The sequence below is a fragment of the Xenopus laevis genome, chromosome 5L, assembly GCF_017654675.1.
Source record: "Xenopus laevis strain J_2021 chromosome 5L, Xenopus_laevis_v10.1, whole genome shotgun sequence".
NCBI classification, from domain to species: Eukaryota; Metazoa; Chordata; class Amphibia; order Anura; family Pipidae; genus Xenopus; species Xenopus laevis.
In genome coordinates this window covers 72,651,944-72,796,122 of record NC_054379.1, presented here as the reverse complement: position 1 = coordinate 72,796,122, position 144,179 = coordinate 72,651,944, and the positions used below count along the sequence as shown (strand labels likewise).

Below are 144,179 nucleotides of genomic sequence, written 5' to 3'. Positions count from 1 at the left end.
TCACAAAATGTTGGAACATTACTGACGGTATTTACTGTCACTTATACAAAAGAGGTTGGAAATTGATGTTGGGTGATGAAGCATGCTTCGCATTTAGTTTTCAAGCATTTAGTTATCAAACAAGTGTTCAGTTTGGTACAGGCCAGTCAAGTTTTTCCACCACCCACTCCCATCTCTGCAAGCCAATTCAGTATGTGCCTTACATTGCACATTATGTTACTATCCTGATGAGACTGGAACAGGCTTTTCCTAAACTTTTCCTGCAAGGTAGGTAGCAAGGAATTGTCAAGAATGTCCTTGTATGATGTAATTGCACCGGTGTCAGCAATGATTGGTGTGATTTAAATAGCCAATAATAATTAGAAGGGAAGACTTTAAGCCACATAGTGTAATGCTAATGTGGTTGCTGCACTTAATTTAACATCTGTACTAGAAAATCAGTCCCATCATCTTCAATACCCAGACAAGCACTTGAATTGTAGCTATGTGAAGCCATGTGAAGTATTGTGTTCCAGCACATTAGACGCCAGTTAATAGAATCCTCACATTGTAATTTACATCACACTCAAGTATAAACTTCTTGTTCACTAACTTTTTTGGGGGGGGGCTTTAAAAATAATGTCTTGTGCTTGTGTGAGAGTCCAGCTGTTTGGGACCAACCATTCTCTCTGACATTATCTCTGAACTTGTGCACAGACAAAAAACATGTGCTGAATCATGATATAACTTTGGCCTAGTTTATTACCATTTGTGAAAACTACGGGTAAAGGTTACATAAACTCTACACAGTATCATTTTTTAGGGAATATGTCCAGATCAGACTAAATAAATTACTGTATCTTTGAACCATTGTTCACTTTTCGTGTGTTTTTTGTATGGCTTATAGGAATAAATAGCATTGCACACCATATATATTGCCCATTCATGGCTTCACTGTACCACTCTTAAGATCTAGTGGCCAGTGGTAACAATATGGTGTTGGCACATACTGAGTAAGAGACGCATAAAAATGTAAAAGATAAAGGACACAGATAAGCAGTGCACTCAGATGGGGACATAAAAATATAAACCAGTTCAATCCGGGCCTTATTACAACTGCACACATAACCACACCCATAAACCCTCACAAGCACAAAAACAATGGGAGTTCACTACCTCGTGATAAAAATACACATGACGTGCTGTAGCTCGAGTATTTAAACACTGGGGCATGGATCATATCAGAGACCAAGTGCCCAACTAGCAGTCATAGCCCAAAGGTCATTATATTAGTAACCTCATATTTTAATTGAAATAAACCGTGTCTGAGGAGTGCACCCATAGCCAAAATGGTTATACAGCCCAGCAGCATCCCATCTTTATCACTATATTTCAAACACATTTGTATACTGTAAAACCTGAAAATTAGCACTGATCTCAAAGCATGGCTGACTCAATAGACATTGCTGCAGATGAACTGCCCTCATAGTGTATGCATCGTAACTGCATATTGTCACCAAAACATAATGTATCCACTCATCTGCTACTTCACTATTATGCATAGGTTGCCGAAACCAACATTTCACGTGTTGCTCTGTTATGCAGAGCTTTTTCAAAGAACAGTGTTTTGGCATGTCAAAAGCACAAACCAGGGTGTCCAGGGATTAGGTATTTACATAAGAATACTGATATGAATGAACTAGGCTTTTGACTGTAAAATATTTTTCTGCAAGTAAATTAATTTGTTTGAACAAATTATAATTATCACTTAAAAAAAAGCATGGACTTTGTTAGGGTCTAGGACAGCGCTATCCTCCTGGCAGCCCATGAACCCCCATGTGTGGCTGTAGCTGCTTTGATTGCTTACTTTTGTTGTATCAATACTGAGATTAACTGCAACTGCACACCTCAGATTCAGGCTGTAAAAAAAGCCCTGCATTGTTCACACTTTTAATCCCCCTGTATTGTTCACACATGTAAGGACCTGCATTGTTCACACCCCATACTGTCAGTGCCCACTTTGTTCACCAGTTCACACCTCATACAGACTATATGAGCAGCACTGGCATTGTGCATAGTACATAGTACAATAGAGTGTAGTGTTCCTGATAGGTCTCCTACCCTGCTCTGCCTTTCCTGCTCTGTCTTCCCTACTCTGCCTGTGTGTGCCATACTCTGCGTTGTCGTATGCTTCCTGTGTGTGTGGCCATACTCTGTCTGCCCTATGCTCCCTGTGTGTGCCATATTCTGCCTGTCTTATGCTCCCTGTGTGTGCCATATTCTGCATGCCCAATTCTGCCTGTATGTGCCATACTCTGCCTGTCATATGCTCCCTATGTGTGCCATATTCTGCCTGCCCAACTCTGCCTATGTGAGCCATACTCTGCATTGCCCTATGCTCCCTGTGTGTGTGCATACTCTGCCTGCCCTATGCTCCCTGTGTGCGCCATATTTTGCCTGCCCAACTCTGCCCGTGTGTGCCATACTCTGCAATTTGTAGCACTATATCCACAATATTGTATAGAACTTTATACCCTTTTAGTGTTGCCTGGAGTAGAATTTTCACTACATAAAATTACCATTTTCCCTTGCATGTGTGAATGATCCTTCTGCTCATGTCCAGGAAAATCACAACAGATCTATTTTGAAAAGTTTACCTGTTTAGATTTAAAGCGGACCTGTCACCCAGACATAAAAATGTGTAGTAAAAGTCCTTTCCCAATTAGACATTAAAACCAAATTCTTTTTTTACATTAAAACATCCATAAAGATTTCAGCTGTCAATCATATATTGCCTGCTCCTCCTCTATGCCTTAGGCATAGAGGTTGGGCAGGCAATTACTTTCACTTTCCATTCTGCATTTCCTACATGTTACTGCACTCCCCACACGCCCCTCCCTGTTCACAGTCTATAATTGTGTAACCAATGCAAAGTCATGGGCATCAGGTCCCCCATTCTGGTGCATAAACACCATTTTGAGATGTTTCAATGCTTGTCTTAATAACAGTGTCCACGAAATGGCTGCTGCCTGCTTGCTGTGGTGGTGAATTTCAAGGCTGACTGCAACCAAGATTTAAATAATTTATATAGTTAAGTAAAGTTTATTTTGCTTAACAAGCACAATAGATACAAATTTGGAATTATTTCTTAGGGTGACAGGTCCCTTTTAAGTGATGTAGTTGCTGAAGGCAAGAATTCTATATCATTAGCAGATCACAGGCGTTTGACATGATGCTAGCTTTTGACTTCAGTCAAAAATGAATTATTTAAACAACACACAAGTAAATGCATTGGATTGCATGTTTTCAGTTCTTCTTTGATAAGGGTGTCTGAATTATTCAACTCCTTGCTGTATTTCTCCTTCTAAAGGGAGCATAAATTGGTGAAATAATAGAAAACAGCTATTAGTGAAGTCTCCTAAAACTTCCATTTGAAATGCTAGGAAAGCACAAAAATCAAGAAGTTAACAAATCTCTGCTTGTCCGCTTCCTAACTGCCCAAGCTGGGTTAATGAAACCTGTCCACCCCACTACAGTGTGGTGAAAAAAGTTATGTTTGCCTTTCTATTAGTATGTTTTCAGCAGTTTTTTTCTTATTACACTACCTTCCTATTTTGCATAATTCCAGCCTGCAACTAAACTGCTGTCTGGTTATCAGTGTCACTAAGCTCAGCAACCAAAACCACAAACTGACTGCAAGGAGTTACATTTTATGCTTATTCTTATTTTGAATTGCTTATCTTTCTTTTCTGACCCTCTCCTACTGATCTGCCATTCTGATTTCCAAATTGTTACCTGAATGCTTGGGTAATTAAACCTAATAAAAGCACCATGCTGAAAGTTAACCTTTCAGCAGAACTACCCTTTTAAATGCCTGTCAATCAAACAGACTTTATATTTTAGTTTAATTATTATATTAATTGAATTATCTTTGTTTCCTTCTTCTAGAAAAATGTGTAACTCAATGCATGGAAGAAATAAGTATACAATCACATTTGTCTCCACTATACTGGCACAGTAGGGTTTTCATTGAGTAGTAACTATGTCCAACAAACTGCCAAACTTTGCTTTACCCAGCATGTAAAACTATGAGTAAAGGTCCAGCTCAGAAATAAACACAGAACATTACAAAGTCAAATATGTATCTCTAATAAATACTATGATGATCAGCAAATATTGAATATATCTTTCATATGCCTAAGCTGGCCATAGATGTTGAGATTTTTAAAAAAATCGATCCTCATCGCGAGACCACGATTTTCTCGGAATGATCATACGAATTGACCATCAACTAAAAAGACCAATTTGCGAGGAAAACAAAGGGGAGCTGCCTGCTTGGCCCTGCAAACATAGATAGATTGCACTGGGACCGACAAAGATTTTTTGACCTGGCCGATTAATTTCCTGACAGATGTCGGGCAAAAAATCGTAAGATGTACGATCATTCGAATCCCACTAACCGCACAATAATTTCGAAGGATTGGTCGGACTTCCCTAAAATCGGTCGTTCGGCAAGAAGAATCGGCGCGTCTATTGGGAGCTTTAAAGCAAACTAGAGAAAGTATATTGCATTAGAGCTTCACCATTTTGGTTTAATTTAGGATATTATTTAGTATTTTTTGGTGTTTTAGTTTTGTCCATACATACAAATTAAACAAGTAAGTTAGTTCTTTAATTTATCTTCTGTTGAACTGACAAGTTGGCAGGTCACACATTATGTATAAATACACACATGCAGAGATGGAATACATAAGGGTATATTCACATATGGTGGCTAAGGTGTGAGATAAATTAATGAATGATCAACTGTTATGTTTCCTTTGGGTATTGCATGATTAATGATGCTCTTTTGTCCTTTAAAATTATGTGTTAATCTGTGCATTTTTACTCCATATAAATAAGAAAATGTGAGTTATGACCAGAAAGCAGTATAATTTCATTGTACTCCTCTTTTAGTTGCAGTATACAAACATAATTAACATATTAATAGGGATTAGCAGCCTGCTGTCAGTGTACAAGCCTCAGCAGCTCACCAACAATTTAACATTTGCATTATCTACAATATTTTTCTACATTTAAGTTGATAAATAAGGTGATAATGTTTTATCTGAAAATCTCACAAATTTTTATCTGATTACAGGTTACACCTCATATAAAGAACTCATGCAGGACTACATTGATCAGCTGGGAAATGAGATATTACTTTCTGTTTTAGGTGATAATGCATGTTTTCATATCGACATTTAGTAATCAGACCCCATGATATGTGTGTGTGTATACATACAATTTAAATATAAATGGAAACTGCCCTGGAATATGGTAAATTTCCTTAAATATGCCTGGCAATGTGCTGTTTTTCAGTTAATAGCAGTTTCAAAGGTTGGCAAAAATGTTTTGAGTTGTAAGATTTCCTGCACAGATTGCTTTTGTTCTTGGTAAAAGTCCAGCCCGGTAAGTAACTCAACATCTCTGACACGTGCTGCATGTGCATGGAGCCTTTCTAATACCCACTCTGACTCTGGCTTATTTTCCTGAAAAAAAAATAATAATAATGAAAACAAACAGTTACCCCCAACAAAGAGCAAATAAATGTATCCATCAGAAACATCTTCCTTTTATATACAGATAGACAGATATGGCACGCACATTAGATAGCTTCAAAAATATTTGGACAGCTTTTTTAAAAAGCTACTGAAATTAGCTTTAGCACAAAGTTGATTCAGGGACAGGTCCAATTGCCATTGGAGTAGGGAAGGGTTTTTTTCCCTCTGAAGCAACTTGGACACCATTAGTGGGGGTGTCACCTTCCTCTGCATCAATAGGATACGCGTTTGACTTGGACAAAAAGGCAGTGTCATTTTTAGTTATTTTCTACTAAATGACTAGGTTACTATATGTTACTTGATATGGAGCCCACCTATTTTGTTTTTTTTCTTAATGTAAAGATACTGCCAAAGATCTGAGCTGGACTTTACCCCTATTTGTATAGCAATAAATTCACAATGTTACCAAACAGTCTGTGCTGTTTTAGCATCAAAAATTGAAAACCTAGATTGTGTGGGTACACTAACCAACAGTGTAAAAAGTATGACTTGCAATCCATCTATTACTAGATACTATTCTACTTGCTGTTTCTATGAACTGCACATCACATTCAATCACTGGCAAATTTTGACAAATACAGCTATAGGATCTATTCAGAGTCAGACTGGGCCATCGGTACCCTGGGAAAAAACCCGTTGTGCCCCAGCCCTCATGGGCCCTGCTGACCCAGACCCACTCCACAGAGTCTGGCCTCCTCCCGACGCATGTGCGGGGGCCCTTATGTGGCAGCCCCAGTGGGCCCTGACCCCCCAGCTGACCCTGGATCTATTTATCCAGAATGCTTGGGACATAAGGTTTTCCAAATAAGGGATCTTTCTGTAATTAGGATCTCCTTAACTTAAACCTGCTACAAACAGATTGTTTTGCCTGCAATATGGATTCATGCAGCTTAGTTTGGATCAAGTACAAGGTACTCTTTTATTATTACAGAGAAAAGGGAAGTAATAAAAACATTTAAATTATTTGATTAAAATTGAATCTATGGGAGATGGCCTTCCCATAAATCGGGGCTTTCTGCATAATGGGTTTCTGGATAAGGGATCCAATATATCTGAAATACTGAAATTATACATCAAAAAGGACAGCCCCTTGCCTCCACACTCCTGGGCACACATCAGCTATAGGGTATGCTGCCATTATTGTTATGTTAAAGAACACTTACATGCAATATTTCATGTGTTATGATCTCATGCTGCCTGTTAAATGGTTAAAGTTGATAGCTACATAACAAAACACTATTATATAATAACCATAAGCTCAGGTTAGGCCTTACATGATATAAGTAGTTCTTTCTCTGCAGAAATAAGCTTGTATATATATATATATATATATATATATATATATATATATATATATATATATACAGGGCAGCCATTAGGGGGGACAGGGGGGGGAGTTGCAGGGGCGCCGAGAGTAAGGGGGGCCTGGCCACGCCGCACTTTCTTGATTAGCCAGGCCCCCTGTTTTCTGAGAGCTGCTGACCTCGGGAAGGCAGGGTGGGAGCATAAGGGGAGGTATCTTCTGTCCATTACTTCCCCTTATTGGTCACTGAGTTTAAGTTCCAGTTGAGCTGCTCAGGGATTGGATAGCTGATGTTTGAATTTCCCCTCCAGCTTATCCAATCACCATGCAGCTTTACCAGGACTTGAAATTCTGTGACCAATAAGGGAAGAAAATACTGTCATTGGAAGAAGATGCAGCCACCTGTGCTCCCCTCCTCCCTTCTGTAGTTGGCAGCTCACTGACAGCAGGTGGGCCACACTAATGAAGTAAGTGTAACATGGTAGGGCCCTTCTAAAGGTAACCCTTTGTGGTCCCTGTCGTTTGTTGAGGCCCTGGGCACCAAATGTTTTTAAACTTCTATGGGGGGCAAGTTTTTTTTACGTGGACGTTTAAAGGGGGCCCTGGCCACCTATTTTCTTATAACATGGGGGGGCCTAGCCACCAATATCTTTTTATTAACATGTGGGAACCATAGCCACCAATGTTTGTTTTTTTTTAGTGTGGGGTGGGGAGGGCGGACCTGTAGGTGGGGCTTGTGGTGGGCGCAGCCCAGGGGCCCAGGAAATATTTTCGTATGGGGCCTTGCGATTTCTGATGGCAGCCCTGTATATATATATATATATATATATATATATATATATATATATATATATATATATATATATATATATATATATAATAAAACTATATAAGGCCAACATAGTGGTATACAAATGAACAAAAGATACGTATGCTCTGGATAGTCTTTGTTGAACACTCTATGTTTAATAATGTTTAATACAGTACCAATGATTAGAATGAGAATGATTACTTACGGCACAGCTCTCACTATTATCTATTCTGTGTGGGATGATAAAGGACAAGACATCCAGTGAAGTGGAGCAGTTCAAAGGAGTACTGGCAACATCTTGACAGCTTGTCAGCACCAGAAAGTAGTGTGTTGGTATAGGGATTTGAGTGTCTTGAACATATCTGCAGGAACAGTATTTTATAAATAAATCTACATCTTTATGACAAACACTTCAAGCTGCTTATTTTGGTTTTCTCAGTCTGCATAGTAAGTGTCAATTTGCCTTTAAACATTTCCTATTAAATCTCTTTTCAGATAAAAGTAAAAACACAAATGCAAGAAAGCTGAAGCCATATAGTAAGATCAGCAATTCTTCATTGTTAAAGGTTTTTCTCAGCCCTGTTATGGGGTAGTCTTGACTAAACCTTGACATTATTACAGAGTGCTAACCTTCATCCGGCAATGGAGCATTTCTACACTGATTGAATAAACAGGAACATTCCAAGATGACAACACCTCAACCCACGGAATATGCGAGGTCACCAAACAGTTCCATGTGCATAAAAAATGATGTAAAACAAAACTCAGGGCCAACTGAATCATTAGGTCTTATTGGTACTGATCACTTCCTGGGGAATTATTGTGAAAAAACAAAGCAATATATATAAAGTGCATAACTGTAGGCATAATAATCAATCACATGTTACACACTTACTGTTTTATTTGACTCAGAGCATCAACATTGCCATCATAGTTATAATCAAATATAGGTCCACTGATCACGTTGACTCCATTCCTTTCCAAAGCATATTTAGGAAGTAATATGTCATGCAGATAAAACCATATCCCTAGCATGGTGAGGACAACAATATTTTAGGACAATAAACAGTAGTAGGATTTTCATATTGTGATTATAACCAAAACCTTTTCATTCAAAACTACATATCACATTTGTAGATTTATTCCCCTGGCACCCTAAGTAGTTTTGCACCTGTGCTTTTCGATAATTGCTGATATTGATGAAAATTGTACATCTGTCATAGCTTGTAGAGATCTGGTTACGCCTTATCTGCATAATCTGAATACAATGATAGAAAATGTTGTGGGGTTTATTAATCAGTTCTCTATTTACTATGCGTTGGATATCACCTGATCATCTGATGACCAGAAATATAGACTGATAAGGATTGAATTAAACCCCCTCCCTCCTTCTACATGGTCTGATTGCTCAGTCTGCGTGGGGAGTAATTAATGGGACTGCAGCAAGTGCTGCCAAATCCAACCCAATACAGTCATCTGGTATTTCGGCCAACCAGTTTGATCTATAGCCCAAATGTTGGTATCCAGCTTTATTTTTCTAGTATATTTCCCCTCAGTCATTATATTACAAGTCTATAATGTGTGTCTATTATAGTTATAAATGAAAATGATAAGTTAATAAGAAATGGGGTAAAAACAAACTCTGCATAGCCATAGCCATAGGTAAGGTCTGTAATTAATAAAACTTAATCACAAATTACTTTGTACACACATTTAAAAACAAATCAATACTATATAACAATTGAGAGAGCAGGATATTGCTAGGAAAAACACAAGGTTAATTTTGTTATTGCAGTTGTTATGGCTTAAAATCTTTGTCATCTCAAATGAACAGTAATAGGTGCTTCATGTAATGATGTGCATGATTTCAGTAAATATATACAGAAAAATAAAATGGGAAAAACATAGTGAGGTAAAGGCATTGCAAAGATTTTACCAAGATAGGTTAAGAAGGTTCAGAAGAAAGTGTTGCAGATTAATTTATATATAAAAGTATATGTGTGTGTGTGTGATACACAAAGTCACTTACTTTGGAACTCATGGTACATTGGAACAATGTTACTTGTGAGCAATGAATCATACTGTTCCAATTCACTCCTGTTTAAATCTGCAATAAAACCGATTAGAAAAATGGCAACTGTTAGTGTAATATGACATACATAAAAAACAATGTCTTTATATTATCTATTAAACAGTAAAAGGCAATCTTAGGTACACAAGTACAGGGCAAAGTATCAGAGCTTATAATAGCATTTATCACATTACACAATATCACCAGATTGTATGATGAAATTACTAATGGATACACATTGTACAAAATTGTTCTGCAATAGTTCTAGAAACTGAATTAATGGATATCAGCTGTTACAAATGCAATGTACCCCTCTATCATACTCAACTGAATACAGCATCGATGCTACCAGAATGGATAATAAAACTAGAGCCAAATACTGTTTGGTATTGTCAGTGATGCTGCATTACAAATATCAGCAACAAACAATTATTTATCGTCAATAGGCCAAATATCAGTTGGGCAGGTTTGATTTTTTATGTTGGACCATTGTGCTTCTATTGCCGGACTGAAGGTTAAACAATCAGATAAGCTCCAGATCATCCAGTTCAAGTAGGGCATATCAGGGAAAGATCCACTCATGTGGCCAAACACCAATATAAGCAGATTTTTATGTATATGACCAGCTTAATTGCCAGAAGGCTCAAAATATGATGTTTGCTAATATAAAGTCAGCTAATTTAGTTATTGGCTCTGATATGCCTCTTTTATATTCTCCAACTCTGCCAGTGGACTACAGATGATATTTGGAATAGATGTTGTCTACATGATATATATTCACCCTTATGAAACCACTAAGGGTGATTTAATGTTTTAAATGGTGCTGGTACCTTTCTATCATGGGAAGATAAACAGAAAAACAAAGTCCACATCATCACATTTGGCACAATTGTTGTTTTGTAACAGATTTAAGTCATATTGGTCAGCCACATCCTGATGGCTGAAAGTTATTCAGAGGACTATTAAAAGAAATCCACTAACTGGGAGGATGGAGGAAGCCGTGGGTAATGCTCAGGTCTTGCTTGTAGTCTGAGCATTTCTGGCTCTTTGCCTCCTGGATTCTTACATCGGCTCTCAGACAGTCTGTTAGTGTAGGAGGCAACGGAGATCCATCTCCCTGGTAAAGGAAAAGAAGCAGAAAGCACACATTATCAGAACACACAACACCTTCTGTAATGCTGCTTTCTCTCACATCTCTCCCACATGTCATATTATGTTTAACAACATTAGTCATGGAAAAAGGTTTTGCTGTATGGTTGCCATCATAATGACTCCATGGGAATATAACCAGTTTCAAATAGCAGAAAACAGGATTGAAGAGAAAGCCAGAATGAGTCAGGTACAGACATACTATGTATAAAAGTGTAAAAGCGATTACATTACTACCATGGCAACTGAACCCTGTGAACAATTTGTATTAAAAACAGCCTACAATGTAGCTATTTGGTTAGATTTTTATTTTATATTTAGTGTATTCAATTATTCACATTAAGGGGGTTATTTATCAAAGGTCAAGTTGTGTTTTTCCGGAAAAATTCGAGTTTTTGAGGGTAGTTCCAGTAAAAACTTAAATTTTTCAGGAAAAAAACAACTTTATTATGCCCCAAAGCTGCAAAAAGCTCAAATCCGAAAATACTCCAGCTAAAACCTGTCGAGGTCATGTAGAAGACAATGGAAGAGGTCCCTTGTACTATTTGAAGATGTTTTCAGCTTTCATAGCTTTCGGTGGTTTGCACTCAAAAACTCTGATCGAGCTATTCAACTTTTTTTTTTGCTGATATCCTTATCAATTTGAGGTATTAGAGTTTTTGCCCGGATTGCATTCCTTCGAGTTTTTTACATTCAAGTGTTTTCATAAATAAGCAAATATTCGAGTTTTTAAGTTTATTCAAAGGTAGAAAAAACCTCACAAACGCGACCTTTGATAAATAACCCCCTGTGTCTCTGGGGTCCCTTTCTAAACTATAGAGTAGTTTGTAATAATATGCTTTAGACCTTTGCTGACAGCTTTTTTTAATGGATAAAATAAAGGAGGAAATGTTTTAACACTATTTTTGAGAAGTGCGGTTGATCCGGAGCTCAGAAAAAGCCATATTGTTTGAAAACTGCTTGCCGAGTGGGAGTTGCCAGGAACCCATGGGTGGATTTGGGAGTTTGTCGATGAGCTCTTCTATTGTTTACTAAAACCTTCCTAAACTATAACTCACATCTCTAGCATCCATAATGTTAAATACACTTCTATTTGCTGAATGTATACAAGCACAAGCTTAGATGATGGAGAAGGGATGTGAAATTCAGTGCTTAGTAAATTCTGCATACATTTTTACACAGGTTTTTTTATTTTTAATATTTCTATTTGATTACATAGAAAAACTTCGAGCAGGTTCAGCAACCATCCACTGTTTTAGCCATCTACTGTTTAGTTCCTGACAGTGTTGCCATAAAAAGGCCATGACCAATCTACAATTTTTGGTTCCTCTTGACAGTATTCCACACTGTATGTTTGTGTAAATCAGCATTTCCCTTTTTTCAGCTGAGGCCTCACATGCTTATCGTATTCAGCACCCAGGCCTCACCCATTTACAACATCGCCACTAAAATAAGATTTATACTTACAAAACTAATGTACTTTTATTTGGACTGTCTACATAACTTCCACAGACCAACATGTAAACGGAACAACTGTAATTGTAATGCTGAGTTTTATCTTAAAGATAAAACAGAAAGTCTTATGAATCCCCACCTTTACAGTCTTGAGCCAGAAGCCATTTCAAAGCAGTACAACAGAAGCCTGTTGCTTTAGATAAGTTATCTGAGGAAGTGCAAAGGCAAGGAGCTCATTCAGGCCTCACAGTTATAGAAGCACTGGTCTAAATGATACAACCAGAGTGACGTTAGTCTGGTCTAAGTTCCCAACCCAAAGGAAAGTATTTTATTAGCTTTTGTTCATGAGAAAAAACAGTTTGCCATTCTACTATTATATGACATTAGGGTTGTCCAGTTAGGACAGTTGCCCTAAATATGGCAATGCATCAAATATCTATGTTTCTAATTATCACATTTTAAGACCTGTTTTTTTCTCCCTTCAGTCTATGCAAATGGTTATTAGGTGGGTTGCGCAAAAAGATAATAATTTATTTTATTTCAATACCAATATCTTTTTAACCAAACGTTTTTATTAGTGCTACCAATGCTTGCAACAACCATAAAATACTGTAATAATTTTTACTGCTTAAAAAATGGTCCCATTACTTTGCCTCTGCAAGCAATTACATATAAACATATAAACACATACAAATTATGGATCAAAGAAGATCCATCATTTTCCTAATTTCTTGCCATTATAAAACAATGCTATACTGCATATTTACTGTTTTCACTAACCCCCCCCCCCCCCGCCCCTATGAACAGGGTAATTTGTTCAAAGAGAAAAAATTTGAATCTGAACTACAAATTGTAAACTAAAGTTTTAGCTAACCTGTGAGATAAAGAGTAGGTGAGGCAACTTCGGAAAACAAAGCGATCCAAGTGCCATCCCGCCGGCGATTTACATTCTAGCCGGCGGGAAGGCAGTTTGGGGGGGGGGATTAGTCACCCCAAAGAAGAGTAGATTTATTGCCGGACAACTAATCTCCCCGAATTTGACCTTGTGTCTCAGTCCTTAATTGTGAACTAATTGTGGATAAATTGGTTTCATTATCTTGTTAAGTTAAAAAATAATTAAAACTGTGTTTGACACAAGCCCTATAAATTCAGCTCATATTTAAAAAGGTATATACTACCCTTTATTGAATCAGGTTTTAGTGCTCAGTACTGCTGCTAAGCAATCCTACTGTAAATAATAACCATTTCTGCTCAGGATGTAAAGACAAACAGTTATGTCTCATGTGGACCCCCTTCAAATTGCTGATGGACTAACAGGTTAGGGAGATGCAAAGGAGGAGGTAGTGTCTATCTTACACATCAGTACACTCCAGCCTTTATAGATTACATTTTTGGCTGACATATTGAAAACATTTTGTATTTTGCACAGCCTTTCTTTTTACCCATTTATATTTTAACACTGAACTGTTCCTTTAAATAGGGTTGACTTTGCCATACAGTTTTACCCACTTCAGCCAACATAACTTTGAATATACCCAAAACAATACCTTTTCTACTGTATAAGCACTCCAGAGTGGCATTAAGATGTCGTGGCTGTACCCACTAACATAGCCATGCTGGTGAAGAAGGCAGTAGCTGCTGTTTTCTTGAACATTCTTTGGTCGACTGAATGGCATGTTAAGCACTTCTGTTTGTGTAACTAAGGAGTAAAAGAATGGCAAATATAGGAATTAATACATCACTCTAACATATGCATTAGTGGCCACCTCGTTTTGCTATAACTTACTGCTGTTCTGGTCAAGATTTAATCTGTCATTCATGGTGCTTTCATTTACCTGAAAGTAATCACAATATTTCTTACAATCTTTTATACAGGTACATGTTATGTTATGTTAATCTGTTTAATAAATATATTTATAGCTACTTACAGCAGAATTACAGGCACAGCCTAAATCTGGAGCTTGAGAAGAGACGGGGCAGTTTAATGGATTGGATTTCTCAGGAGGAAAAGTGGGTGTGTAAAACGGTTTAGATAATAAATGGTTGAGGCTTCCATGGGTTCCATTGTTAGGAGCTGGGTGAATTTGCAGTAAATCTATTAAAAGGAAATATGTTGTTTATAATACACAAAAGCTAGGAATATCTTGTAAATGATATCCTTATAAACGGTGAGTTCTGATGTCACCAGTTATAAACGGTGAGTTCTGATGTCATTTCTGTCACATGACTCACTGAAATTTGTGTATTATAATAAATAAAGTACCCCCAGTTGCAAAATATGAGGATATTAGAAGTTACCTCGGAGTTCCATGACCTGTTTAAAAACACTCGGCCTTCGGCCTTGTGTTTTTATATGGTCATGAAACTCCTCGGTAACTCATAATATCCTTGTATTTTACAAGAGGGGCTACTTTATTCATTATATATACCATATATAGCTGCCAAATGTATTTTTCAACTCAAGGGTAAAGTAGTATTGTTTGCTCATAAACTGCAAATTACATTACATTGTACAAATGTGTGACCCATTGAAATACAGATGTAGTTACAGTTGTATGGAGAAATGGATTGTATTTTTTCAATGTGCATCTCACCTTTACAGGGGCAAGGAATGGGATTTACTAAATTCTAAAAAAATATTATGGCTAGTATTGTTGTATTTTATGTACTGAATTTGTCGTACTATTCCAGAGATTTGGCAACCCTGTAAGAATAATGATCCATGCCTAGTTGTCCGTGACATGGATGATGGATCACAGCTCCATGTCTTTAAGCTTCCATTTTTTGTCTCTCAGTGTCAGTGCACATGCTCGATATTCTTTGGGCTGCTTTTGGGAAGGCCGTTACTTACAAGGCAACATTTTGGAATACTTTGGAAGATTCCTTTCTCATGCCATGGGCACAATATCATCAATTCAGCCTATGTAGGAGTAAATGTGTAAATAGGAAGTTACTCACAGGAACTACATCATCATCCAAGCAGGGGCATAACTACAGTAAGCAGACCCTGCAGTTATGGGGGGGCGGGAAGAATAGGAGGTCCCCATGAGGCCCAAATAAAGAGCAATGTCAACATTTGGTAAAACAGGACAACCTCTGAATATGTTGGGTGCCCTAAAATGAATTTGCTGTGGGGCCCTGTAACATCTAGTTATGCCACTAGCACACAAGGTTACTACATAGAATAAGGAAAGATACCAGAAGGCTCAATGGTACTGATGCTCAAAGTGCCTTTTTTGTTAAATAAAGGATGGATTTTTGTCTTAAAGACTGACAACCTTTGGGTATAAATTTTGATTTTGATTTGTCCTGTTATTATGAATAATCTTTGTATTTAAAGATGTCTACTCTCCTCTTGTTAAAGATGCCTACCCTTCTTTGTAATATATCCAGAATTATGTAAAAAAGGACTGCTGCTTTTTTGCTACAAATGAAATAAAAACACCACCATGATACAGCATTCTATATAGAAAATATAAAAGGTGACAATAACCTTTTCATATGTAAGGCAAAGCTTTTTTCCCCCCCAAAACAACACTAATTTACAAAATATAACACTAGGTTTTCATGATGACAAAATCTCTTTATAAAAGAAAAGAAATATTCTATATTACGAAAAACTGAACTTACCACACATTAAATTATAGACTTCAATGTTTTCGAAAGCTTCTACTTCCACTCCCCTTTTAAACCCAGGGCCATGTCCTACAAATATAGCCTGAAAAGCAATTATGAAAACACATAAAATACCTGTTTGAAAGTATCCCAAAGGGTACAAAGCAAAATTTATCATGGCACTCTTTTAAAACTTCTGACTCTGCGTGCACTACAGGCAGTAAATCACACAAAAATTATGGAACCTGCTATGTTGTGGGTGCATGTTATTACCATGGAGTGTAAGGAACATACTGCTATACATACTATTGTAGGTAAAAACACAGCAAGTTGTGTAGGTTTCTGCACTTAAACTTATAAATGAACCCTATTGTCAAGGTTTTCTGTGTTCAGTGCCTACTGTGAAGGGTGGGTTTATTGCAGGTAAAAGTAATTTATTTATTTTCTGCATTTTTTCACCAGTGGAAACATTTTATTTAGACACATTTTTCATACTAATTACTAAAATAGGTTTTAAATGTCAACAATCTTTTATCATCAAATTATTTCAACAGGATTAAGATGTAAAAAACATTATAATCTATGGGCAAAGTTATTGTGTATTTGAAAAACAAGCAAAGCAAAAATTAAACATTTTAACTACTTTTGATAAATCTGCCCCAGAATTGACCTCTCATTGCTCTAAAAATTATTCAGTACTTTGGAGACAAATAATGTGACATACAGGATTACCTTAGTTAATCTGTTTGTTTTTGCACATTACAATTAATTATCATTAATTATAAAAATATGATGTACTAAAAAAGGGCACATACCAGGAAATGTGTCATTTCCACCCTTTATTCTTTATGTCAAGTGCTGCTCCATTAAGAAATACCAAGTAAGAGTTATTGTAATGAACACTATATCAACTGTAACTTTAAGAATGTTATCTATTTTTTGCATGTATGAAATGTGGAAAACAGTGGGTCAGACCTCTAGAGCATTAAACAAGTTTATATGTGAACACATATCAGACATTAAACTGAATAAGAGGACAAATGTTTCTGTTCTTATGGAAAAGCCATCATCTTTTCTGTAACAGGCTCTTCTCTTTGCAATTATTTAAAATATTTTCTTGGATAATCAATGAACATCACTGCCTGGTGGTATTAGGGTATATATTTTTTACATTGAATGTTGTTTGTTCAGTCCATGATTAAGTGCATAGAGCTGCTTCAGGCTTCAGGTAAGAACTGTGTCCATCCATTGTCATGCACTTTAAGTTTGGAAGTAAATTTACTGGAATAATCCATGCCTAATTCTCAAAGTCTGCACTTGACTTCCACATTACAGCTACGTTTGCAATGGACCACTGTAGAGGCATCAGGAAACAATGACACTCTGGCACCTGCAAAGACTAGGTCTCCCTTTGATCAATAGCATCGTTCAGCAATTTAAAGAGGAAGGATCAAGGAGGTGCACCCAGTGAATTGGGCCTGGTGGGTACCCGATGAGCCTGCGGCACCACACACTTGGCAGAAAAGATGTCAGGGCTAAGTAGTGTTAAGTCAGTTCTCAGCAAACTGTTCTGGCATGGTTCCCTCGCAGTGCTCAAGGAGTCCAAAAAACTATTCTCCAAGTCTCCTATGAAATCTGCAGTCATTTGCAACTGCCACTAAAGATGTCTAAGGCCTTCCACCTGCTCCTACAGTTTTCTGGTTCCGTGGTGAATATTCTGCAAATCATATTTGATAAGCAACAGGTCCAGATTCAGTTCCTCCTGCTTGGATGTAAATGTAGCCGAGAACATGGACTGACAGTGTAAAATTGCAGATAGGAAGTCTGTAGGTAAGGGAGCTGAGGTAATGGGCCTGACTGTTGAACATCCACTGGTGATGCTGGTGGAGGAGGGGTGGCACTGGGGGATAAATGCAAGGAGTCAGTGCTAGTGCACACAAAATGTTTTGGAGTTTGGATGTTGCCTCAGACTGCAGTCTGTTGAAATTCTGCCCCATGATCGACTTCACTTTTTAAGTACAAGTTATTCCCAGGGGTAAGCAGGAGAAGGTAACAACAAAATCACTGGAATGTGGAGTTTATAAGTAGTGCATGTAATTATTTTGCCATTAGGCTTGTAAATTGAATTTTTAGTGAATGAGACAAGGTCAAGAGTCTGCATCTGCATAGTACAAGCGTGCAGAATTACTGCGGAGAGTTTGCTGCAATAATAATAATATCCTAAAAAGGCATACCTCAGTCTCTAATCAAGTCAATAGGAAGCTGCAGTTAATGTATAGGAGGTGTAGCGCAGACCGTGAGAAAGGGGGTGCCCCTGAGGTCAACTATGTTCCTGGTCCTTGTCTTTAGTAGGCCCACCACATGCGGTTTCATCTGGTCTGAGAAAAAGCGATCCCCAGGCTTCACTTGCAGTGGTAGGTCTCAGGTGGTGTTGAGAAAGGCCTGTTAAAGCTGATTCTGCAAGATTTTGCAGTGATCAGCATCTGGTGGTAGGTACAGGGGTAACACAATGATGGCCAACATATATATGTATTATGTGTTTTTAGCAAATGGCCTTAGCAACTGTTTTTAGTTGTTTCTTTGACATATTTTATCTGTGTATCTAGCCCCTAAAGAACTTTGAGGCAGTTTCTACAAAACATTTTTTCATTTTTTTTTCACAGACTGCCTTGATTTATTTAGACTAAATGGACATTGTTTGGACAATTTATTCATGGAATCTTTCAGATTTTGGACTCCTCTTTATGGACTGTTCACTATAACAAATGATTATCCTGGGTTCGCCATTTTTATATCCTTAAAGGAAAACTATACCCCCAACATGAATATTTAAGCAACAGATGTGATGGTCTCTGTGCTGTTTCAGAAATCACCTGAGCAGAAATACTACAACTCTAACTGTAACAGGAAGAAGTGTGGAAGCAAAAGACAGAATTCTGTCTGTTAACTGGCTCATGTGACCTAACAAGTATGTTTGTGTGCACAGTGAAACGTACGATCCCAGGGGATGGCCCTTATTTTTTAAAATGGCAATTTTCTATTTATGATTACCCAATGGCACATACAACTAAAAAAAGTATATTATTATGAAAATGGTTTATTTACATGAAGAACGGTTTTACATATGAGCTGTTTTATGCAATATCTTTTTATAGAGACCTACATTGTTCGGGCGTATAGTTTTCCTTAAAACCCTTCACCCTCTTTTAATTGTGTTACACTTGACTTAGAGCATTTTGCTGGCAAAAAAACACTAGCAGTTAATTCTGTATTGTTCCTGTCTCTGCTTTAGCTTTGTTTTTGCAAGTTAAATGAAAGTTATGGCGCTCAAAGCATTACTGGCACTTAGACATTATATTGATCTAAGAGGTGTGGCATCTGTGTAGGATGTCTTTCATTTAATGTGTGTGTGATTTGTATGGCATGCATATTACCTCCATGCTCTTGAATTCATTGTCATATCCATGATTTCCTCCTCCACAAAAAGTGTATGTCTTGTCCCTAAATTAAAAAAAAAAGTGTAAATATTTTCTTTCTCAAGATTTTATGCCAAGATGTTTGTTAAAAACTATGTAAAAGAAGAGATATCCTGTGGCCTGGCTATATTGTTATAGGGAGCTGCCAACGTTGAGATCTTCATATAGCATTTTACATAAATATTTACACTTTACATCAGATGTCTGCACTCGTTTTAGCTTCCAAAGATGGAATGACTGGTTCCTTGCAAAAAAACTGCAGATAAAACTAATACTGATACGTTCCTATGTTCCTATAGATTTTTCAGTAAACAGTATGCAATGAAGCGGAACTTTTCTATTTTATATTTGTTCCAATAGATCCAATAAAGAATACATGGAGACAGTGTAAATTTGCCAAAATTCATGTTCATACCACAAGCATAGCCTGAATAACTTTAAGAGATATAACAGGACTCTTAGAGGGTTATTATCAAAGTTCGAGTTTGTGAGGTTTTTCTACCTCAAATAAACTCACAATGTGAATATTTGCTTACTTGAATGCAAAAAACTCGATTGAATGCAATCGGGGAAACTACTCTCGAAATACTCAAATTTTTTATAAAACACAACTCGACTTTAAATAACCCCCTAAACTGCAGTAATTTTTCTGCAGAAAATTAGACAGCAAGCATTATCAAGTGACAATGGTTGACAGTGTCACATTTCTGATCTGATTGTTTATTTCAAATTTAAGGGGGTTATTTACTAAACCTTGTTTTTTTTCTGGTCAAGAATTTTTGGGCAAAAACTCAATTTTTTTCAGATTTATTATACCCCAAAGCTGCTAAAAATATGAAACCGAAAATCTGCCATCTCAAACCTGCCGAGGTCATGTAGAACTGAATGGCAGATGTCCATTTTACAATCTGAAAATACCGTTATCTGCGCTGGATTTTTTTGGGCAATAACAATAAAAATTGAGCACTTTGGGCATCAAATCTGAAAAATTTGGACGATTCAAGTTTTCACTTGGTGTTATCGAGTCTTTTCCTAATCTGACTTTTTCGAGTTATTTTATTGCTAAATAAAATAAAATCATGGATGGGAGTTTGGTTGAGCTTGAGATAAATTTGATTTTCAGTAAATAATACCCTAAATGTGCATTGATAGGATGAATCCCTGCATTCTCAGCAAAAGGCAGTTCCCAACTGCATCATGTATGCTTGTCTCTGTGGTCTTACTCATAGAAAATTTTGCTTTGCGTACAAGTTCACAAAGTTGAAGAAATGTTAGCAAAACTGCAAAGTTTTGCCAAAATGCATTGGAGTCAAAGGGAATGCAACACTGAATTGCAATAAAGATGTTTTTAACTCTGCAATAGCATAATTAGTGAAGCTTCTTTCCCTTATGCTACAAATGTTCTTTTTAAAAAAACGGTTCCAATCAAGGCTTCATTTACATATTTTTTCTTTCAGTAGCTCAGGTCAGAATTCCACCCCCATATATATATAGAGGGGTCCTTTGTTTTGTTATTCTCACTAAATAACTTTGCAATTTAATCCAGGATAGTGGTCCTCTTCAATCAGAGTACGCTAGATTGGATGCCTCTAGGCCTCTAGATACCTTTATGTGGCATGGATTTAAAGGAGAACTAAACCCTAAAAATGAATGTGACTAAAAATGCCATGTTTTATATACTGAACTTATTGCACCAGCCTAAAGTTTCAGCTTCTCAATAGCAGCAATGATCCAGGACTTCAAACTTGTCACAGGGGGTCACCATCTTGGAAAGTGTCTGTGACACTCACATGGGCTCTGAGCAGCTGTTGAGAAGCTAGCTTAGGGGTTTTCACTAATTATCCAGCAGAAAATGAGGTTTGTCTGTAATATAAGCTGATGCTACAGGGCCGATTATTAAATTCTGATGATAATTGTACTGGTTCCTGTGCTGCCATGTAGTAATTATCTGTATTAATTACTAATCAGCCTTATATTGTGACATTTATATTCTGTACTGTATATTGTGAGTCGGTCCCTAAGTTTATTAAGTGACAGCAGCACAGAGTATGTGCAGTGAATCAGCAAAAAAGAAGATCGGGAGGTACTGGGGCATCTTTGGAGTCACAGATCTTTACTTCTAAAGGGCTGTGGTTGCCTTGGGCTGGTACAGAAGCACTAAACATAATGTACAGCATTTCTACCTACTTCTTTAGTTTAACTTTCCTTCTCCATTAAAGATCCATTAAACGGTGTGTTTATAATACCACTTGCAACTGGTCAACTGCTATTAGAATTAGCTAAATTTGCTGGGTGCGTTAAAAAGGGCAATTGGTGTTTATTTGATCAATTGCCCACAAAATTTACCACACTTCTTCAACTGGTTATTTTTGGAATGTTTGCTTAAAATAATAGTAGCCTTCTGTGGTAGAACACAAATGTGTCAAAGCCTCTTTAAGGCACAGAATTTTGAAAACAATATTTCTAAAAAAAACTCACCTTACAGCCAGCCACTGCCTATCCACATAGAGATGAACCTTGTCAATCCGAATGTTATTAGCATAGTGGAATCGCTTGGGAAGGTCAGGAGTCAAGTAAGGCTTGAAGTGCTGAACAGGTTTTTTACACTAAAAAATAAAAACTCAAGGATTACTATTAAAAAGATAACTATTAGCATACCAAGATTTTTAAAGCAGCAATAACATCCCCAGAGGACACAAAAAAAATTGGTTTTGCCACCAATAAGGATTAATTATATGTTAGTGAGGATCAAGTACAAGGTACTGTCTTATTTTTACAGAGAAAAAGGAAATACATTTTAAAATTTTGATTAAAATGGAGTCTGGCCTTCCTGTAATTTGGAGCTTTCTGAATAACAGGTTTCCAGATAATGAATCCCATAACTTCCTAGTAGTATTTTAAATGATTAAGCTTCTAATGAGACAAAAAAGAAAATCTCTCTGCACTAAAAGAATCTGAGTGGGTTACATATAACCTATTTTTAACTAACTCTTGGTTACTTTGACAAGGCCTTCCTTTGATTTTTTCATACAAGGTGCAGACACAGTGCTCTGCCACAGTGTGTAGTGTAGTGATGCACATCTGCACCATTAACTGGCACCCTATTATAATGCAGTAAAAATGAACAAATTCCATGGCATAAATGAGGAGGACCACAGGTATAACCCTACTAGACATGGCAAGTAGCACTATAAACTTCTACTAAATTTACACAAAACAAAGTTACAGATGAAGCCACTTGGATTTGTGAGTTAAATGCGTCATGACTCAGAGTTAATTGAAGAAACTGTGTTATCTAAAGTTATCTTAACTCATTTAATGCATTTAACCTTTTCATTGGCATACCAAAGCACCATTGTTCACAATGGTGAATGCTTTAATTAGATGGGATGTTGTGTCACAGTTTTCTGTGTTAAATGAGATAAATGGGATATCTGTGTTTAGTTATTCTGTGTCAAACAGACAAACCAAAGTGGCTGCATCTGTAGGTGTTATGTTTTGGTAGCCGAGGATGTGTAGAGTATAACAGTGCTTTATTAGAAGATTCATGCAGGCCTTACACAACAGTAACTTTCACTTTCACTTTTAAACTGACTGGAAGTATGCACAATAACTCATGTAGACAGTTTGGACAACTATAATAAACATCAACAATGCATCTTAAAGCAATAATATACATTCACATCACATAGTCCTTGGTCCATGCAGGTAGTTTTCTGATTCTCTCAGTACGCCTTATAGGTTCACTTTTCTGTCCAGTTGACATTGGGAGTAGGAAAATGTTCTTCATAAAATGGAGCTTCTCCAAAGTCATATCTAACAGGAGCAAGACGACTTGCATTCCATATGCGTCCATCAGACAGTTCATATGTGTATGGTCCTCGCTGGCGTCTCACTTCAAGTGGTGTAGTAAATTTAGATTGTCGTTGTTTCAGTATTCCTGGTTTCTTAATTCTGACTAAAGATCCAGGCTGAAAGTGTACTTCTCTTGCACCATGTTTTCTGTCAGTATAAGCCTTGCATTTGGCTTGTTGACGTTTCACAATGTCAGCAGTAGATGATTTTGTAGGCACAGTATTTTGTGGAAGTTTGATGTCTGCAACATGTAACTTAGTGTGCATCTGTCTGCCATGTAATAATTCATCAGGAGATGATTGGGTTGTTGCATGACGCGTTGCTCTGTAGTTATGTACGAACTCTGTTGTAAATACTTTCCAAGATTTCCCAGTAAGATTTGCTGTCTGTAGTGCTTCTTTCAGACTTCTGTTGAATGGCTCGATTTCTCCATTTGCTTGTGGGTAATACGCTGAAGATTTCCTATGCACAATATTCCTTTCTCTCAGAGGATTTAAACTCATATGAGACAAACTGTGATCCGTTGTCTGATATTAACTCCTTTGGATTACCTTTTCTGCTGAAGACTGTAGACAGAAATGTTATTACTGTATCATAGGTGATAAATGCAGTGAGGTCTCTGCTTTCCTCATGCAGTAATACTTGATGATAAGCACTCTGAAGATCCAGAGAAGAAAAGAATTTTGCTCCTCTGAGTTCTGAAAATATTTCCTCTATGTGTGGCAAGGGATGATTATCCAAAACAACTGCTTTATTAGGTTCACGGAGATCAACACACAATCGAATACCTCCAGTTTTCTTCATTGTTACAACTATTGGTGAAACCCATTCAGAGGATTCTGATTTTTCAATCAAATCTTGCTCTACCAGTTTCTTTAGTTCCTGTGAGACAGTCTCCCTTATAGAGTAGGGCAATCGCCTCAATTTCTGGCGTACTGGTTTTACATCTGGTCTCAACTTAACTTTGTGCACAAAGTTCTTTGCACCACCCAGTGAAGTGTTGCTTTGTGGTGAAATTTTAGACACTGGCTGTGTGGCAGGCACTGGTGTAATGAGACCATTAATGCAGCAAAGAGATCCCTTCCAAGTATAGCAGTACCCTTATTCACAAAGTAAAAGTCACATTTTGCAGTATTTGATTCAAATTGTACAGTCACTGGCAAGCAACCAAGCACAGGGATTGTATCCTTTAAATAACTGACCAGTTTCAGGGCAGGTGCAACAAGCGGAACTTTTGCAAAGTATTTCAAGAAAATATCCTTTGGTAGTATAGAAACAGCTGAACCTGTATCAAGCATCAGGTTAATGGAGTGTCCCTTGTCAGCAGAAGCAGTAATGACATTGACAGTGCATATAAACTTGTTTGGAATAAATGTACCAGCTTTATCCACACTTAGTACTGTGACATTTGTAGTAGTGAATATCTTTAGCAAAACTACGGCGGATCTTAGCAAAATGTCCTACCTTTGTGCATCTGCGGCACCGTATAGCCTTTGCAGGACATGTAACATGATTTGCAGTGTGTTGTGTTGAACCACAGTGAAAGCAGTATTTTCTATTTGTATTTGCTGCACGGTTTTGCAGTGAAGGTGAATCCCTTTCCTTAGCACTATATTTTGCCTGTGACTGTGCATTATTAGGCCACAATGTTGAATTCACAATCTGTACATTCCCAGCAGTTCCCTGACTGAGAGTTTTAGCCTCTGCTACTGCTGTTTCGATTTGGCTAGCAACTGTAGCAGTCTCTCTCTAATGCGAGGTGAGTTTGTTTTTTCCACTATTTGGTCTCTTAGCATTTCATCTGTTAGAGTCCCAAACTCACAGGTAACAACCAGCTCTCTCAAAGCTGCTACAAATTGTTCTGTGGATTCGCCATTACGTTGTCCACGTTGGCTGAATTTATAACTTTCAGCAACCACATTTACTCTTGGCACGAAAAAGTTCTTTATAGCAGTAAGAGCAGTTTCATAAGTATCATCAGGTAATGATAATGTATAGAAAATACGCTGTCCCTCTGCTCCCAGGCAGTGAATAAGTAAAGCATGCTTTCTAGCAGCAGAAATCTCCCCTTGGTCAGCAGCAATAATGTAATTTTCAAACATACAGATCCAAGCAGTAAAAGGTATAGTAGGCTCACCAGGGTTTGGAAGAAAAGCTGCAGGCTGCTGCAGAGGTAGAAGAGCCATCCTTGTCGCCATTTGTTATGTTTTGGGTAGCCGAGGATGAGTAGAGTATAACAGTGCTTTATTAGCAGATTCATGCAGGCCTTACACAACAGTAACTTTCACTTTTAAAGGAGAAGGAAAGCTACGGAGGCAATTTATTGCCAATAGATTAGGTGCAATAGTGCAAGCTAGAACGCTATATTTATTCTGTAGAATGTTTTACCATACCTGAGTAAAAAGCTCTAGAAACTCTCTGTTTGTTTAGGATATGAGCTGCAGTATTAACATGGTGTGACATCACTTCCTGCCTGAGTCTCTCCCTGCTCTGGGCTCAGATTACTGTAGAGAAGGGAGGGGGGTGGGGAAGAGGAGCAAACTGAGCATGCTCTTGCCCAGGGCAATGAGGTTTAAGCTGAAAACAGGAAGTCTGATACAGAAGCCCATGAGTACACAATAGAAGGAAAGAAATGTGCTGTTTCTTTTGACAGGGGACTCAGAGCAGCATTACTTTGGGGGTTTACTGGTATATTTAGGTGGACTTTTGTGATAAGGCTTACTTAGTTTTAACCTTTCCTTCTCCTTTAAGCTGACAGGAAGTATGCACAGTAACTCATGTAGACAGTGACACCTGCAGACCATTTGTATAAACACCACACTAGGCTATACACGTTCTTTAGAAATGTGGTTCATTACTTCTGGTCTGTATCTAAGATAAGGTGCATTGAATATTACATGCAGTAGAAGGGTAATGGCACATAGGAAGCATTAGTAAGTTCTTGCCCTGTTGCAGAGTTTTAATTTATTAGTAGAACTATACCATCTAGTGGCCACAAGCAGATGTGTTTTACTCATGTCTATAAAACTATTTTATTAGAATCAAATTGGGAGCAGGATCAGTAAACATTACTGGTATGCATGCCGGAGACCTCTAGTGACCAAACAGAGGTAAAACCATAAACTCAATAATTTCTCCAAGGCATGCTAGTAAGTAAAAAAAAAATATACTTTATTTACATCAATAGTTAAAAAACATGAAAAATATCCCCTCTAACGCCTGACGCGTTTCATGCTTACCCAGCACTTAGTCATAGGCAGAATCCAACTAGTCTCTTTTACTCATCACAAACATATGTTACAATTGCCATATATCATCCAATGGACTACTGGCTTTGTTCAGATACAATGATCTATGTGTTAGATAATCCATGTTACAGGGCATATACAGAAATATAATTAAAAAATAGTCATATGTATATAATTAAATATAACAAGTCACATCAAATATGTAATTGAGGCCTAGTGGCAACCTGGTTTGTAGGTGAAAAATCCAATATACCTCTCTTTTCTTTAATTTCATCAGAAGGTCACCCCCTCTAATGCCTGTCTTAATTTGTTCTATTCCTTGTATGGAAAAATACTGTAAATTACTGTTATTACATTCTTGAAAGTGCCTAGTGATATTGGTTTTGCTGCTTAATTTAATATTACTCACTTGATTGATATGTTCCCTGATACGTTCTTTCAATGATCTAATAGTGCAACCCACATATTGTTTGCCACACTAAATACAAGTGATAAGGTAAACAATCCCCTTGCTGCAACAATTGATATATTGTTTGATTTTGTCTGTAGTTGTAGTCACAGTTGAATTGAATTCTCCAGAAACTTTCAAGTATTTACATGTAACACAACGATTGTGCCCACACTTAAAGCAACCGCTGTATCTCAAGAAATCCTGTTTGCTATTGTTCTTCTCTTTGAATAGGCTCGGAGACAATGAGTCACCAAGGGTATAAGCACGTCTTGCTACACACCCTATTCCCGGAACTAATGCCCTACAAAAATCACTATCGGCATATAGTATGGGCAAAAACTTTTTCACTGTTTTAACAATTTTTTTGTATTGTCTGCTATATCGTGTAATAAAAGAGATTTTTTGTCCGAATTCTTTCTTGTATGTTTTATTCTGTGGGGCCAAAAGGATATCCCTATCAGTGTTTTCGGCTCTAGTATAGGCCCTCTGGATTAACCTATTATTGTACCCCCTTTCTTTAAACCTGTCCCTCATTTCGTCTGCCTTGATTTTATATTCACCTAAAGTAGAACAGTTTCTGCGCAATCGCAGGAACTGTCCTATTGGGATTCCAGCTATTTGACTCCTTGGATGGCATGACTGTGCATGGAGCAGAGTATTGCCACTGCATGGTTTCCGATAAATTGTAGTATGTATAATATTAGCTTTAGTCATCAGTTTAACATCCAAAAATTCTATTTCATCCTTAGAGAATGTGTCTGTAAATCTTAGGTTCAAATCATTGGTGTTAATACCCTCCACAAATTCTCTAAACTTCTGTTCTCCTCCTGTCCAAATACAGAGCAAATCGTCAATATAACGAATATAGAATTTTAGATATTGATTACTGGTTGCTATCATGTGGGTTTCCTCCCACCACCCCATATAGAGGTTGGCGAAGGAGGGAGCAAATTTGGCTCCCATAGCCGTCCCACACTGTTGCAGATAGTATTAACCATTGAACAGGAAATAGTTATGTTTCAATAGAAATCCTATAGCTTGTAGGAGAAAACCTTTCAACTCTTCTGTGTATTTACTGTATCTATCCAAGTGAAATTTAATAGCCTCCAGTCCCTTATCGTGTGGAATAGAAGAGTAGAGCGAGGCCACATCAAGTGTGGCCCAACTATACTCTCCATGCCACGCGATCTTACCAAGTTTATCAAGTACATCTGTAGTATCCCTGACATAGCTCGTCAATCGTAACACCAATGGCTGGTGTTCGGACAGATGCTCATTCAATGAGCCTATTCCAGATACAATAGGCCTACCAATTGGTGGCCTTTGACTTTTGTGTACTTTAGGCAAATGGTAGAAAGTAATTATTGAGTTTATAAAACTATTTTGCTACATACTATTGCTACATACTTCTCTAGTAAACCTAAAGTAACTAGAATGGAAAACCATATTTATTTATACGTTGTATGTTACCCTTACGAATTCCAAAGTGGAACTATCACAATTGTTAAAATCCACTAAACGCAAGTGAAGGTTAATAAATCTTTTTAACCATTATTACTAGCTGCTTGTAATTGCTTTTGTTTGTTTATTAAAAACAGTCATTCTAAATGAGCCTGTTGACTGCATTACTTTTTTGTTATTAACTAATATATATGTACACTAGATGCTTTTGTGATAACATCATAAAATATGATACAGCATGTTTTTCTACAGAGAACAGACTGTATAATATATATTCAAAAATACTCACTGTAAGATTTTTTACAATTCCTGCAGAATCAACTGTAAAAAAAAAAAAGAAGGGAATAGTTATCTTGGCTTTAGCCTATCATGGCACAGAAGCAAAATACAGGATTAGTTGAAGTACAATACAGAATTAGTGGTTGTGGTTTAAGATAACTTTTAGTATGTTATAGAATGGCCAATTTGAAGCAACTTTTCAATTAGTTAGGATGCATAATTAGAAAGATAAATAGTAACAAAATCGTAGCCTCACAGAACAATCAGTTTTTGGATGCTGTGATGATGGGTTTTTTTGGATCCCCATCTGAAAGCTTGAAAGAGGTACTAACACTAATAAAAGCATAAATATTGCAGCTATCTCATAGAGAAAAATGGGGGATTGGACAGGTAATGTAAATGCATCACACATTGGCGCAAATAGTTTTACGTTGAAATTATAAACCACATGCAAAAACAACTAATCCTTTAATGCATTTAGCATTTCTGGAAGGAATTTAAATTCTATTAAAATTATATAACATGTATTTCAGCAGCACTTTTTCAGGGAGGACATTCTGCTGCTGTCTATAAAGGTAAAAAAAACTTTTTCAGCTCATGAGGAACCCTCTGGTTATAAAGTATACCATAGTGCACTCTGTAAAGATTTATTAGTGAATTTGTTTCTTATTAGTATTTTTTTACAGGACTTTTATACATACATACATTTATTTATTTACATTTATTTATTTAGTTAAACCAATGAGTGGTGATAAGGGACAACAAGCGTACTGCATACTGTATTAGAGGGAAATAGTGGAAGCACTCAAGGCTAAATCAAAATATATTTAAATATAATGGAAGTGCTACTTACAATGCACTTCCCTGGGCCCCTGTCTCATAAGTAATTCAGTATAAATGCAAGTGCATGTTTACAAAACAGGGGTTTTTAGTTACCAAAGTTATGATCATAAAATTGAAAAGCCACCATACCACTGCATACTGTAGGCAACAATGTCAACTTTCTTCCCAAGCTCTTTGGAGACACCTCTAGATGTTTAGTCTTTGGCGCATTTCTTTTGAATAATTACAACAATAAATAGTAACTAAGGGACCTCAACCTAAAACCTGTTGAGATGCCTGCAGTGATCTATCCATTTGCATATTTCATAAAAAGGGAAAAAGTTAGTAGCAACTAGTAGCACTTTCTTCGGTGGCTGCTAATGTGGCATAAAATGTGCCCCTTAATATGCCAAACCGGCTTAGATACCACAAATATTCAGAATCTGTGCCCCCAAAAAGCTTACTTAAAACCACCCATCAATCCAGTCATGCTATCACACCCTTATCCATTAGCTTACCCTCCTTTCCTGGTCATCTTTTCTGGATTGCCAGATAGCCCTGGTGGATCAGTAAGTGGATGCGTATTTCAGAAACTGAAGTAAGTGGATATGTAGTTCCACTTAACTACTAACTGATCTGCCAGGGCTACCGTGGTTATTTCTAAAAATATGTTAAAAAAAGTTAAAAATATCAATGGCTATTTGCAGAACACTGCAAAAGACTCATTTTGATTGCACCATTTATAAAGGAGTCAATCCTTCCATTCTAATTTCCTTATTTTGTGCAAAACTAAATAGGCACCTCACAAATGTCTCACTCTTTTTTAGAGCCAGCAAAACTGGTAATTTCTATCTGATCACCTTGTAACAGTTTAGTCTCTGCTACAGCTTGTAAAATATGTGCCATGTAGTAAATAAAACATATTTTATTTTGCATGCTTCAGTTGCAATTACACACCTTACATGTCTTAAGGCCCAAAAAGAGCTGATATTAAAAAAAATCTGAGTCTATTGGGATAAATAATTTAACTTATTTATAGTTTGTTAAGTTTTATAGGTCCCTAGGTTAAGGTGATTGATAGCAGCCCAGAGAAACCAGAGCGTGTTATGTTTCTTAGCAGAAAAGAAACATTGAGACCTCCAGAAGCGTTTTTGTGCTCATTATTCTTCACTGGAGTGCCTCTAGAATGGTACAGGAAGCCAAAAATAAAAGAAAAAAATGTTCAGGCTTTATTTCTCTTGATCAGATCAGGTCATGGTGATTTTTACTTTCACTGGGTGAATGCATTATTATCAGAGGGACAAAACAAATAATGTAGGTATTGTATTATTATCATCCTTTATTTATACAGTGCCAGCATATTCTGTTGGTATTTACAGAAATTATACACCATTCACATCATTCTGAATAAGCCAAGGTCCCTTTAACTTACAAACTATGGTTCATTTTAGCAGAAGCCAATTACCCTGCTTGCGTATGTTTAAACTACCGTGAGGAATCCCACATAGGCACAGTGCATTTAAAGTGAAACTATATATATATATATATATATATATATATATATATATATATATATATATATATATATGATAAAGAAAAATTTCCTTCCACTTGCTCTAGTCATCTTAATTAAAAGCAGATCATCCATGTCACTGTGATACTTACAGGTAAAGTAATCCTGTGGCACAGTTCGAGCACGTATCCTGGCAGCAGGCCCATCATACATGTAGAAAAGATTGATGTTGCTGAAATAATCAGTCATGTACTCTAACTTGTCGCAAAAGGTTTTTTCCATTCCTAAGCACATGATAAGGTGTATTTTAAATAAAGGATTACGTAAGTGCAGTTAAAAACAGAACATCTAAGGTTCCATGACACAATAATGCTAATCACAACACTGAATTGTATTAATTCACTTTACATAAGCACAAGATGGCACAGTGCTTTGTACTGTAGTGTTACATACATGTTCCAGTTTGCTTAAAAGTACGGTGGTGATGTTGGCTGTGTTTTAGCTAATGTTTCTTTCTTTCTACCTTCTATACAGGAGAAAATGAATGCAGGGTACATGGACTCACAAGAACATCACTGCTGATACTTTGGCTGGGAATAGCGATAATTCTGGGGTCTTGCTCTGACTCCAGAAGAAAGTCAGGGGGTTATTCACAAAGATTAATGTAAAACTGAAGTAATAAAGAGTAATTTAGAAAAGATGTAAAATTAAGGGGAGATATGATTACATTGTATTAATATACAAAGTATTCATTGGTATTCACCAGTTGATCCATCCAGCAATCACAAGGGCATCCATTCAGATTAGAAAGGGAGTTCCAAAAGGATTTTTACAGTGACTGCTTTAAAGTTCTGAAATGCTCTCTCTGAGGATGTTATATTGGCAGATACATAAGATAGTTTCAGGAATAGGTTGGATACCTTTTTAGAAAGGGAGAATACCAAGTTAAAGAAAATTAACTATACTACTAAGTTGATCCATGGATTGGTTGATTACTCTCTTGGATTTAGGAAGGATTTTTTTCCCACCAAATGAGACATATTGGACAGGTTGATTTTTTTCTGCAGGGCACAGAACAATGGCAACTCTCCATGAGCTAACAGAATAAGTTTAGTGATAACTACTTGCTCCCCCACAAAGTAAAATTTACCAGAAGAAAAAAAGAGGCTTCGTGCAATGGGTGGGTGACCAAAAGATTTAATGAGCCATATTCACAACATTCCAGGAGAAAAATAATTCCTCCCTTTCTCGGGTAGTAACTCTCCACAAGCAGTTAGTCATGTATCTAATAACTATGGCACACAAAGGGATTAATCACCTGTAAACTTGCTCTACTGAGGGTGACTAATCTATTGAAAGCTTTCCCAACGGCATTAATGTTAATCGACATTGGCAAACGTGCAACACCTGTGCTATGCATAGTAGCCCGAGTTGTGTATGTTTTCCCAACAGCTACAGTATATAAATGAATGTGGGCAACTTATCTCCTTGTGTGCCATCAACCTAAGTTACAGATAAAAGAAAAAAAAAAAGAGTATAGAGTTTTGGATTGGAGGGATAATGGACATAACTAAAAAGCCATATCAAATATATTATAAATATAATGAAAAAATATATAGTTTTGCCGCTTTTGCTTATTCCTGTAAGAATCTTAGTTCAGCATTAATATACTGCTGAATAGTTACAGAAGATAAAAATGCAATAAAAAACTCTAATATTTATATACGTATGTGGTCATATGTACACAAAGGGACACATTAGTATATTACTTATGATTTATGACATTATATGGAATTGAATCTTTGCCTATGTTTCTCTCTCTGTCTAGTCCTGCAAAAGTACATCTAAGCTCATAAGGTATTTTGGCTTTTAAAATGTCTGCCATTTTTACTTTAAAAAGCACTATACCAATTGCCTGTACAATCTTAGTAAACTCATTCTAAAGGGTATGAGTTACAATTTGCCTGCGTGGCTGTAATCGGTTTCTAAACCATTGAAAATATTTAATTTAATGAATAATCAAATTTTTAAACCATTGGAAATGTTTAATATAATGTATAAGCTAAAAAGTTGCTTAGTATATGTGATAAAATTGGCACCATTGTACAGCCTACAGTCACATAATTTTATTCCAAGTTTGAATAAGTTTGAAGTTTGATTCTCCTTGGGTAAATGTTACAATATCTGGGGTAATGGCACTTGGGGGAAATCAACCTCTTCTCAGGTGGCAAAACCTAAGAAAATAACTTTGAATTGCCATGGAAATTTGCATGTCTAAACCAAGCAATATGAGTAAAACTGCAGTACAAAGTCCTTTTGGGCTATTGCCCATATGCTAGTTATTGCCTTGAGTCTCTTTCGAATAAGAAATTTCACAAGTAGCCTACAGTAACAAAAATGCCATTGTGAATATTCCAGTACATTAAAAAACAAAGACAAGTAACTATAAAAGGAAGAAAGTACCATGATCAGCAACCACTAGCAGGTTGACACAGTTATGCAGGTTCCTTTGCTTTAGTCCATCCAACAGCATCCCCATGATTCTATCAGCAAGAAGAAGTGATTCAACTACCTAATTAAAATCAGACCAGAAAGTGGAGAATATATTATTTATAAATTGATTGTCATGTTTTATTCCTTTTTTTGCACTTATACGGTACCAAATTAGGTACCCTGAACATTCATTTGCTACATCCTTACATTTGTGCATATACATATATTCAGATTTACAGAGAAGACAATTTTAGTTTTTTAATTTTAATTTTCCCATAGTTAGGATTGTCTGGTCCTAGCCTTATGACTGCATAGCACAGCTGGGCATTTCTCTTTAACTCATTCAGTTAAAACATTTCAAATGTTCTAATGTAAGCAAAGTCATGAACAGGTCACAATTATGATTAACAAGTTATAGTTTGAGCATAACTTTTTGGAATGAGGAGAATGCAGTGAAATACTGAACTGTCCTTATCTTTATTTTACAGCAAAGGACTTTCCAGTGTAAAAGTAAACACAATGATTACATGGTTACTATTGTTTCCTTCTCCTCCTTCATAAGCTATTCTTTCCTTTTTTCTGCAGCACCACATTTGAAGATAGTACTGCTCTAGGCACACCTATGCCAATCCTCCACTATTCATCTTCGATATGCGTATTCAGCCTCCCCTGAAGTTCCCCAGCTAGACTGGACAGCAAGTATCTGGCAGGGGCTGAGGGCTTTAAACAAATGTAATATTTGTTTACATTTGTTTATATCCATTTATTATAGCAAATGTAAGAGAAGCGCTGGGCAGGTAGTTAATGGTGTGTATATTTCACCAAGGATGAAACGGTATATGCATTAGCTTCAGGGAAAAGTCGTATTGTAGCAGGTAAATGCTATATTTGGTTTGCCGGCTTTGGAAAGCTGGATAAGGGATCCATGGAGCGAATGGAGGGAGAGTAGGGTGGGCCCTCCATTCTATGTTCTATATACTGACTGAGTTTTGCAGCTGATCAGCCAGGCAGCTGCTTAATTAGCATGCAGGTGTGCAGGAGAGGCTGATCCCTGCTAATATAGGGCTTCAGTTAGAGAGTCTGTCTGTCTGTGCCTCGGGAAGCAGGAGCTGCAAACAAGTGAGAGAACTTCTGTGAGTTTTTCAACAAAACTGTATTTTTGTTTGGCTGTAGGCTATAGGCCTCACCCTTTATAGAGAGGGTTGATTCTCTGTAGTTTTCCTTTTTTTCCTGAATAAAACTGACTGCGGATCAGTTGTACCCTATTTTTGGGACCTGTGTTGTTTTGTGGGTGTCTGAGCAAAAGTGAGTCCGGTTTGCCCCAGAAGACCAAAATCCCACTACAGAACTCTCTCACTCACAAGGCTCCAGCCTGTTTTGCCTACCCCTGGTTTTAGTAAAGTATGTAAAAATGCCGTACTTACACCACCACTAACGGGTCCGTAGGTATGCCCTGAAGAATCTGGCTCCTCGATGTACAATGTATAGAAATCTGGCCTACAAAATAGCGAAGTTTATTAGAAATGAATTCTATGATGATACCCTTCTCTGTATTATTTAAAATGAAAGTAATACCTTTGATTTCTTGGAAGATCAAGCCAGTTTAGTATGTTGGACACTCTTTCCTCATATACAACAGAACTGTAACAAAGATTTAAATAAAACATTTAACATCTTCACTTGTTGGAACATTATATGGGCCATTTACTATCCCAGGGTGCAAGTGCAGGAGCATACCCCTTAGAGCTCACTTACAGAGCACTTATGTCATCTGGGTTGCTGCTCTGACAGTTCAAAAACCAGGCACTTGATGCAGAGAGCATCAGAAGGCACTTAGGGCCATACCTCTTGCTGCCCGCTTTGGTTAGATTCTGCTCCTACTAATGAAGTCAGCACTGGATCCAAGGGCCAGCTCTCTATGCTCCAAAGCATTACCTCCTTCAACAAATTACCCATAGTAATAAATGAAACAAATAATTTTATTGTTTAATTGGCACTCTGTCCTGCCATGTTTTCTGGAGTTATAATACATGAAATTTGCACTGTATTTATGCTGCCATGCATCCTGGGGTATTAAACATGTATATGACACTGCCATGTGTATCCCGCCATGTGTTCTGGGGACATCATACATTACAAATACCTATTAGTCTCAATCAAGGTGCATCTGAGAATTCACCAACTAATAACTGGCCTGCGCTACTGGAAGTGTCCACATGCACTTTGAATTACAATATATACAAACAAATATGGGACTTAACCTCCAAATGCTGGCCTAACAATATTAAATAACAAATAGCCATACAATGCAATTAGAATAAAAGGCAATATTTATTCTCCACCATGCCATATGTAATTAAAACCATTTAAAATAAGCAGTGCTGAATTGGGGATAAGGATCCCTCTACCCCACTTATCTATCACTGTTCAATTCAATTCAATAAATATGGATATAAGGAACTGCATGCATGTTGTATTCTGTTGTATAGAACAGCTGAACGGTCCCCAGCTGAAATGCAATATGATGCAGTACACAAAGCCTTAATCCAAATGAATCCGTGGGTAAATGCTCCTGTAAGTAGGATAAATGTGTGCTGTCACACCTGACATCAATGTGTGGAGTAATCCAGAGTGCTTATTTACACCAATAACGTCCCCGCACAGCGCTGCACCTCGACATCTATTTCGCCAAGTCATGATATGTATCATTACACTTGTTGTACGACCACATACGTAATCTACTTATTTACTTGCCATTGTGGCAGTATGTATGTAAGTAAAACAAAAAGACCTTTTCCACATCGGCTCCGCTCCTACACACCGACCATTAAGGAGCAACCTTGATTAATCCTATGGGACCAATTAGTCCTTCATTACGGATTCAGGGACGTTATTGGTGTAAATAAGCACTCTGGATTATTCCACACATTGATGTCAGGTGTGGCCGCACACATTTATCCTACTTACATGAACATTCACCCACGGATTCATTTGGATTAAGGCTTTGTGTACTGCATCATATTGCATTTCACCTGGGGACCGTTCAGCTGTTCTATACAACAGAATACAAAATGCATGCAGTTCCTTATATCCATATTTATTGAATTGAGTTGAACAGTGATAGATAAGTGGGGTAGAGGGATCCCTATTCCAAATGCAGCACTACTTATTTTAAATGGTTTTAATTACATATGGCATGGTGGAGAATAAATATTGCCTTTTATTCTAATTACATTGTATGGCTATTTGTTATCTAATATTGTTAGGCCAGCATTTGGAGGTTAAGTCCCATATTTGTTTGTGTATATTGACATCATACATTAAGCTGACATTATATTTTACTTGTCATATGTTTAGGGTACTAACATGATATTGCCACTACATCTATCATGCCAAGTATTTTGGGGTATTATAAGTAGATATTATGTAGTAGCTGTCTTTAGCCTCACTCTCTGTCTACAGCCCGATCAAAGCTACTTGTAAATTACTGGCACTAAACTCAAGAAAAACAAATAATAATAATTATAAAATATAAAAGTATGGGCCAGATTCAATTTAGTGAGAAAAATTAAACTCTAAACTTTAAAAGATTTATCTTGTGAAAACTCATGGATGAGATTCAATTCGAGGAGAAAAAAACCTTTCTCCAAATTCAGTTCCAGTTTTTTTAGACTTCAATAGACTTTCACATGATAAACAGTGAGATAAGTGTTTCTGAATTAAATTGCATCTCGAAATGAATCTAGTCCATGACTTTTCACGTGATAAACCTTTTGAATATGGCCGTATGTGCTTAAAATGCACTCTATGGGAGATGGCCTTAAAGTCAGAGATTTCTGGATACTGAGTTTCCATATAAGGAATTACATACCCATACAATAAATGTTTGGCTGTTTAAAGGCTAATGGTATAACCCTCTGGACTGTCCACCAGCTGTAATTCAAAGGGACTTACTTGTTGTATAATTTGTATAATGAAGGGAAAGAACCATTTATAGCAACATCCGATCCAGGCCAAAAGAAAGTGCCAGCTTTCAATCCTTCATACATGGCTGTCAACCAGATCTGTAATGAAACATGTTTGGGCTGATTAAATCAGTCAGGCATTGTGCATTTTATATATCAAATTCATGGTTGCGGGCCATGGAACTAAAAAATAAGGCTAGAAAGTATTTTAGTTTAATTGTGCCCCTCTTCTGGTAGTCTTATGATTAAATAGGGGCTGAAAGAAGGCTTTAAGAGTTAAGGAGAAATTACACTTTACTATTTTGAGAACAAATTTATGAACCCATTTAACATTTAGGGAGTGAGAGTCCCATTAATATTCCATAATTCCTGTGGCTATTTCAATTTATATTTATCACAAGATAAAAAAGATAAATATCATAAGCCCAGCTGCACCATATTGGCTGGGGAGGACTTAGGTAGGGACTAGGGAAAATTTTAAATAATAATTGATTAATACCTGTCTTTATTAAAGTGTTAGGGCCAGTAGCACTTAAAATGGAACCACTTTTATGTATTGATGCGTAAAGATTAAAAAGTGTGTACTTTTCAAATGAATGCATCATTTGTAGAGTGCATAATTAGTTTATTTAAGTATACCTGCAGCTTCTTATGTCAGAGTTTTTAAGACACAGTTCATAATTATTTGTTATCCATGGCTCTATTTAAAACAAAAGGCCACGGAGAGTTCCATGAAGTTGCCTGATATAAAATACACAGCAAATTAAGTGCTTCTGTTTCAAAGAAACAGGTACAAGAGAGACTAATAATAGGTACAGGAGACAAAAGTTCATTAGCTTAAAGGGGTTCAATGCCAAATATATTAGTGTTTCTAAAGCATTCAGACCAGTTTTACCAGTGCAGACAACAGTAAATTACTTTCAAACACCTTTCATTTTTTGGTGTTATTATTCTTTTAACCTCTGTGTGCATCAGGTCCCAAACTGATTGGGGACTAACTACACACATAACTTAAGTACATCTCTGCAAAAATTTAATGGAGCTATATGTAAGAATAAAGATGATACCCCTTGATTTTTGTACATGATCCTCCAGAGGAAGAAATATTAATTACTTAACTAAATTATTAAACGAATCTCAAGTTCCATATATTCCTTTATTTTGGTAGTTGTACTGTATGTTTGGACTCACATACTGTTACTGTATATAGATATTTTAGAAAGAAACCTTAACCTACCGGCTGGCCATTCCACCATGACTCGTTGAATTTCTCATTTCCAGAAAGAGAAAAGTGTTTGTTCATATTGACATCGTACATGTTATTATCGATTATACCATTGGATTCTGGATACAGACCCTGTGGAATATGCACAATTCACTATATCAGTATACAAATTATGAAAGCAGATTAAATAATTTATTAAGTCTCCTGTACAGTATATACATAAATGCACATGCCTATTATACATCAAATTAAACATCAAACACAGTATAAACTACATGCAGTCAATAACAACAATAACCAAAATAAAAGGAGAACAAACTTTTTGAGTAGAGAAGATTATCATGCAAGTAACCATTTCAATATTTTTTTTTAGACATCAAGACTTTTCAGGCTAACAACATATAAGCATAAAAGTATAAATGGTTCTGACACATCTACTTGATGATGCCAGAAGCTGATGATGTTAATAGGCTGCAAGAACAATGTAATACAATTGTATTATAACGCAAAGATTGTATTGTGTGATACAGTATGGATAACGGGTTGATTCAAAGAATGGCAAGTGGTTTAAGCAGCGCAGTTTTATCAGACACATCAAATAATAACTTCGGGCCATTGATGAAGTGTGCATGCTCCGTCAAGATCAGAAGACAGGGAAAGATGACCTCTTTCAACTGCGCTGCACAAATCTGCAAATTTAGTGCAGGTCAGACTTCTAAAAAGAATAATTGCTGTGGGGAAGGGAGTTGTAGGGTTTAGTTTTCCATTAAGAACAGCTTACTAAACTGTGCCTGACTGGTAATAGTATATTGTTACTTACTTTCCAAACAAAATTGCAGCCACATGGCAGGAATAATTAACAGCAATACACTTGATACATGAGCTCCAGGATGCTTTCAGACATTTTACCTTTCAAAGCTTTTTATCTACTTACTGTTACAATTGTGTAGTGATTTGGAAAAGTTTTGGTTGGATAGATGGACCTCATATATTTTGAATGGGTTCCACAATTCTCTGTAAATGTTAAAGTTATAATAAATTATATAAAATATAATAATAAATAATAATAAAATAAAAAGTTGAATTTAATAAGACCTTGTTCTAGATCCACTTGTTAAATTGGATTGGTAGGTTCCCCGACATCTCTGTGCCTTTCCAACCCCACTATGCGGCGTTGATTATTTATATATTTTTGCTCACCCTCCCCTCCCCCTCAAATCATATCAGGGGGGAGGGTACAGGTGTATAAACTTGAAGGCCAAGGTTAGGCATACGTTGGGTTAAAAGGGGTTAGTATTGGGTGCGAGCTTGATAAATATTAGACCTGCTCATCATCAATATAAATTGTACATACTGCTGTAGTGTATGCTAAATCCATTAATTCCATTAAAACCAAAAATGAGTCGTTAACCCTCACTTAAGGAACTATGAGCAAGGACATCCACATTTCTAATATTTGTACCCAAAGCAAACTGGTTCTCCAAGTCTTATCCCTCAGAGCCATGTTTCAATATCTTGAACTGATACATTCTCAAAAGGTCAAAACAAGGTGTCTGAAAGTTTTAATGTATGGATCTTAATTATTTGGTCGTACCTCAGTTATTAAACCAACAGTCTTGATGCATACTTGACTAATTTACATGTCTCTGCACATGATTGTTATTGTTGAAACCCTCTCATTTTTTTACTTTGAGGTAGTGCTATGTGTGAAGCATAAGGCATGAAAATTCAGAAGTCTTTCACTGCATTACTTGAACTGTGAAGGGCTCTGTGGTTCATTTTAGCCCATCTCGCCATAACACTTACATACAGCTTGACAGAATTACCTCTGAGCAGACATACTGCTAGACAGACATACCCCTGGGATGCTCAGGGCATATACAAAAGACTGTAATAGACAAAGGGTTCTCTGCTTTCCTATACATATTAGGTACCAAAACATGTAGTGACTGCACCATTTGCTGTACTAGACTAATAAAATAAGAACAATAAAAAATATTTTGCAGAATACAGAAATGAAACAATTTATAAAATATTTAATGGCTACTCACTTAGTTGTCTAATATTTGGCATCAGATGTTCCCAGGTTTGTAAGTACTCTGCTCGAAATCCATCCAGTGAAAAAAGTATTACTGGTGGTAGATCAAACCTATAAAAAGATATGATAATAAAGATTTCTTTAATTGCAAATCCATTCCTTAGGATAATTAATCTGCCATATTGCTTGCCTAACTCCATAGAAAACAGAAGACAATAAAGTAAAAAATACAACTGCATGCAGCAACTGTAATGTATCTTTTTCTCCTTTAATTAGACATTTGAAGAAACTAACCGTCATGTGATATAAAAATAAATTTGACTAGACGAACTAACCCATAATCACAGAACATGCAAAGCATTGTGGGAATAGAAATCTTGACAGGGGAAGAGCAGATTACTGATACAATATTGCAATTGTGTGAGTAACTATGAAAAGTAGAGAAGGGAATTGTAGGAGACAGAAACACCTTTCTGTAGCAATTAAAGTTTTTCATGAATTGAATTCATAAGACAAAAAGCAGGCTTGGGTGGATATTCGCTTGAAAGATTTTAAAAGAGAAGGAAATGCAATTTACAATGGGGGTGACAAAAGTTAGGCACCCTCAAGTAATCATATTTACTTACCTGACACCCCAGGCCGGTGCTCCTATCAGCAGAAATCTGCACCGGCCCAGGGTTATTCCAGCGAGCACCACAGAGCAATCTTTTTCCTTCTTCTTCGGTTTTCAAATTTCCCCTTGGCCAACACATGCGCAGTAGAACGAAATATCCGGCTTTTTTTGTTAAAGTTCGGCTTTCTGCTCTACTGCGCATGTGCAGCCGCGAGAAGAGGCTCACTGCGTGGTGGTTGCTGGAATATCCACGAGCTGCTGCTGATAGGAGCACATCTATAAATAGATGATATGCATTTATGTAACCACTTAATAATGGTATACTACCCCACTGTTTCTTGAAACCTTTTTAATTTGTACTTCGTTCCCCTAAAAAATCCAGGTTTAGACAAATTGGAGTAATGGATAATGCATATTCCCCATGCAACACAACTCATGTTATTTTTTAAGCCCCCCCCTTACTATAATTGCACAGAAATTCAAGGTCTATAGGGGGTTTATTTTTACTAATGTATAAATCTAACAGTGAGGAAAAAGTTATCTCATGGTTTATAATGTAAAAACTCATGGACAAGATTTAATTTGACAAGAAAATACTTTTCCCCTTTTCTAAACCAAATTGAACCTTGTCCATGAGTTTTTATGTGATAAACTATTTTCTCACTGAATTAAATCAGGCCCATTGTGCAATTATTCTCAACATTTTTTTATCCTAGGATTGAAAAGAAAACGTGGATGCTATTGATTAGTAAAGAACATTGTACTGAAAAGAACATGAATACACTTTTAAGCATATTGTTGAAACAACTAAAGGGATAATGTGAGTAGCATTTTCCACCTATCCTCGTAGGGATTTGAAGGAGCTATTGCTTTACCATTAGCCAGTCCCCACTTTTGTTTATTCCACTATACTGTGTTGTTGATTCTGCTTATCATGTAAAGCTGTATTAAGCACCAGAAAAAAATGGTTGTAAGTACTATTTTATAAATATATTATGTTAAATGTATTTCACAGTCATACAAAAGTTTGTTACATAAATAAAGGTATAAATTGCTGCATCTTTAAGAGTTATTAACATAAACTGAATACACTGTAAAGAACTCGACAACCAACAGAATATTAACAATGAATATGAACAGTTGTGGAGTCATGGTTCACTTGCTCAGAAAGAATAAATCTTAATTTTACTAAGCCATTTGAACATCATTGAAAACGTACCCAACTGGACACTGTGGCTCAGTAGAGGCTTGACACGGGTCTAATGCCCAGGCTGTGTCACCTAAAAACCAAGTAAACAAATCTCTTAATGTCAAGCAAATGTGAAACACAATGATGTAAGGTTTGCAGAAGTCCTTGGGGTATATTTATCAAAGAGTGAAGTGTGAAATAACCACAGTCCGCTACACTGAAATTCTGCCTCTTTCCATTCATTTCTATAGGATTTTTAAAAGAGTATTTATCAATGTGTGAAAGTGAAAATATGCCTTTGGAGCACTGAGTGGAAGAAACCTATTTATAAACTATTCTCTATTTCTCAATAAGTCTATCTGTCTAGCTATCCATCTATAATGCCACTATACCCACAAATTTGTATGCATGTATACCAAAGCTGCCATAGGTTTAAGTCTTTGAGAAATCTATGGAATAGACACTGATATGGACAGAGTAATTTACAGCTATCATTCCCAGCTTCAGTCAGGTGATCCCACTGGTAGCCTACAATAGTAGAGTAAACTACTTGGGAGTATTAACCTTGAGTATTAACCTTGAAAGCAAGCAGATTGCCTGTGTAAAATGTATAATGAAGTAGTAGGATTCTTGAAGAGGTTGTTAACCTTTAAATTAAATTTTAGTATGATGTAGAGAGTGATATTCTGAAACAATTTGCAATTGGTTTTAATATTTTATTATTTGTGGGTTTTTTGAGTTATTTAGCTTTTTATTCAGAAGTTTTGAATTTCAGCAATCTGGCTTCTACGGTCCAGCTTTCCCTAGCAACCAAGCATTGATTTGAATAATATAGTGGAAAATGAATAGGAAAGGGCCTGAAAAGAAAGATGAGTAAAAAGTTATAAGTAGCAATAACAATAAGGGGCAGATTTAACAAAGATCGAAGTGAACATTCGAATTGAAAAAATGTAGTCTCTTTAAAAATTCGACTTCGACCATTTGCCATCTAAAACCTGCCAAATTGCTTTTTTAGCTTATGGGGGACCTTCTAGAACCTATCTGGTGTCAATTGGTGGACTATGAAAAATCAAAGTTTTTTTTAAAAAAAATTTCAAATCGAATTAGGTCCAAAATGGACCTATTCGACCAAAAAAACCTTTGATTTAATTTTCAAAGTTTTTCAAATTCAAAATTCGACCCTTCATGAATCTGCCCCCAAATATGTAGCCAAACAGAGCATTTGTTTTTAGATGGCGTCAGTGACCCCAATTTGGAAGCTGGAAAGAGTCAGAAGAAGTAGACAAATAAAAGAAAAAATGAAGGCTAATTGAAAAGTTGCCTAGAATAAGACATTCTAAAACATATTGACGCTCATTTACCAACACTGGGCACATTTGCCCATGTGCTGTTACCTATGGCAACCAATCAGTGATTAGCTTTTTAAAGACAGCTGCAAGTAGAACAATGAATGCAGCAATCTGATTGGTTGCCATGGGTTACTGCCCATGGGCAAATTTGCCCAGTGTTGATAAATGACCCCCACTAAGTTAACGTAAAGGTAAACCACCCATTTAAAGGGGTTGTTCACCTTCCAAACATTTTTTAATTTCTTTTTTTTTTAAAAGGTTTTTATTTTTTTTGTATTTAACGACATACAAACAAGACAGTCACAGTCCATGTACAATTCAGAATAAACCTCACAGCATTATCTACTGACAGAGCAATCACAATGCTTATACAATACAAGGAAAGGAGAAGGTAGCAATACAGGTCAAATCCCTGATAAATGGTCTGTGCACTACCACCATGGGTATCTAGGCAGGAGGTACCTCTGGAAGCTCAAGTGTTGGGTTAGCATCTAACCAAGAGGCCAAGATATTATCGAATTTAGTAGGAGAGCCTCGAGCTGCATATGTTAGTTTTATAAGTGGTAGAGTTTTGTTCACTAGTGTAACCCAGTGTAGCAATTTCGGTGATTCAGAACTCATCCATTTAATGGCAATTAGTTTCTTTGCATAAAACAAAATCGCTCTCATCAGTTTCCTGGAGTCAGCCCGAGGAAGGAGATCCTCCACCACTCCCAGGAGACACACCTCTGGAAACTTAACCCTAGGCAAAGCCAGATGTTCATCTACATAACCCATTACCTCAGACCAATATCTGCTAATGTGTACACATTCCCATACCATATGCTCGAAGCCCGCATTCACAACTTGGCATTTTGGGCACTCAGCATTAAGTAATTTCCCCATAATTTTCAACCTAAGTGGAGTGATATATGCCTGGTGGAAGAATTTAAATTGTATGAATCTATCTCTTGTGGCAATGAGGAAGTCATATATATGATCAGTTGCTTCTGCCCATTGTTCCTCGTCAAGCGCAGGAATTACCTTAGTCCATTTAAGTTTTGCTTTGGCAAAGGGGGTAGGTGTGGTTAGAGGCAGCAATTTGTATATTTGTGAGAGTAACTTATCAGCGTTGGGTTCCCAGAGTCTATCCTCCCATACGGTTGTGCCCAAATTCGGTTTGAGAGAACTAAATTGTGACTGAAAAGCATGGCGCAACTGCAGATATCTAAAAAATTGTAGACTGTGATTTCCCAATCTCTCTTTCAACACTTCAAACTGGGGGAAAATGCCGTCGACTGTTAGATCAGATAGCCACTTGATTCCCATCCGGGGCCAGTAATAGAAGTTAGGAAGATCAAGAAACTGCTGGAGATTAGAGTTTCTCCAAATGGGCAGATGTGGGGAGGTACCATTACTGACCCTTGACTTTTGTTTCATTACCTTATCCCATACTCTGATAGGGTATATCTGGTGAGTCTTTAAGGGACCTGACATTTTTTAATTTCAGTTGTTTTTAGACTAGAAACAACTAGAAATAAAGACTTGCTTTGACTATTGCTTTGTATATTTTACCATTTTCCCAACTTTGAATAGTGAAAAGTGAAAAGTTGAATGTTCCTGTCTCTTAGGTATCAGTCTGGGAGCTCAGTAATCCAGGTACAGATTCTTAATTGTTACAATTTGCTACACTAGTTTATACATTTCTCAGCAGCATCTGTGGGATATAAGCAACTATTGTACTATTGAATCAATTATAACAGCTGCCTTTAATGACTTTGCGCGGTAGGGCCAAACATAAGAAATAAGATGAGAACAGTTTACAGAGTCGGTTGCCCACTTCCCTCCTCGAGCTGCTTTAGAAAGATATAAGGAGGTGAAAAATTAAACTGTAAGCTTCAATATTAGAAAAAAACAGTCACAAATATAAAATAAAAGGTAACTGAAAAAAAGTCTAATGATGTATCTGAACTGAAAAAAGTGTTGTAAGGTGAACAAACCCTTTAATGAATCAGGTTAAAGTCAATGTAGGACTGGCAAGACCAAGGATATATGATAGGTATCCATCTTGTAGATGAGTAGAGAGACACTAATAGCATCCAAACCCTATTTATCAAGTAATGAAACCATAATGCATATCTTACCTTGGCAAACTGTTTTATAATTGGTGCAACAATCGCCTTGTGTCAGGCAATCACTAGAGCAGGAACAATGGCTACCAGATATTCTCCTCTCTCCACACCGCAGCTTGCTGCAAGTCCATACCTCCTCTACAAAAAACACAATACAAGACTGATGTATTATTCCATAATATAAGGGAAAAGTGATAAGCCCCCTCCCCAAATACACTGAAGTTTGACATTTAAAGCAAACTTATTATTAGTGCAATACATCCCACAAAAGCCAAAAAAAACTCTGCAGGGTGATATTTTATTGTTCACAAAACTGCATGTCTAATGACAGTAATGTAGATTATGGGAAAAAACACAGTTTTAAAATATGACACAAGACAAACTAAAAATATTATACTGCCATCCACTTGGTTTTAGACATTAAACAAGTTGTTCTACCCCCAGATTGAACTAAATAGGTAATGTCGGAAGGGAAAAAACTTGCCAATGGTACAATGTCAGCAATTGAGATTGACTTAAAAGGTGGATGTCTCAGTAGCCCATACGTCTTCTTTAGACCCTGCAGAAATGCAGTGGTAGCACAAAAACATACCTTCACTGAATATACCAATGAAAAAACTCATTAAAGAGCACAGTAACCTAAGGCAAGACTGGAGAAGGAGTAACCTAAGGCAAAAAACTGGAGAAGGAAAGGAATGACCTACCTCCATGGAAGCAGAATGACAAGAAACTGACAAGGGATGGTCTAATTTTGGGAAAAAGAAGCACAACCTTGCAGTTTTTTTGTCATCCTGTCTCCTAAAGGAAGCCGACATTAAGGGGCAGATTTATCAAAAGAAGAGATTAGAGCTCAACACAGAAAAACACCCACTTTCTATTCATTCCTATGGGATGTATCAAACGGTGAACACTAACTTTCACCAATTCATATATATGATTCTAAAAATCCCATAGGAATGAATAGAATGTGGGTTAATTTTTCTCTGGTAAACTCTAACCTCACATTTTGATAAATCTGCCCCTAACCATTAGGTACTGTACCTGTGTGACCTAGGGCAGGTGTAAAGATTTCAATACTGCCACTCACTTGGTTTTAGACACAGATCATCATAGTCAAAACAGCAGTTTCCTTGTTTGGTACACTCAGAGTCACAACGACAATCAATACCCCTCCCACTCGGTGCTTCACTGCATCGGTTCCTACAGGTGACTGTAAAATAAGAAGAGAGCTCACATATCAAAAAGACCTTTAGTAGAGAAGAAGAAAAAAATAAGATATTGTTACTGATATTACTGATGTTTCTAGTTTGCTGCCCAGTTTTCCAAAATAGTCAAATTGCTCTGCAAAGGGGCAACATCCTGCATGGAACTTATAGTTCTACACAATTTAAGTGTAGAAGTGCAAGAATAGAAACAGTTCTTTCAATGTCCATATCCAGGTCATTAATAAACTTAAAAATCAAAACCCAAGGACAGACCCCTGCGGTACTCCACTAACAACACTGGAAATTAGAAAATGTTACATTTACCGCCACTCTTTGTATTCTATCCTTTAGCCAGTTCTCTATCCAAGTGCAAATACTATTTTCCAGGCCAATATTCCTTAACCTAACCAGTAACCTTCTGTGTGGCACTGTTTCAAATGCTGTAGCAAAGTCTAAGGGGCCCATTTACTTAGCTCGAGTAAAGGAATGAATAAAAAAAATTCGAATTTCGAATGTTTTTTTTGGCTACTTCGACCATCGAATGGCCTACTTCGACTACGACTTCGAATCGAACGATTCGAAGTAAAAATCATTCGACTATTCGACCATTCGATAGTAGAAGAACTGTTTCTTTAAGAAAAAACTTCGACCCCCTAGTACGCCACCTAAAAGCTACCAAAGTCAATGTTAGCCTATGGGGAAGGTCACCATAGGCTTCGTAAGCATTTTTTGGTTGAAGAAAAATCGTTTGATCGATGGATTAAAATCCTTCGAATCGAACGATTCGAAGGATTTAATCGTTCGATCAAACGAATAGCGCTAAATCCTTCGACTTCGATATTCGAAATCGAAGGATTTAACTTTGACAGTGGAATATCGAGAGTTAATTAACCCTCGATATTCAACCTTAAGTAAATCTGCCCCTAAGTATAGTAGATCACATCCACTGCCATCCCAAAATAGAGGGCTCTTACAGACGAGCGTTTTTACCTGCACTCCCCTGCGCTCCGTTTTTCTGCGTTCATCCGCAGGGGAGAGCAGGAATAGACGCATTAGAATTTTTCCAAAGGGGCTGTACTCACACAGGCACGTGTAGGTGCCGAACACAGGAAAAATGCAGCATGTTGCGTCTCAACCTGCGTTCGGTGCCTACACGCGCCTGTGTGAGTACCGCCCTATTGGAAACAATGTAATGCGTCTATTCCTGCGCTCCCCTGCGGCTGAACGCAGAAAAACGGAACGCAGGGGAGCGTAGGTAAAAACCCTCGTCTCTAAGGTTCCTACTTTCCTCCTCATAAAAGACAATTAAATTAGTTTGGCAATAAGGAATCCTGTAGTTTGTTTTAGCATGACAACTTCATGTGCATAACAATTTTTTTTTAAATATGCCTTTCAGTCCACATTATCTTCACACAGTTTCCTTCAGCTGCTTTACGCTTTGTACATATTTCATTTAAAATTGTACTATTTTTTGTTTTCATATTTAATTTAAAAGATTGGTTTACCAGTTAATCAAAATTCTCCTTTCTTCTTCTAAATGTAAGGAAATTAATTATAAAACTCCCATCACAATTAATCACTTGGAAGACCTTGGTGTACTGTGTTCCATGTCTAATATATAAAATTACAAATATTTAAATACTTGTTTAAGATATATAGAATACATGAGGTATAATACAGAATATGTATTGTTAGGAATCAGTATTAATAAACACACTCTATTTCACCCTTAAAAACAAATAATCCAACTGTGTGATCAAACCGGTTAGACTGCTCTTGTTAAGCTCCTTTATTTGACAGAAATTCTTTATGTCTCCAAGATTTTTAGGACATCAAGTACAATAGGAACAAGTATCTCGTTATGGGTTGGCACCTTTAGCCAGTCACTATCTGCCAGTCCTTAAATATTATTTGTACAGGTTCACAAGTAATTACAATGTATACATTTTGCAGCTTCAAAATCATGTTGGCATAATTGTTAATTGTTTTGCTTTTCTGCCTGCTGATGCAGAAATTAAATATCTCTTACAGCCACTAACAAAAAATCAGCACTTTTTAGATGCCCCTACAACCTACCTTAATTTTAAGCTTAATCAGTACTACCATGTTGTGCCTTGAATAAACATGATTCAACATTCTTTACTGAATGAGGTTAACATTTCAAAAGTTGTATTAAAGTGATACTGACACTTTTAAATACTAATGTACATTAAAAGTTACCTATAGGTCATGTTGATCGTTTTATGCAGAGAGGTCTGCTTTTGTATTTTATTGTTACTTGACATTCCTAAACCTGACTGTTTTGGCAACTTGACTGTCCCTTTGAGATTCTAATGCTAACAAATATGGCAGCCCCCTCATAGAGGAACATGTGGCAAAATTATGAATAGGATGCAAACTCATGTAATGATAGATGTAAAAAAAGGTTTAATTTATGGTGTCAGTATCACTTTAAGATCACAAGTGAAAAAAGAGAGAGAAAGTCACTCCACCTACAATAAGTGCTGAGCAAACAACTTATAAGATGAAGTGTTATTGATATTCAGTTGCATAACATATGAGATTTGAAGGAATCTTGAAAGAAAAGCAAAATCCGTTCAGGGGGTGGCTGTCTGAAAGAGTAGTATAAATTGCTGTTTTCTTCAAGAAACATTTTGAATGAATGTTAGTTTTTTTTAAAGGGGTTAAAAAACAAAGTAAAAGGTGAATGTTACTAATATAAACATGCATCGAAACTGTATCTCATGCATTTGCAGTGCAAAACTGCTAACTGGAATAAGCCATCAGACCCTGTTAAATCTGTCTGAGACATAACAGTACTCCTGTTGTTTGCAGCTGGTAAGAAAAAAGTTAGGCTTAGGTACTCACAAATGAACAGTTAAACATTACTGGGTAGTTTTTATAGTAGTAAAGGTACCTCCTTCAATGATATGCATTGTGTCAGTATCACTAATAAAATAACTACTTTCTTATCTTTTTAAAAATTGTTTCATGAACAATGTCCATCCTACTTTAATCTGAGTTTACTGGACTGTTAATCATATATTGCCTGCCCCTCTCTATGCCAGAGGCATAGAGGCAGAGCAGGCAATTACTTTCACTTGCCATTCTGCATTTCCTTGATGTCACTGCACTCCTCATATTCCCTTTCTCTCCTCACCATCTAATTGGTTAGCCAGTGCAAGGACATGGACATTAGGGGGCATATTTATCAAGGGTCGAATTTCGAATCGAAAAAACTTCGAAACTCAAATTCAAAAAGAAGAACTGAATTGAGGTCGAATTGTTTTGTGGGTCGAAGTGGTCCGTATTCGGCCTTCGATTCGAAGTTTTTTTAACTTCGACCTTCGATCTCCCAAACTCCCCCAATTGCCTCCATACGGTTCTAGGAGGTCCCCCATAGGTTAAAACAGCACTTCCGCAGCTTTTGGGTGGCGAATGGTCGAAGTCGAAGTTTTAAAGGGACAGTACATGATACATTTCAATATTGGAATTTCTACGTTTTTTTCAACTTCGAATCGAAGTTGGACTATTCGATGGTCAAAGTACCCAAAAATTATTGCGAAATTTTTTAACTTCGAACCTTCACTTCCACCTTTGATAAATCTGCCCCTAGGTGTCCCATTCTGGTGCATAAACAAGCATGATGAAAAGCTTGCCTTAATAACTATATCAACAAAATAGCGCCTGCCTGCTTCATGTGATTTTGAATTCCAAGAATAAAAGAAACAAGATTTAAATCATTTATAAAGTGTAAGTGAAGTTTATTTTGCTTGACTAACATAATAAAATAGGATTTGGAATTCTTTTTTATGGTGACTTAAGTCCCCTTTAATAAGTCCTTCCCAGTTCTACCTTTAAGAAAGTTACCCACTGTTGTGACCTGGAGTATTATTATTATTTATTATTTTCGTTACACTCATTTATGCAGTACTTTACAGAGATCATTCATAGCAGTTCCTGCCTTTGTCAAGGTTACAGTCTAATATACGTACTACACACTAGGGTCAATTTGATCAGTAGTATATTTTTGGAGTGCAGGAGAAAACCCATCCAGGCATAGTGAGATCATCTATTACTAATTGTTGCAGATAGTGTCCAGGTCAGAATTAATCTTAGATACACAGTGCTGCAAAGCAACTGTGCTCACATTCAGAACAATAGTACCCAATGGAATGATCTCATGCCTTCAAATTTTTCAGACACCCTATTTATTTGGAGGGAGTTGAAGGGTTCAAACTGTGCTATATCACTCAGCTCAACATACTCACACATTAGCCTGTGGCAAAAAATCCACTTAAATAATCAGACCTGTCAGGCCTTTGTCAATGGTATTATAATTGGGAATTTGACCCATCGGCAATGCATCAGCATTTGCAGTCAGAAATTAGGATTAAAAATGTACTGTACCTAGGGCTGGTTCAGGGTTCTCATTTTTCTTTAGTCCCAGTCCTAAACCTAAGCCAAGAGACATGGCTACCAAGGCAACCAACAGAACCTGAAAAAAAAGACATGTTAAGTATACTGCAAGTAGTACATGTTAATATAACTGTAATCTGACTTTATCTTTGTATCTTTCTGAGTAAATCAGCTATAAATTTAAGAGCCCAACTATGAGTCATTACAGCCTCTGCCTGATAGTCAGTGTTTCTGACTTTGAACACGGCTGCTGCATGACTACAACTGTGGTGCCTTTTTTTTTAGAAGTGGCTTTCCCCACAACCACCAACTTGCCTGACAATTCATCATTGATCTGGAGAAAATAAGAAGTTTGTTCATTCTTCACATAAGTTCCATGTCTCTCACTTCAAGCAAGTAGAAGCACGCCAACCACAGCCCTTTTTGTCCAGGAACCATGTTAAAAAAGGCCCTAATGCTAGAGCCAGTTTAACAGCTTTCTGTGAGAAGATTCCAACCCCAATGTTAGAAGATTTCCTGGTTTACTTTGGAACCTCTTAAAGGAAGAGTAACATTAAAAAATTAAATTGTTTTAAAGCAATAAAAATATAATGCAGTGTTGCCCTGCATCGGTAAAACTGCTGTGTTTGCTTCAGAAACACTACTATTGTTTTTATAAATAAGCTGCTGGGTAACAATGGGGACAGCTATTCAAAGGAGAAAACATAATGGTGTTATCACTATTTAACCTGTGCCATATAGCCTTTTTTTCAATTTCCACCATTCCTACACAGCAGCTTGTTTATATTAACTATAGTAGTGTTTCTGAAGCAAACAGATCAGTTTTACCAGTGCAGGGCAACAGTACATTATATTATCATTAATTTGAAACACTTTAATTTTTTGGTGTTATATAATTTATTTGGATAAATTAAGTCTATGGGAGACGCCCTTTCTGGATAATGGGTTTCCAGATAACGGATCCCATACCTGTATGACCCGAAACCTTCCCTCCCTCTACCCGTGCCTTCCGGGTTACTTTTCTAAACCCACGCCACCCCGCCGATGACATCACAAAAGGGACAGAAGGAACAGGCATGTGGCAATAAAAGAGGAAGCTGGATATCAGAAGCCAGTAGTGTAAGGTAGTGTAATGGGGGGTGTGAGGTCGGCCCGAACCCGCCCCACCCGCAGACCCTGCAGGTATCGGGCTGGCCCACACATCACTACTGTATGATATAGACAAAACATATTGTGAGACAAATTGCAGTTGGTCTTCATCCGTTACTTTTTTATGATCATTTAGCTTTTTGTTTAGTGGATCTCAGTTTTCTGTTAATATTTTGGTGTGGTTGTCGTTCTGGGATCTACTTTATTCATTTATTTTGCAGATAGGAGGAATAATGTATGACATTTTATCTAGTGAGTCACATATAGATTCTAAACTGTGCATTGTCTGTCCACAGGCCCGGATTTGTAGAAAGGCCACCGAGGCCTGGGCCTAGGGTGGCAGTATTTAAGGGGGTGGCATGCTGCCCAACCATACCCACATTGGTTCAGAAACACTGAGGATGCGCAGGAGATACAATAAACTTCCTGTGCGCCAATCCCCATTGCTTCGGTCCCAGTGAAAATTTGCATGAATAAAAGGGAGGGGTCGGGGGGACAAATGGCAGCTGGCCTATGGGTGTCTTTTATTATTGCACATTAAGTGGATGAGTGGTTGTGGCTTAAAATGGTAGCATAGCTAAAAATTCCATATCGGATATGATCCCTCCACATTTTTTGGAGGGAATAAATATATCATTCTAATTTATCTGCCTTCAAGTGAAAGTCCCAAAGACACGGAGCACTCGCAGGGCTAAAATTCTAGTCCTGTTATTTAATATAGATATAATAAGGATTGACTCATGTTGAATATTTATATAGTTCTAAGGATATTTTCCAAATACATATTTTGAAGTCCCTCTGCTTGCTTTAAAGCCCTTGAATAGGGCATGGAATAATTGATAAAGGAACATAAATTATTTCTCTCATTATTGAATATAGATATAATTGAACAGCCCAAACCTTCCTGTTTATATACCCTTAAGTGACGAAATGCTGTATAGGGTTAATGTTTTTAGGAGGCGTGTTCTCTGAGCCTTTTAACTGTTCAGGTGTACTCAAGCTAATTATGCTTATGAGAAAGTGGTTTGGTCCACAAAACGCGTCAAGCGTTAGCCCCGCGAGTGCTCTGTGTCTTTGGGACTTTCCCTTGGATTCTACGCTACAAGGAGCGTTTTACACGTCGCAGCACAGTGTGGAGGCATTCGGAACCGTGAGTGCTCTCTTGTTCTTGTTTCTTTTCCTCTAATTTATCTGCCTTCTCTGGTTCTGACTCTTGAAAGAACAAAGTCAGTTCTCCTCTCTATTACATGGCTTCTGCTAAGTTGATTCAACAGTCTGAACCAGGAGTGCAGAGAATATATACATCTTTTTAAACAAATATTGTACTTAACAACTGTAAAAAAAATTTAAGTTATTAATTAATGTAAATGTAATGAATGTTGCTTAGACTTGCACTTGCATTTTATGAAAGTTGCTTAGAATTGCATTTTATTTTGGGTGGGAACCCCTTTAAAAAACCAAGCACAGTATGCAGTAAATGTATGTATTTCTTACAGAGCAAATGGACTTTATCAAAATTACATATATAAAACTGAGCAGTAAACATGCCTGAGATAGGACTAAGGTATATACATTTACAGTCATATGAAAACGTTTGGGAACCCCTCTTAATTCTTTGGAGTTTTATTTATCATTGGCTAAGCTTTCATAGTAGCAACTTCCTTTTAGTATATAACATGCCTTATGGAAACAATAGTATTTCAGCAGTGACATAAAGTTTATTGGATTAACAGAAAATATGCAATATGCATCATAATAAAATTAGACAGGTGCATAATTTTGCAAATGTAATAGCCTCTAGACGCCTCATATAGCCTGTGATGAGTGTCTGGATTATGGATGGCGTATTTTGGACCATTCGTCCATACAAAATCTCTTCAGTTCAGTTAAATTTAATGGCTGCCGAGCATGGACAGCCTGCTTCAAATCATCCCATAGATCTCTGATGATATTCAAGTCGGGGGACTGTGACAGCCATTCCAGAATATTGTACTTCTCCCTCTGCATAAATGCCTTTGTAGATTTCGAAGTGTGTTTAGGATCATTATCTTTTTGGAATATCAAATCCCTGCGTAACTGTAACTTTAACTTTGTGACTTGATGCTTGAACATTATACTGAAGAATTTGTTATTGGGTTGAATTCATCCGACCCTCAACTTTAACAAGGGCCCCAGTCCCTGAATTAGCCAAACAGCCCCACAGCATGATGGAACCTCCACCAAATTTAACAGTAGGTAGAAGGTGTTTTTATTGGAATGCAGTGTGAATTCCGCCATGCAAAGCGCTTTTTGTTATGACCAAATAACTAAAATTTTGTCTCATTGGTCCAAATCACTTTGTTCCAAAATGACTGTAGCTTGTCTAAATGATCTTTTGCATACAAGTGACTCTGTTTGTGGCGTAAGTGCAGAAAGGGCTTTTTTCTCATCACCCTGCCATACAGATGTTCTTTGTGCAAATTGCGCTGAATTGTGAACCATTCTCACATTCCTCCGCATATGCCTCTCCTGTATTTTTCTTGGCCTGCCAGAACTGGGTTTTACAGCAACTATGCCTGTGGCCTTCCATTTCCTGATTACATTCCTTACAGTTGAAACTGACAGTTTAAACCTCTGAGATAGCTTTTTGTAGCCTTCCCCTAAACCATGATACTGAACAATCTTTGGTTTCAGATCTTTTGAGAGTTGCTTTGAGGATCCCATGCTGTCACTCTTCAGAGTCAAACAGAAGCACAACTTGCAATTGGCCACCTTAAATACCTCTTTTCATGATTGGACACACCTGTCTATGAAGTTCAAGGCTTAACAAGCTAATCCAACCAATTTGGTGTTGCCAGTAATCAGTATTGAGCAGTTACATGCATTCAAATTAGCACAATTACAAGGGTACCCAAATGTTTGCAAAGCCAGTTTTTCTCATTTGAAAATGAAAACTGAAAACTGAACACTGAACAACTGAAAACTGCTTCACTAAAAATCTTTGTTCATAAAACACCCCAGTGTTCCTGGGAAATGAAAGACATACCACTATTATCTTTTTTTTTGAAAGTGGAGTAAATTATTATGCAGGCTTAGAGGGGTTCCCAAACATTTTGAATATATATATATATAGCGTCCATATTGGGCCGGCACTACTCGTAAAAAAGGTGTTTGGTGCCTGGGTGCTATCAGCAAAGTAAGCAAAATATCCCGGAAAAAGGCGAGCACTCACAGGTCTTAAGATGCAAAAAAATCGGTGAAATTTATTGAGAATAAATAACTGACGTTTCGCCTAATCCTATAGCCTTGCTGAAAGTGCAAAACACAGTGAAAACCAAACATTTAAATCCCAAGATGCGGGTGGGTAAAAGTGGGCCCTGTCATTAGTTGCCTGCACGTCGTGCAGTCAGTGCATTTGTAGCAGCCGTTCTTCGCCGAGGGGACAGGGCCCACCTTTACCCACCAGCATTCGGGTAAACAAATATTGATCAGACACAGGGTCACATGTACATTGAAATTCGTAATATACATTCTCAAATGCCCCTGTGGTCTAGTTTATGTGGGCAAAACCATCACCACCTTTAGGGACAGGATGGCTAACCATAGGTCAGCAATCCGCGCAGCTCTCCTCAAAGGCACAGGTGATACTCCTGTCTCCCAACACTTTGTTGAACATCGCCACACCTTAGCCTCCCTCAGGAGCATGGTGATAGATTACACCTACATGAGGTGGTGACCGTGAACATAAACTACTACAATCAGAGCTCAAATGGATACATCGTCTGGATACACTGAACCCGAGAGGACTTAATGAACTCATATCATATGCTCCATTTTATTGAACTCTGAAACGACAACTACTCCATTTTACACTATATGTTCACTGGATACCTGACTACATGGATGATGATCTTCCTTTCTCCTCCTCTTGTTCTTTTTCCCAACTACCTTTCCTCCTTTTTCTCACTTATGAGCATGCTTTCGGGCACAAAAGGCGATTTGGATAAATGGGACCCATAAGTGCCCCAACTGCCACGTCTGACATATGGCCAGCATTTACTAATAACGGTTGCAGTGTGTACTTGTAAATCTCACTCCAATGCACAGCATTATATCCTTCTTTACTGTCTGGGCAACTTGACACATAGTGCCTTTCTCCACCCCGAATCTACATAAAGCTATACTATATTGTGCAATGGTTTATGGACAGATTTTATGTTCTACCAATATACCTTTCCTCGCTGCCCGTTGAATCCAACACATATGACTGTGGATGGGCTGTGTGTTATGTACCCCTGCAAGAGACGGGTGGTCTACCAAGCTCCATACCTAGTGTGGCATTCCAAACATGGCAGTGATGCCCCTGATTTCGGACAAAATCCTCTATGGGATAACTTGTGCCATATTGCGTAATACAGCAACGCTGCTCTCTTCCTGCTATATCTCGTATCTCTTGTTCTAACTCCTCTCACTTTTTTTTTCTGTTCCTTTACTTTTGCTACTGGTTCTGGTCACCTCTATATACAAGCATTCAAATTGAATATATCGCAACCGCCTCTATGCCAAGTCCAGAATCAGTGGTTGCCATGCGAGCAGCCCTTAACAACAAGGCCATGCTGATTGATGGACGACTGACACGCGCACGCCCCAGAGCTGACTGACACGGCCACCGGCAAGGCCATGCTGATTGATGGACGACTGACACGCCCATGCCCCAGAACTGAGTGACACGCCCACCGGCCTTGTCTTCCTGACCCCTGCAGGGCTTGATTTGGAAGACCGCTAAGCTCAACCAGCACTGAAGTACACGGAACCCGTTTTTGTGACTCTAGCCATTGCATCCTCCATGCTAAAGATATGGACGTTGTCGCAGAGTGATTGTCTTCCCCTGTCTCTGTTCGGCACTCGATACTGACAGTAAGTCCTATAATGTTTGTTTGAATTATCAGTTGTACCGAAGCACTGGGATTGCCACATACTACATTGTAACAATCTGTCCCTGCCTGGTGATTAAGTAACATTAATAACCTGAACACCTGACTTGAACTTTTTACTTTGTATCTCTCAACTGGATGTGACGCCCAGCTTGTGGAACAGTGTGGGGATCACACTATGTTAATGATTACTCATCTATTTGCACTTAATAACCATGTAATTTCTATATGAGACTACTGATTGCATGTGGGCAATATTATTTTATTTTTATTCTATCTTAATTGTATGTTCAGGCTTTATTTTTATTTTATTTTTTGTGCCATATACTCTTTTTCCACGCCCCTTGACACCTGATGACGTCATCACGTTTGTTTTCCTGCCTCTTGGGGTTTAAATGTTTGGTCTTCTCTGTGTGTTGCACTTTGAGAAAGGCTACGAAACGTCAGTTATTTATTTTCAATAAATTTCACAGATTTTTTGCATCGTAAGACCTCTGAGTGCTCGCCTTTTTCCAGGATATATATATATATATATATATATATATATATATATATATATATATATATATATATATATATATTTATATATACACACATACATATCTTTCTTTAAATTTCAGTAACATAAGTTGTCAAGAAGAAAATGAGACATCAACAAAAGCTCTAGCAGTGTGTATAGTATTAACCTTTATACTACCACCAATCTGAAGTCATCCATTGTCTAGCAACTGATTAGATCATAATGCAGAAATATTATAATCTATGTTTCTGGCATTTTGTAACTTACCTACGTTTCTGGCATTTTGTAACTTACCTGTCAATGGTGTAGAAGAGTTAAGATGGCCATACACGGTAAAAGCTGCTGACAGACAGAGTCCGTAGCTTATTGTGTTGTGTGTGAGGCCCACCGTCAGGATTCCCAATTGATATCTGTCTGAGAGTCGGCCAGATGTCGATTGGGCAGGGGTAAAAATCCCGTTGGATCGCAGACCGCATCTTTTTGTTGATGCGGTCCCACAATCCGACCATCTGTATTGCTTTCATTATGATCCGATCTTTGGGCCTTAAGGCCCACAATTGGATCAGCCCGATATTGCTCACCTTGAAGGTGTAACCTTTTGGCTTGACATTAAACATGGGTAGTAACCCTTAAACAGATTACGTGTGCTGGAGTACTTTGTATTGCAGTACTTGTTGGAGGTGCCGTCCTCCGATACCCCACACACTGCGTATGTCAAAGAGGGACCAGGTGTGCACCTGCATTTCGTTGGCTGATTCACCTTGAAGGTGCGCATATCGGGGGAAAGATCTGCTTGTTTGGCGAAATCGCCAAACCAGCGGATCTTTATGTGTATGGCCACCTTTAGATTGTGCCTGTTAATACATTATTAGAAAATGCCTTGAATTGCAATACTCTAGAAAAATAGGGAGCCTATTTATTATATCTCAGTTTTTTCTGGTCGAGGTTTTTACAGGGAAAACTCAAATTTTTGAATTTATCATACCCCAAAGCTGCTAAAAATCCAAAATTCAAAAATACGCCATCTCAAACCCATCGAGGTTATGTTGAAGTCAATGGCAGATGTCCCTGAAGTTGTTTTTTGAGAATCTGCTCTAAAAAGAAAAATTTGGGGTTTTCGGGCAGATAATCCAAAAACGTTTGCAGTGAAAACTCAATAAAAACTAGTTTTCCGAGTGTCAATCGTAGAATATAAATTGACTCTTGATTTTGTCATGACGTTTTGTCGTTTTTGACGTTTTTTTCAAGCAAAATTATTGATAAATGAGTCAAAATTGTGGAAGGGAGTTTGGTCAGATTTGTTTTCAGGAAAAAAATTGATTAATTTGAGCTTTAGTAAATTGCCACCTAAATTAATAAATTCTAAAACCTGTATATAATATATACAATTTAATTCAAGAGTAAATACTTAGGGGCCTATTTAAGATTTTGGCATGAAGCCCCATGTGAGTACTTATAATGTGAGTATTCATAAGTTTGGGCTTTTTTAAAGGGGACCCGTCACCCAAACAAAATTATCCAAATCCTATTTTATCATGTTAGTCAAGCAAAATGAACTTTAATTACACTGTATAAATTATTTGAATATTGTTTCCTTCAGTCTGGGAACTCATAATTATAGCAAGCAGGCAGGAGCCATTTTATGGACACTGTTATTAAGGCAAGCCTTGCATCATCTCAGAATCTTGTTTGTACACCAGGGGACAGGGACCCAATGTCCATCCCCATGCACTGGTTACACAATTAAATCGTTAAGAGAGCTGGGGGAATGTAGGGAGAGCAGTGACATCTAGGAAGTGCTGAATGGAAAGTGAAAGTAATTGCTTGCCCCGCCTCTATGCCTAGGCATAGAGGCGGGGTAGGCAATACTTGATTGACAGCTGATATTTTTAAATGAGTTTACAACAGCTATGAATGCTTTAATAAAAAAAAGAAATTGGATTTCATATTTAATTTAAGAAGGACTTTTATTATACAGATTTTTATGTCTGGGTGACGGGTCCACTTTAACAAAAATAAACCTCTGCAGCTTTAGGTAGAAGATTGCTGTGCTTTTTTCTGAGCAAAACCCTGTGTGATTAGCAAACGCAACATGGGGTTTCATTAAAGCTTACTCCTGCCAAAAATCTTAAACAGGCCTTTGAGTTTTAAGAGCAGCAAGAGCAGTGTCTTGATGTTATTAGGCCCCACAGCAAATTCATTTTAGGGCCCCAACATATCCAGAGGTTGTCCTGTTTTACCAATATTTGTTGCAATTGCTTTCTCTGTAGTTATGCCCCTGAGCAAGAGGATGGAGGTTCCTGCCTTCTTCAGCAGGATTCAGCCAATGTAAGCATCTGGTCAAATTGAATCCTTAATATAACGTGACTTTTTATCATACAAACAAGGAAGTAAAACATTTTTCTCTCTTTCTCCCTTTCTGGCCCTAATTTGCATAAGTAAATTAGGGTTGGGATTTAGTTCAGTATTTGGCCAAATCTTTCAAAAAGGATTCAGTCGACTATCAAAAGATAAACAACCTCTTTAAAAATCTTCACCTGATAAGGGTCAAGTTTGCATGTCTCTTCTATTAACACATTTAAAAAAAAATCTATTGTTATCCTTCAGACCTTTTAACAATAATTATTTATTACCCTGGTAAACTTGAGAAAGGAAAGGTAGATCAACTTCACAAACTTCCTATCGTTAAAAGGAGGTATAACCTTCCCACAGATGTCACTAATCTTTTGGGAAAGGGCATGCTAAGTACATGACCCTGAGTTAAAAGGTCTGGGGACACCACTTGCTTTGTTTATTTTAAACACAAACCTGAGGATTATGGATGTTGATTTTGTGAAAGGAAAACTATCCTTAATTTCCTAAATATGGCAATAATTATTGATGTGATTTATTCATTCTGGGCAACAACTGAACAACATTATTAATGTAGCTCAACTGTCATTTTGAAGAACGTCTCTGGAAGAAACAATTCTTTTTGAGATTACATCAATATGTAAATGAGCGAGAAAGCCATGTAGAATTTGATAGTTAATAATAAGTATAGCACACAGCCACTACTGCTCAGGATATCAGATCTATAAGACAACACTTTGGGATGGCCAATTAATTTGCTGACCAATGCACTCAGACTGTAGCCCTACACATGCATAGGTCTTTGCCATCCTACACACCCACAGGTGATTGCTTACTCTCCACTTGTAAAAAAACAGAACAATGACATTTATTTATACCTTATTACAATAAGGCAAGTCCCAAACATATGTATAAATGCACTGACTGTTCTGAAGGTACACAATCCCTTTATTCTAATATCTGTTCCAGCTTGGGCAGACAACTTTCCTGTATCATTTGATAAAAAATTAATGTTTTGTTTCCCTTTCTCAGTGCTATAGCAATACTTAGGTTCTGCGTTATGTGAGACTTAAGAAAAAGCAAATATTTACATACAGCTTTCCTTTCTGAACATACAAATAAAAACGTCAATGCACTTTACCCAAGCTAAAAAAAAAAACTCAGTACACAGAAATTATCAACAAAGCTACGTTTAACTAAAACAAGCGATATAAAACTTTGATACTTACTGCAGACAATATCTTATATTTATTCAGTCCTTTCTTCTTAACAGGTTTGTTAGTCTCTAAGCTTAGAGTTGATGAATCCATCTTCTCAGTTTGAAAATAATTGTTGCAAGCAGCTTTGCTAAATCTTTCTACAATGTGAAGTGTCCTGAGTTTTAGATGAAAACAAATACGTCTTTACCTGGCCACAATGAATAATAAAAAAAAGAATTGCTTTATTTAAAGGGTGGACACATTTTGCTGTCACAAACATCAAGCAAATAGTGGTGAAACATTGGGTCAAAGACTAAGATATTTTATCTGTCTACTTGTCATGCATAATAGGAATTTAAATAGATTACTTTCTTTCTATGGACTTGAGATAAACGGCATACTTAGATAACAGTGTGGTAAACCGAGTAAACCAATTGCACAGTTGAGCTTATCTATTCATATGTACAACAAAATGACAGTTTAAAGAAACTCAAGTACAAAGAACATTGGTGAGTACTGTTTAATTATTACAAAGTACTGTTTTCCTGATCCTCATCTGCAAGGTTGGTAGATCACATTCTTGTATGACTTTCCTTTACTGGAGGCAATTTCTTGCATGGCTAGTATGCAAATACTCCTGTGCAATTGTACAATTGTATGGAAAAAAATATTATGTTACACTAATTGTAATTAACCTGTTACTGGCCCAAAATTCGTTTTTAAAGGGGCTTTACAACAACCCCCCCCACAAGCGTATTTTTGAAAAAGAAAAAAATAACACAATTCTATGGAAAAAGAAACCGTTTATGAGTGAAGATTACCTGTAAAGGATATTATACTAGGAGGAGAAAAGTCTGTTACAGTTATTCAAACCCATAGCAAAATATCAAAAAGTTGTCTATTAGTCTACTGTTTATAGCCAAATATCTATTTTTAGGTAACTATACCCAATGAAAACTTATTACACTTGTCATAGGCTAACCTATCCCTTTTTACGCCTTTTTATTAATACATTTTCCTGAAAATTTGCTTTGCGGGGAAAAAAAAAATAATTTTCATGATTTTTTCTGATTTTACACCCGAAAACTCAGATTTATTATGTTTTTTTGCACGAAAGCCAGCACACATCAAAAAATTATTGGGACTTCTCCCATTGATTTATATGCAACCCCGACAGGTCTGAGATGACGGATTTTCTGATTCAGACTTTTCCATCCTCAGGGTTTAATAAATCCCAAATAAATATATTTGCATTCGTTGTTTAGTAAATAACCCCCTATATATACTTATAATATACAGTATATACTACATACACTATAGTTATACTATTTTTATACCAACTTGCCAGTTGCTCCCACATGTTTTTTAGGCTATAGCAAAAAAAGAAACACAAGGTTGGTTTTTTAATACACATATGCATATCTTTCAAATTATATAAATGCTTTCGTAACACACCTGGCCATTTTTGGGGCTGCTGCTGTCTGCCACAGCTTTAATGTTACCAGAGGCAGCTGTTAATTAACAGGCCTAGCTGGTAAAATACCAGCCAAGGCTGGGGCCTATTACAAATGTACTGGCAATGAAATATCTAGTCAATTTTCTGCCCCCAGCCTGCCCCCATTTTGCCTCAATGCTCACCAAGTCCTCTTGATCCCATTCATGATGCTTCAGCTCTGTACCATTCATGCTTAGACTCTCTGTCACTGTGATGTAATGACCACCCCCAATTACATCACAACCTGCCAGTATAGTTTCTAGAGAAAAGAGGCAACCCAACCTAAGGCAAGGTTCCCACATATCCCAGAATTATCCAGGGTGTGATAATATATTTTAAGACGTCTTAGAGCAGGGTCAACCTGTGTTTTGTACACAGGCGGAGGAAAGGCTCCACTGACATCCACTCCTTTGCGTAGCCCCACAGCCTGTGTGGATACACTGAACAGATTTTAGAGCAAACATTTGCTCAGTGTAGCTCCAAACAGGCCAAAGCCGTGTCTATCAATAGGACTACATGAAGAAGCGCATGACAGAGTATCCATTCTCCTCTGCCTGTGTCCTAAGCACAGCTTGAAGAAAGTGGATGATCTGTTCAGTCTACGCTTGCCATTCAGATGGCTATACTTGTCATGGACAGTATGGCAGATTTGACCATACTGCCTGACCATCTGTATATCATGTATACCATCTGCCAATGCCCCATCTTGGCAGGTACAAATATCCATTTCATACATGTATAAAACACAGAAATGTTTACTTGGTTTAAATGCCAAAGGCAGTCATCAGGCAGACAATTATATGTCTGTGGATTAAAGATTGTGGTGGTGAAAATTAGTCACATCTTATTCCACAGTGTGTGTGATAAGTGTTAACCGCTAGTGAAATAATTTAAATTTAGGGAGGAGGTTTGTGCAGGACTGCACACTCTCCACCATGAAAAAGTTTCAACTAGCTTAACATTTTAGAGGTGTTTATTCACCCCTGGAAGATGCCCAGTGAGTAGTGTTTGTCCTTTGTACCTGTTAAAGTGCAAACATTTCTCAGTTATAGGTTACAATCTAGGGGCATACATGTATGACACTGCAAAAGGCTCAAACCAAAAACTAGCTTTAAACATTTTTACTGTATTAATCTAAGCAAGCATGTTAAATATACTGTACGACTCCAAATCTGCACCATATAAACGTATCCCTTTTATTTGGTTTTCATGCAATGATTCACTAAATTCAAGATGCCCTTTAGGAGCAGAAGCATATCAACTAATGAGTTACAGCACCTACTACTTATTATTCCAGGCAGCAGTGCTAGTAAAGTTTATGATTCAAAGCAAAGTTTAAAGTACAGTGCCCTGGTCAATATAAATCTGTTCATAATTGTTACCAACTCAGAAAACATTAATTTCTTTTATCTATCCATGCAAAGTGTATAATAAATTTCTAATTTCTTTTACCTGAAAGTTCATTCCGGTGCACATTTCTACAAAAATTATACCAGGCTGTATCAGTGGACCCTTTACTGTTATATCCCAGGTTCTAAACAAAACTCTACTTAACTATAATCGTGCTTTATTCCAGTATAATTCCACTTGGCCACTAAAACCTTCCTTTGAAAATTATATTTCATTTGGTATAGACATAGAACCTATTATATAGCATTCTTTGGACATGGAGTTTTCCAGATAAAGGGTTTTCCCTAACCGTAATGTTACACAGGAAGTTTATGTATCCTCATGAAATCTCTTCTTTTGATTTGCATGGATCACAATGGACATGTATTTTCAGACAAAACATCTGTGTATTTACCCTAATGTAGAACACTCTGGCATAGGGCTACTGAACAAATAAAGGGAAGAGAGAGGGAAACGAATCATTATCAACTTTAACTTAAACTGCTTAACCTGTCAAAGGACTGTGGTAGGCTGAGGTGAAATTTGTTCAATAATGAGCACATCATGTTTTATGTGTAATGTAGTAGGTGATGGGAAGGGGCTTAGGATATCACAAAAAGTGTCACCCAAATGCTGAAAGAGAGAGGTTTTGCTGAGACCCCTGCCTGTACATTGACTTGTAGTACCCCCTAGTGGTTTCTCTCAACACTCATATGCATCTAAACCACACAAATTAAAGGATCTCTCTCTGGTAATAGTTTTAGCAGATACTTTTGCCATGGATATCATTTTACTATAAACAAATATATACAATTATCATTAACATAGACACAGTAATAGCTATTCATTTATGCTGACTTGGCCTTCAAAATCCTTCCAGTCTCCCGTTTCTGAAATGGTCAGCACTTCTTGCAGCCACATCTTGGCCCCTCACGTAGAATAATTTAATTTTCACAACATGAATTCAATTTTCCATTTGATTTTTAGACAATCAGAAAAAGAAATGCTTTAGACATCTGCTTAGAATTCTGTCCCATGACTACTGCGCATGAGCATTGCCCTTGTTGTTTTGCTTCTCCGTAAATAATGTTTTCTGCGGGGCGAGAATTGTGTGATGCACTCTGCAGGGGAGCTGAAAAGGCTGGAACTTATGTCCCTATTTCTGCATAGTATAACATTTATTTTTATTGAGGCAGTATTTTCTGTGTTTATTATGCCTGCAGTGCAACTGTTTCCATGGTCGTAGGAAATGCATATAAATCCTAGTGTCAGGAGGGCACCTTTAGGAGCAGGAATGTAACAGAGCACAATGTGTCCCAGCTGTTGAAGTGTGTGTTAGACAGTATCTGGCTTCCCCTACCTGTGAATCACAACAGCAGCCTTCTAAAATAAAATGCGATTAACTTACGCTGATGAAATCATTGATTATACTGTGCTAATTGTCTTTTTAGGGTGGTGCCAGACGCTCCGATTTGGGGAGATTAGTCTCTTCTTCGGGCGACTCATCTCCCCGAAAGGCCTTCCCGCTGACTAGAATGTGAATCGCTGGCGGAATGGCACTTGGATCACTTCAGCTTTCCGAAGTCGCTTGAAGTTTCCTCGTGAGGCAACATCTCAATTATTTGTGGACAATTTGTCAGATAGAATAACTTATTCTGCTGTATATTGGTACCATGAATTAGCTAGCATGATTGCTTTTTGATTCATTAATGAACTTTGCATCCCTATTTTGCATTAATAGAGGTTTTTAGGGTACAAACTATATGAATTTGTACCTTAATGTACATTTTTTATTTTGCACAATCTCTTATTTTTGCTCTGAACTGTTCCTTTTAAGACTCTTTTTAGCAAATTTGAAACTTCCACTTAGGGCCTCATTCAAGAATGCTTAAGCCTTTTGGTTTGAGCATTCGACTAGTAACAAAGATGCAAAAGTGCCTTAACGCGTACATGGTTTCCTAAAATACTTACGCTTCCTGATGATTGTTTTCACCCTGACAAAATAAAAGGCTTGGCAGATTTTAGGTGCCAAACTTTTTATTTTTTTGAAAAATCTACTCGCAGGAAGCCAACGTATTAGAATGAGGAAACCATGCGTGCGTTTTTTTTTTAAAGTTTTTATTTTTGTATTTTCAAAACATAGGACATAAAATATCATAAGAAAGAAAAGAAAGTAAAGAAAGAAGTAGTGGTATGGTACACTTTGATATCCATGACATTAAACTCTGAATATACATGTGAGAAAAAATTTGGATTTGCTGCCCAGAGGTAAGTAACCCAATGCCCTGTTAGGTTGCCGATTGTCATTTCACACAACAACTGTTTATGAGTCTATAACATTTATTAGATGCGTACCTAGCCCATGCATACCCAAACTTTATCAAACTATCTATAAAATTGAATTACAGGAGCCCCCATTTTAATTTGCAGCTCTGCATATGTAGGAAAGGTTTGGTCTACTAGTAGATCCCCCAGCAGTTTGATCCCTCTTAGAGGCCAATAATGAAAATCACTCGTGTGTTTTTACTAATTAAGTACTTGAGCCTGAATGCTCGAGTGTTCTTAAATGGGGTCCCAAGAGAATTATGTAAAAATTGTCAGTTTGGAGAAGTATATTCAACTGAAAATGACACCTAGAGGGTTACGCATTAAGAAATTTCCCACATCACTTAGTGAGAATAGCATGTTTATGTCACACTGGAATCAAACTCTGACAGATTGTTCACTAAAACTGATGGATTTAATTGTTGAAGAAAAAGATTTAATGTACAAGATGTTAAAAGTAGATATTAAATCAATTAGAGAGGACATTTCTACATTTAAGTATTGGTCAGAGATTGATTGGTTCAATTCGATTTTACAAAATAAGATTAACAAGCTAAAAGGAGAGATAATGGAGAAGAAAACACAGACATTCTCCAGCGACAAAAAGGACTATGAGATAGGGTCTATAACATCTCTAGGTTCTCTAAATTCAACTGTTCCAAATCGTTTAGTTCTAAAGAACAAAATAAAATTATTAAACATAATTAATCAAAGTGACTGCATCATTGGGTAATTTTAATGGGCTCTCAGTCTTAGGGGTATATTTATCAAAGAGTGAAGTTAGAGATCACCACAGACCACTAGAGTGAAATACTGTATATCTCCATTAATTTCTATGGGATTTTTAAATGCGTATTTATCAAAGGGTGAAAGTGAAAGTTCATCCTTTAATAAATACACCTTTAAAAATCCCATAGAAATGAATGGAGAGAGGCAGTATCTTACTGTAACTTCACTTTTTGATAGGGATGGACGGAATTCAGGATTCGGTTCGGAATTCGGTCAGGATTCAGCCTTTTTCAGCAGGATTCGGCCAAATCCTTCTGCCCGGCCAAACCGAATCCTAATTTGCATATGCAAATTAGCATATGCAAATTAGGGGTGGGAGGGAAATTGCGTGACTTTTTGTCACAAAACAAGGAAGTAAAAAATGTTTCCCCTTCCCACCCTTAATTTGGATATGCAAATTAGGAATCAGTTTCGGTATTCGGCTGAACCTTTCTCGAAGAATTCAGGGGTTTGGCCGAATCCAAAAAAGTGGATTCGGTGCATCCCTACTTTTTGATAAATATACCCCTTAGTATACACCCCACCATCAAACATGATTTATGCTTTCAAATTTGGCCACAAGGGGTCACCATCTTGTAACTTTGTTAAACATCTTTGCCAGACCAAGACTGTGCACATGCTCAGTATGATCTGGGCTGCTTAGGGATTGTCATAAATAATCAAACCAGCACAAGTCAAATAATATCTGCCAGAAGCCAATGAGGCAAAACTGATAATCAGAATATACAGACTGCACTGGGCCCTGTGTTGTCATGTAATCTAATTGTGATTTTATCATTTTTGTATTGTTTAATACAAACTTTCTCCAACTCTGCAGAACCAGTGGCTGCAGCAAAATAATCCTCCAAATAGAATCCCAGTTTATCTGTTTATATCTGGCTCCATGATCTTTGTCCCTGCAGCTGGAGTTGGAAAATGTAAAGGGGTTGTAAAATCCAATGCAAATCTCGACACAGTCGCCAACTGCTCTACAGGGATACAAACAAAGCTGCTTAAGTTCTGCATGGCTGGTTAGTATGGTGGGGGCTCCCCCTGTTGTTCATAAGTATGATTGTTTCCCTGCCTAGCAGTTAGGGACCGTCTGGCAATTCCTATCCACAGCAGTAAATGAACGGAGAATTTCACTGCATACAGTCAGATTTCAGATTTCTTTTCATTAAAGAAAGTAAAAATTGGATTTAATTTTTTTACCTTTACATGCCCTTTAAGATTTTTGAGTTATTTTGCTTTTTATTCAGCAACTCTTCAATTTGCATTTTAATCAATCTGGTAGCTAGGGTCCAAATTAACCTAGCAACCATGCATTCATTTGAATAAGGGACTGACATTTGAATAGGAGTGGCCCTGAATAGAAAGATGAATAATGAAAAGTAGCAATAACAATACATTTGTAGCCTTACAGAGCATCTGTTTTTTAGAAGGGGTCAGCGACGCCCATTTGAAAGCTGCAAAAGTCAGCAGAAAAAGGCAAATAACTATAAAAAATATACAATGAAAACCAATTGAAAAGTTGCTTCGAATTTGGCCATTCTATAACATACTAAAAGTTACCTTAAAGGTGAACTATCCCTTTAACATTAAGTTTCTACAGTGGGAAATATGACCCCACTGAAGTACTTAATGGTACTGCTGTCTCGCCCCTCTGCTTTTTCTTTTCAGTTTCTAGGGCTCTAGAAGTATTCTCAATCAATCACCCTGGAATCCAGACACTTTATTACCAATCAAAAAACTCCAGATCCCAAAGGAGCAACAATTGGACTACTCAGTTGCGAAAGCCTTCGGAAAGAAGAAAATCAGTAGTGGAAGCAGGCCCAAATCTCAAATTATCCCCTAAGAAAGAAGAACAGGTGGTATTAAATTTATCATCAAGGACATTAACTGATATCAAATTGAGACTTTTGGGACAGGGTGCTTTTGTCCTGCTGGAAAGCTTTTTTTTTTTTAAACAATAGTAGAATAGTAGATCCATTAGAAAGTTTCTCATAAGAAAACATTTTTTGATGATAGAAAAAAAACCTAATAATAACCTCCCGTTATTATTGATTAAAAATTAGAAGTAAAATCTCTAAAAAAAAAAAAAAATCTAAAAATGAGAGGTAGAGCTAGGGATATTTAATTCTCAGATATAAAGGAACAGTTCAGTGTAAAAATAAAAACTGGATAAATATATAGACTGTGCAAAATGAAAAATGTTTCTAATATAGTTAGTTAGCCACTGGAGTGAGTGGATGTCTAACATAATAGCCAGAACTCAACTTCCTGCTTTTCAGTCACATGACTGGGGGCACCTCAGAATCTGTAAGTCTAGCCCCATGTCAGGTTTCAAAATAAAATATGAAAAAATCTGTTTGCTCTTTTGAAAAAGGGATTTCAGAGCAGAATTCTGCTGGAGTAGCACTATTAACTGATGCGCTAATGCCCTAGACATGAGCCCACTCTAAAACAAATGTGGAATGCCCCATAAATTATAAAAATAAAATGTTAAAACAAAAATTTTTTAATAATAAAAATTTTAAAGACAATCTTGCTTTGAAATATGAAAAAACTTGAGCGTTTGTTATAATTTTTATGACTTTACTGACATAATATTGAGGAGGATGTAGCTTCATCTTATCAGTTCGTCAGTTAAAATTCGAAGTTTTTGTGAATTTGCAAAGTAACGGTTGTTCAATGAGTGAAAATTTGCCTGGCAATAGGGCGCAAAACTTCGCTAGCAATGTACTCTTTCGCTAGTGAATTGTCCTCTACGCCTGTTGGCAATCTCGCTGCAAATGGGATTTCTGACGAGATTTTGCTAGTGACGGCAACTTTGCCCTTTAGTAAATCTGCCCCTATGTTTGAGCCCAAGAGGCTAGATATATATTTAATCAGTACAATTTGTGGAAATAATTATGACAAATTGTTCAGCTAATGAAAATGCTTGCATAGATTAGAGGGCCTATAGTTAAAGACCATTTATTGCCAATAGATTAGCCACAACAGTACAAGCTAGAAGAGGTCCTCTGCACTCAACCCATTATCAATATATATATAAGACAGAGACATTTTGTGCATACTGCTACTGAAAAATGCCTTACCTTGCAAAACAGGGATTGTTTGTCCATATATTGCAATATATTTAAGATGGCCAGTCCTATGCTCAATTTTCATCTGATTCATTAAGAATTCTATTACTTCGTTATACATTTTACAAAGGGACTAAGTTTTACCTGCAACTTACTTGCTGCTTTCAAAGTAAAACTCCCAAACTTGGCTGCCCTTTTATTAGACACCAGTGGGATCACCTGACTATAGCTGGGAAGGGTGGGAGCTACAACATGGAGCTGGTCACTGCTCCTGTATAACTATAACAATCAAGGACCTCTTGTATTTGTCTATATGTATTTTGTGGTCACAGCCTCATTGCACGCCCGATTAATGGTTTTACAAAATTAGGGATAAGCACAACTTTCCCTTGTTTGTTATAGTACAAGCTAGAACACCATTTTTATTCTTTAGAATGCTTTTCCATGCCCGAGTAAACAGCTCTAGACTGTGTTTATATTTGTTTAGGATAGCAGCTGACACATTTGCTTGCTGTGACATCACTTCCTGCATTGAGTCTCTCCCTGCTCACTCATAGCTCAAATAACAGCAGAGATGGGAGGAGGGAAGGGGCACAAACTGAGCATGCTCAAGCCTAAGCCCTGGAGGTTTATGCTGAAAACAGGAAGTCTGATACAGGAGTCCATGTATATACAATAGAAGGAAAGTAATGCTGTTTCTTTTGACAGAGGACTCTGAGCAGCATTACTTTGAGGAATTACTTGTGTATTTATATAGACATTTCTGATAAAGCTTACTTAATTTTAACCTTTCCTTCTCATTTAACCTTTATAAATATTGTGTTATCTGTTGGATGAAGATGCCACATGCGTTTCATCGCATGGCGACGTGTCGGCTGGAGCCACACCGTAGAGCTCTACCCTAAAGTCCACCTGCTGTACTGCCCTTCTTACGGATATACTCACAGACACAATGTTAAAAATCCATCATCAACAACCAACTTGTTTCCACAGCAATTCCACAATTACTTTCACTCAAGCAGAGCAAAGGATAAAAGATTCTATTGTGCATTCATCCTTTTAATCTTACAAATGACTACTGGCTTCCAAATTGTTATGAATAGCTTGTGAAGCTCTTTTGTTATTATTTTCTTTCTTTAACAGGACTACATTTCTGCTTATGTTTTGGCTAACCTGTTACCTGTAATTAAATTATTAGACAAGCATAAAGGGTTTTACAACATTTATTTCTTCATAACGCTTACCTGTTTGGGATTGTTACTGTAACACACTCAAGGGGTAGATTTATGTGGCATAAATACAGCATCAAAGTTCACCAGGCTTTGCCACATAAAAGAACAGCATAACTATTATGCAGTTGCAAATTTGCTTTTCCCATTGTGTAAAGTAAAATAAACATTGATAAATTTGCCAATTATTTGACTCATCTTTTTACATCGTTTTTTAGTGTTTCGTGTTACACAGCTTAATAAATAGGCCCCTAACATGCGATAAACTTGGGAAAAATAAAAAATGCCAGAATAATGACAATTTCACTTCGCCCTAATTTGCACAATCCCTAATTCTTTTTTGATCAAATGGTGGAAGAATATGTTCTGACGGCAGCAGGTACTATAGGCAATCAGGAAAAAGTATTTTTGCTCACTGACACTAGTTGAAACTCTACGCAGAAAATATAAATGACTTCTAGCAATTGCGAGCTGAAATGGAGGAAACCAATTGGCGGGAAACCAAAGATTTATTAATTTATTTTTTAAACATAAGCAGAGAAAAAGCAGCTTACAACTGTGTAAGGCCTATTTACGGCTACTTGTCGCTCCCAAAAGACGTCTACGTAATACGTCACTGCGCTTACGTGTAGTCGCAAAGCCAATCTCGCGTGATGAGACTTGCGGTGTCGCGATTTTCTCTAAGACAGGAGACTAGGATCCTGTAGTAATCAATTTTGCGGGAGGTGTAAATTGCGGGCTGTGTTAGGGAAATCGGGACTGATGGGCAGTATGAAAGCTGTGTAGGGGAAATAAGATGCAGACATCATAGAAAGCTTCCTCCTGATATCTGCAGTTGGGGGCCCGATAATCCAAGTAAGGGTAGCACAGCCGGGCCCCCTTAACACCCCAAATCCATCGGGCCCGGTACGACTGTCCCTATCACCCGATGGCGGCCATGTCGGTGAGCATTTACACTCTGCCTGCAATGGAGTCCCAGCTCCAAAGCATATTCGAGGAGATGGTGGTGAGTCCTATAGCATTCACTATTCGGCAAAGGGATTGGGAAGTAGGTTCTATATTACCGGTATAGATTCCCTGTTCTCGTAACTAGATTGCTTGTGGTTCCATATCTGTACTGTACATGGCATCATTCTCTTCCCTAGAAAATAATGTTGCTGCAGGGAACTTCACTAAAGAGTGGTGCATAGCTAGCAAATGATTTCCTATCTGGAGAAGATTTTGCATATATAATCTCTCTCTCAAAGGTTTTAAACATGCCCAAAACGTTGGAATAATAAACCATTTTTTATAGTGCTGTGAGTGCTTTGCTTTACGGTATATGATATTCTAATAGTCTATATGACCTTATCTTTATGCAGTGTGCACCCAGGAGATAGATAGATAGATAGATATTTATATATATAATATGCTGTCGGCTTACATTTCAAAGTAAATACATTTTACAAACACCCGCTGAAATACTATACTGGCGGGAACCCATCTGACTTGTATCTCGTAACACTAAAACTCTGTAAAAACATACCATAACCAACTTCAGTACAAACCTCCTATTTGACTCACAGGACTTGTATTGAATACATTTGCTTTTATTATAAAAAAAAAAATCTAACGTTTTGGCTTTGACACCAGCCTTTTTAAAAAAAAAAACACATTTAGTCAGTATACCCATTGTGACGCGAACTACTGACGTGTATCACGTAACACTAAAACTTAGTAAAAACATAAAAGCCTCCTATTTGACTTCCTGTGGTTTACTCCCCTTGCTGAAGGTCTGGGCATGTGCACCCAGACTCACCATTTAAAGTGGTAAGCCTTCACAGTCCAGTGAGCTGACCTTTTCATGTCCTTAGTATTTTTGATTGATGACAGAAGTAGATGGCCAAATGGCACTGTTTCAGCCACTGTTAAAATATTATTCTCTGTGACACTGGACTCAATATTAGGTGTTTTCTTGGTGCAATTTTTTCCCTGTCAGTCATTAAATCTTCGTATAGAATATTTTCTATTTCTTTTTAAGTGATAAGTAATTAAAAAAATGTTTAAGCTCTGTACATTTCAACATTGGTCACATGCATTATGTTTTATTACACAGAAAACTGAAATCATTGAGGAAGCTTTTGCTGGGTAAGTAAACAAGTTTATTTTCTTTTTTTTTTAGTTTTTATTTCTTGCATTTTAAACACACACACAACTTTTTGAAATAATCAGTTTTCAATAATTGTTTTTATTGCAGCATGTTTATGGACACACCTGAGGATGAAAGAACGAAGCTTATCAGCTGCCTTGGAGCTTTTAGACAGTACTGGAGTGTCCTTCCTCAGGTGAATTCCCAAAATACTTTGCCATTTCTTTATTATAAATGAACATTTCCAAGATTGGTTACATTTTAAAATAATACCTTTAGTAGTGTCTTCTTTAAAGGGCATGTAAAGACAAAAAAGTAAAATCCCATTTTTACTTTCTTTAATGAAAAAGAAACCTATCTCCAATATACTTTAATTAAAAAATGTGTACCGTTGTTATAAGAAACCTGACTGTGAAATTCTCCCTTCATTTACTGCTGTGGATAGGAATTGTCAGATGGTCCCTAACTGCTGAGCAGGGAAACAATCATACTTATGAACAACAGGGGGAGCCCCCGTCTTACTTCCCAGCCATGCAGAACTTAAGCAGCTTTGTTTATGATGATCCCTAAGCAGCCCAGACCACACTGAGCATGTGCACAGTCTTAGTCTTGCAAAGATGTTTAACAAAGTTACAAGATGGCGACCCCCTGTAGCCAACTTTGAAAGCATAAATGATTTGTTTGATTAGGCTTGTGATGCAGTAAGTTCATGTTTATATTTAGTATACAAAATACAGCATTTCTAGCCTTATTCTATTTTAGACTTTACATGCCCTTTAAAGAAGTTCACCTTTAGATTATATATTAATATGTTCTAATGGTCTCTATTTCAATCATTATTTTAGTTGGATATTATTATGGTTGGTTGAATTATTGGCAGTTCTTGTACTGCTTTATAGCCTGCAGCCGAATATTTTATCTGGATACTAACATCACTGACCAGTAACCAAAAAAACAGATTAACTGGGTTTTCATTTATTTATATTTTCTATAGTGTTTTTTTTTTCAATTGGACTGATTACTGTTTCGTTATCACTCACAAACAGCTGCTTGGTTGTTTAAGTCCATAATCTGTTTTTCAAATCTGAAAAGGACAGAAAAGATATATAGTTTAAAAAACAAATAGAAAATCTAAATTAAGAGTAAATGTGAATTGTCCTATGGTCTACTGCAGTGCTGTCCAACTGGTGGTCCCTGGATCGCATACGTCCCTCAGCCCCCACCTTGTGTGTCCCCCACATGAAAGTCTGCCTGCTGTCACTGCTTACCTTGTGATAACTTTAAATGCTATCCGTACTGAGATAAACTGTCTTCTGTGTTGTTTACACCTCAGATCCAGAGAGTAAACTCCTGCATTGTTTAAACCTGTAATCCCCCGGCATTGTTCACACTTGTAACACCTCTATTGTTCACTCCCCTAAAGCACTGTACTGTTCACACTTGTAACACCCTGTACTGTTCACACCTGTAAAGCCCCGTAACTGTTCACACCTGTAAAGCCCCGTAACTGTTCACACCTGTAAAGCCCCGTAACTGTTCACACCTGTAAAGCCCCGTAACTGTTCACACCTGTAAAGCCCCGTAACTGTTCACACCTGTAAAGCCCCGTAACTGTTCACACCTGTAAAGCCCCGTAACTGTTCACACCTGTAAAGCCCCGTACTGTTCACACCTGTAAAGCCCCGTACTGTTCACACCTGTAAAGCCCCGTACTGTTCACACCTGTAAAGCCCCGTACTGTTCACACCTGTAAAGCCCCGTACTGTTCACACCTGCATTGTGTTACTGTATGTGGCACAGTATGAACTGGTTATCAGGAGTGGTACTGATAGGTTTCTATGTCTCCTGCTGTATTCTGCCTGTCCTATGCTCCCTGTGTGTGCCATACCCTGCCTGCCCTACTCTCAATGGGTGTGTGCCATACTCTGCCTGGGTGTGTGCCATCCTCTGCCTATACTACTCTGCCTAGGTGTGTGCCATACTCTGCCTAGGTGTGTGCCATACTCTGCCTGTCCTACTATGCCAATGTGTGTTGCATACTCTGCCTATGCTACTATGCCTATGTCTGTGCCATACTCTGCCTATCCTACTCTGCCTGTGTGTGCCATACTCTCCTTGTGGAAAATGAACCTGGTGGGGGTTTGTTAGCATTTGCAAATATTTGTTAGGGTTTCCAAGATGCTTAATCATGTGCTGGGGGTGCTGTATTATCCCTCCAGTGATCACCAAGCATTTGGTTTTTTGTTGTGCTACCACCATTAATGTGGACATAGTCTTAAAATTTCTTAACATGGGTGTGGTTTAAAGTGGTTGTGGTTTAAAACAGAAAGTGGTCAATACTGGCTTCCATTATCGCCCCCCACACACCATATAGGCCAGAAACATTTGGTCCCTTGGTACCACAGACGTTGGAAAGATGAGCCACATGCATTATAAATACAAGGAACAATTATATAAATCATGTCTTTCCATCACTATAGAGTGCCTGGGGAACCTTGTATTGTAGTACTGTGTCTCCATCTTATCTGATATTCCCAGTTATCCCTAAAGTAGGCTACAATCTAAAGATTTTACTCTACTATGCTTAGAGGTTCTTTGCTAGGGATGACTGGGGAAGGTAGGAATGGTGACAGTGCTGTAACAGAAGGTTCCCTGGGAGAAAAAAAACTTTATTTTCTTAACATATGAATATTTGCTGAAAGAGAAAAAAACATTTACTTAATTGCAGCTTAAGCTGCCCATACATACCCGAATTTGGCCAGGTACTATGGCCACTTTTTCACTTCCTGCATTTTCTCAGTTCTTAGTTTACTTTGTGATTGTCAGCATTCAATTGTTAATTCAATTCTTATAAGGTTGTCGGATGTTATGGACTGCATGTATTATAACAAAGTGTTAATTTAAGCCTTTAATTATTTTTTAAGGAATCCCATGAGCAATGTGTCCAGTGGATTGTAAAATTCATCCATGGGCAGCACAGTCCAAAAAGAATCTCTTTCCTCTATGACTGTTTAGCAATGGCAGTGGAAACAGGACTTTTACCACCAAGGTAACGGATGATGATTTCACTGAAGTCACACTGAAACTTCAGTGTGTAATGTGTATTATCGGACACTCAATGGATGTTATTATATAAGAGCCAAGGTTATCTATGTCATTGTTTATAATCTGTGCATAGTGATGTAATTTCTGTCTCATGACTCACTAATAGCTAAAGTACCCCCTGGTGTAAAATATGAGGTTATTTGAAGTCTCCTTGTGCTTTTATATGGTCATTGAACTCATCCATGACTCATAATATGCTTAAAGTTTACAGTAGGGGGTAATTTATTCTTAATTACTTTATTATTATTTATTTTATTTCATGTGACTCATTGAAGCTTGTGTATTATAAAAAAAATATATATTTTTGTTCTAAAATATAAGCATATTAAAAATCCCCTGCACATATATCACATATAAACCACTTATATTCAAATGATCATTGAACTCCTTTTAATATTTTTATATTAATATTCTTATGTTTTTCTCAATATTCTATCAATCATATCCGGGATGTTTTTCATTGCATTATATGTATGTCGGCTGCACACTGCTATTTTATAAATTATTGAAGTTTACTAAGCCTTATGCGGCGATGCGTAAGATAAATATAATCAAATACAATTGGGAGTTTAAAGATCTTATTTGCAGCACACAGTAAATGATTTCATATAATCAATTAATTAAATAATTAATTAATCCTCAGAAAGCCATCAAATGAGTTAATTAATTGAGGTTTTTAAATTTCATCATACAAAAAAGTGATAACTACTATACAAAATTCATTCTTAAATATACAATTAGTTCACCAAAATTCATGTGTATATAGTCCATTTCATGTTGGCACCAATTTTTTAAAAAACATTAATTTAAACAGCTTACTCATTAATTAAAATGATAATGAGGCTTTAGGGAGAAAAAATTTGAACGCATCATCTTATTCGGCATTCCTTATTATTCAATTGGTTAGTGTCCGAATTACTGAACAATATTTTGTCAGAGTCACAGTACAGGTATGAAACAATTCGGCAAGCACTCCGGAAACCTCTGTGTTGATAAAATTCAGTTTTTATTTCAACATTTTAAAACCATTACGGAACCATTTAGGATGTAATGGTTTTAAAATGTTGAAATAAAAACTGAATTTTATCAACAAAGAAGTTTCCGGAGTGCTTGCCGAATTGCTTCATACCTGGAACCACACACCCTTTGCTATGGGTTCGGGGCGATGCACCCGGACCACTTGAGGCGTCGGGTGAGTGTTTTTCCCATTTTTAGCGGCGTTTCTATATTGTGTCTTACGTTGAAGTGTTGGACCTGGGGTTTCTACACCCAGGTCACTCTCGTTACAGGGTGAGAAGTTTTTGGTTAACCACCCGATGAACATATATTGGTCTAATTGAAATGAATTAATACAGGACTGTGCAGTTTCAAATTCTTTTGTCAATTTAGAGTCACAGTACAGCACTTGTTTGTTGCCCAAAGATAAATCTGTAACAATGTATACAGCTCGTGTCCACTTTGTTGCTAATAAAACGATACAATGTAGCAAAGTGTTGTAAGGTATTCAAGCCACTTCAAGCCGTAAGAATGAATTTTGTATAGTATTTATCACTTTTTTGTATGATGAAATTTAAAAACCTCAATTAATTAATTCATTTGATGGCTTTCTGAGGATTAATTAATTATTTAATTAATTGATTATGTGAAGTAATTTACTGTGTGCGGCAAATAAGATCTTTAAACTCCCAATTGAATATGTTTTTCATTGCACCCTTGCACAAAATAATCTTGGTACACAGTTAACCTAAGCAACAGATCTCTGACCTTAAAACCATCTTGTGATATTGGATGCCGAATAAATCTAGAACCATTCAATATTCTTGCTGTGCTTGTGCCAGCATACTTCCTGGCTGTTTTAGTGCCTTATGTTTATTTTTCTTGTACTTTCTAATGCTTGTTCTTTTTTCTGATTTATTTAGAATGGTTTGTGAAGCCTTGATAAATTCTGATTCCCTGGAATGGGAAAGAACCCAACTGTGGATTCTAACATTTAAACTAATCAGGAAGATCATTGGTGGTGTTGACTATAAGGTATGTCTCCATGTTGTAGTGTTGTCATATTTTACTACATAGGGATTTAAGCTTTTTTTTTTTATCCCATAACACAAACATAGACATTAGATATATGATGCACTTTTAATATTTTGTAAGCTAGAGTCTGTTGTGCAGGGGAATTATCGGTGTACTGGTAAACCAATCCTCTATCTCGCAAGGACCAAACATAGAGTATCTTATATTTCTCTCTCCGGAAATACCAAATCTATAATTTTTTTGTCATCAAACAATAGACAAAAAGTGTCCAGCTTAAAGGACCGTAACACAATAATGTTTCAATTTACCCCCAAACATCTTGGATTTTTTCAAAGCTTTATGTAGAAGTTTACTTAGAAAATACTTTAGCAGCAGGGCTAAAGGGCTATGGCATCTTGAGATTCTGTATGCACTGAACTTGAAGTTAGCTTTGCACTGGAGGACCTTTGGCATTTTATCAGCGACTACAGTTTAAATTTATGCTCACAACAATACCCCTAAAGCTGTCCAAACAGATAGAAACATAAATTTAAAATGCAGGCGCTGAAAAAAAGCTCAAGTACTGAAGAATGATGATAATGGTGCAGGTCTGCCTTTAATTGACTAAAGATTTTGAATTGGCAAGCAAAATCTTTTTTTTACTAATAGCACCACAAATTGGCTGGAACGCTGTGTAAAAGATTCAGAATTTCTAAATATTGTGGGAGCTTGCATTTAGCTTTAGTTTACTTGTTGTCATGGGCAGTATAATGCTCCTTCATTTCATTACTGTCCAAATATAATATCGATACAGTATTCTAATAATTATGAATTACATAAAGGTTCATAGTCTGTGGAAAGTACTAGATAATTAATGTTTTTAGTAAATGTTTTATGAATGACTAATGTTGACCTATTATCAAATTAAGTACAATTTACAAATGTGATAAGGGATAGTTGGTACTCGACAAAGTGTGAACACAGTTTTTTTTTCTGCCTTGTCACACTAGGTTGTTTTTCTACCTTTGTAGACTGCTGATTAGAGCAAATCTGCACCCATGCCTTAAAGGGCACGTGTTGGGTAAAAATGTTATCCCCAACCAAAGATGCGGGCTAATAGAGTCCACATTCTGGTTGGGGATAACAGTAGTTTCTTTTATGAAAAAATGCTCCTGCCAGCACTACGCTACCCACACCGGGAGGGAACTTTTTACCCAACAGGCGCCCTTTAATGTGTTAGGTTAATGCCAGACGTGGCCTGCTGATATATGTTGGCTCATAATCAGCCACTACTCCTTTCCTGCACCTAGAACAATTGTGTTGGACCAGATGCAGAGACTTTGCCTTCTCATGGCAAAATCAGCAGTGTCTGCCTGCACCCGGACCTGAACAATTTTTTCGGGTCCAGGCAGGACAGGAGACTGATGCCAGCATAGGGACTGATTTATGGCCAGAGTATTTTAGCAGGCCGATTTTTCAGCCCTATCTAGTATTACATTAACTTGTGTGTAAGCACTGAGCAGATTTTGGTGTTCAAATGCATGCCTTCAGGTTTTTGTGTTGAAATCCTTCCTGTGTGTGCGTGCACACATTCCGATGCAGTGGCACTTAAAGGACCAGTAACATCAAATTTTTTTTCTTCAAAATTCGTTAGTATAGAACAAAAATAAACACCAAAGCAAATAAAACTTTTAAATTGCAAAGCCTTTATTAAGAGATAACTTACCAAAACTCCACTTCCGCTCCTCTTCTAAAACGGCGAAAGGGCGACCATCCATGCAGCGGTATTTGATTTCTTCCCCCTGGCTATTCTAGTGAAAGTATGTGAAGGAGGCTGAGGTCCGCTCTGCAGCACTTCCCCTATTCGGAGAGCCGAACCACAGGCATACAAGGGGTGGATACGGCTGTCTAATGCTGATCAATGCGCCCAGTTCGCTACACAGAATGAAATGGAACTTTAATTATTATTTAGCAGGTCGGCCCGATCATTGTGCGAGACCTGGGTGTTCTGGGGCACAGACTCGGGAGTTGCACTTGGGGGCTAGCTGATAGGCCATGTTACCTCCGGCATTAGAAAGCTGCTTTTCAATGAGTAAAGGCAAGAGGGGAGCAATGGGTGGGCTGTAGACTGACTAAAATTAACCCCTTGTGTTGGGGCCTGTAATGCACGCATGTCTGGAGATCTGATATAGAGGTTGCAGAGACTGTGCCCTGACATAAGGCATGGACAGGCTGACAGCCGGGATCTGAGCTAATACGGTGATAACTCGTAGTAAATGCTCGTAAAAAAGTCAGTGATATGAATTATTGGATGATGTAGTCCTTTCGTTGTTTAGTTTGGTTCAACTTCAGAGTTAGGCACCGCCAGACCTAGTGACTTTCACAATATAAAGAATAGACTCTGGAGAACCAATTGCTGATTAGTGATTCATTTATTCAAAACCAGTGCACGACATGTTTCGGGCCCAGTGGCCCTTCCTCAGGTGCTTGTACAAATGCTGTGGGTAACCCAAACCCTTTTAAAACCATCAAAACAAACAAGAGTGTCCATTCCCATGTGGCTAGACACATACATATACATTGTAACAAAAAAAATCTCTTGTAGAGTACTGCCATCTTCAGGCCTACTCCAATATTGCACCACAGATAAAAAAGTCAGTGCCAGGTTTCCGCCCCAAGCACACGTGATGAGCAGATCGAACTGCAGGCAGCTTCCACATCTGCTGCAGTCTTTCCGCTCTCTCTCACGCCAGCCTCACTCGACTCCCTCCCTCTGCTCTCCTCCTCTCTCACAGCTTTCCTCACTATCCAGCGCGTCACTCCTTTATCTCCCAGCCTCAATACGCTCTCCCTGACAGCCTTCCCCCAACTGTCACTAGAATAGCCAGGGGGAAGAAATCAAATACCGCTGCATGGATGGTCGCCGTTTTAGAAGAGGAGCGGAAGTGGCGTTTTGGTAAGTTATCTCTTAATAAAGGCTTTGCAATTTAAAAGTTTTATTTGCTTTGGTGTTTATTTTTCGTTCGATACTAACGAATTCTGTTCACTAACTAACGAGTCTGTTAATTGGCTCATTTGACCTAACAAGTAAAGTTTGTTTGATTTGTTTGTGTGCACAGTGAATATTACGCCAGGAGGCGGGCCCTTATATTTTAAAATGGCAATTTTCTATTTATGATAACCCAATAGCACATACTACAAAAAAAAGTATATTATTGTGAAAATGGTTTATTTACACGAAGCAGGGTTTTACACAGGACATCTTTTATGCTATATCTTTTTATAGAGACCTACATTGTTTGGGGGGTATAGTTTTCCTTTAACAGACAGAGCAGATGGGTGCCGATCTGCTCTGATTAGTTTTTTCTCCCCTTGTTTTTATATGCAGGCAGAGCAATAGCCTAGTGTGGCATTAGCCTTAGAATAACCTATGGCAGTTAATATAAGCTTAGATATTGAATTAAAGGGGTGATTCACCTTTAAGCTAGTATGTTATAGGATAGCCAATTCTAAGCAACTTTTCAATTGGTCTTCATTAATAATTCGCTTTCTTCTTCGGACTCTTTCCAGCTTTCAAATGGGGGTCACGGACTCCATCTAAAAACCAAATGCCCTCTAAGCCTACACATTTATTGTTTTTGCTGCTTTTATTACTCCTTTTTCTATTCAGGTCCTCTTATATTCATATCCCATTCTTTTATAGAAATAGGTGCATGATTGCTAGGCTAATTTGGACCCTAGCAACCGGATTGCTGAAATTTCAAACTGGAAAGCTGCTGAATAAAAAGCTAAATAACTCAAAAACCACAAATAAAAAAAAAATGAAAACTGTCACTTTCTACATCATACTAAAAGGTGAACAACCCCTTGGAAGTAGTTTCCCCTAACCTGTGCACTTCAGTTATCGTTTGTTGTTAAAGCAATAGTAACATTTATATATGTGTGTAAATGTTTAATGTGCCTTTTATTTCCCATAAAATGCATTATAAATTTCTCTGCCCCAGGGTGTACGAGATCTTCTAAAAGTGATACTGGAGAAAATCCAAACTGTACCTGATACTGTCAGCTCTGCAGTTGTACAACAGCTGTTAGCTGCAAGAGAGGTAATAATTGTATAAAGAAATTTGTGGTTGTCCGTTTTTGCTTAGGCACTACTAGCAGGCTTGCATTTTATAAAGAAATCGTTCCTTGTTAAATATTGCTAAAATGTGCATCAATAAAGTATGTATTATTTAACTGTTTTCTAGCAATCCTGGTTGATATTTAATTCATAAAATGTTTTGTTGCTTTTGTTAGACCGTTGTTCACCAGTTGCTTACAGCTTAAGAAACTCTTCATGCAAATGCAAAGTACTTGTATCACAATGTTTCCAGATTTTTTAATTGATTAAATATAGAGATGACCTTGTTTTCATGTTTGTGATGGTTACCCTTTAAGATGATTTCTTTTTTGGGGCTCCCTGGTTGCAATTAAAAGTGAAACTGTAAGGAGAGCCAAGATCCTGCTGAAGAACCATCCACCTTCTAATAAATGCTACCGGCCAGTCACAGAGTTTGAGTGGGCCCATGAAGAAAAATTTGTAGCTTCCATTACATAAATATCTTCATAACACTCCTGTGCCTCTCATAAACATAGATATTTATTTTTCTAGTCTGTAATAAATGTGAAAAAATATTTAGCAACCTTAATGACTCGCAGGTCATCCATACAACATATATGCATTTGGAGAATAGCAATGTTTTTTTTGCAGAACAATGCAATAAAGCTTCGTTCTGTATGACTTTATCAGTATATGTATGGTCAGTTTAATGCTTTCCTTCCTATCAAATAACTTCAAAATATCTGTATTAAAATTCATACAGTCCAGCATATCCCAGTGTATAACAACTGTGCAACAAATTTAAATTAAAATATTTTTATTTCTTCTACATTATCTTTAGTTTTCATTAAAAAAAATGTTTTCAAATTCGAAGTGTAACCTTTTGTTCTGTCTTACTAGGTAGTGGCTTACATTCTCGAGAGAAATGCTTGCCTTCTTCCTGCATACCTTGCCGTTACAGAAGTACTAAAACTATATCCGGAGGGAAAGCTCCCACACTGGGTACGTTATTATCTTAACTTGTATATTACAGTAACTCAAAAATACACTGCATTAGTCTAGTAATCAATCTGATTGATTGACCTGCCAAAATAATGTAACAGCATAATGTAAAACTGCCATGTAATTCACCATAAGATTATACACACACACAAAAAGATATATGAAACTGTGTGTTAAGTGCTTGGCATGCTTTTACGAACATGCAGTATTATGCTATTTTAGATATGACACCAATAAGTGTGATTGAGGCTCTGAAATACAGTTGTGGAACATACACAATGCCCCATGGTGGTCTGCAACAGTCTTGAGGGCCAATTACATTTAAAGGGGCGGTTCACCTTGCTTGGCAAGTCTACAATCGTATTGTTAGTGCTACTTTTTATTACTCCTCTTTTTATTCAGGCTCTCTCCTATTTATATTGCAATCTGTTATTTAAATTGGAAACTAGAAAGCTGCTGAATAAAAATTTTATTAACTCCAAAACCACAAATAAAAAAAGGAAATCCAATTACAAATTGTCTCAGAATATCGCTCTCTACATCATGCCAAAAAACCCCAAAAAAAAACAGACTGGAATATGAATAGAAGAGGGCCTGATTAGAAAGAGGATTAATAAAAAGTAGCAATAGCTACATTTGTAGCCTTACAGAGCTTTAGTTTTTTAGATGGAATCTGTACTTGGAAGCTGCAAAGAGTCAAAAGAGCAAGGCAAATAAATAAAAAATATTTAATATAAATAATGAAATTCAGATGCAAAGTTGCTCAAAATTGGTCATTACCAAAAGTTACTTCAAAGTTGAACCACTTTAAAACCAAATTGCCAAAAAAATATTTTTCTCTCCACCCAGACAGATATGGTTCCTCCGATTAAGTGGAAACTGGTAGTCTGCCTGACACATTAGAACATTTGTTTTTAATTTTTTTTCTGCAACTGAAGAAATATTGTTACCCTGAAAAGTTGCAAATTGCCTTAAATAAATATAGCTCAATTCCTTCTAAACTCCTGCTCTGTGCTGCTCCTTTTATTTATGCTTACTATAACATTTACACAGTGATCTTGGACTGCAAGCATCAGTAAAAAGATAACTGGAGGTTGGTACGTTATCAGGCATAGTTTATACTTGTTTCCTGTTCTTTAGAACCATTTCCCAACCTCACCATGATCCATTGTTAAGTACTGTAATAGGTTATCGGAACTGAGGTCCCTTTGCTTTCCAGAGAATCTGTGCGCCACCCACCATGGACAGCAGAGGGACTTCAAGTCCCAAAATCAAGGCGAGTGAGGGGGTTAAATTGGGTTGAATATGAGGCAAAAGGAGTATAAGAAATGGGTACGGCAAATCAGAGACAAATAATCATGGTTTCCTTAGATCTAAGAAAGTTGGTATAACATGGGCAAAACCTTGAAAATGTATTCTGCCTATATTTTTTAATAGAAAACAGTGCTCTACACGCATTTCCATGCTTTTGGACACTCGTGTTATTTCACTGGGGATGCACAGAGCTAGCTGTATATGGTTTTTTTTTTCTTCTTCTCTTACAGTTGCTTGGGGACCTTGTGTCAGACTTTGTGGATAGTTTTCGGCCTACAGCAAGAATCGGTTCAATATGTGGTAAGTCGTGAATGAAAATTTTACCAGCATTTTTGTGTAACCCAGTTATGGTTTAATACAGCCTGTCTAGGTAATTGAAAGCAAAATGATGGCTGCAGCATCAATGAGGCTTAGAATTGGTAAGTCTTTTTTACAGTTTGATGATTATTATTATTTGTTGCATCTGTAGCTTTTCTCTAGTTGTTTTAAACTGAAATAAATGCCATTACATTATAGCTACTGTGCTCTACACTCATATTTATTAAAAATCGAGTTGACATTTTTCTCGATTCAAGAAAAATAAAATGCAAACTTTTTTTCTAGAACCTTGAGTATTTGGCATATAATATAGGGGAAAAAACCCTAAAAGTAATCAGAAAAAAACAGGAAGTTAAAGCTGGCGAGTTTCTATAGAAGTGAATGGGAATTGTCTTCTTTATTTCCCTGTTTCTTAAGGAGGACTCGTCACCCTAAGTAACAATTCCAAATTATTTATCATGCTAGTTGAGAAAAATAAAACTTACTTACACTACATTTATAATTTAAATTATTTTAAAATTTAAATTGTCTTCCCTTCAGTCATAGAATTACACAATCACAGCAAGCAGGCACTAGACATTTTGTGGACACTTATTAAGACGAGTTGTGCATTACACTAAAATCTTCTGTTTGCGCCCGAATGGGGGACCTAATGCCCATACACATTGCCCTACACAACATAAGAGTGTAAAGCGGGAGGGGGAATGTGGGGAGAACAGTGACATCTAGGAAGGGCTGAATGGAAAGTGAAAGTAATTGACTGCCCCACCTCTATGCCTCAGGCATAGAGGTGGGGCAGTACTATTTTATTGACAGCTCAGATATTTAAACGCCTATATAACAGGTATGGATACCTAGATGACAAAAACAATTTTGGTTCCATGTTTAATTTGAAACTACTTTTGTTATACAGGTTTTTATGTATAGGTCACAGGTCCACTTTAAAATATTTGAGATGTTCAGCCTCATTGGAAATGACTGGGACAATGTGATTCTTGCTTATGTGTGAGTTTAACAATGTAACAGAAACACAACTGTGAATAGACTTCACTTTTATCCTAAAAAATGTTGTCCTCCACAAAAAAAGGCTGACAAAAATGTTGCGCACATTCTGTGGTGATTTTCCTCAAAGGTGTTTTTTTTTTTTTGTGCTTCTCAGCGCTTAATCTTTTACACACCCATCACAGTGCTCAGTATCATTCTGTGTGACATTGGCCTATTTTTATGGCTTATATTTAACTATGTATTCTCGATAAGAACACAAGATCTAAATTGCTTTCTTTATGAGCCTACCATAATTAGAAGGCTGAAGTTTACTATAGCTCATTTACAAGCTAATTTATTTTTTCAAATTATTTATAGAGGTCAACATACAACCACATAATGCATTCATAAAATACGTCACAAATTAAGTAGCAATGTTAATATGACTTTGAACAGCACGAAATAGCCAGTATACTGTACGTATATTTTTTAATTTTATTTTCTCTACGTATTTGTCGAACTTAGATTTTATTTGGCAAATGCCTAATATAAACTGTAAACTGTTTAAGAAAAATTTATGCTGCCATATATAGTAACTTATTAAGTTAGTTAGGTTGAAAAAAGACACATATCCATCAAGTTCAACCTTTTTTTTTTTTAAGTCTTTGTATGTATATATACATATATAATCTGCAGTTCTGTAGCAAAATTCAAAGGTGACCTCTTCTGTTTCTCTTCTGATCCTCTACTGTCACCTGGTCACACAAAAGACGATCAGAGACAGACAGAAGATGGCGCCTTTGAACTCCGCTGCAGATTTATAGCAGGTCAGCACATAGGCTGCGGGGAGGGAGCTTGGAGGGGAGCTAGGGTTTAGTTCTCCTGTAAAACAACTTTTTTGGGGTTAGGCTTGGCCTTCACCGCAATGTGCTCCTCATTTTCTTTGCCTTCCCGATTGTATTACAACATCTAGGAGGTGATTTATTAAAGGCCGAGTTGTGTTTTTCCCAAAAATCTGTTTTGCAACGGTAGTTTGAGTAAAAACTTGAATCCGAAAAGTGTGAATCTGAGAATACTCCGGCTAAAATCTGTCAGGGTAATGTAGAAGTAAATGGCAGAGTTCCCTTAAACCATTTGAAGATTTTTTTTTTTAGCCTTCATGATTTTTGTTTTCGGTGGTTTGCGCTTGAAAACTCGATTGATTGGAGGTATTCAAGCTTTTTTTTCACCGATAACTGAATCAATTTGAGTAATCAAGTTCCCCCCCACCCGATTGCATTGATTCGAGTTTTTTTGCATTCAAGTTTTTTCATAAATAAGCAAACATTCGAGTTGTGAATTTATTTGATGTAGAAAAAAAAACCTCCCAAACTTGATCTTTGTTCACTCCTCCCTTTATACATGAAATTTTTGGCTAACTATATTAGAAATATTTTTTACTTTGCACAGCCTGTTTATTTACCCAGTTTTAATTTTTACACTGAACTGTTCCTTTAAGGGAATACATTGAGAAACGTAACAATTTAATATCATTTTTAAATGACAACCATTTCTGTTCTGTGCTTTCAGCAGAAAACATAATGCCTCAATCTATGCTTTGAAGGGCAGCCCTTAAAGAGCTAAAATTTGAAATTCAGGGTTTTAGTTGCCACAGTGTATATTTGTTATTTGCACCAAACATTAAATTATATCACATTACGGTCAGTATTACAGAGTGGTTCAATTACTTGCACATTTGCTATACGTTCTGGGCCATTAAAGATCACTACACCCAGTATAGCATGGTTTCTGGTTTCTTAAAGCCTGCATCAAACCCCTTTAAGCGTTTTAACATAAAATTTAACCTTAACTCTGCCAAAAGTTGAGATGTCATAATTTTATAATGTAAAGTTAAAATATATTTTATTTCGCTTTATCTTATATTTTTGGTCTTATAAATCCATTGTATATTAACTTTTTGCAGTTTTTTAAAGCAGTTATATCTAACATGCTGTGTTTGATGCATTTTGATAATTTTCATACTAACAATTCTTCAGCATCTTACTGTGTGAGTAATCCTTTATTATGCATTTGCAGGACGCTGCAGTTTACTGCCTGTGGTAAATAACTCTGGTGCGATCTGTAACTCCTGGAAACTGGATCCTCTGACTTTACGTTTTCCATTAAAAGGACTGTTGCCTTATGATAAGGTTAGATAAATATCACATTTATTCTAGTAAAACTTTTCTGTGTATAGATTTGGGAAAAATATCAATATATCTCTTGCTTTTGGAAATGAAACTGCAAAACCTGGTTCGTGAAGTTGGCTAGCTTCTTCAACACATGATATGGTCGAAATAACTGGTTTGGCACCTGTCAATAAACATATAACTAAAAGTACATGACAGTATTGTGAATTAATATAAGTACATTAATTAAAAATGTGTATTTTGAAGCTATTTGGACAGGTCAATGGCACATTTCTTCTTTACTTTTATAACCTTGGAGTGCTCCCACATCCCTCTCTTTACACTATTTATATTTGTAGGAACCTTAGTAAATATAAGGAAAAAGTGTAAGGGGGTTATTTACTAAACTCCAAATTTACCTGGTCAGGCTTTTTGTTGCAACTTGAATTTTTGAAAAAAAAATTTCACAACAAATTTTTCGAGTTAAAGCCCCATGCTGCGAAGACCAAATCTGAAAATCCGCAATCTCAGACATGCCAGGGTTGTGTATAAATCAATGGCAGAGGTCCTTATCCTATTTCGAAGTTTCTGTGTTCTGTGCTGGAATTAGCCCCGAAAATCTGTCCCTGAAAAATGTGGGCTTTTCAGGGAAAAAGCCCCAAAAAAATTGCGTGATTTGGGGGGGGGGGGTAAATAACCCCTGTAAAAATTACACTAATCGGGGTTTCAATCGATTTTATTTGGTTTTTACCTTAACCTTAAACTTTTTTTAATAATAAATAAGGTAAAATCGGGGCATGGTCGTGGATTTTTTATTCAACTAATGAGAAATTTGGATTTTAGTAAATAACCTCCTAAATGTTTATTGCATAGGATATTTTTCCTTTCCATAATTACAACATGAAAATTTTCTCTATAACAGCGGGTCTTGTGGCTGCATTCTGTATAATATAGTCACTTACCCCAGGCAACGTAGCTCCTACATTTTTTTGTGTAAAATAAGCCTGCTAAGCTTCTGTTTATTTTGATGTAAAGTAAGTAATTTGAATTCAACTTGTAATTGTTAATAGCATTGCCCAACTTTTTTGTGTTTCTGTAGGATTTATTCGAACCCCAGACTGCTCTTTTGAGATATGTTCTGGAACAGCCCTACTCTCGTGACATGGTGTGCAACATGCTGGGTCTGAACAAACAGGTACTGCGGCACAGAAATGCGTCTTTATTTAGCCCCTCCCTTTTTCTTTCACCTTTCTTTGCTATGGCCAGTTGAACAAAACAGTATTTGTAATAGCCCCCTTTTTACCTTTGTTTTATATATTATAAGCGTACTTCAAATTATACCCTCCCTGTTCAGTGTTTACTGCCTTGGGGATATTATAATTGAGTATAAAAAGTTGACTTTTTGTTTTGCATTGCTTTTCCCCCTCCTATAAGGCCAGTCTCAAGAGAGCCCTTGGGCAGTTTACTGCTCCAGCCCGTAATCTGTAATTTTACAAAATATGTCCCAGTGATTTTTTTTGACCATCAATGTAATGTATTAACAAGCCCCAGTCTTTCTTCTGATACACCATTGGTGGGCATTCTCTGGCTTTTGGCGTCTTGAGACAGGCCTCATAGTCACTGTTTTGTCTTTTCTTTTTTCTTCCTTTATTTTTGTTCTGTCTTGTCCTGCCCATCCTCCAATGCTCTAGACCTTGAACATTGCTCAGGTATGTTCACCACCTTATTCTTGTTTTGTGACTAACAGTGCTGCTGGCTGCTTAGTAGCCACTGATGAGGAATACCAAAAACATAGACCTGGCCGGGGCTTGAAATTAGCAGGACTACAATGTACCAGCACAGCATCTTCTTTATCTTGCTAGTTTAACACCTAAAATGTTTATTAATTATTGCCCTCTGTGTCCCATTTTATTTTTGCTTTTCTGCTTATTGCTTGAATTAACAAAATACAATGACATTTACATTTTTTTGATCAAGGTTATGATCTTGTGAGAGAGTACAACATATTTCAGTAAAGGCTTCAATATCTCGGTGTTTTATAAATCCAGTAATAGTCTTGAAATCATAGACCATATCTGATTAATAATACACATTGTGAAATATTTTGAGCTCTGGACAATATGGGAACTGTTTAAAGGAACAATGAAGTACAGATTTTGACACAGCCTTAATGAAAGGGCTCTGTTTTTGCGGTTTTTGTAACATAAAAGAAAATGCAGTTGTAAGCAACTTTAAAATATACATAAGGGGGTTATTTATCAAAGGGCGAGTTTGTGAGGTTTTTTTCTACCTTGAGTATAAGTCCAATAAGCCCCTTATGATTTTACAATTGAATTTGTGTTTGACAGCATTATGGGTATGCATATTATATATATATATATATATATCTATATATCTATCTCAATAAAGAAAAGAGTCCGCACTCATGGGTCTTTGTGATAAAAAAAAACTTTTTAGTGTTTATTCGACGTTTCGGCTCCTAAACACGAGCCGTCCTCAGGAAGAAAACTTTTAGAAATAACTTTTTTCTTCCTGAGGACGGCTCGTGTTTAGGCGCCGAAACATCGAATAAACACTAAAAAGTTTTTTTTAATCACAAAGACCCATGAGTGTGGACTTTTGTCTTTATTGATTGTACAATTTTTGATATATATATATATATATATATATATATATATATATATATATATATATATATATATATATATATATATATATATATATATATATATATATATATATATATATATATTACAATAAAGTGAAAATGTATATGGCATAAACACAACAAAAAGCAGAAGTTGCTGAAGCTTAAACATTAATGCTCACATTGATTACATTTTTATGTTATATGGGAATGGGAAAATTCCAGAACATTAATTTCTTTACAGGATTCACACTTAATATTACTGCTAAACAAAGGCAGTGTAGGAAATGCTGTCCTGGCACTTAAATTTGCAAAGAAGATGATATTGAATTAACTTTTTTTTTACTTTGTCGGTGACTGTGAATGTTTTGTTTATCCAAAAAGGTATCCAGCCTTTTCCAGAAGGCTCAATTTGCTTTGAAGAATTAGCCATCTTGCATTGACTGGTTTCTAGATGGTGATAAGCAAGTGTGCTGGAAAAACTGTTCATCAGCTGTTCATAAAGCTGGCCATAGACGTGCAGATTATTCGCCTTTGTTGGACTACCATTCAGATTAATATAAAGTAGTAAAGTGAACAAATCACACAATGCTCAGCCCTTAATTGACAGACAGCAATTGTACAAAAGTTATGCCCGACAAATAGTCACAATTTCCTATTGATATCTTTAGATAGACAATACATGTAGGGATCTAATCTGTAGACGATATAAATCTTTTAACCTTTCCAATGGACTGAACGACTAGTCGCCATGGTATGAAAATGTCAGGACACAACACACTGTCTGAAAATCGTACAAACCTTTGTTTCATATGATGGCATCTTTGCGTTTATGGCCAGCTTTAGCAGATGGCCAACTGATGTTCATACTGCGTGTTTGGCAGTTGATCAGTTTTGGCTGCTTTGTTCAGTATAAAAAGTCATGTCAACTAACCAATCACATAAATTGGTGTTTAATCAGTTCTCTGTGAATCACCCCACACTACTGACTACATGTCATTTTCCTAAAAAAAGCTAGGAAAATTGTAATTGCTATGTCTTAAATGAAGCTGCTATAAACTCAGGGGTCAATTTATTATGTTTCCCTGAATTGAACTTTTAGCTCTAAAAGTTATAATCAAAACACAAAACAAACTATTTGTAAAAACCACAAAACAAAAACCTCTAATACAAAGCATCTCCATCTAAAAGCTAGGTCATATAAAAGTCAATGGGAGCTGTCCTCCCAAATGTAAAATCTTTCTTTGAGCAATTAGGTTTTCAGGGTTTGCTTGTTTTTTGTAATCTCACTAAAAATATTACTTACTAAGTGAGGATTTTGAGGTTGTTGTATTATTTTTATACATATCTTTTAATAAATAACTTGGCATTCATGGTTTTTAAAAATATGAATTTAGTAGGGGTTGAAGAAACCTAAAATTACTCAAATACATATTTTGATAAATACGGCCCTCAGTGTTCCCGCAGTGGTTTTATTTGCTTGTTTAAGACCTTAATTACCAGAAAACCGTTTTCTAGCTTTACACAAATCTATCTGGTACAGCACTCCTTGTATAAAGCTGTTGCATAATTCCTTTAAAATATCTCCCATATTGTACTCTGTTGAATTTCACTTAATTGAACGAAAATTTTAGAAACAATAATTTATTGATTCATACACAAAAATAAACACCACTGAAACATTAGAGTTAGGCAAATCTATACCCAGCAAGTCATCATCTACAAACAGCCAAGTGCTACTTTACTTTTATATCAAATATTTAGTTAATTTATTTCAGTATTTGCATAGCAGCAACACACTACAACATTTATGCTGCTTACCATTCAATAATATTAACTAGAAGGGTTGTGAGTATGATAAGAGTTGATGCATGCATACCTGACTGTGTGAGTTTTGAAAAACTTGTTAATGAGTGCCTTTACTACTGCAAGCTGTTCTTAACACTACTTGCATTACCATTCTAACCTCAAGAGGGACTTGAAGCCAAATTTATACACCTTGTATTTCTCCCTTGCTTGCTGGGCTTGAAACCTGTTTGCTAACTGTGTACACTGCTGGAGTGACACAATACCCATTTATTGACTGTTAGTTGTGATTGGATGTACATCATCAGTAGGGGCTTTTTTACTGGCAATTCAAAAATAACAGGAGCACCTTAAAAACAGAATGCAGAAATGGCCATTGTACAGTTTTTGTAATAAACTGTCCATCTCCATCTGTATGTGCATTCCATTTGCAGTCAGCAATTAATGTGATTTAAAAATAACAAACTCTTGACCCTGTGCATGGGGTCCCCCAGACCACTTGGTGGTCAGTTGCTCCTCCTGGATGCACAGGACTAGTGAATTTCAAGCCCCGTACACTTTAGATTTGCATGCTAGATGTTTTTGAGTTTGTAGTGTTGTGTGATATGATTTTTCATCTAGATTTTGGATGACTGTAAATCTGTGCCAGTTTTACTCAAGCTTTGTTATTTAAGGAGTCACAAGCAGTTTGCAATTTGATGCGCTAACACCATTTTAATTAAAAATTACTTAGGCTACCTGCTTTTAAATATCAGAAGTGCCCTATAGTTTAGCAGTGTTGCTGACCATTACACTGACCATGTACATTCCCTTTAGATATGCAATGCTTTATATTTGTAGGTCTGCCTCTACCAACCTAAACTGCTGTTAAGCTCAGCTTCTGTACATGTTTGCCAGACCTTTGTCACCACATTTAATGGTTTTTTTTAAATTTCAAGATGTAATCTTGCAATGTGTATTCCTAAAGCAGCCCACATGGTGTTAAAAAAACATGTTCTTTCTCTGAACTACTAATGCTTGCAGTTGTCCTTGGTAGATGCACTCCTGTTCTTTTGAGCAACATGGCTATAGCTTGTCAAGCTTCTGACCATAAATTACATTCATTCTCCAAACAACATTAAAAGAAAAATCAACTGCCCATGGCTTCAGAGCCAAAAACTGAGTATTGCTGCACTATATGTTATGTCTACTCTGCTGCTCGTGTCTTGGCTATTGATGGCTACATACCTGACGGGCCTAAGGGACTAGTTTCCTCTTTTTCATGGCATGTCTTACCAAATATTATAAGTGCCTCATACTTCTGTTTTTTGTCATACAGCATGTCATGGTGGCATGTACATGTATGCACTTTTGTATTACCTTTTTTACGGCAAAAACATCAATTTGTTGTAGATGTATACATATTTTACGTATCTAAATAGGCATTTATATGCAATTCTTGTATAACGTATTATTCAAATCAAGCTTATTTATATTCTTTTTAAAGCTTATAGTGATTATTTTGCCAGTAGAAAGGGACACCGATTTCTAGCTTTTTGTGTGCTTCTCTCTTGTGTATAAGTGTTTGAATGAAAGCTGCATTGTGGTAACAGGTACACAAGTTTATATGCACTTAACACCCAGACCTCAAAGCAGGTAGTAATCAGATCTCTTTTATGAAATAGCTAAAATAAGAAACTATTTGGTCTTCTATAGCTGAATGATACAGATTGATTTTAAAAGTTGTGTGGTATACATGTTGGTCCTCTGAGGTATTTGGCAGATAAATCATATATGATTAGAGAAAAACAACTCAAAACTGCATGGACCCACTCATCCACATCCTTTGAAATGATGTTCACTTGACCACCAAAGTATGTGGTTAAATGCTATACTGTCCTAGAGGTGGTTATCACAAAGGTTTCAAGTTAAGTCCAAATATCACATTATAGCTCATAGCCATACCAAGTGATCCAATGCCAAATTATGCCTACTGTTATTTTTTGGTGTCTGAAACCTGTTAAAAAGTAGTAGTAAATGGTGTGTAAGTTTAGTTCAGTCTGATTTTTAACTGCTCTAAATGTCCTTGGGATGGCATTTAGGCGTTTGTTAGAATTCCAAACTTTCCTGTCCATGTAATAGACTGAAGTAATCATCTTATACAGATATGTCCAACTACAGCTCTGCAGAGTAGTTGTAGCCATCCATTAGATTTTTTAGTGCCTCCTCAGTTTAATTAGGTCTCCACAGACCTAACAGACACTTACCGTATAGTATACTGCAAAATAAGAATGATAAATAGGTGTCCCTGGTACTTTTGATGCAGCTTTCATGTTTATACTAGATTTGTACCCCATTTCATGTTTTCAGGCCTCTTTAGCCACTTTGAATTGTATGTAGTGTTGTGGGTTGGAATGCTTTTGGAATACTGTGTGTATGATCTCTACCTTTCAGCACAAGCAACGCTGCCCAGTTTTGGAGGACCAGCTTGTCGATCTGGTGGTGTATGCCATGGAACGCTCTGAAACAGAGGAGAAATATGATGATGGTGGAACAAGCCAGCTGCTATGGCAGCATCTTTCCAGCCAACTCATTTTCTTTGTGCTCTTTCAGTTTGCCAGTTTTCCTCACATGGTCTTGTCTCTCCATCAAAAGGTATATACACATTATACAATATCTGTCAGGTTTGTAAGCTTTTAACAGTCTGTGAAAAATATCCAGTGTGTCGAGAGACTTAGCAGAGACTTAAAGGGATCCTGTCATCGGAAACATGTTTTTTTCAAAACGCATCAGTTAATAGTGCTACTCCAGCAGAATTCTGCACTGAACCCATTTCTCAAAAGAGCAAACAGATTTTTATATTCAATTTTGAAATCTGACATGGGGCTAGACATTTTGTCAATTTCCCAGCTGCCCCTGGACATGTGACTTGTGCCTGCACTTTAGGAGAGAAATGCTTTCTGGCAGGCTGCTGTTTTTCCTTCTCAATGTAACTGAAGGTGTCTCAGTGAGAGATGGGTTTTTACTATTGAGTGTTGTTCTTAGATCTACCAGCAGCTGTTATCTTGTGTTAGGGAGCTGCTATCTGGTTACCTTCCCATTGTTCTTTTGTTTGGCTGCTGGGGGGGGGGGGGAAGGGAGGGGGTAGATATCACTCCAACTTGCAGTACAGCAGTAAAGAGTGATTGAAGTGTATCAGAGCACAAGTCACATGACTTGGGGCAGCTGGGAAATTGACAAAATGTCTAGGCCCATGTCAGATTTCAAAATTGAATATAAAAAAATCTGTTTGCTCTTTTGAGAAATGGATTTCAGTGTAGAATTCTGCTGGAGCAGCACTATTAACTGATTCATTTTGAAAAAAATGTTTTCCCATGACAGTATCCCTTTAACATAGGTGATAAATATCCCATAGATATTTAGATACCCATAGAAATCAGTCTGCAATTAAATTTGAATATTCACAGGGAGAGAATGAAAGCAAAGATCTGATTGGTTGCTGTAGGTAAAGGCACTGGTAATTTATCACTGTTTAGTAAACCAGTCCTTTTTTGACTAATCATTGCAGACCTTTACACCACCCACCTCCATTCATTGTTTCAGGGGATACAACTTGCACACTAATGCCCTTTTAGAGAATAGAGGAGAAAGCGGAAGTGAGTAGCCTAATGGTTACACAGTGACTATGGAAACAGCAATTTTCATGGGGACAGTTTTCCCAGAAGAGGGTAGTTTAGCCTTTGCTCCCAGATTTGCTGGTTAGGTTTTAAATAATATAGTGTAAAGCAAACTGAAAGGCATTTGCCATTTATAATCCCATATTGTTACATCTAAAACCTTACATGACTAATATATACTGCACATAGAGGGGCTACCTGGTACCAGTTTTCTCATACAAAACAAACAGAAGTTTTATTTAACCACTTGTCTGCTGTATACCTGGCATGTATTTTTAAAACTATGAATAGGGATGAAATTACTTTCATCTGAGTTTGGAAACAACTGGCTTAGTTATATTTCTTACAGCTGGCAGGCCGCGGCCTCATTAAAGGTAGAGATCACCTCATGTGGGTGCTGCTGCAGTTCATCTCCGGAAGTATCCAAAAGAATGCTTTGGCCGATTTTTTACCAGTCATGAAGCTATTCGACCTCTTGTACCCAGAAAAAGAAGTGAGTGCTAAATTATTTGCTGCTGTGACCGCTCTCAGATAGAATGGGAAAGGAGGGGGCTGTTATTATAAAGGGATATTGTACAAATTAGTATTTAGAAATGAAAAACTGTTAAACATATACTCTGATCTGTTATGAAGGCTTAATCTAAGATTATACTGTAGTGCTTGTTAAAACCAAGACTATTTACACTTTATTATTTATTCGATCACTACAGGGCCAATAATTACAATTCAGATAAGTTTTCTCTCATAAAGGAATCATGGCAGTTTCTACAGATAAAAAGAAACACCTATGTGTACGGATGAATTAGGGGTCTAATGCATGTTCTTTTTAAAGGCATATTTTGTTAACGTAATCAAAATTCATTATGCCTCCAACGATTACAGCATCCAAAGGAAAATGTGTTCTATCTGTTCTTAAGTATGTCATGTGGTAGCATGTAAATAAAGTAAGATGGTGGTGTAGCACTCCAGCTTGTTGAGATTTGGTTCACCTCAACATGTACAATATATCCACCTTGCCTTGTCCTTTTAATGTTGTGCTTACATGGGAGTAGATTTTATGAAATGCTATGGTCTATTGCCCTTCTGTCAAAAATCCCATTTATTTTTGCTTTATGACAGAGATTTTAGCTTCCTTTTTTTTTTTTAACAATTCTTTTATTTGCACAACTATCAATCGTACAGTCAGCAGGAATCACATAGTTGTCATTGTTGTACAATGTCAATAAAGAAAATTTAACAAAGCAAACATAACCGAAGTGATGTCATTCTTCACAAATACAGTCATCAATGAAGGGTAATACATTTAAACGCAACATTGTAAACCAAGATAAAGCATTCACCTTTGAATTCTCATCTACAAAGTACAGTAGGAAACCAGTAAGACTTTACATTACAATATCACCATAGCATGGAGCATAGCCCAGGAGGAATAATGTGCATTCCTGAGGTAAAACAGACCTTAAGGCATGTCTGGGTCAGGATCTTCCTCTGTCCACGGCGCCCACACTTTATTAAATTTCTCAGGACAACCCCGCCTCAGATATGTTATTTTATAGAGTGGCAGTGCGTTCTCAATTACCTGTTGAGATTTTAGCTTTCTAACATACCATGAGCTTATTACTTGAGTCAATAGATTTTCTGTCAGGGAGATGTAAGAATTCAGTTTTTTCCATTTCATTCTGTAGATGCCTTGATAAGGAGCATTCGGCAGGGAAAATGGGCTTGCTTTAGCTATTTCTTTTTTTTAATTTATTTATTTTTTTGCAGAAAAAGGGATAATTCTGTCTGCAAGGTCTCCTGACATACACTATAACTGAATATAAATTATTTTATCATTTATTTAACAATCTTTTTATTCTCTCTTCAGTGTATCCCTGTGCCTGATATCACCAAACCCCAGTCTACACACTCATTTGCAATGACCTGTATCTGGATCCATTTAAACAGGAAGGCTCAGAATGACAACTCCAAACTTCAGATCCCAATCCCTCATTCTCTAAAACTTCATCATGAGTATGCAGTTTCACTAATTCTTCCTCTTTTATTTCACTGCAATGCCTTCAAATGTTAGCTGAAAGAAACACTTGTTTGCATGACCTTATTTACACATCCAAGGTTGTAGCTATTTATAAATATGGTGTGGCCGTAATTTCCTTTTCAGTTCTTCTTTTAATTCTATTTTACAGATTCCTGCAGCAGAGTCTGAGAAACAAAAGCTTGCAGATGACCGATTACAAAATAGCTTTGCTTTGCAACGCTTATTCTACAAACTCCGAATGTTTCACATTGCCCATGGGGGTGCTGGTGGAAACTATTTATGGCAATGGAAATGTCAATATACCACTTCCAGGATCTAACTGTATGGCTTCAGGTTCTATAACACCACTGCCAATGAACTTGTTGGATTCTCTAACTGTGCATGCTAAAATGAGGTACTATCATTAAATGTACTGCTTCTCATCTCAAAACTTTAATTTGCCTATAGTAGATACACATTGGAGCAATTTCACCCACTGGCAAAATAACCAGCTATCCTGATTATCAGCCAAGGGTATCCTATATGATGACCAAATGATTAACATATAGTAATGTATTAAAACACATATAGACATTGCACAACCCGCCCCCATTTATAAATTCAGAACAGATTTCTTGCTGTGCCATGGGCAACCCATACTGATGGTAAAAATATTTCAAAACAATTCTGAACAGTTTCTAAAATGTATTTTGTGTAGTCCCTAAGCTATGTGTTTCTCCTCATGCAGGAGTCTTGAGTCAGAGGTGTGTGTGTGTGTGTGTGTGTGTGTGTGTGTGTCCTTTCCCTAGATAATGTATTAGAGTGATTCTTTCAAAATAACTGACACAAAGCTCCACGAAGATAATAAAAGGAGATAGTGAAGTGTAACTTTATTATTTAAGAAATATTCAAGTTAGTTGATTATATTTAGATGGTTCTCTTTTCCATGAGATGAAGTTTATATTACATTTTTGTGACAGTTCTTTAAAACACTTTCATTATTTGGCGTTACTGTTCCTTAAAGTAATAAAAATATCATGTACTGTTATCCTGCATTGGTAAAACGGATCTGTTTGCATTAGAAACACTACTATAGTTCATATAAACAAGCTGCTGTGTAGCAATAGCGGAAATTGAATAAAAGGCTATATGGCACAGGTTAAGGGTAAGGCCACACTAAGCGATAGCGCGGCGATTTGACTCGCCGCGACTTTTAAACGGCAATCGCTGGCGAAACTTTGGCGCTGGCGTCTATGGGGAATCGCTGCGTAAAAACACACGCGGCGATCTTTTTTCTATTGTCGCTCGAAATCGCCTCGCTAGGTGATTTCGAGCGACAATAGAAAAAAGATCGCCGCGTGTGTTTTTACGCTGGCGATTTTGCGCGATTCCCCATAGACGCCAGCGCCAAAGTTTCGCCAGCGATTGCGGATTAAAAGTCGCGGCGAAAAGTCGCCGCGAGTCAAATCGCCGCGCTATCGCTTAGTGTGGCCTTACCCTAAATAGTGATTAACAGATAACACCATGATGTTCTATAGAGCTTATCTGCTGTGTATGTATAAATGTATGCACCATTGTTAATGCCTATTTAGAATACTAAGTAACTTTCCTAAATACCTGTACATCAATTACATTGTTTTAAAGTTTTTAACGTTATTAGGAACTGTTAGAACGGCTGAAATGTGTTGATCCATTTCTGTTCTCTTGGTCTGATTTTTTTTTAAGCAATGTAATAGGATAATGTTCTCATCCAGGTCTATTAGTCAGCTGGCTTGATTGGTAACATTGGAAAGTTGCTTAGAATTACATTTTAATTCACTGCAAGGGTAGAGGACTCATTTAAGGTTTACTGAAGTCAGTCAGTGCTTTAAATCAGGGGGCACGCTCAGTATTGCACTGTAGATGCTGCTGAAAAAAGTATCAATCAGTGTTCATTTGAATCACATAAGCACCCGAAAATGCAAGAGACAGCATTTACGGTATTCAAATCCTTTACCTCTAGCACTTCACACTGACACTAATGTGAAAGTATTTTCTAATGTAGCGTTGCCCAAGCTAAAGGAAGCTAAAACAGGCAACAAAATGTACTGTATGTAATCACCCTAGAGAAACAAACATAAAACATATTTACATATTTACATTTTCTTTCCCACTTTCAAGCCTCATTCATAGCATTGCTACCCGAGTGATTAAAATGGCCCAAGCGAAATCCACCTTTGCTTTGGCTCCTGCGCTTGTGGAAACATACAGTCGCTTGTTAGTTTATATGGAGATTGAATCACTTGGCATTAAAGGATTCATAAGTAAGTAATCTTTTTAACTTAATTTGATAGGATTTTTTTGTTGTGTCTTTTTGTTTTAGATGAAAATACTGTTTTTGATTGGGTAATTTTTATTTTACTTAACTCTTCACTAGTTCTTTGTTGAATTCAGCTCTTAATCAACTACTAATCTTCCTTGGCTTTAAAAAAAAAAAAAAAAAAAAAAAAAATACTGCTCAAATGTTTCAAATTGAAACGGATCAGTGACAACTACAGCCCTCAACACTACATCCTCTCTTGCTGCTCGATACCTCCTATGAGCTGATAGGCTTCATACTTGCTTGTCACAGTGATTCCATTTTAAAGAAGAAGGAAAGTTATTTTTCCTTGGTGGTGCCCCAAGTGGTTATATTTACTTACCTGACACCCCAGGTGCTCCTATCAGCAGAAACATGCATCGACACGGGATTCTGCCAGTGAGCGCCACGCAACGATCATCTTCTTTGCTTCTTCATTTTTGAATGAAATAGCCTGCATTTTTGTTACTGTTCGGCTTTTCACTATACTGCGCATGCACAGCCACAAGAAAGAAATAAGAAGCAGGAAGATGATCACTCTGTGATGCTCGCTGGTAGAACCCCTGGCTGGTGGAGTATTCTGCTGATAGGCGCTCTGGCCCGGGCCTGTTGGTTAACTAAATACAATCCTTGGGGGTGCCTAACTTTTGGCACCCCTAAACTCAAAAATACTTTTTCTCCTTTAAACAGACTCTGTTAATCCTGTGGTTGATAACATTCCCAGTCACCCCCAAGCATCAAGTATCCCATTCAGCTAAAGTATACAGCTGAAGGTTAAGAACATTTTTAGCTGAACTCTATTCATTTCTTTTGAATGACCTGGCAAGTGTTCATGCTGAAAGTAAAAGCCAATTCATGTTACTTCATGCAGCTGCAGAAATTTGTGTCTGCACCAGTCATCTGTTTAGTAGGGCCATCACAGCTCAACAAATGCAGCCCCAGATTGGTTTCCTAGCGGACAAACTTCACAGGGTGTACTTTTGAGCAACAGGAGAGGGTTATAACCAACCAAAGTGTGTACTTCCAGTGTCTCCCCATCTCCAAGGGCTGTAATGACCCAGAGCTAACCCAGGCACCTCATCAGCAATGAGCAGGAAAGGCCTTACAGGACTAGGATTGATGTTTACATTTCTTATCCATCCATACAAGTCTGTGAACGAAGCAAACTCTCCTTGCTTATAGATTATTCTGAGTGGTCTGTCTACGATCCAGCAATTTGGATTTGATAAGTGTCTACAAATGTAATCAATGTCAAACTCAGTGTGGCTGTATGCTTTTCAAGTTTTCAGTCTTTACCAGAGAGGTCAGAATAACAGTCATACAAATAGTCTGGGGGCAGCAGTATCGAGCAAATTATGAGAATGATCAAAAGGGAATGGAATAGTACTCCAAAGGCACAAACTCTGCACCACCCCACATGGCAGCCAGTTAGTATTAGTATGCACCCCCTCAAATAACATTCAGCTAGGGGCTCACAACTCCACCTCCCACACTACTGAGTACTTTCTGCATCTTTGTAAAAATAATTTTCACTACAGTGCCATACATTAAGGAGCATCTGTTATAGCTTTTTTATAATTTTAAAATACAGCTTATATCCTGTTTAATAGTTCTGAATGAAAATGTAATTTATTATTGAAATGATATTTTTGTGCATTCCAATAACCCTTCTATATTTAGGAGAGTGCTTTATTTTATCATGCCCTTAACATATAAATTAGATCATATGTATTTTAGAAGTATTAGTAAAGAATAAATAAAGAATAAATTAGTATTATGAAAAAGCATAGTAAAAATATGTAGGAAAAAATATTATTTATAAATTTATCACAAGTATAGCAGTTGCAAGTAGAATAGATGACATTGACAGAAGCAGATATATAATTTAGATTAGCCATGTGTTTGCTACTAAGTTATTTTGCTAATTTTGCAAAAATTGTGTTTACGCCAGGCCAGCTTTTGCCTACAGTTTTTAAGTCGCATGCCTGGGGGATCCTTCACACCCTGCTGGAAATGTTCAGTTATCGAATGCACCACATTCAGCCTCACTACCGAGTACAACTTCTGAGCCACCTTCATTCACTTGCTGGTGTTCCACAGACAAATCAGAACCAACTTCATCTATGGTTAGTTACCTGCAAATAAATATTTGGGCAAAAATCATTTCTTTTGTTAATATCTGATGTTATTGCAAATTAATTCCAATAAGGATTAATTATATCTTAGTTTGGATCAAGTACAATGTACTATTTTATTATTACAGAGAAAAAAAGAAAGCATTTATAAGAATTTGAATTAGTTGGGTACAATGGAGTCTATGGGAGACTAATTTTCCCTAATTTGGAAATTTTTGGATAACGGGTTTCTGGATAACGGATCCTATACCTGTATATGTTTTCTTTCCCAGCTATCTTTTCTTTATAGTAACCCCACGTTACTTTAGTTTTCTTTTGCATGTTATGTTTCTACTTTTGTGCTCCCTGACTATTTCATATGACTAATTCATACATGTCAGTCATAAATCATATTTATGCTTTCTTGCTTTTTTGCTTCTCTTTATAGTGTTGAGAGTACAGCTCTGAGATTGATCACCGCTCTTGGCAGCTCTGAAGTGCAACCACAATTCACACGTTTCCTCAGTGACCCCAAAACTGTCTTATCAGCAGAGTCGGAGGAGCTTAACAGAGCTCTTATACTTACCATAGCAAGAGCCACACATGTTACTGGTACTGTAACTATTTGCTGCACAATAATTGAACAATGATTGTATTTTTCTCTCTACCCATTTCTTAGAATTTAAATCATCTGCTTGTTGGTGATGCTACATGAAACAACATAGCATTCATTATTTGTTTTGTTGCTTAGATTTTTTCACAGGCTCTGAATCAATACAAGGCACGTGGTGCAAAGACATTCTCCAAACCATAATCAGCTTTACACCTCACAACTGGGCCTTGCATACACTTAGCTGTTTTCCAGCACCGCTGCAGGTATTTATTGCAATTTGTATTTCTTTGCGTGGCCACCAGGGGAAGCACAAACTTGTTAAACATGTTTGTTGAACTCAAAAGTCCTGCATATCTGATGCATAAAACGTATTCATATCAAAGATATGCTGGCATTTCCTGTTCTACAGACATGCCCTGTGCTTTATTTAATTTAATTTAAACATTGTCTCCTTTCTTTCCCCAAGCCTGGATATGTGTGACTCTGTTATGCTTGGCTGTGTTTTGAGGCTAGAATCAGCTGGTTATGATGTTTATTTCCCCCCAAGTTCTAATATCAAACCAAAAAAAAGTTTTCTATTGTTTTTAGGACATGTTGTGACAGGTTGTCAATCCCTACCTATCACTGCATACATAATATATTAGACCAAGCTTGGAGGGCACATTAACAGGGAGATGCTCATAAACAGTTCATGTAATTAACTATACTTGTTTTATTGTATTATTTATTTCTTTTTTTGCTACTAGGCTTTCTTCAAGCAGAACAATGTGCCACAAGAAAGTCGTTTCAACCTCAAAAAGAATGTTGAGGAAGAGTACAGAAAGTGGAAGTCCATGACCAATGAGAACGACATAATCACGCATTTCTCCTTGCAGGGCTCACCCCCTCTATTCCTTTGTCTTCTGTGGAAGATGCTTTTAGAAACAGATCAGATTAATCAAATTGGTTACAGGTAAATTATTTCATCGTATAAACTAACATCATTTGGCCATCCTTCTAATTTAGCTTCTCGCTGTATTACTCACTAAGCTTAAATGCTTGTGCTTTCCTGGAGCAAAAAGGCTCATGGGGAGCTATGATGTCGGGTTCAAATTCATCAGCTTTGTGAATAAAATGTACAAAACAGCCATGTAGCAGAATGATTTCAGAGATAAAGAAAATGTTGATGGCTAATAAATATTTTATAATACAGTGTGTTAGATTGTTCCAAGTTCAATGCTTCAATTAACATCTAAACCATTTACATATAAACCGTTATTCTAATTGAAAAAAAAATTTAGCTTTTCATTCTTTAGAAAATGGCTATGCTTAGTTACATAGCTTGGGTTTCTGCAAACACAGGCTCTCTTATGTTAACTTGTTACCAGCAGAGCATAGCTGTGCATAATCATCTTATACAGTACTTTTTCTAAATGATAGTACAGGTACAATAAATAAGAATCTGGTACGTATGTATGGGATCCCTTATCCGGAAACCTGTTATCCAGAAAGCTCTGAATTACAGGAATCCCATTATCCATAAAATACATTTTAAACAAGTAATTTTAATTTAAAAACTTTTTTTTTCTCTGAAACTATAAGACAGATTCAGGTACAAGATACAACCTAAGCAGCCTGAATCCCTATTGGTGGCAAAGCAATTCTATGATCTTTAGGAGAAACGTATGAAGATCCAAAGAAGGAAAATCACTTTTCCATAAAAAAACAGTTCCTTAGCATTCCAAATTATAGATTCAATAGTTCTAATGGATGGCTTTAGTGATGCTTGGAAAAATTGCAGCAATTAGAATTTCCAAGGATTTTTAGCAAAAACTATCCATACTTTAGCAAATACTATCCATGTGAGTTTGTCGTGATCTCCACCTAGCAGCAGAATGCAGAATTATGAGTTGGATATATTAATTAATAAAAGTGAAATGCAAGATACAAATTACTGGTGAAAACATTTTTTAAATCCTTGCAATTTGTTAAATAGTTGATTGTTGTAAATTTATTTTTCTTTTTTAGGGTCCTGGAGAGAATAGGAGCTAGAGCTCTTGTTGCTCATGTCAGAACTTTTGCAGATTTTCTAGTGTATGAATTTTCTACCTCAGCAGGAGGCCAGCAACTCAATAAGTGTATTGAGATGCTTAACGACATGGTGTGGAAGTATAACATTGTGACCTTGGATCGACTGATATTGTGCTTGGTAATTAATCACTCCTTGTTTATATTTCTTGTTGTTAATGATTATTTACCAAGTAAAGTAAAAATAACATCTTTAGATAAAAGGTATGCCTTGCACTTTACTCATAGCAGCTTGAATGTTGCTCTTTTATGTCCCAGTGACCAGCTATGAATCTAGCACCACTGGTTTAGAAGCAGAGATATAGCCCTAAATTCAGACCTTAAATCCAAATGTCTAAGTAGACTGTTTTGTTCTGTTAACATCTTCTCAGTGCATGATATCACATCATGACTCTGAGAGTAAATCCATGGTTTAATTCACAGCCTGAGCAAGAAAAAATGTTGGTATGAGGAACTTACTAATAAACAAATAAAACTGTTTTTTTTCTCCTAGGCCATGCGCAGCCATGAAGGAAATGAAGCCCAGGTGTGCTACTTCATTATTCAGCTGCTGCTTCTGAAACCAAATGACTTCAGAAACCGAGTAAGCGACTTTGTGAAGGAAAATTCCCCAGAGCACTGGCTTCAGAATGACTGGCATACCAAACACATGAATTACCATAAGGTAGAAAATTCTGAAATATGCTTTGATATGCTACTTCTTGTCACGCACATTTCAACACTGGAATTTCTTCTGATTTAGATGTAAACAATAACATTTACCACATGCTACACAAATTACAGGCAAAACAAAAATAACATCAGGCTGAAATAATGGGCAGAGGGTCTTTTGTTCCTAGGATGTTTTCAGCTGCCCATTGCTCTGTGGAATCCTCTGCACATGGCTCTACGCCATGCTTTCCTGATCCAGAGTTTATAATTGTAACTAGGTATCCATTGAATCCTGGATTCGGACATGATTTGGAATTTTTCAGCAGGATTCAGCCGATTTGAGTGCCTGGCCAAGCCAAATCCTTAAAATCATGTAACTTTTCATCAATGCAATTGATTCAAGATTTGGCTGTATCCTTCATGAATGATGATTTGGCTGAATGCCAAAATACTGGATTTGGTGCACCCCTACTTGTCACCATGTAACATCACTACTCTGGCCAAGAATTTTAGCAAATATTTAATTAATAAATAAGTAGGAAAAGAAATGGTGCTGTGTAAAATCATTGCTGACCCCACATTAACATCAAAATATATTTTCAGGGCAGAATAGAACAAACTATGTCAATATTATAAGTAGGTATCTTGTTTAAAAAAAAGTTCATTATAGCAAAGTCCCTAAATATTATCCTATCAAGATCCCCAACAGTGGCTCGGGATATTTCCAGATCTGGGAGATAACTGAGAAAATGCTTACCCATATCTTTATAGTAGCTAGGAGACTAATAGCAAGATCATGGAAGAAACCGGAGGCCCCAACTTGTACTCCATTACTAGTGGAAATTGACTCCAAAAAAGCTGCCCTCGAGGCCATGACCGTTCACTCAGCAAAAGCAGACCACAGTAGTCCAGTAAAACCATGTAGTCCGTACCTATCTATAGGTTTGCTGGAGCAATCATATGTTGCACTAAGTCCAGCTCAGACTGTACAGTTTACTGTACACATTTTGTTTTGTTTGTTTTTTTACCCTGTTCCTACATTGTTCAGGCCCTCATCCTTCCCCCTCAAAAGCTTAGCCGAATTATTACTTCTCCCCACTATAAACCATGGTGCAATGCAAGCTAGACATGCATGGCACATTGTCAAATATTACACATGACACACAGAACAGTTTGCACATATGTATTCCAGTACTGATGAATCAATACTGCAAGCCTTGGTTATATACCCCATTGACACAACTGTGTTATCTTAATGTAAGCACTTGAGTGAAAAAAAAAGTTCATTATACACTATTTGGTCAAAACTGATTAACGTTTTCCTATTGACTATTTGAAATGTGGTTTCCTCTTTGTGGTTTTGTTTTTTTTTTTTTTTTTGTTACTGTGGTGTTCCAGTTACGCTTGTGCAATTTACAGAAGTTTGTCATGATAACCACTCATAGAGATAAATGTTTGGTTTCTAAGTCCAAATCCTCTCTGGATTCCTGCCCTATTTCTGGTCTCTCTGGTCACTCATCTCTCCAGTTTGTCCCCTTCCTGCCCAAACTCAGATTTCCATTGACTCTCTCAATACTTGAGTTCAGCCTGGTTCTTTGTTCACCACCATTCCCTGTTAAAGCTCTGACAGATTCCTGGCCTGAGTGCCTCAAAATTGTCAAATGATGTTTAAAATATTTTATTCTTTTTACTTGTCTTAAGTAGCTGATGTGAGTTCTGTAAACTCTTATTATTTGTGCATAATGGTAGTCAACCAGATTTTATTTTTCTGTAGAAGTATCCAGAAAAACTGTACTTTGAAGGCCTTGCAGAACAGGTTAACCCACCAGTACAGATCCAGCCCCAGTATCTTCCTATTTATTTTGGAAATGTTTGCCTCCGATTCTTGCCTGTGTTCGACATAGTCATCCACCGCTTTCTGGAGTTAATTCCTGTTTCTAAGTCTCTGGAGACTCTCCTTGATCATCTGGGCGGCTTGTACAAGTTCCACGGTTTGTATCCTTTTAATATTCTATGGAGGACAGCCTTAACGTAATTCAGAACTTTCTTGATAATGGGTTTCCGAAGATAACGGATCCCATACCTTCACAATGATAATTCTATAAGCGTACCTTTTTGTATACACAACATTGGAACAGTGTTCTGTATGATATTTCTAGAAATTGAAGCCATGAAGTCTTTTTGTCATCACTGTCATTGAAAATGTTATGTTTGCCACCAGGTTAAAGCATAGCCAGCAATTAGTATTGGGTTGCCTATATGCTAGTTGTTATTAAGCCTTGTCCTCTGATTGATATTGCACTTCCTCCATCCTCATTTTTTTATCAGGAAGAGTCTGTCCTGGAACAGAGAGTACATAATGCCACTAGTGATACTAAAGAACATCATTTTAAATGTTTGCTTTCCTGATTTTACAACACTGAGGGGCCTCTTTAGCATACTGTGTAAAAATGGAGTGAAGCATTACCAGCGATGTTACCCATGGCATACCACAGAAGTTGTTAAAGTACCAGTAACATCATATTTTTAATATTTATTTCCCCCCAAAATAGCTATAATGAAAGGTAAGTCTTACTTTTTTCAAATCTTCAGCCTGAATTTGACATGCAAAGTGCTCCATAGGAGAAAGACAAAAAGGTGACAGCAGCTTGAATTGCTCTGTGCGCTGAATTGGAAGTCAGCTTAAATTTGTTTCTATTCCTTTGGGTTTGCTTTGGGGGTAATGATATGAGTAAACAGTATATTTAAGCTGCAGACACTGGAAAAAAAAAACTTTCCCTGATTTTTCCTTTTTTTTTGAAAACTCAATAAACATTCAATTGAGAAAAAAAAAGCTTTGGTGCTTTGGGTCATTGGTACAAAGCTAACCGGTTCAGATTAAAGCTGCCCGTCACCTCCTCAACTTTCTCCAATGGGGCACTTTGAAAGTAAAATTCAAGGTGAATCTATTATAGCTGTTTTTGGGGGGAATTAAGCATTGGAAAAAAATTGGTGTTACTGTTACTTTAAGGGCTCTTACACCCTGTTTTTGGAGGGCATCTAAAGGCTTCCGCTAATTCCATTATAGTCTGTCTGGTTGTTTTAATTAGCACTCAAGAGTTGCGGTTTATTTCATTTGTGTTTCACCTTGTTTTGTGGAAGCAGTATGCTGCATTTCCCTTACTTTGATACACATTCAGAGTACAATAGAATAGGGGGTTCTGTTTGGAACAGAGAAAAACCGACTTATGTGCATTGTAAAAAAAAATGTATGTAAATGCCATGTGTATGCTTTTTTACACATTGAACATGCATTTATAAACACATGAAAGGAAACCACAACAAGTGAAGAAAAATACCAAGACGGGTGCAATAGATTGTGTCAGTGCCACGTCTATCTGGGAATACAATGTGAGCCTAATTATCATGAAGAATGACAAAAAGCTTGTGTTGAAACACCTGACCTATAATGTGCAAAATTTAACTTCTTCTTTATGAAGCTGTTTATCTGTATACACAAATTCCGCAGACAAAATCCACCGAGCATACTTTAGTCATTTATGATAACGCAAGGTAGGTATTGCATCAAAAAGGTGGCCAGCAAGGTAACTTTGGGTCCGAAACAAGCAGGTTTGAAAAGATGTAAAAATGAACAATTTTGAACTTAACTGATAGTATTGAATAGATAGCTGCCAGTAACAATATGGAGAAGCATAATAAAGAAGTGGCAGTGTAATGTATTAGCATCAAATGAACACCCTACAATATATTGTTACCTTATGGTAGATTTTCTGGGCTCAAGAAATAACTAATTTTATATTTTAATTTTTTTTTGTGATTAAAATAAAAGGGAAAATTATGTGAACACCCCATGGATGCATTTGCATACTGGCATATTTATGAATGTAATCTAGTAACTTTGAAACCCTTAAATCTGTACTGTACCCGAAATGCCTCTAAGGTATAGTACACACTGCCACAGTTGCACACTCCTAGTTGCAGAAGTGAAAAGGGTGAATTTTATTATGTCAAAGTTACAGGCAACATTTCAGGCTGTATCTTGCCCTTTATCGAGCCTTAGATTGCCTTCAATGGTTCTGTTTTTTTATTTTTATAGCTGAACAAAGGTAATTCTGAGAACAATTAAACTTATTGCTTATTTATCTTCAGTAGGGCTAATAAAGCTTTGTTTGTTCAATCCCCTTTATGCCCCTATACACGGGCAGATATAAAACTGCTGACAGATTAAGTCAGTAGCTTATTGCCCAGTGTATGGGGCCTTCCTACTGGCTTCCCAAATCGTTATCTTCCCTAAAAGTCGTGCAGATGTCTATCGACCAGGCTTAAAAATCCTGTTGTGTTGAGGACCGCATTAATTGAGCCAACCGCCCCTGTTTTGTCCTCATTTTCTCCCTAGGGCCCACAATCGGATCAGCCCAATATCGCCCACCTCAAGGTGGGCATATCTGGGAGAGATCCATTTGTTTGGCAAGGCCTCTACTTGTCTGGTACAAAAGTTTTCCCATTCCTATTCTATGTGAATTCCTATAGTTAAAGAGCAACTAAAGTCTAAAATAGAATAATGTTAGAAATTATGTATTTTGTATACTAAATATAAACGTGAAATTACTGTACCAGAAGCCTAATAAGACAAATGATTTATGTTTTCAAAGTTGGCACAGGGGGCTGTCATCTTTTAACTTCACTTAGGGATCGTCATAAATGATCAAAAAAGCACAAGTCAAATAATATCTGCCATAGAAGCAGATACAGCAAGACTGATTAATAATCAGAATTACTGACTGCACTGGGTCTGTGGATACAAATCTACACAGTTGGTACAGGGAAACAAACAAAGCTGCTCGAGTTCTGGGAAGTAAGGTGTGGAGGGCTCCCCCATGTTGTTTGAAAGTATGATTGTTTCCTGCACACCAGTTAGGGACTGTCTGAAGTTTCCTATCTGCGGCAATCAAAGCAAGTAAACCGAAGGGGGAATTTCACTGCATACAGACAGGTTTCCTATAAAAATTGTAGACTTTTTTTAATTAAAGTATATTGGAGATAGGTTTCTTTTCATTAAAGAAAGTCAAAATGGGATTTTTATTTGTTTGCCTTTACATCCCCTTTAAGTAGCAAAGTAACTCTTCCAGAGTGTATTTATCAGTAACGATATGGCTCGAGTCTAGGCTCATACCCTCTGTCTAAAAAGCTTTTGTAGGAGCCCGCTTTTGTGTTATCAAAGTCTTATTGCTCAATCATTCAGGCCCACACTTTCTCTGTTTAACCCCATCCTTATCTTGCCATCATAAAGCAGAGGTTCTCACATCTTATGGACCACTCTCTCTGCAAATAGTGGCTGTGGAGGATGGTTGAGAGCTGACATGATAACACAGATAGACAAGCAGATCTGTCTAACCCAGTACCATTTATTATTTCCCTGCCAAAGGATTAGCTCATGCCATCATAATAACTAACCACTTTTTGTTTTTTAATAGATCGCCCGGTGACCTACTTATACAATACACTTCACTACTACGAGATGCAGCTTAGGGACCGGACAAACCTAAAGCGGAAGCTTGTTCATGCTATCATTGGCTCTCTCAAGGATAACAGGCCCCAGGGGTGGTGCTTGAGTGACACATACCTGAAGTTTGGTATGAATCCCAGAGACGACAACCCTTGGATCCCTGATGATACTTATTATTGCAAGCTGATTGGCCGACTGGTTGACAATATCCTTTCTTTCTGTATAGATGTAGGAATTAAAGTGTCATGTATTGTAAACATAATGTCCCAATATAAAATGAAAATATTCCTCAATTATAACTACCTATGGCTGGCAAATCTCCCGGGCCCTTTCCAAATTGTGACTGGAGGTTCAACGAGTTTCCCAATCCAGCTGCGCATGCTCTTCATGTTACCTGTGTGGAATTGATGGCATTAGCTGTTCCAGGGAAAGATGTGGGCAACGCTCTTCTTAATGTTGTCCTAAAGAGGTTTGCAAGTTTTTTTTTTTGTTTTTTTTTTTTACCAGATTGACAGCCGTTCTGCCTTATTTGTGACATACTGTCAAATACCAATTCAAATCTGTCCATTATGGGATAGTGCACCATAATAACTTAGTAATTGCATTTTTTTTTTTTTTTACATATAAACACTATAAATCATTTTGCAGTAGATATTAACTGTTTGTCCTGAAAATTGGAATTTTTTCCAAGTTTTGTTATAATTTACTTTAATTTCTCCCACTTAACAGCCAGCCACTGGTGCCAAGAGAGAATATCACTGCTTGGATGAATGCGATTGGACTCATCATTACTGCTCTTCCAGTGAGTCATCGACATTTAAACTATATAATCCATATTGGTGCCTCCTAGAATTTGACTTGAATTTGAATGTATATATTTTTAGCTGCTTAATAAGAAATTGTAGAAAAAGAAACCATTCAAAGATTGCCACTGTACTTTTTTGTTTTGTTTTATGGGAACAAAAGTTAATATTTGTTTTCATATTATTCTAAAATCCCTTCTATGAAGATGCTACTGCGCAGCTTGCAGTTAAAGGTGCCCTCGTGTACTTGGTGTTTTGTAATCCTCTTGCATAAGAAAAGGGCACTACAGCCTCGTGCCTAAGGGAAGTTGGATGGCTTTACTGGGAGGAGTTACCAACCACATATTGGTGAAGAATAGACTTCTTTACATTTAACATTAGCTGGCATTGTTCTATGCCTTATCCAATATCATGTCGGCTTTCATATAATGTCAAAATGAAGCTTATCTCTGTCAGCTAAAATACTCTAGTAATTACACTAGGTTAATAACTGACACGCTAAGGGCATGTTACATTTTAGAATCTACAAAATGTTGTTTAAAAGGCCCATGATCGATACATTTAATTTCCGTTTCTTGCTTTAAAGGAACAGTAACAAAAAAGTGATTTAAAGTAATACAAATATAGTGCTGTGTTGCCCTGCACTGATAAAACTGCTGTATGTGCTTTAGAAACACTACTATTGTTTATATAAATAAGCTTCTGTGTAGCCATGGGGCAGCCATTCAATGGAGAAAAGGATCAAGTTACACAGCAGATAATCTCTGTAGAACATTATGGTGTTATGCAATAGTGTTTCTGAAGCAACCAGATCAGTTTTACCAGTGCAGGGCAACAGTAAATTGTTTTCATTTCTTTAAAACACTTTAATTTTTAGGTATTACTGTTCCTTTAAAATCGAAATCATTCGCTGCAAAATTGCTGTTGACACTAGAAGTCGTGCTGCATTTGCTGTAAGCAGTGATGTGGAAACATTGGAAGCCATTACTGTAATTAAAGGATATTTTCTGCTTTTCTCAAAACATCCTGCATTAATTTTCCACTCCCTAATCTCATATAGAAAATCTGAATTGGTACAAAATGTACATGCTGCCAATAACAGGAATGGTGGATTTGGTAAAAATACAGTTTAGAATCCATAATTCTATAAAGGTTTTATTTTTTTTTTTTTGAATGTCTACACATATTCAATTGTAAGACTTCTACCCCCTTCTTTGCAGGAACCATACTGGATAGTTCTTCATGACCGGATTGTAAATATCCTCAACAGCCCTAGCTTAACATCTGAGACAGAATGGGTTGGTTATCCTTTCCAGCTTTTTGATTTTACAGCTTGTCACAAGGCTTACTCTGAAATGAGCTGTAGTTACACCCTCGCTTTGGCCCATGCAGTATGGCATCATTCCAGCATTGGACAGCTGTCACTCATCCCAAAGTATGTATAGCACTTACACTTCTTAGATGTTGCGTTTTATTGATTGTATTATTGTAAAATGTTCTGGACCAGATAATCAATATTACACATTTGTATTGTACTGCCATGGTTATCAGATTTGAACAGCAACTTGAAAAGAAAAAAAAAAAGTTTGCCTTTCTTAATAACCAGTGTGATCTACAGATTTATACTTGGTCGTGTGACATGTTTGGTTTCAGTAGAATGTTTAGTTACTGTCAACCTGCTTGTTTGCAGATTTCTTCCTGAAGTGCTTATACCCATTGTGAAAACGGAGTACCAGTTACTTTATGTCTATCATCTTATTGGTCCCTTTCTGCAACGCTTCCAGCAAGAACGCACAAGATGCATGATTGAGGTAAAAAAAGGGCTTAAAAGGAGCAGTCTGACTGGTTATGCTGCTTTCATTAATCCCCTGAGAGTGGATTAAAGCACAGAATGTGGGTTTAGGCTAGCCCAACCTGTTTTGAAGCAGTCAGTGTCCGGTTATACATCTGCTGTTTTGTCTTGTTGCTGACTTACATGTGCACCTTAAAGGAGAAGGAAAGCTACAGAGGCATTTTATTGCCAATAGATTAGCCACAATAGTGCAAGCTAGAATGCTATATTTATTCTGTAGAATATTTTACCATACCTAAATAAAAAGCTCTAGAAACTCTCTGTTTGTTTAGAATAGGAGCTGCAGTATTAATGTGGTGTGACATCACTTCCTGCCCGAGTCTCTCCCTGCTCTGGGCTCAGATTACAGTAGAGAAGGGAGGGGTGGGGGGAGAGGAGCAAACTGAGCATGCTCTTGCCCAGGGCAATGAGGTTTAAGCTATGCCAAAGCATACATTAAAAATCTTGTCCCTAATCCCACTAACATTAAATTCTTTTTATTTTTGTTCATTGTCCTCTTACTCCCACAAACAAACATACACAGAGCTATAAGTAAAAACAGAGAAACCCGTTGCGCACGTAAATGAGTTGAATGATGATGATAATAGTAGATGGGTGCACAATATGGGACCTGTTCTCCAAAAATGCGTGGGATCTGGGTTTTGCCAGATAGGGGTCTTTCTGTAAATTGGATCTCCATGCCTTAAGTCTATTAAAAAAAAAATTGAAATATTATTACATAAACCCTATAGGATTGTTTTGTCTCCAATAAGGATTCATTGTTTGGATCATGTACAGGGTACAGTTTTATTATTATAGAAAATAAGAGAGTTTCTGCTTCTTTGGAAAACCAGCAAGCTGAGCAGTTGATCTTTGGTACCAGTGTATTTAAAACATAATAGAAGATCTTCTCAATACAGGAATGGGATCTGTTATCCAGAAACCCTGTATACAGAAAGCCGGCTCCCATAGACTCCATTTATCCAAATAATCTGTTTAAAAAAAAAAAAAATGGTTTCCTTTTTCTCTATTATAACAGTACATTTTCCTTATCCAAACTAAGATATACTTAATCCTTAATGGAAGCAAAGCCAGCATATTGGATTTATTTAATGTTTAAAGGATTTCCTAGTAGACTTAAGGTATGAAGATCCAATTTTCGGAAAGATCCGTTATACGGAAGTCACCAGGTCCCGAGCATTCTGGAAAAAATGCCCCATACCTGTATTATGTAGCTTGACCTGCCCGAAATTTTACTGAATTACCTTTTACAAAAGATGTTGTTTAATGAATTACCTCATTTATTTGGTTCGGGGAGCTCCTTCTGGGAGCAGGTTGCAGTACCCTGAGGTTACCATAGCCAGCAAAAAGCTGCTCCTGATAACGATCTGATAGCAAAAAGTTCAGTTTTTAAAAAAGAATTTTGGCTCTACTAGTGCAGAGAGATCAATTGTGGTGTGGCCACATCTTTTATCTTTTATCTTTTATTGTTGCTTTTTTTGGTATGTGCTCTCAGTATATTTAGGTAATCACATTTGCACCGCATTACTAATTTTGCTCAGGGATATAATTGGCAGCAAGGCAAGTAACACTGATTTCCAATCAAGCTGGAGAATGGCACTTGTCCTGCTTTAATATCAAATAAGTGTTGTTTTTTTAGCACTATTTAGCATCATTTCAATGCTTATATTTTATTAGAAAAAATTATTACATCATACAAGTCAGAAAAATGTTTTCTATTCCCTATGTTTACAATTTCTATTTGATATTTTTTCACAGATCGGCGTAGCATTCTATGAAATGCTTTTGAATGTAGATCAGTGCAGCACTCACCTAAGCTTTATGGATCCAGTCTGTGATTTCCTATACCACATGAAGTATATGTTTACTGGGGACAGTATAAAAGACCAGGTAAGTGATTATCCATTGTCTTTGCTCAGTGGTGCTGTGTTGGATATTTTTTTGGCAGCTTTCTGCAGTGCAAAAGTATTATCCAGGGCATGAACCAATATCTATGATAGGCAGCATTCGGCAAGAGAGAAAAGAGGTTTAAAAGTGATAAGACCATCATTTGTATGCGATTTATAGATCTGTGTTCTGCATGCACAGGGGCATTATAAAGTTGTATAAAAAGATGTGTTAAATGTCCTCTATAGTGCAGTAAACTAACTATGTATTACCCTGGGATAAAAGATAAATATGCTATTAATATGAATGTTCATAGAATTATCAGGCAAACATAAGAGATTCAAACTTGCATTTTTTAATGCCTCATACTTTTTTTTTTTTTTGTCATAAAATATTTTATGGAACTTTTATTTATCCATTATTACCAAGTGCACCTTAGTTTGCTAGAAGGTCTATATAGCTGTAGGCTGCAAAGCTCTGCCACCATACATTAAAGATTGCCCTGCATTATCTAGTTAGTATAGCAAACTGCGAGTATAGTATTTTGGACAAACATCCCTGACAGAAGTCTACAATTGCATCCGATAACAGTAATGTGGACATACCTATTTGCAACATCAAAATTGTTGTTCAACTGGGTTTATATATAATATATATGCATTTTAATTTTTTTTTTTTTTTTTAAATTTTAGGTAGAAAAGATCATCTGTAATCTAAGGCCTGCTTTAAAACTCCGGCTACGCCACATCACTCACATTAGCACAGAGTCGGCCGCTCCACCTCCCCCACCCATGAATAGCGGCTCTCCAGCTCCACAGCCCAACCAAGTACCCGTGAGTGTTCCTCTGACAGTCACTCAGTGAAAACAGACTCCAATTGTCCAGTCAATAGGCCGCACTTTTGAATCGATGGAGTTGTACTTTGTGGGCAGTTACAGATCAATCAGCAATTTTCTGTCCTCGTCGGACTAGATTATTTTTCTATTTCAATTGAATGTTATGTGGATAAATGAATCTGTGTACTACAGAGAACAGCTCACCTAATGGAAATACACATAATATTTAGTTACAGAAATAGTGAAGGAGCTCATGGTGTGAAAAGTGCAAAAGGACATACCCACGCTCTGCCTACAAAGCACTATCTTGGCACGGAACAGTGTTTGAATGTGTTTACTAGTTGTCTTTCACTCTGTTCCTGTAAAACTTTGACAGCTTTGTTGTTTTTCCTCCTTCCAGGGGAGGAGAGCTTAACATGAGTTGGCTTCTTTTTTTTTTTTTATAAAGTGAACTCTTAACATAACTGCTGTGTTTTGGAAATCCTCTTTTGTATATTTTGATCTCTTCTGCTTATGATTTAAAAGTATAGATATGAAGGCTGTACTAATTATGAAAAAAGTTTTTTTTTTTTTTTCTTTTTTAAATAAAGTTAACATCCAGGCTAACCTTGTGGTGGATGAAATGTTCACTATCCAGGTCTTAAAGCCCTTACACCACTGGTGCTTATTCATATATTGCCGTATGGGATCTGTTATGCAGAATTCTTGGGACTTGGGGATTTTGGTTATTTGGATCTCAATACAGTTGCTACTTAAAAATAATATAAGTTATACCCAATGTGTTTCCAGCCTCCAATAATAATTAATTATATCTTAGTTTGAATCAAGTACAATGTACTGTTTTATTATTACAGAGAAAGCATTTTTAAAAATTTGAGTTACATGATTATAGTGGAGTCTATTGGAATGGTCTACCGGTAATTTGAGCTAATTGCTTTGGTTTGGCTTTAAAGTATGGGTTTAGTTGTCCTGTAAATTCATATTGATAACCATGTTTATCAGCAACAATACTAGTTGTTCTTAAAACTACCCCATAGTTGGACCCACTTGCCTACATTTACCTAGACCCCTAAGTGTAAAAGCAAAAGTGTGTGCTTATTCAGAAAGTACTTCAGTCCATGGTGTGGCTGTACTTTGCACCTCATACAGATCTTTGCATCAACCCACCAGTGCTCCCTAACTCCGAAAATGACAGGGTGGGAAGTGGGGATGCCAAAAGGCTGCATATTATGAATAGAGTGCTGCCAAATGCAGGTAGTGCTGTTCACTTGGGGGGTGGGGGTGACTGTGTATGTTCTTTGCACCCCTGCCCTGCACATATTAAATGATTCCTTCTGTGATATACATTAGATATCCCTAATTTGCATAGAATTAAGACATTCAATTTACAGATTGGGTAGAGTGCCAACAAACTTGCCAGACATGAACATCTTGTCACTGGCCCTGGGGTTTTTGTCCAGCACACATTTGTGACCAAACTAGGCAAAGACTCCCTCATTAGGGAGCAGATTTATCAAGGGTCGAATTTCGAGTACATGGAAGTTAAAACTCCCATGAACTCAAAATTCGACTAAATTTTGTAAAAAATAAAATCAAAATTTTTAGATGAATAGAATCGACCCACAAACTTGAATCAAATTCGAATGAAATTCCATTTGAGTTTTTTCTCCGATAGAATATCAGGAAGGCTGCAAACAACTCCAAATTGATCCCAGGATGTCTTCCATTGACTAAAAGGCAATCTGGCAGGTTTTTGGTGGCGAATAGTTGAATTTGAGTTATTATAGGGCCATTGTATGATACATTTAGAAATTTCTAGTTTTCGAAATTTCTGACTCGAATCGAATTCTAATAATTACCTAGTCGAATTTGACAGGTTTGGCCATAAAAAAAACTTGAAAATTTGTATTTGAAATTTGAATTTTTACTTCGACCCTTGATAAATCTGCCCCAGGTGTCCTTACAAAATGATAAAAAGATTTTATAGTTATGGGTTGTCTCATTTCATAATTGCAGCATGAATATACTCCCAGTGTACATATATTTAGTGGGTCCATAGGAATTAGTTAGAACAAACTAAATGATTAAAGGGGTTGTTCAACTTTACGGTAACTTTTAGTATGGTATAGAGGCTGAGACAATTTTCAATTTTTTTTATTATTTGTCGTTTTTCAGTTATTTAGCTTTTTATTCAATAGCTCTCCAATTTCAGCAATCTTTTTGCTAGGGCCCAAATTACCCTTGCACTATGCATTGATTTGAATAAGAGACTGAAATACGAATAGGGGAGGGCGTGAATAGAAAAATTAGTAATAAAAAGTAGCAATAACAATACATTTGTAGCCTTACAGAGCATTTGTTTTTAGATGAGGTCAGTGACCCCCATTTGAAAGCTGGAAAGAGTCAGAAGAAGAAGGCATATAATTAAAAAAACTATTTACAAAAAAAATGAAGACCAATTGAAAGTTCCTTAGAATTAGCCATTATATAACATACTAAAAGTTGCCTTAAATGAACCACCCGTTTAGTTTCTAGTTAAGGATTTAATTAAATAGACAAATCAACAGAATATGGCACCTGGATATTTCAACATAAATGTTTATTAAAAATATAGAATTTACACAGCTTCAGAGTAAATTACACATTCCTTAGGAGTCACATTTCATTTAAAGCAGAGATAATTGTACTAATGTGAAAACACTGCCTTGCCAGCTTAATATAATCATATTGATTTTTAAAAATATGCAATTTCATATTTAACAAAAAGTAAAGCATGTCCTGGCTACTATTTAACCTATATGTGTCTAATGGCACACAGGAGAAGCCAATCAGCTGCCTTCCAATCCCATGTATGTATGTATGTATGTATGTATATCTGTGTATTGACAGACACTCGTTCTGAGCAGATTTTGATACCAAAATTTGATGCAGGCTGATACAGTGGGCGCCAGTGCAAAATACATATGAGGTGTAGAAGGCTTGATTGGCTGTATATGCCAGCAGAGAAAATGAGGATTCGTCAGAGATAAATAATAAATTGTTATGGTAACTGGGAATCTAGTGAATTCCAAACCTCAGTTGTAGACTTTGAACATTGCAAAAGCAGCAGATAGATCATTTCCAAATATAATGGACAACTGTATCTGAACAATCGTATCATATGTTAATTTTAAGCTGTACATCCCCTTTAAATCATATTTGTTTTTGAAGGTGTAAAATGCATTTTTTTTTAAAATGGGACTAGTCAAATTGTGTGCTTCATCCCGAGTGCTTTATTTGTACACTTGCTATATACAATATTGTGTAATTAGAAAATATCTGGAAGCATCATGGTCGATGCATGAAATCCTTCGCGTGCTTTCCCAAAGCATGACAAAGTCATATCAAGAGCAGTTTTAACTGTGACCTCAACGTCTCGCTTAGTTTCTCCGCGCGATGGGTTCACCTCCATAATGTCCACTGCTGAAAGTAAACCTGAAATATGAAATAAGTATAAAATCACTATCGTTTCAACAATGATGTCGATTATCAGTTGCTAACTGTGGGGCTGGTGTCCCTGGGGGAGGGGGGTTTGGTGATGCCCAGCCTGAAGGCCACATAGGGTGAGAATTGGGGTATATGGCCTGTTCCTTTCCTAAATACTCCTAAAAGCCCAGCTGAAAGGTTATTTAGGGTGAATATTGGCAATTATGAATAACAAATGTAGCTTTACTGTCCAGACAGAAAATGAAGCAAGTCAAATCCAATGCAGTGGATTGGGGATTACTAGTACATGTATGGAACCGGTTATCCAGAATGCTCGGGACCTGGGGTTTTACGGATAACGGATCTTTCTGTGATTTGGATCTTCATCCCTAAAGTCTACTAGAAAATGATTTAAATATTAAATGAACCCAACCGGCTGTTTCTGTTTCCAATAAGAATGAATTATCTTTTAGTTGGGATCTCAAGTATAAGGTACTGTTTTATTATGAGAGAAAAGAAGGACGTTATTTTTAAAAGAATTTGGATAACATGGAGTCTACGGAAGACAGCCTTCCCATAATTCGGAGCTTTCTGGATAAGGGGTATCCAGATAACTGATCCCATACCTGTATATAACTTTGTAAGACATGGATGCTTTTATTAGGTTCTTTCCTGACAGCCTGTAGCTGGAATGAGTATTTACAGTACAACTGTATTTATTTACCCCAACTATTATAATCAGGGGTCAATGTAAAAGTTAACTACTGGTACTATTTTTATCTCATGTATTCTCTTTACATCAGTGTCTGGCACAGAGCAGTCTATTAAGAACATCTATGTTCTGACACTTAGCAACACCATGCCAAGCCAGTTACCTGTTTTGTGAAGTTGTTCTGTGATGTACATGCCTTCCCTGTAAGTCAGTCCTCCAGGCACAGGGGTTCCAGTAGCTGGGGCTATGCTTGGGTCCAGTCCATCAATGTCAAAACTTAAATGAATGGGTCTCTTATGCCTTTAATAAAATATAGCAAATCATACAATTAGTGCATAGAAATTTCCTACCACAGGCTCTTAAGAACATATAAAACTAAATACTTGAATGGGATGTAAACCATGAAAATAAACTATTCATATACCCCAGACAGTAGAAGTCTAAGAAAATAGTTCTTTGGGGTTTTTTTTTTTTTTTTATTCTTTGTGGGTTTTGAATTTTTTTTCTGGTTATTAGGGTCACAAAATCAGGGCATGGTTTGAACGACGAGAGACTGTAAGATAGGATTCTATCTATCAAGAATATGAGTGTCTGAAGTAAAAAAATAACAAAAACCTATCCTCTTTCTGCTGGTCCTTTACGTTCACCTATCGATACAAAAGGAAAACTGCACTTTATCTATAATGTTTAATCTGTGATTTAAAGAGCATTCATTATATATCAGTCCCATTACCCCCATCACACCTTTTAGATCCTCTGTGTATTTTTGAAATTAGCTTGTACAGTTGTTTATTTTGTACTTACTTGCCAACCAAATATTCAAGTGTCTCTTCCATTACTTTGTCTATTTTAAGATAATCCACTTCAGACATTGAATAGTATTTTATACCAAGTGTCTTCAGAATGTAACTAAATAAAAATAGGAAATTTAAAATGAACAAAGAATCAAATTATTTTATTAAAAGTACTGTGTCAGGATGCAAATGTTACTTTTACAAATGTACCTTTATTACCATAAGAAACTAGTCAAGGGGGGCCTGAGTCTGCTTCCTTTGTTTTATTGGGGGCTATATTTAGGGTTTAACTGCTTTCCCCTGTGCTGAAGTACACGAGAACTTAGACAAAAGACTATGCCCCTAAGTGATTGTAGCACCCCCAAATCTACCCCCTAAGATGCTGATCTTATTCCATTAAAAAGGGGTGTTAGTCCAAATCTCTTCCCTACAGACACTGTACTGGTCATGGGACACTTTAGCCAATATAATGCAACCAAGTAGGGGGTGCCAACATATGAAAAATATGTCCAGAGGTGAATAGGGATCATTATTTCATGATGCCTTTGATGTCAGTATCATAACTAGCTATTTTTAAGGACAATATCTATATTTGACTTGAAAAGTCACAACTTCCAACGAATTTCAGACTGACTAAATGATCCAATTCTGCATTTTTAGCAAAGCTTGACAAGGCACATGAAGGGCTTTACCAGTTTTTGAAAAATAAACTTACTGCTCTCCTGGGTCCACATCTCTTAAGCCGATGTATACAATGTCTTTGCTACGGAGACATGGTTTCACCCACTCAAATCCTGGAACAGCCGGCATCTAAGGGGAGAATTTGGCGACACAAGAAGATCAAACACAGCTAATTGGATTTCGAACTTTATTTAAAAAAAAACAAAAGAACCTAAACACACAACATTGATTACTATATATAAGCTAGCTAAGAAGATAAATGAAATTTATGATTCTATGAATCAGGTTGTCCATTGTTCAGATGGTCCCTAGATGCCATTATGTATGCATACAACCAAGTTACCAACTGCTTGGGCATTCTGAGCAGTGTTACCCCTCCATATGTAATAAAGGCACTGTTTGCCCAGGAGCAGTAACCAACAGCAACCAATAAGATGCTTGCTTTAAAACAGGTGACCAATAAATGTTACCTGCTGATGGGTTACTGCTCCTGGGCAAACTTAGTGCCTTTTATTACATAACCCCCCTAAATGCAGACTGGGAAATGAAAGCTCACACTAGAAGGCACAATTTCATTCTAGAGAACAAGGAGTGATTTGATGTGTATGTATATTAAGATTTTGATTGCAGGCTGCATGGCAAACAGATATTATTTTAATCGAATCTCATATGCAGAGTTGTATTGTGAAATTCTCACTGATATGCACATGTCTTTATAGTGATTTAGTTTACCTTGCTTTTGAGTTCTTTCATTAAAAAAGATAACGGCTGTCCATGAAGGTTGCCACTGGGTGATGTGGACGGAGTGTTGATATCTGCATGGGCATCCACCCACACAACACAGAGATTAGGGTGAACTGCTGCGTGACCGGCAATCGTTCCCACTGCCAAGCTGCACAAAGAGAAATGGAAAACATAATGTCTTTAACCATCTGCAATAAAGAAGTGATGTGTGTGTGTGTATAACTCATAATGTAAAGGGCACACACCAAAATTGTATATATCTGGCTGCTGTTAAAAACTTTTCATATTGAGATGAGAAAGGTCTGAACATGCAAAGTCTCAAGATCTTAAATATAAAAAAGGAATAATCAAATTCCATGGATGAGGCTTATTTTCCTTCCAGTAAACCTACAATATCTGAGCACTAAGATCATAAATTAAATGTCATTTAAGTTTGCCAGAAAGTAAGTCAGTAAATTTGATAGTCTTGTAATGTGTACTGTTTACTCCAAAAAAAGGACTTAACTGGGTTTAAAACTAAAAAACTTAACATACTTTTAGTTTTTAGTTTGTGGGCTTGTCATTTTGTTGTTATTTACAGAAGATGTTTTAACTGGATCAAATCATTCACACTGACTGTTGAAGACAGGGGTGGTTTTGCAAAGCAGGTATTTTTCAAGGCTGAAACATCAGGGAAATCTGGATTAGGTCCTGTTTCTCTCCTTAAAATGATGTTAAGCTGTTACCAGACTCTAAGTTTCTTTAAAAAAGTGAAACTAAAAGATTTCTGGGTTACCAATTGCTAAATGGGATGGAAACTATAATCTATCTGGAAACAACAGGATTAAGTAACTGATTTTACCCATCTAAACAGCTGCAAAGCAAGCTTCTATTGATGCTCTTTGAAAACATAAACCTTATATGAGCAAATCATAATTAATTGCATTAGTATGTGTTCCTGCCCTTTCACATGGTTGCCAGTGCAGCCATCCTCCGGTGCTTCTGATGCTGGGGAACCCTAAAATTACAGCCACCCTGAACCTGGGGAAGCTCCAGAGTTCTCACAGCAGGTTGTGTCTGAAGAAGCAACAGACTTTCATGAAGTGAACTAAATTCAAAAAATTTTGAATGTACACTCCAGAAGTGATGCAACCCCCAGTCTGAAAATATTAGGTGCCAATTGCACCCGACTTGCATCAAAGTGCAAATTCAATTGCATCTATTTTATGTATAGGGCACAGTTGTGGTGGACATAACTTGGAGTGGTGCCAAAATTACATTAATATTAAAAATCTGCATTAATTGTAAAAAAAAACATGACTCATTGAATTTTTTCATGTATCAATAATCAACCCTGTACAGGATTTTTTTGGGCATTTTTATCAAAGCATGAACTCTTACTTTCATCATTTGATAAAAATGTCACCAAAAATTCCATAGAATGAATAGAGTGGAGGAATTTCAAGCTGTTGCCCCTTTTTTTTAATATTATAAATATGCCCCTATGTATGTACTGGAAGTATTTCCCTAAGTCAATAACTGGTTCTTTCAAACAACCCAGAAAAGGGCTGCAGACTACATGAAAGGTGATATTGGGACAATGGACTATTAAAAACGTAACATCCAGTCATTAGTCCTTGTAAGTTGCCATACCAGTTTATAAAGAGTATACGATATATAGATACTGTATATAGATACATTCTCTGTCAACCAGTGTTACATTAAAGTATCTGTGGAATGCAGACAATCAAAGAAAAAGAAGGATGCACTTTGTTGACAGCGGAGTTAATTTATATATGGCCATCAATCAACACTGTGACCTTATTTAAGAGTAGTTTGTCAAGTCTCTGCAATTGGCACTTCGGGCGACTTCAGAAATCCGAAGTGATTTGTATTAGTCGCCCACAGTAGAGGAGATTTGTCGCTGGCTGACTAATCTCCCCGTGTGTCACCACCCTTAAGCAGGTGTTCCAGGGTATAGCCCAGTAAATTAGGCAATTAGTCTCTCTGCATTTTCATTTTGTTTCACTTACAGGAGAGAAGGACTGAAAATAATTCAGAAAAAGAATTTAAAAGCAGATGGTGTTTATGTGATTGCACCTCTGCTGGAGCTGTGTACAACAGACAGACTGTGATAGATTGGATAGACCGATAGATAAACCCTTGGTATCACATCCAGATTTCACTTATTTCTGAAGCTGACAGACCTTTCTGAAGTACTTTCCACTGACAAATAGTATTCTTAAAGCTATCAGAAGCAACCAACACAGAATAGAATTCTTATTTGTGCCCAACTCTTCAATTCATAAAAGTCTTGTATGTCCCTTCTGCCTCCTTACTTCAGGCACAAGCCAACCTGATACTTTTGCTCATTTCGATTTGAAATTACTGTATCAGCTAAAAACTCACTACAGGTATGTGACCTGTTATGCAGAACAAGGTTTTCCTGACAAGAGATCTTTCTGTATTTTGGATCTCCATACATTGGGTCTACTAAAAATAATTTAAACATTAAATAAACCCAATAGGCTTGTTTTGTCTTCATTACATCTTAGTTGGGATCAAATACAAGGTACAGTTTTATTATTACAATAGAGGAATAATTTTTAAAAATGTTAATTTTTGATTTAAAACTGAGTCTATGGGATCGATCCATCCATATGGGATGCCATCCCATAATTCGGAGCCTTCTGGATTAAGGGTTTCCGAATAACTGGTCCCATACCTGCACATTAATTCCTGAATATTTTAACTTAGAATGACGACTGCAATGCCCTGGGCACTGAGTGTCCCGAGTGTACAACATATTGAAGGCAGAGAAATGCTGACTTTTATTTATTGGACAGAGATGAATCTCACTTGCAAGCCCTGGCCTTCCAGAAGTAGAATGTACTGGAGGGATCTGCACCCTCCCATTCAATATAGTACAGAGAGAGTTGTGTGCCAGTGAATTTTCTTTCTACTAGAAAGTACCTGTGATCTCCCCCAATGGTTAGGCATGTCTTGTCAGCTTTCTTTACTGCTGTGACAGCATTGGCCAATATTTCTGTAGCTTTCCCAACTGTACGTGGGTTTTTCACATTGTTAAATGGTGTGTCATTAGGCACATCAGGAAAATCCAAATCCCCACAATCTCGAACATCATTGCCTGTGAATAAAGGAAAAAGCACAGTGGAAAACATTTCAATACATGTTCTCTCTCAAAATACATTTTGACATGGAAGCCATAACTGAAACTAAAAAGAAGTGGTGACTCACAAATCTCTGACAACATTTACAGAACGTACTTAATGTTTACTATAACAGAGTATTGCAAAAGGGCTATAGTTGCACAATTTTGGGCATAAGTCTTTTTAGGTAAAATAGGAAATTGATTAGTCTCATTTTTACATGTACATTTTTATGGCTAGCAGCAAGGTCAATAAACACAATTTTCATCTGCATTGATCTGAATTTGTTCCCCATCATTTTCCAGTCTATCATCTGTAGATCATTATATACAGTGTGTTTTTTGGCAAATAAATTTTTTTCTGAGAATATTATGCTCTGTGCCACACTATATTTTTATTTGGTATTATGGACGCAACACAGGGAGCAAAGTATTATCTGCTAGAGAAAAGGCAATATTATAATGCAGAGGCTTACCAAATTCTCTTAATTTCTCAATTAACCCGGCCTCTCTTAAATATTTAGGCCCCTCTTCCACTCCTCTTCTTGGCTAACAAAAAAGGAAAGAGAAAAAAATACATTAGAAAGTTGTTTTTAACCAGTTGACACTTCTAATTCAATTTAACCTTTGTAATGTTCTGTTTCATTGAACCAACAGCCATAAGATCAATTAGTAGGACACTGGCTGACATGGTGCATCAGCAGATTACATTTTCAACCCTACCCAGACTACTTATCAACTGATATCCATGGTACACACACACACACACACATATATGGCCATCTTAGGGGTATATTATTTAAAGGTGTGAAAACCAAGAATGTGCCAGTAAATTATACTCTTTTAGATATTGAAGGCTGACCTGATAGGGAACCGAAGCCCCTCTTTCTCGCCTATTCCATAGACAAACAAAAGTGATTTCTATGGTACGTTGAGATCAGGTGAACTTTTAGGAACAATTCTAGAAAACCCAAGGCCTGGCAGTAAATCCTAATTTTTTATTCTCTAGGTTTAATGTTCCTGACAATCAGACAGCATTTTTCACTTCAGACTGGAACGAGGCAGAATAGGAACACTAATAACTTGAAACCCCACACAAAACAAAAATGATGAGCATCTGAATAGTTGCTTAGAATAGAATCTACCATAGACACTGATATACTTTGTAAATACACTTTTTTTTCAACCAGAATTCTAGAGTACTACAATGAAGCTCAAAATTGTTTGTGTTTATATGCCAAACTGCTGAAGGCAACCCTAAAATGTGGTAAGTTATGCATGCACATTTACATTACATTCCTATTGCAGGAATTTCAAGAATAACACGTTTCCTAATCTCTTTTTAGCTAAAAGCTTGAAAACTTGAAAAGCCACATAGAATAAAAATGATGAGCATCTAAAGAGTTTAAGAAGTGAAATCTCTGTTTATGAATACACCGCTGTAATTTTTCAAATATAACTGGTAAGTTTTGTTTATGGTTTAACAGTACTGTATTGACAAAAAAGAAGCTATGTGGATTTGTCAGGATGGTGTTTTGTGATTCACATTATTTAAAGCAGGAAAACAATAATCACAGTTGCTTTGTCATTGTGAGACATTACTTATTCATGCAGACAACAATACATAGGGTGTTGCATTATAGAGCACAGATGAATGGCACGTCTGATTTCTCGGTTACATCACGGAACATCCTGTTGGTCCTTACCACAGACACTGAATCCCTTTGTAAATACACTTTTTTTCAACCAGAATTCTACAGTATTTACAGTGAAGCTCAAATTAAAAATGTTTGTGTATATATATATATATATATATATGGCAAACTGCTGAAAACCAACCCTTAAATGTGATGCATGCACTTTTGCATTCTTTACCATTGCAGGAATTTCAAGAATAACACGTTTCCTCTTATCTCTTTTTAACTAGAAGCTTTTTTGAGAGTCTTTAGTTATTAAAACCAATAACCTCCTGATAGGTGTCGGTTAACATTCTAACCCCTCTCATTTGAATTGTCTTGTTTAATTAGTTTTGCTTGTCTCTTCTCAGCTTGAACCCTCTAATATTCAGAATGTCAATGTTTTTACTTGTACGCATTTCAATGGCAACCTGGGAAAGGCATTCTGCATTGGAAACCCCAGGGCACTTCTGAGACTAATTTATTTCCTTAAAGGGGTGGTTCACCTTTCAGTTAACTTTTAGTATGTAATAGAATGAAGAAATAAGGGTACTCCAGACTCACCCCTCCTCTGTTCTCTGTAATGCACCTCCAAATGCCGGATGCTCTGCCAACAGTGTTCGATTTGTAATAAGACATACTTGAACAACAAAAGCGACACTCCGGATAAAAATGCTGGTTTTATTGCACCTGACGTCACCTGACGAAGGGGGAGGTGCCCCCGAAACGTTGTGTCGACTTAATAAACACGTAAGGGTTAAGTCCCCTACTTGAATTGCACCTGTGTGCCGGTACCTGTTTTCTTCGTTTTTATTGCAATAGGTCACAGACCAGCATCGCTGTTTTTTTTTTATCCGGAGTGCCGCTTATCTTTGTTCGAGTATGTAATAGAATGGCTAATTCTAAGCAACTTTTCTATTGGTCTTCATTTTTTATTTGTTATAGTTTTTGAATTATTTGCCTTCTTCTTCTGGCTCTTTACAGCTTTCAAATGGGAGTCATTGACCCCATCTAAAAACAAATGCTCTGTAAGTCTTTATTGTGATCGCTACTTTTTATTCCTCCTCTTTCTATTCAGGCCTCTTGTATTCATATTCCAGTCTCTTATTCAAATTAGTGCATGCTTGCTAGGGGAATTTCGACTCTAGAAACCAGATTGCTGAACTTGCAAATCGGAGCGCTCAATTACTCAAAAACTGCAAATAATAAAAAATGAAAACTAATTGCAAAATTATCAGAATATCACTCTCTACATCATATAAAAATTTAATTTAAAGATGAATAATCCCTTTTAAAGGGGAGGACTCAAAAAGTAATACATTTCTTGCTAGCTCCTTTTTTTGCAACCCCCAGAATCTCTCTGCTTGTTTGTCTGCCAAATGAGTGCTGCGAGATAAAGTTCTTCTTCTGGTGCCATTCCATAGCTGTCTTTCCCTTTAGCAGATTATTAGTGCAACACAAGCTGTATGTGGAAGCAACCTTCTAACTAAAACAATGTTACTATATGTTGGCAATGATGTGCTATGGAGAATGAAGCTGCAGACTAAAGAGCTAGTGTTATTAGTTAGTTCCTACTGCACAAAATGTGTTTTTTTTTATTTGTGAGCCTTGCACTTCAGATAGCAATGTCATTTGAATACCATGGACTGTAATAAACAGTAAGTGATTTTCCCTACACACTGCCTTTTTACATGATTACTATTTAATTGATATAGCATTAGTATGAAATTAGCAAATAAATGATTTAACTAAACAGATATGCTAGTTAGAGTGACAACATTTTGTAATAAATGCAATCATGCATGCAATTTGCCTTACACATTTACACTGTAAGAGCAGTTACCGTTTGTTTATATCAGCAGAACTGTGAAAGCTCAGGGATGTACTAGAATTGCAGTACAGGTATAGGACCTGTTATCCAGAATGCTCTGGACCTGGGGGTTTCCAAATAAGGGGTCTTTCCATAATTTGGATTTCCATACCTTAAGTGAACTAAAACATATAAACATTAATTAAACTAAATAGAATTATGTTGCCTGCAATAAGGATTTATTATATCTTAGTTGGGATCATGATACTGTTTTAGTATTACAGAAAAAAGGAAATCATTTGTAAAAAAAAAATTCATTATTTTATTAAAATGGAGTCTATGGGGGGTGACCTACCTGTAATTAGGAGCTTTCTGGATAACAGGTTTCCAGATAACAGATCCAATACCCATACTGGCAATCTCAGTTTTCAAGTGACAAGTCAATACACTTGGGTTCAGTATTACTGCCAGTGTCAGACAACCTTAAGCTTTGCTCAACAAAAGTATATTATCCTGGGCTATAGGTACTGTATGTGACAACTTGTTTGAGCAACTGTAAAACTACATGGTTAAAATAAGTTCTGGGAATTTAAAACTGAATTAACTGCTGAAGTTTGTGAAGGATAAAATAGGATTCTGGAGATTTAAGAAACTGTAGTGGTAACCCTTAAAGAGAGTCAAAGATGCTAAAACATAAATTAAAATAGTCAACTTGCCATCTAGATGATGGATATGTAGGTCTGCAATTGGATCAGATAGAAAGATAAAAAAGGGCAAAATTTGTAAAAAAAAATATCTGTCTCACCTGTCCCTTGGAGAATGGGGCTCCAATGACTCCAACTGATGTCTTTCCTTGGCTACTCATTGTAAGCAGCTTCCCAAGTGACAAATTGATGTTACTAACAGTTGGAATCTCCTTTTGTACTCTACTATTGTGTGTCAGCATGAGGCAAAGAGGTGTAACTTCTCCACCCAGCAGTACATATTATGCAAGGTCCAGACGTGTGTTTGTCTCATGTCATTGCATAAAAAGTAGGTTTTCAGGCAATATTGTAATTCATTTACTTGACCACTGGTGTTCATTGCTCAACTGAAAACATTTGTTTAAGAAACAAATTAGTATCTGTTTTATATTTGAATGCAATATCAAAATAACACTGTTTTAACACAAAAAAAAAGACCGCTTTGTACCTTTTAATCTCTGTTGGTCAATGTCCTATATTACAGACCATTAATACTCACTTTTTATATGTACAGGTATGGGACCTGTTATCCAAAATGCTCAGGTCCTGGGAACTTTTTTGAATATTCATAACTTAAGTCTTCTAGAAAATCATATAAACATTAAATAAACCCAATAATCCAATAAGGATTAATTATATTTTAGGATCAAGTACAAGGTACTGTTATATTATTACAGAGAAAAAGGAAATAATAATTTGGATTATTTGAATAAAATAATGTCTATAGTAGATGGCCTTTTGGTAATTCAGAGCTTTCCTTATAGGGGGTATACGCCTTACCCCATATATAATAAAGGGCTCTAAGATTCCCAGGTGCAAAAAAACATAGTAACCAATAAGATGTTTGCTTTCAAACAGGTGATCAGTGAATGATGCTTGCTGATTGGTTGGCATAGTTCAATAGACCTGTAGCAAATATTGCACCTTTTATTACATAATCCTGGAGGCTAAACTTTTTTGGAGAAAGCATACTTCAGTAGCATTTACTGATCACCCCAATTGTAATATAAGGCACTAAGCTTGCCCAGAGGCAGTAACCCATAGTAACCAATACAATGTTTGCATTTAAACAGGTCACCAGTAAATGCTACCTGTGGATTGCAACCTACTGGTTGCTATTGGTTACTGTCCCGGGCAAACTTACTGGTAGTTCCTTTTATTACATTAACCCCATATGTGTTTCAAGGCATCCTGAAAGGAAATTAATTCTAGCACTATATGTTATTATTAAAACCTCAAAAGTAGTTCTTAAAAAAATCACTGGCCTCCACAGATATAAAGTGGAGCACACTGTATGTTTACCTTTTCAAAACAATACTTTTCAGTTATTTCCCTCTGTGCATTTTTACTGTAATGTACTGTAATATACTGTTAGTACAGTATTGACATTTGCTCAGGTTTAGGGAAAAATTATTAGTGAATCTATTCAATTGTTAATATGGTTAGAGTGTGATACAAATGTGACATGGCAGGCCATGTATGAATATGAGTGTGATCAAGTGCATTCAATATGGCTCCTTAGTTGTAAAATGGATGTACTGATATTAGCAGGAGACCAGGGAACAACCGGAGTTGAGTTATTAAATCATTAGCAGGAGAACAGGGAATAGAAGAAGTTAAGGTAATAGACTCATAAACATATAAATATGTTTATTAAGAAGGAAGCTCTTATCTTATTCACATAGTTATAATCAAAATACACAGCAATTATACACAGCAATTATTTTCATTCGCACGGTTATTTCCATTTTCATGGTCATTCTCATGGCCATGTCCTGGGCATGTAGCCATTATTATTATTATATATGTCTATGTGTAATGATCTATTACTTTGTTATTGTACCAATATAAAAAGGAGCTCAACTGGGGGGGCTTTGGGACTTTATCTACAAGCAGACGTGTTGTGTAGAAGAGTTGGTCTTGTAAGGACCATTGGCCGATTGATGTGCTCTGGGAGTCGCTGTATTTGATTTGGGCCCAGGGTCCCCCAGCTGATGTTCCTCTCAGAAGTCTGCCAAGGGAAGCTCGGCTAGACGTTGCATTGTCTTCAATCGGTATTGCATTACTTTTCTTACAATATATCATTCTTCTTTAATGATGATCAATGTGTGTGTGTTTTATTTCCACCCCTATATTTGATAAGTCTGCTGTGGGAAGTGCTGAGTTAGACATTTAGTTTGTGATAAGTCTGCTAAGGGAACTTGTAGCAAGACATAGAGTAAAAACATTTTGTATTACAACTTAGTTTAGCTTGGCCAATTTTCTCCCTTTCCCTGGTATGATATCAATGAATTGGAGGAAAGCCAATGTGATAACAAACTGAATCTGACATCTTGTGTGGGCAAGTTTTTGGTAAGGGATCATATTCAACAGTATGAAAATTGCTTTATAAGTAATTACCAGTGGCTTTATTAAGCACTACATGGAAGAGATTGTTTTTTTATGATGAAGTAAGTAGGAATGTGTACAGTGAGGTTGCAGTAGATGTTCTCTACTTGGATTATGCCAAAGCTTTTGATACAATGCTGTGTAAATGTTTGCTTCTTAAGCTAAAATTTGTTGGTCTTTTTGTACAAGGATATACATCTGACTAAAGCTGGCCATAGATGTTAAGATTTTTAAAAGATCCAATCGTTATCGTGAGACCATGATCATCTCGAAATGATCGTTTAAATGTATGATGTGTCCATCAACTAAAAAGACTATTTCAGGCGATATTGCCAGCAAAACTGAGGAGTAACTGCCTGCTTGGACCTGCAAACATAGATAAATTGCACTGGGACCGATAAAGATTTTTAAACCTGGCCGATCAATTTTCTGACAGATGTCAGACGAAAATTCGTAAGATGTACGACCGTTCGAATTCCACTAACCACACGATAATTTGTCGGACTGCACTGAAATTGGTTGTTCACCATAGAAGAATCTTTGCATCTATGGGGACCTTAAGGTTGATGGCACAAGAGGACATTGGTTGTATATGCACCACCTAGTAGCCCAGACAATATGTTTGATTTTGCCACCAGCTATTTACATTAATGCTGATGATGGTGAGAAAGCATTTTCAGATGAATAGACACCCATGGTATAGCAGATTTACTTTTTGTGTGCCAAAGCCTTAAAAGATAATATACTGATGGTGGACATTTTCTACTTGAAATGTGGTCTTAGTGGGTTCCCACAGGGTTATTTATTCATCAATGATTTTGGGTTCGTTTTACAAGCCAATGTGTTTGCCAATGACAAAATTATTCAGGCCACTTAATTCCATCCAGAATGCGGCATCCTTGCAGGGGGATCTGGACGAACTGGCAATGTGGTCAACTAAGTGGAACATGAGATTCAACATTGGTAATTATAAAGCTTGTTCCTTTGGGATCTAAAAATATGGAAGTATGAAAAAAGAATCCTAGAGATTTTGCGAACTCAGGGCGAAAAGTTGGCAGCATTTTCTCCCATTTGCTTTGTCAGCTAGGGCAAGCATTTCTTTGGGCAATATTTCCTGCTCTGCACAAGTATTGCCAACAGAAATGACAAGCAGTGCAAGCAGGAGATGTGATCCTGATCATATGTCCTGCTTGCACTGCCTAGGCAAATATTTGCAACAAATGTTCGTGCCAGATTCATGAAAAACTTTGCCATGGGCCAACTGAAAGCTTTCCCTGTGAATTTGTCTGCTCAGCCCTACTTGAGGATTAAAAATGATTCAATATAAAATTGCAGTGAAGAAAAAGAAGTGACAGACATATTAGCAATTAGATTCAAGTTAAAGTTTTAAAACTCACTTAAGACTTTAGTAAATTGAGCGGCCCGTTACTCTAACTTGTAGCTTTATACCAATAATGGCTCCAGATGAGACGTATATATGTCTTAGGGGGTGAGCCCTCACAATGGTGTGGAGTTAGGGTGTACTGTAACTGTATGCAGTGCACAATAATTGGGCACCATTGGTTCTTGAACAATAACTGAACTGATTTATTAACACAGATCCACACGGGAGAATATAGCAATAATACAGAAGGCAACTATGGTGTAATAGTCAATATATACTCACAATTCAGACCAATTGTAGAGTCTTCCCTCTAGTAGTGCTTCAGAGGCAAATATCAGTCTACCCAGAGTTTCTCCTATTTCCTCTGGGGTCACTTCTTATGTGGAACTGAGGTGGGATCTATCAAAGTTCCTATTACCCATGTCTGGTTCTCTGACTAGGCAACAATGCCCTTGGAATCTAATCCCTTCTATCATTTCTCTTTGGAGCCAAAGCTGCTCAATATAGGTAATCTGGCTTTCTCTCTTAGAGAGACTATTACAGGATCTAGTCCTGACTAAAGATGGCTCCATGGGAGGCTCAAATCCAGAGGTTCAGGCAAACAACCTCTGGCAGAATCCTCCTGAGCCCACATGGCTCAGTCATTATATATTATAACAAAGTGCCATCTAGCGCCTAAGCTTGGGATAGTTTAGGGTCATACTGTGACCCAGGAAGTGGGGAATTACTCCCTTCCTTAGACTAAGGGTCCCCTTTGTGCCCAATCCTTATGGGAATGCAAAGTAAATGGGGATACATTTATCAGTTCCCTACACTCATATAGTATAACATGGCAACTAAAAGCTGATGAGTTTCTCAAGAAGTCAATGAGAAATCTTTCTAAATATCTCAAACAGCTTTTGTTTTCAAGTTTATTAAAATATTTGTAATATGTAGCTTGAATTTTGTAACAATATTTTTCATTGTACATTGTGATTTTTATTACCTCTAAGGGGCTGATTTTTACATTTTCAAATTTGTATTTTGGGATTCCTGTGTTGATGGAAAACAAATGACAATCATGCCATAGCATGATTGTCACGGTTTTTCTGTTACTCTTCTTGTTACTTAAAACTTTCTGAGGTTTTTATTTGAAAAAAAAAAAAAAATGTTATCCCACTATGTATTGAATAGTGTCTCAGTGTCAATGTCATGTAAACACCATTATTTAAAGAGGACTTCTGCCACAAAACTATTCCTTTTTTGTGCATAGTGAAAGAAAATGTAATTCTAATCAACGTTACAACATATATTAAAGTAGATGAACTAAACAGTAAACCACAAAAATAAATGCCATATTTTATATCATTATTTTGAATTTATTTCACCAGCCAAAAGGTTCAGCTGTATCAGAGTAATGATCCAATCCTTTAGAGTTGACATAAGAGCTCACTATCTTGGATTTTAGTAGAAGTATTAGTGACAAGGACATGCTCAGTGTGCTCTGGGTACCCGTTTAACTAAACTAAGTAGGAGTTGTTAAAAATTATCAAACAGAAAATGAAGTTTGTCATATAAGTCAAAGTTAGTATTGTGACATTTATATTCTATATATGTACATTATATTGTGAGTGGGTCCCTAAGTTCAGATAACTGATAGTAGCACACAGCATGTGCAGTGAATCAGCAGAAAAGAACGAGGTACTGGGGCATTTGGAGGCACAGAGCTACACTGCTAAAAGGCTGCAGTTGCCTTAGGCTGGTATAGAATAATATAACAATGTGCAACATGTTTGCCCAAGTTCTTTAATAAGCTTCAGTTCTATTTTAAAAAATAGTGAGGGGTTCTTAGTCATTTGCAAATGTGGTTGTTATTAAAAATAGTATTGGTCTGGATCTTTACATCTTTCTGCATGCACTACTGGCTCTGACTCCTCAAACAATGTATCAGAACCCACCATATTAAAATTCCTGGAAGAGAATTGAGTCCTCCAAATGCTGGTAAGAATTTTGCACAATATGCTTCATCATTTACTTCCTTGCTAGTCATTAGAGTAGGACACTTTGCGTAAGCTTAACCATGTATATTATTTTTCCAGTAATGCTAGATGATTAATTGTTTCCATGTCATGTCTCACCAAAAACGTAACAAACTCAGCAACTGGACGGCACGTCTAGAAAAAATATGTATTGCAGCAGGCTGCTGGTGTACAACAAAGGAGTTGTACACCAGCAGCCTGCTGCAAAAAATAATTTTTCCAGAAGTGCCGTCCAGTCTCTGAGTTTGTTACGTGGACACAGTGGGGACACTGAGGGCTGAGCACCTGGTAAGGGAGCAGTGGTGAGCTGCGGCGGTCTCTCTGTTTTTTGTTTTATGTCTCACCAAAATCTGCATAAAGTACTATGAAAAATCCAATGCTGTCCTTTGTAAGGGTAATGGCACACAGGGCAATTATCATTGTTTTGCCACTCCTATGATTTCCAGCTTTTCTGTTAAATTGCCCCTCCTTTGACCTGACTGGTAATGATTAGTACACCACTGGGGCACTTGCAAGTCAGGAGATTATAGCAAAGAAATTAGTCTTTCTGAGCAATAAAAGACAAAGCAGCATTTGTTAGCAATGATCTTCTGACCGCAGGTGTAGCAGCACTGTACAAATGATTTACAATTCTGGTCAATGAAAGTGTTAAAGGACCAGTAACATCTAAATGCTAAAATGTTTTCTTCCCATTGATTGAGCAAAATACAAATAAATGATTTTTGCCAACAAATGCCCTATTTTATATGAGACAGATTTCCATTCCATAGTTCTGTAGAAAGCCATAAATGACATTTGACCCCTGCTTATGTTACTGTGTAAGAACTAAACCCATTGTATTCTACACAGCTTATGTATCAATGAGCCTTTTTGTTTTCTTCAATTTGAATGGCTGCATCCATGGCTACACCTCAGCTGAAGTAAACACACAATATTAACCAGTGCTGGGACAATAAATTATATCAAAATACATATAAAATGCTTTCATACTTTGGAGTTGCTGTTCCTTTAAAACCTGCCAAATTTCCCACCACCCCATGTACAATTGACTAAAACAATTAAAGAAGGGAAATAGGAACAGAAGGGAATGTACAGCAGAATTCCTTGAGATATGAGCAAAAATAGTACAGGGTAAGACTCTGAGAGTGTCTAGTAATAAATGAATACACCGTGTGTGCCATCCATCAATCATCCAGTCCGATATATATATATATATATATATATATATATATATATATATATATATATAGATATATATATATAGATATATATATATATATACATATAGATATAGTGAATAAAGTACCCCCTCTTGTAAAATATAAGGATATTATTAGTTACCGAGGAGTTTCATGACCATATAAAAACACGAGGCCGAAGGCCGAGTGTTTTTATACAGGTCATGGAACTCCGAGGTAACTTCTAATATCCTCATATTTTACAACTGGGGGTACTTTATTTATTATAATACACAAATTTTAGTGAGTCATGTGACAGAAATTACATCACTACTCACCGTTTATAACTGATGACATCACTACTCACCGTTTATAAGGATATAATTTACAGGATATTCATGGCTTTTGTGTATTATATATATATATATACATATAGATATATATATATATATATATATACATATAGATAGATATATATATATATATATATATATATATATATATATATATATATATATATATATATATATATATATATATATATATATATATATATAAAGAGCCAGAAACAGCAGAAGCTCATTGTGGTACCTCCAAAATATGACTGTATGTACTAGGAGAGCAATATGATCCGATATTTGGCAGGTTATGGAAAGTTTGCACATATTTCTGGGGTTTTTATGTGTTATCACAGTTTTGCTAATGAAGGTGGGTTGCCCTTTAAGCAAATGTGAAGGTTTCCTCTATATTAATAATAAACCCTTGAAATTCCAATAACCTCTCAACTCAGGTCATCTTTATTATGTAGTTCACTAACGTACAATATCTTTAGTATATTGCATTTTTATAACGATATGCGTCATTGATATAAGCCATGTGCAGAGGGGGCTTTATTACTGCCCTTCACAGTGCCTCGTTGTTGTATGTAATACATAAACTTCTGTATTTGGCATATGTTCAAAGACTTCATCAACAAAATTTTATGTATTTAGCACAACTAGTGCTCCCCTCTTAGCCCATCGTAAGGCGGTGATATTTTTATTTACCATTATGGGTGTTATTTATTAAAGTCTGAATGCCAAAAACTCAAAAAGTTTAAGTTTTTATACCCCGAGGGTGGAAAAAATCTGAATTCAAAAATCTGGCATCTCAGACCTCTCGTGGTTGTATATAAGTCAATAGGAAAAGTCCAGAAGATATCCTCATCTGCGCTGGATTTTGTGCAATAATTCGAAGACTTTGTGGTTTTCGGGCAAAAATATGAAAATGTTTTCAGGCGGAAAATCCGAAAAATTCACACAATTCGAATTTTGTACGATTTCTTACGATTTTTTCAATTTTTTTCCATATATTTTTGGATTTTGATAAATAACTCCCCATGTCTTTTAGACAGTTTTCAAATGTTTTTTCTATATCACTGGTCAATGATATAAGCTAGGCATCCACCACCATTATCTTTAATTACTGAGTGATGATGTCATTAGAAAAAGGTGGGACTCTTAACCACACCTCCTGATTACTCTTTATACCTTCACACAGTCAAAAGCTTTATAAAGGGCCAAAATTACCTCTTTTTGTCTGTTTATGGGCTTTAAAAAAATCAATGTTTTTGCATCCACTTCTTTTAGACTGCTGCTTTATTTCTTTTCCGCATTGCATAGGCCCTAATAACAGGTGATTATTATATAATTGTGTGTTTCAACAGGTGATGTTTGAAACACACAACACCCAATAGTTTTGGAAAAGTACAAATTCCGATAATAATTTCTCTGTACAGACTATAAAAATCGTGGGAAGATATCCCTGTTATCAGAGTATCAAGTACAGCGCATACATTTGCAGTAACATTATGCCGTTCCCTTAAATACAATTAGGACTAACTGAGCAGAGCATGAAATACTTGTAAAAAATAAGGTACTGGCAATAATAATAATAAACCTCTCTCTGTACAGACTATAAAAAGTCATGGGAGGTGTTTCTGCTATGCAGAGTACCATATACAGTTGGTTTTGGCCTGACCCTCACTGACATCATGCTACAACCTTATACTGCAAGGTCATGCAACCTTTCTGGCTTCTAATAATGAGATTATAACACAAAGGAGGCAATTCACATCTATAAAGGAAAGGATTGCTTGTCAGCAGAAACACATTTAAACACCTGCCTTGCCCTGGGGCTATTTATGCACAGTTTTTCTTCTTAATTCCTCTAAAAAAAACTGCAATGTTTTATATTCAACTTTTTTTAATTACCATTTTACAATTTCAAAGAATTAAAATAGACATTTTAATTCCCATAAAGCTATACAATTTCCTTTTTGTGTCACTGAAGTTCTGTGATTTCACAAGCCCTTTTCTACATAACTCAACTTACTTAAACACTTCCCTTTTATGACCTTTTTCTTTGAAATTACACAAAAAAGGACTTTCCAGACACTGGAGCTGGACAAAGGGCCTTAATGCCCAAGGTAAGAATAGCAATCTGTGCCCCAATACACAGGTAAAAAATGCCCCCAGTGCATAAATACCAACCATAAAGCTGAAGCCATGACAATTTTCTTTTTCCTCAGCTTTCAGTGATATAATGTACACTGTTTTTTAATATATATGGCTATTAAAAGTCACCAAGGGGTTCCATAACCATATAAAAGCAGGCTTTTATAAATGTCTCAAAACATCCTAGATAGTCTCTCTACTGCACCTCTACAAAGCACAGAACCAGTTACCATTAAGAGTAAATGAGCAGAAGCATGACTCGCCTGTAATATAACTGGCCGGTGACATAACTAGTTTGGAGGGGTCCGGTTCACAGAGCAACCCTGTGCCCACCCTGGCAAACCCCTCTGCCTCTATAGATACACCACTGAAACTGGCCATAGAAAAGCTGATAAAAGCTGCAGACATGGCCCCTCAAAATCAGCTTATCTGCCTGTATATTGGGTACTTATGACTGCCTGCCCAACTGAAATCTGACTTAAATGTCCTTGCTTATTTACTATAAGCCAGTATCATCAATATGATCCAATTGTTTGCTCCTGAGCCAAATTTTACATCAGCCTGATTTGGGCCAGAACATGGGGGGCAGATGATTGGAAAGATCTGCTTATTTGGTGACCTAGTCACAGATGATTTTTTCCATGAATGGTGGTTTAGGGACAATTTCCTAATAAGTTCCAGAAATCTCTTGCCCATGTGCTATTTATGCGCAGTTTCTCTTTCTAAACAAAAGAAAAACTGCAATTTCTTGTAATCAACTGAACCAACAGTTTCTCTTTCTAATTCCTCTAAACAAAAGACAATTTTCTTGCAAGCAACTGATTTGAATCACTATTTTTATCTACAATTTTACAAAAAGTCTTTTTTACCTCTCCACATGTACTATGAACTGCGTCACTCAGGACCGCCATCAGAAATCACAGGGCCCCATATGACAAAATTTACTGGGCCCCCTGGGCTGCGCCCACTACAAGCCCCACCTACAGGTCCGCCCTCCCCACCCCACAGGTCTGCCCCCACCATACAGTAAAAAAACAAAAAAAATATTGGCGGCTAGGGTTCCTACATGTTAATAAAAAATAAAAAGATATTGGTGGTCAGTGCCCCCCATAAAAACATTTGTGGCCAGGGCCTCCCCATTAACAAATATTGGTGGCCAAAATTGGTGGCCAGGCCCCCCCCCCACATTATAAGAAAATTGGTGGCCAGGGCCCCTTAAACGTCGATGCCTTCCCGAAGTCAGCAGCTCTCAGAAAGATGGGGGGCCCGGCTAATCAAGTAAGTGTGGCGTTGCCGGGCCCCCCTTACCCTCGGGGTCCCCTACAACTCTCCCCCCTGTCCCCCCCTGATGGCTGCCCTGTCACTGGTTCTCTGTGATTTCCAGCCCTTTAATACAATACTGAACTCAGTACTTCCCCTTTTCTGTGAAATTACACAATTATGGTCTAGACCAGGGGTCCCGACCTATTTTACCTGTGAGTCAAACTCAAATATAAAAAGAGCGGGGGAGCAACACAAGCATTAAAAAGTTCCTGGAGTTGCCAAATAAGTTATGTGATTGGCTATTTGGTAGGCCCTATGTGGACAGGCAGCCAATTGGAGACTCCTTTTGGGAGTACCCCTGTTTTTTTTTTTTGCAACCAAAACTTGCCTCCAAGCCTGGAATTCAAAACATAAGCACCTGCTTTGAGTCCACTAGAAGCAACAACAGGGGTGTAACTACAAAGGAAGCAGACCAGGGGGGGGGGCAGGAGGTACAGGGGCCCCATGAGGCCCTCATTCATATACAATTTCAATAAATCAAGTTGCTTTAATGCTTCAGATACACCCCACCCCCACTGACTATAGAATCAGTACAGCTTTTAGGAAGTTTTATTTCCTTTGTTAAATTGAGGGAAAAAGTTGAGCGCCAATATATTTGCAATTTGTGAATAGTGTAATATTGATATACTTGTCTCATAATTCTGTGGTGCATATTTGCAAGCACAATATCCTGTAATGTTTCCATGCTAAATATTTTAGTAGAAAAGTTATATTATTAAGTACAGTTGCAATTATCTGGACCTCATGTAGAAATTCAGCATAACAGGAAAAACTTCAGCAGTGCAGAAATAAAAAGATTTGCATTTCCATAAAATCAAACATTTATTGAATCCAAAAAGTATTCAAATATATTCTTGGGCACTCAAACCCAACACATTTCATGGCAGTAGACAGCCAGTTCTCAAAGGCTAGATCCCATGCACTTTATAGCAAACAAACTCACGTAAAAACATCAACCATTAAAGAAAGAAGATCCATAAAATTTGTGTTAAATATTGCCTTACACCCAAATTTCACCCTATCAATGACTTGAAATGATACACACAAATCTCCTCCATGGCACTCAATAGAATGTTTAACTCTTGCAGAACCCCATATCTCTTCTAGAGGGATTTTATGTCGATATCACACCAATATATTAATATAATATATATTTAATACTATATATATATATATATATATATATATATATATATATATATATATATATATATATATATATATATATATATATATATATATATAATATACAATATAATATTTAAATACATAATGTAAAAAAAAAAAACCGTTCCATGGAAAAAAATAATGGAAAAAGGGAAATAGGCACAGTTAGAAAGTAAAATTGTAAAATTACGGAGGTGGGTTTTTAGGGTGGGAAAATACAGACTGCGCTACAAGATTTCAAATCTAAGCTTGAGAGCGCTAAAAAGTTTGCTAAAAATTATAAATCCTGATCTTAGGCTTGTTTCTCAGATAAAAAGAGTTAAAAGTATTCCTTTTTAGAGTAAGGTGCTTTAATAAGTAGAAAGAAATTCAGCAGATCCCTCATGGTTCTGTCTCATTGGAAAGAGAAA

The 144,179-nt window shown here is 36.9% G+C and overlaps 3 protein-coding genes across 6 annotated transcripts; 1 reads left to right on the top strand and 2 right to left on the bottom strand.

Annotated features, from left to right (window-relative positions):
• Window positions 1-4,634: 4,634 nt before the first annotated feature.
• Window positions 4,635-62,179, bottom strand: enpp3.L (ectonucleotide pyrophosphatase/phosphodiesterase 3 L homeolog). Of its 2 annotated transcripts, none has more exons than XM_018263167.2 (25): window positions 61,862-62,179; window positions 51,690-51,777; window positions 47,162-47,284; window positions 46,087-46,212; window positions 42,645-42,705; window positions 40,826-40,923; window positions 39,709-39,788; window positions 38,787-38,906; window positions 37,539-37,648; window positions 35,160-35,225; window positions 35,009-35,081; window positions 33,555-33,663; window positions 31,244-31,375; window positions 28,767-28,798; window positions 21,941-22,068; window positions 19,421-19,487; window positions 16,002-16,089; window positions 14,300-14,466; window positions 14,158-14,206; window positions 13,919-14,070; window positions 10,749-10,884; window positions 9,726-9,803; window positions 8,592-8,724; window positions 7,902-8,058; window positions 4,635-5,510 (listed from the first exon to the last, which is right to left on the bottom strand). In XM_018263167.2, the coding sequence occupies exons 1-25, from the start codon at window positions 61,940-61,942 to the stop codon at window positions 5,337-5,339; spliced, it is 2,628 nt and encodes an 875-aa protein (XP_018118656.1). In that variant the 5' UTR covers window positions 61,943-62,179; the 3' UTR covers window positions 4,635-5,336. The 2 variants fall into 2 exon arrangements, with proteins under 2 accessions (XP_018118656.1, XP_041418878.1); XM_041562944.1 differs by lacking the exon at window positions 61,862-62,179 and adding an exon at window positions 52,014-52,144.
• A 10,582-nt stretch (window positions 62,180-72,761) lies between these two features.
• Window positions 72,762-118,695, top strand: med23.L (mediator complex subunit 23 L homeolog). 2 transcript variants are annotated; one of them, XM_018261776.2, is made up of 30 exons: window positions 72,762-73,129; window positions 74,219-74,250; window positions 74,360-74,447; window positions 77,176-77,300; window positions 79,276-79,387; window positions 83,371-83,469; window positions 84,366-84,467; window positions 86,012-86,081; window positions 89,160-89,272; window positions 90,351-90,446; window positions 90,943-90,960; window positions 96,138-96,338; window positions 97,710-97,853; window positions 99,228-99,373; window positions 99,547-99,792; window positions 101,538-101,680; window positions 103,667-103,841; window positions 104,278-104,441; window positions 104,581-104,705; window positions 105,189-105,394; window positions 106,450-106,630; window positions 107,003-107,173; window positions 108,935-109,151; window positions 112,635-112,871; window positions 112,970-113,135; window positions 113,396-113,468; window positions 114,690-114,904; window positions 115,160-115,280; window positions 117,080-117,211; window positions 117,901-118,695. In XM_018261776.2, the coding sequence occupies exons 1-30, from the start codon at window positions 73,052-73,054 to the stop codon at window positions 118,069-118,071; spliced, it is 4,167 nt and encodes a 1,388-aa protein (XP_018117265.1). In that variant the 5' UTR covers window positions 72,762-73,051; the 3' UTR covers window positions 118,072-118,695. The 2 variants fall into 2 exon arrangements, with proteins under 2 accessions (XP_018117265.1, NP_001083684.1); NM_001090215.1 differs by lacking the exon at window positions 90,943-90,960 and having other exon boundaries at window positions 72,812-73,129.
• Window positions 118,696-120,625: 1,930 nt separating this feature from the next.
• On the bottom strand, window positions 120,626-131,944 carry arg1.L (arginase 1 L homeolog). 2 transcript variants are annotated; one of them, NM_001086948.1, is given in 8 exon segments: window positions 120,626-121,517; window positions 122,384-122,520; window positions 123,025-123,129; window positions 123,730-123,824; window positions 124,428-124,587; window positions 127,392-127,566; window positions 128,064-128,136; window positions 131,879-131,944. In NM_001086948.1, coding segments are annotated over 8 exon segments (972 nt in total). In that variant the 5' UTR covers window positions 131,939-131,944; the 3' UTR covers window positions 120,626-121,350.
• Window positions 131,945-144,179: the final 12,235 nt, after the last annotated feature.

Bases quoted from the DNA above. Each gene is read 5' to 3' on its own strand.
- enpp3.L (XM_018263167.2), bottom strand. From the start codon at position 61,942: ATGGATTCATCAACTCTAAGCTTAGAGACTAACAAACCTGTTAAGAAG. The intron at 38,907-39,708 runs GTAAGTAGATAA...CATATTCCACAG, and splicing joins ATCACTACACAATTGTAACA to GGTCTGTATCCAGAATCCAA. The intron at 14,207-14,299 runs GTAAGTAGCTAT...GATTACTTTCAG, and splicing joins GCTGTGCCTGTAATTCTGCT to GTAAATGAAAGCACCATGAA.
- med23.L (XM_018261776.2), top strand. From the start codon at position 73,052: ATGGCGGCCATGTCGGTGAGCATTTACACTCTGCCTGCAATGGAGTCC. The intron at 101,681-103,666 runs GTAAGTAATCTT...TGTTTACGCCAG, and splicing joins TGGCATTAAAGGATTCATAA to GCCAGCTTTTGCCTACAGTT. The intron at 103,842-104,277 runs GTTAGTTACCTG...TTCTCTTTATAG, and splicing joins CAGAACCAACTTCATCTATG to TGTTGAGAGTACAGCTCTGA.
- arg1.L (XM_018261662.2), bottom strand. From the start codon at position 129,902: ATGTCTTATTACAAATCGAACACTGTTGGCAGAGCATCCGGCATTTGG. The intron at 128,137-129,827 runs GTGAGTCTGGAG...CTTTTTTGTTAG, and splicing joins TTACAGAGAACAGAGGAGGG to CCAAGAAGAGGAGTGGAAGA. The intron at 123,130-123,729 runs GTAAGTTTATTT...ATTTTTATTTAG, and splicing joins GATGTGGACCCAGGAGAGCA to TTACATTCTGAAGACACTTG.